We start from the raw sequence: 127583 nt of genomic DNA, 5'->3' as shown, positions 1-127583 counted from the left end.
CCCCACACACACACACACACACACACACAGACACAGACAGACACACACACACACACACACACAGCAGGCCTAGACAGGAGGAGGACAGTGTGGGAGAAGTGGGTGCACCGCCTCCACCTGCTGTACAACCCTGGGCCAAATGGGGCGGCTGTTGCTACAGGAGACCTGAGTCTGTTTGAGCCTCTTTGAACCCGTCCCCTCCTGCAAATCACATCATAAAAACAAGGATTAGAGGAGTTTGACTGGCAGTTAGCGTTAGCTGTTAGCATCAGCCGGTCCTGCTAAGTAAAGATGAAAGTGATGTTAGCGATCAAGGAGGAACGTAGCCAGGGCGGCTGTGGCTTGGTGGCAGAGTGGGTCGTCCTCTGATCGAGAGATTCACACCGGTCCACATGTCGAAGTGTCCTTGAGCAAGACACTGAACCCCAAATTGCTCCCCGTGCTGCGCATGGGTGTGTGAATGTGGTGTGAATGGTTAGATCAGATTAGATGGTATGTAGATGTCCACTGCCATCAGCGTGAATGTCTGTGTGAATGTTACAAACACTGTGAAGCGCCTTGAGTAGTCAGATGACTAGAAAGGCGCTATATAAGTACAAGTCCATTTTTTTTTACCAAATGTCACCATTCATGAACAGCTGATGCCATTTAGGGGTCGCTGCCCCTTTCAGCAGTATATAAAGGTATAAAGATCTGGGATGCCTCATTTGCTTGGAACTTACAAGTCTACACAGGGAAACCTGATGGAGGACCCCCGAGAAATAACAAGGAATGAGAGTTGTCCTCGACATGTCTCAGGGACTCAGTGGACACAACATCACATGCGACAATTTTTTTTACCTCGCACAAAAAGGAAGCTGACCATGGTGGGAACAATAAGGAAAAACAGGTCAGAGCTCCCACCTCAACTGCTGACTTCAAAGAACAGGCCTGTCAAGTCTTCTCACGGCCGACACATCCCTGGTATCCTATGTGCCAAAGAAAGGCAAGAATGTGGTACTCATGAGTACACTGCACGGGGATGGAAGAATCTGTGACCAGGAACATCACAAACCAGAGATCATCATGGATTATAATGCCACAAAAGGAGGGGTAGACAACATGGACAAGCTGGTGACGGCCTACAGCTGCAAACGGAGGACTCTATTCTGACCACTGGTGATATTCTTTGACATGTTGGACATCTCAGCGTACAATGCCTTTGTCATTTTGGATGGCACTGAACCCAGAGTGGAAACGAGTGAAGCTCCAGAAAAGATGGCTCTTTCTTGAGGATCTGGGAAAGGCATTGGTGAGACCACAAATCGAGAAAAGAAAACTCTCGCCTCTGTAGCCATGGTGAGGTGGATTCAGGGGGAGAATGCTGGTGCCCTGTCCACCCAACCTACAGAACCACAATCTGCAGAGCCTGAACTAAGTGTGTGATGCTGTTGCAGTACATGTCTGGCACTCATGTCTTGTGAGGGAGAGAGAAAGAGAGGTGTTAGTAAAATTCTTGATCTTTTCATTATTCTAGGTTGTGAACATCAGCAACAAGAAGAAGCGGTGCGAAGTGTGCAAACCCAAGATGGACAGGAAAACACAATATACATGCATCAAGTGCAAAAAGTATATCTGCAACACACACAGAGTAAAGCTCTGCCCCTCATGTGTTGTATAGGCTAGTGGCTACAGGCCATGTGTTCAATGGGGCTGATGTGTTCTCTTGACTGATATGTTAACTCTGTATTCTTGTGTTCAGCTTGTGTTGTGCACCTGAATGGGTTAAATTTCAAGTTCAAAGAAATAAAAGTCAGTAGTTTTGAAAAACCTTGCTTCACTTGTAAATTTGTTTCCACTCATATCTTGATTTTAATTGATTTTCTTTATAACGTTTTAAATAATAAGTTATAAATGTGACCTAACAAAGGTAAGGATAAGGATAAGGTAAACATCTGTTCAGTATTTTAACATAAAAGTGTTTGAAAATGCAACGGGTCCATCAGACCCACAAACACTGGCTGAGTAACAACAATATGAACATTACACAAGGGTTAAGAGAAGACACTACAGGTGAATCTACATTTTACACTATTAGATATCATAAAACTTCCCCAGTTAATTACTTACCTTAAGACAATTATTTTAAGTCTTATGTTTAAATGCAAATGAGACATTACCTTATGAAATATGTGCAAATATGCATTTCCAGAACAGAGATGTGAACATTGGATAAAGCTAGGTTCAAAATTCTTGTTTCAGTTTGCTGACGTATTAGAGTCAAATATTTTTACAAATCAGATCAAACCATAAAATTCTGTCAACAGCCATAACGATACAATTTTGCCATGTTTTTAGGAATCAAATGTTAGAATTTTTAGCGGGTCCCAGCTAGGCCTCCGCTGCAGATATATAATCCTGACCGGAAACACAGGACAGCAATAAGTGAAACAGGACCACAACTGCTCATTCTCCAAGTTGTTCGGATTAGGAGCCACACTTCCAGGATGCACTGTAAAGAGTCCCAATTACGCTGCAGGTAAGTGCTGCCACCCTGTTTCGGTTTCACGTAACTTCAAGTCATTGTGTGTTTCTCTTTCTTAGTCTTAATGAGCAGAAAAACATAATTGAATAAGATGATGCCAGAGCGACAAACCAAAAAGGCACTCAACAAAACACTTTTGTGAATATCACATGCGGTCTACACACAATAAGACAATAAAATGTCACAATAAGACAAAATGTAGTAAAATAAACACGTGAATGTGGATTTGGGGTTTTTCTTTCCACTCGTCTGAAAGAAGAAGGAAGCAAAATATTTCAAAATCTCAAAATTAACCATTGCATGAGCAAAAAGCAACTTTTTTGACTGTAGTGTCTGCACTCCCTAAAGACTGCTACTAACATGATATACACAGTAGAAATAATCAAGCACATCACTCATTTATCAAATCTTTTGCAAAATAAACCTGATTCAGAACTACAGTCAACTGTCAGAGAGCCTTTTAATAAGCAGATACTGTCCAACACTTTACAAACATTTTCCAAAGCGAATCCAGAGGAAATTACATGAATTGGCACTTCCCAACAGCACTCACATCACACATGAAATGGCACTGAATGTTAAAAGTCTTTGGAGGAAAGAGCAGAAGTATCTCATCAGTGTCCATGTTAATTTGTCCCCTCAGGTTCACACAGAGGGTTTACAAAGCAGTGTAACTTGCTCTACTTGGCTGTGTGCAGAGCCTGGTGCCTGATGAGGTTGCTGAGGAAGGAGAAGTTCTTGCCACATTTGGAGCAGTGGAACCTTTTCTCCCCGGTGTGGACACTCTGGTGGACCTTCAGGTTGGTGGAGGTAGAGAACTGCTTCCCACAGTGGGGGCAGGGGAACGGCCTCTCCCCTGTATGGACCATCTGGTGGCGCTTGAGGCTGCAGACCTGGCCGAAGCTCTTCCCGCACTGCACGCACCGGTACGGCTTCTCCCCTGTGTGGACGCGCTCATGGATGCGCAGCTGGCACTGGTGGGCATAGCGGCGTGAACAGAAGTTGCAGGCATAGGGGTAGCAGGCCTGCTGCTGGGACTGTGCTGACCCAGACTCTTGGTTCTGATTGCTGGATACTTCATAAAAGCAGTTTTGACTGGAAAAGTGGGCACTGTCCATCGATCGGATTCCAGACCAAGAATGCTGGGGTTGCTGTTTCTGGGCGTCCACTGCCCCCAGGGCAACCGGGGGATTGTTAAAGGTAGAAAGAGCGTAGGCTGCATTACCTTCAAACATCCCTTCACTGGGTGGCTCATTGATCTGAATACACAACAGTGGCTGATACTGTGACCTCACATGGGTGTCGTCCTGACAAATAAGAGGCGTCCCCTCAGCTCCGTCATTTCCACCTCGTCCAGACAACAGTGCCCCATCACAGCTGTCCTTCGCTGCATGGGGAAGTGAGTTTATGACAATGATGTCAGGATTAGTCACAGGGCCTTCCTGGTCCATGTCACCCTGAGGCCTTTTAGAAACAGAGGGGAAACTAGAGGCAAGGTTTGACCTTACTCTGCTCAGTGATGAGTTTACTGCTACAGTTTCTGCTGAGTATGTTGAACAAGATGGTTGCTCCCTATCTTCAGTCTTGCTGCTCTCCGGCCATCCCAGCAGCATTTGGGAGGGACTATGTTTCTCTGGGGTAACACCTGACAAGCCCACAGCAAAGAAAACACAATTAGGAAACATAGTTGCTTTATTCTTTTTACAAACTGCTTAATAGCTTCAACTGGATCAGATATCAGCTCTGATATTGACTAATTATCTGATCAGATATCAGCTCAGATATTGACTAATTATCTGGATCAGATATCTGCTCTGATATTGACTAATTATCTGATCAGATATCAGCTCTGATATTGACTAATTATCTGATTTGATATCTGCTCTGATATTGACTAATTATCTGATCTGATATCAGCTCTGATATTGACTAATTATCTGGATCAGATATCAGCTCTGATATTGACTCATTATCTGATCAGATATCAGCTTTGATATTGACTAATTATCTGATCAGATATCTGCTCTGATATTGACTAATTATCTGATCAGATATCAGCTCTGATATTGACTAATTATCTGATTTGATATCTGCTCTGATATTGACTAATTATCTGGATCAGATATCAGCTCTGATAGTGACTAATTATCTGATCAGATATCAGCTCTGATATTGACTAATTATCTGGATCAGATATCAGCTCTGATATTGACTAATTATCTGGATCAGATATCAGCTCTGATATTGACTAATTATCTGGATCTAATATCTGCTCTGATATTGACTAATTATCTGGATCTGATATCAGCTCTGATATTGACTAATTATCTGGATCAGATATCAGCTCTGATATTGACTAATTATCTGATCAGATATCAGCTCTGATATTGACTAATTATCTGGATCAGATATCAGCTCTGATATTGACTAATTATCTGATCAGATATCTGCTCTGATATTGACTCATTATCTGATCAGATATCAGCTTTGATATTGACTAATTATCTGATCAGATATCTGCTCTGATATTGACTAATTATCTGATCGGATATCAGCTCTGATATTGACTAATTATCTGATTTGATATCAGCTCTGATATTGACTAATTATCTGATCTGATATCAGCTCTGATATTGACTAATTATCTGGATCAGATATCAGCTCTGATATTGACTAATTATCTGATCAGATATCAGCTCTGATATTGACTAATTATCTGATCAGATATCAGCTCTGATATTGACTAATTATCTGATTTGATATCTGCTCTGATATTGACTAATTATCTGGATCTGATATCAGCTCTGATATTGACTAATTATCTGATCAGATATCAGCTCTGATATGGACTAATTATCTGATCAGATATCAGCTCTGATATTGACTAATTATCTGGATCAGATATCAGCTCTGATATGGACTAATTATCTGATCAGATATCAGCTCTGATATTGACTAATTATCTGATCAGATATCGGCTCTGATATTGACTAATTATCTGGATCAGATATCAGCTCTGATATTGACTAATTATCTGGATCAGATATCAGCTCTGATATTGACTAATTATCCGATCAGATATCAGCTCTGATATTGACTAATTATCTGATCTGATATCAGCTCTGATATTGACTAATTATCTGGATCAGATATCAGCTCTGATATTGACTAATTATCTGATCAGATATCAGCTCTGATATTGACTAATTATCTGATCAGATATCTGCTCTGATATTGACTAATTATCTGATCAGATATCAGCTCTGATATTAACTAATTATCTGATCAGATATCAGCTCTGATATTGACTAATTATCTGATCAGATATCAGCTCTGATGTTGACTAATTATCTGGATCAGATATCAGCTCTGATATTGACTAATTATTTGGATCAGATATCAGCTCTGATATTGACTAATTATCTGATCAGATATCAGCTCTGATATTGACTAATTATCTGATCAGATATCAGCTCTGATATTGACTCATTATCTGATCAGATATCAGCTCTGATATTGACTCATTATCTGATCAGATATCAGCTCTGATATTGACTCATTATCTGATCTGATATCTGCTCTGATATTGACTCATTATCTGGATCAGATATCTGCTCTGATATTGACTAATTATCTGATCAGATATCAGCTCTGATATTGACTAATTATCTGGATCAGATATCAGCTCTGATATTGACTCATTATCTGGATCAGATATCAGCTCTGATATTGACTAATTATCTGGATCTGATATCTGCTCTGATATTGACTAATTATCTGATCTGATATCTGCTCTGATATTGACTAATTATCTGATCAGATATCAGCTCTGATATTGACTAATTATCTGGATCTAATATCTGCTCTGATATTGACTCATTATCTGGATCAGATATCTGCTCTGATATTGACTCATTATCTGATCAGATATCAGCTCTGATATTGACTAATTATCTGATCAGATATCTGCTCTGATATTGACTAATTATCTGATCAGATATCAGCTCTGATATTGACTAATTATCTGATCAGATATCTGCTCTGATATTGACTAATTATCTGATCAGATATCAGCTCTGATATTGACTCATTATCTGATCAGATATCTGCTCTGATATTGACTAATTATCTGATCAGATATCAGCTCTGATATTGACTAATTATCTGGATCTAATATCTGCTCTGATATTGACTAATTATCTGGATCTGATATCAGCTCTGATATTGACTAATTATCTGGATCTGATATCAGCTCTGATATTGACTAATTATCTGATCTGATATCTGCTCTGATATTGACTAATTATCTGATCAGATATCTGCTCTGATATTGACTAATTATCTGATCTGATATCTGCTCTGATATTGACTAATTATCTGGATCTGATATCTGCTCTGATATTGACTCATTATCTGGATCAGATATCTGCTCTGATATTGACTAATTATCTGATCAGATATCTGCTCTGATATTGACTAATTATCTGATCAGATATCTGCTCTGATATTGACTAATTATCTGGATCTGATATCAGCTCTGATATTGACTAATTATCTGATCAGATATCTGCTCTGATATTGACTCATTATCTGATCAGATATCAGCTCTGATATTGACTAATTATCTGGATCAGATATCAGCTCTGATATTGACTAATTATTTGGATCAGATATCAGCTCTGATATTGACTAATTATCTGATCAGATATCAGCTCTGATATTGACTAATTATCTGATCAGATATCAGCTCTGATATTGACTAATTATCTGGATCAGATATCAGCTCTGATATTGACTCATTATCTGATCAGATATCAGCTCTGATATTGACTCATTATCTGATCAGATATCAGCTCTGATATTGACTCATTATCTGATCTGATATCTGCTCTGATATTGACTCATTATCTGGATCAGATATCTGCTCTGATATTGACTAATTATCTGACCAGATATCAGCTCTGATATTGACTAATTATCTGGATCAGATATCAGCTCTGATATTGACTCATTATCTGGATCAGATATCAGCTCTGATATTGACTCATTATCTGGATCTGATATCTGCTCTGATATTGACTAATTATCTGATCTGATATCTGCTCTGATATTGACTCATTATCTGGATCAGATATCTGCTCTGATATTGACTCATTATCTGATCAGATATCAGCTCTGATATTGACTAATTATCTGATCAGATATCTGCTCTGATATTGACTAATTATCTGATCAGATATCAGCTCTGATATTGACTCATTATCTGATCAGATATCTGCTCTGATATTGACTAATTATCTGATCAGATATCAGCTCTGATATTGACTCATTATCTGATCAGATATCTGCTCTGATATTGACTAATTATCTGATCAGATATCAGCTCTGATATTGACTAATTATCTGGATCTAATATCTGCTCTGATATTGACTAATTATCTGGATCTGATATCAGCTCTGATATTGACTAATTATCTGGATCTGATATCAGCTCTGATATTGACTAATTATCTGATCTGATATCTGCTCTGATATTGACTAATTATCTGATCAGATATCTGCTCTGATATTGACTAATTATCTGATCTGATATCTGCTCTGATATTGACTAATTATCTGGATCTGATATCTGCTCTGATATTGACTCATTATCTGGATCAGATATCTGCTCTGATATTGACTAATTATCTGATCAGATATCTGCTCTGATATTGACTAATTATCTGATCAGATATCTGCTCTGATATTGACTAATTATCTGGATCTGATATCAGCTCTGATATTGACTAATTATCTGATCAGATATCTGCTCTGATATTGACTCATTATCTGATCAGATATCAGCTCTGATATTGACTAATTATCTGGATCAGATATCAGCTCTGATATTGACTAATTATTTGGATCAGATATCAGCTCTGATATTGACTAATTATCTGATCAGATATCAGCTCTGATATTGACTAATTATCTGATCAGATATCAGCTCTGATATTGACTAATTATCTGGATCAGATATCAGCTCTGATATTGACTAATTATCTGATCTAATATCTGCTCTGATATTGACTAATTATCTGATCAGATATCAGCTCTGATATTGACTCATTATCTGATCAGATATCAGCTCTGATATTGACTCATTATCTGATCAGATATCAGCTCTGATATTGACTCATTATCTGATCTGATATCTGCTCTGATATTGACTCATTATCTGGATCAGATATCTGCTCTGATATTGACTAATTATCTGATCAGATATCAGCTCTGATATTGACTAATTATCTGGATCAGATATCAGCTCTGATATTGACTCATTATCTGGATCAGATATCAGCTCTGATATTGACTCATTATCTGGATCTGATATCTGCTCTGATATTGACTAATTATCTGATCTGATATCTGCTCTGATATTGACTAATTATCTGATCAGATATCAGCTCTGATATTGACTAATTATCTGGATCTAATATCTGCTCTGATATTGACTCATTATCTGGATCAGATATCTGCTCTGATATTGACTCATTATCTGATCAGATATCAGCTCTGATATTGACTAATTATCTGATCAGATATCAGCTCTGATATTGACTCATTATCTGATCAGATATCTGCTCTGATATTGACTCATTATCTGATCAGATATCAGCTCTGATATTGACTCATTATCTGATCAGATATCTGCTCTGATATTGACTCATTATCTGATCAGATATCAGCTCTGATATTGACTAATTATCTGGATCTAATATCTGCTCTGATATTGACTAATTATCTGGATCTGATATCAGCTCTGATATTGACTAATTATCTGGATCTGATATCAGCTCTGATATTGACTAATTATCTGATCTGATATCTGCTCTGATATTGAGTAATTATCTGATCAGATATCTGCTCTGATATTGACTAATTATCTGATCTGATATCTGCTCTGATATTGACTAATTATCTGGATCAGATATCAGCTCTGATATTGACTCATTATCTGGATCAGATACCTGCTCTGATATTGACTAATTATCTGATCAGATATCTGCTCTGATATTGACTAATTATCTGATCAGATATCTGCTCTGATATTGACTAATTATCTGGATCTGATATCAGCTCTGATATTGACTAATTATCTGATCAGATATCTGCTCTGATATTGACTCATTATCTGATCTGATATCTGCTCTGATATTGACTAATTATCTGGATCAGATATCTGCTCTGATATTGACTCATTATCTGATCTGATATCTGCTCTGATATTGACTAATTATCTGGATCAGATATCTGCTCTGATATTGACTAATTATCTGGATCAGATATCTGCTCTGATATTGACTCATTATCTGATCTGATATCTGCTCTGATATTGACTAATTATCTGGATCAGATATCTGCTCTGATATTGACTAATTATCTGGATGAATGAGGCCGATCCAGAATACTGATCCAGTCCTTTCTTTTTTATTAATATCATACACATCAATACAGTCACAGTGATCTGGTCACTTCAATTCTATGTTGAAAATTCTATTGTTGTTAAATATGTTGTGTTTGTGTAGCTGGAGTTTGAGACTAAAATAATTTCCCCCTGGGTTTGATTAAAGTATTTCTGATTCTGAACAGCGGCTAAGGTTTATATTCCATTTGAAAATATCTGTTTGCACTTTACATGGAAGTGTTATTTATGTATTCTTGCTTCTAATGTACACTTTGTTATTTGTTAATAAATAATGTTAAGTACATTTATATCTGTGTTAATTTGTTACCTTTGTTTTAACCAGGCTAAATGTTTATGTCCAGGCTGATGCCTTCACTCACATGGACAGGTACACGCTTAGTTCATTCAACAGTAGGAGCGGGAAAAAATGGATCGGTGCATCTCTACTTCTTATTCTTGACCTCCCTGCCAACTACTGACCTATTGTAAACTGTGAGAAAATGCTGGAATCCCATTTATGATAAATGGTTTCATGAAATCATGACAAAACATGGATATTTTGAACAAATAATGTACATTTGGTGCAGTCATTTCCTACATTGCTGTTTGGCAGATGAGTAAGAAACCGTACAGCATTGGTAAATGGACTTGAACTTATAAAGCGCCTTTCTAGTCTTCTGACTCCCAAGGCACTTTACAACACTTGTCACATTCACCCACTCACAGACATTCATACTGATGACAGCACAGGGAGCAATGTGGGGCTCAGTGCCCAAGGACACTTCAACATGCGGATCGGGAGCCTAGGATCGAACCGCCGATTTCTCAAATGAAGGTCTACCCGCTCTACCTCTAAGCCACAGCCGACTTTCATCAAAGTGGACCGAATGGCTGAAGTAAGTGTAATAAATCAATCTGAAACCTGATTTGTCATTTATTATTTGTATTTACTGGGTTTCAACATTCAACACCACACACTGCTGTGCTCCCTTACAGCACATATGGGACCTCAACAGAGAGCTGATTCCATCCCTTTAAAATGGTTCTGGCATTTTTACACTTTTCTTTTTTAATCTAATCTTATCTCCTTATTAGCGTATGGTACGCTAAAATGTAGAGGAAATCCACCAGGCTTTGAAACTCAAACTCCATTCTCATATATTTCTGGAATACCTGTCAAAGTGGAACCTCTTACTAGCAAATCCGGGGTAGGTCGATCTCCCTCAAATTCGATAGTAGGAGGTTCCAATTTGACAGGCATTCCAGTGAACGCAGCATTTCCCTCTCACCGGACGTGTCGGGGGAGGAGGGAGGGTCAGAGGTCAGGTAGGGGGAAGAGGAGTGCTGTGAGAACCGCTTTAAATGATTCGAAAATCATTGAATTGTTTTTGTTTATATTTTACAGTGCCCCAACTCTTTTGGAAACAGGGTTGTAATATTAGTGGCGTTTCCATTACGGTCGAATACTCAGGTCTCCCTCCTATACTGAGCTATTCCTGAATAGAGATATGCTATATAACATCCTCTGCACCGGGGACAGCCTGTCCGTCACTAACACACACTTTTTGACAGCTACTGGAAATTTTAAGGCGGAGCGTTTTCTTTCATGTTACTTGGTGCACGAGTTAACATCATGAATAAATTGAGCCACCTTAAATGTCAAAATGATAAATTCTTTGTTTTCATCGTAATTCTTGAACAACATACATTTTAATAAGTCAGCCCCGGAGTCTGGTAAATCCCTCTGGGGCTCTTTTTTGTAATGAAAACACAGCGAGTGAGAGGACTTTTGAGAGGGCGTGCCTTCAAACTTCCCAGCAGCCAAATTTGACCAAAATGGAAACGCGCCTATTGATCCTTAGGTTTCTAGTTCCTTCTCGTTCGCTGAGCTCGGCTCTGATTGGTCGAGCTTGAGACTAGATTGACGCAGTTATGCAGATCATGCGCAATCACCTGAGTGATGAACGTGTTTGTGTTAGGACGTACTCACACTGTCCTTCCGTACCGCGACCCGGACTTTAGGGTACTTGTCCCCCCTCCCTCTCCCCCCGCGTTTGTACTCACACTGCCTGGGCTTCGGCCAATGCTTCTTGCTGTCCATACGACATCACGCCGTAACACGTCACACGCATTGATCGCGTGTGTGTGGCTTTGTTTACAAATCTTTCCACAGACCTGGAGTTTTTGTGCGTCTTGTCGACTGTTTTTGAATATTTTCATCCGACCAAATCTGCAGTAAACACTCCACCTCCGCACCACACCAACGTGAACCTTTCACCGCCATTGTTGTTGTTGTTAAATGTCCGCGCATGGTCCGTCCTTCTATTTACATGTCAGAACAGGCGGACATAACGCTACTGCCGTAGGGCTCGTGCTCGTACACTTGCGCACGCTCGTGCTCGTACATGTGCAAACGGCTCCGCTAAAGCCCACCTCTTTCAAGCGGGCCGTGGACGGCCCGCTGGCCGCAGTTGTGCGCGGAGCGGGTGCACTCACACTGCTTAAAGGTACTAGGCTTTAGCTGAAAAAACGGTTTTGGCCCCGACCAGAAGGACAGTGTGAGTACGCCCTTAGTGTCTAAAAACAGCATGTTCTGCTTGGTGATGGTAATTTGACAATGCCTGTAGAGGATCTGTTGGATCGAAACGATGCATAATACAAATTGCTGGGAGCTTTAAACACAATGTGCAGATTTCTTCCCTGATCCTGACTTTTTTGATCCAGCACCTGAAAATGTTTTCTGTGTGTGATTTTCTTTTAAATCAAAGTATATATTAGTGAGGTTTCTATAGTAGGAACCAATGCGTGGAGCTGAGAGAAACTTTGAAATCTGAAATCTCTATCATTTTATTCCCTGCAGTATGCTTTGACTCACTTTGATGTGAAGCCTCACACAGCTGAGGAGGTAAACATGGACATGCTCTGTAGTGGGGTGATGATGAAACTTTACTCAAAATAAAGGAGTCACTACTAATTGGAGAGCGACTATATGAAGTTGCTTGGTGTAGGTGCACCACAGGAAAGGATGAGACAGAAAAACAGATACCTTGCACTTCATGCATCTTTTCCGCCTTGTGCTGAGTGCTGCTCGTGTCTTTCAGACATCTCTGGCCCTGGAAAGAGGAGGCAGGCGTTAAGCTGACACAAAGAACCCATGAGGCTCTGACAGTAATAATAATCATTTCAAATAGGAGTCACTGGCTTGTTAGATATGACACAGCACGGCTCAGGAGGTTCCTTTATTTAAAGTGTAATTCCAGCGTAAAACCACGGTCTTTTTCGACATTTGCATACATCGAATAAGCCACTGAGACAGTTTTTTAGTGTAACAACTATTAACGGAAAAATCCCGGAGAGTCGCTAACAGCCTGTCGTGAACAATGATTAGCTCGGGGCAGTATGGTGAAGGCATTCAAACGTCTTTTTTAACCACTAATACTGCTGAAAATAACACCAAACCTCTGCAGCAGCATGAGAAGAGTCCCTACACAGTAACAAAGCACCAATGGGCTCCTTCCTTTGGGATTGACTTTGGTAATCCACTTGAATGGACTTTACTATGAGAGGAGCTTGTACCTGGGCCAGTAGGTAAGTCTTTAAAACACTCTTTTAATAAACTCTGGGTTCACTAACTACTTTGTTTGTGGTTTGTTTTCTGTGTAGGGACTCTGTTGCTGTTATTTTCAGCAGTATTAGTGGTTAAAAAAGACGTGTTAATTCGTTCACCGTATTGCCCCGAGCTAATCAGTGTTAGCCACTTCCGGCTGTTAGCCACTCTACTGGAATACCTCTGTTAATAGTTTATACACGAAAAAAACTGCCTCTATGGTCTATTTGATGTGTGTAAGTGTCCAAAAGGACTATGGGATGATTTAACGCCAGAATTACATTTTAATGTGTGTGTGTGTGTGTGTGTGTGTGTGAAAATGGGTGACTGCTGGCATTTGTTGTAATCGAGTGCTCCCTAGATAAGAAAAGTGCCATATAAGAGGGTTTACCACACGTGTGCTAGATGTATTTAAATGATATTATTGATATAAGTTACTTACTATGTGTAAATCTTCTTTTCAAATAAGTTATTATTCAAAATTACAATTTATCATCTTCAAAGGATTGGTATGGTGATGAAATCATACAGAGATTTCTTGACACAGTTATGTCATCCTAATGAATACTAAAGCTGTATTTGTGAACGTGCACAGGTTTGGCCTGCCTCTGTTCACCGTGCTGAACTCTTGGCGGTAACCAGCCGGCTGCAGGAGCACCTTTTAAAAACGTATGGCCAATTTGGGAAACCCTCTCGAAGGTGGGTGGTTAACAGGGTAGTTGCAATGTTGGGGGGGGGGGGGGGGGGGTGTGTTAGTGAAAATGCCGCTTAACATATTAACACAAATTTCTCATAAAAATCTGATATGAAAATTTTTTGATCATTTGAAGATTGTGGTAATTTCACTTAAAACTTATGTTCATTTTGCAATAAATAATACATAAATACGTACAGTAAAAATGATTTATTGGCATATTTACACTACACCGTGTTTACATGAGTATGTGTACATTTCTGCCTTCGGTCAAGCCCATAGCTCTGATTAAAAGGACACATTTAAATGGTGAATAATGCTGTTACACTGATGATGTGATGGATTAAGTGACAGAATGTCTTAAGTGAAAAAGCATTTCAAACAGAGCTCAATGATGCAGAGGCGTTTAAACCAGTTTACAGCAGAATACAACAGTGAGAGCAGCTGCAACTGCAGTACGTCTACATCCTGTATTAGAATGTAGAGATCTGTGGTCCTACAGGTGAGGAGAAAACTCATCTCACTCCAATCTTTCTTAATAAGATGGAAAATAGAAATCTATGAAAAATAAGCCAGAGGAGGTGGCTCAGTGGCTAGGGCATGTGCCCTGTATATAGAGTCTGAGGGTACGACCACAACAAAACGTTTTTGTTTTTTATTATATAAGTTTTCCGTCCACTGGGCCACGACTCAAGAAATCTCTGCGTCCACAGGAAACCAGGTGCACAGACTAAAAATGCTGTAGTTCACATGCCAGGCCTGGATGTGGCGCTGTAACTGCCACAGAAATACACCAACAACAGAGAAGAAGAGACGGGGAGACGCTGTGGAGAATACAAACAACAAAGAGTTTCACTCCAAATCTGGAGACTTCCCAAATCCTCCTTCAACCTAGAGAGAAATCTGTCCACTGTTTCTGGTGTTAGTGGAGACTTTTGTGCTGTTTTGGACTCTGATGTGAAAGGACCAATCACTCTGCAGTTAGTGTCACACTTTTAAGACTTTCTTAGCAATTTTATTTATAAAAAGGAATGAGCCACCAATTTAGCGACTTATTCAGAGCATCAGGGAAAAGGGAGATATCTGTGCTGGGCCTAATTCATTCCCATGCATGTGGCTCAGGGTGCACTCACACTGTTCTTCCGCAACGTGCCAAAACAGGTTTTACGTGTAAAGCCTAGTTCGTTTGACCAGTGTGAGTGCAACCGCTCTGCGCCTAGCTGCGGCCAGCTGGACGTCTACGGCCCGTTTGGGAGAGTTGGGCTTTTGTAAGTTTGTTGTATGATTGCAAATGTACAAGCACGAGCGTGCGTGCGTGTACGAGCACGACGCCTACGGCGGCTCTCACGTCATTTTATGTGCGCCTGTTTGGACATAGAAAAAAAAAAAGACTGACCATGCACGGACATTTAACAACAACAACAATGGCGGGCGAAAGGTTCACGTTGGTGTGATGCGGAGGTGGAGTGTTTACTGCAGATTTGGTCAATGAAAAGATTCAAAAACAGTCGACAAGACGCACAAAAACACTGAGGTCTATGGAAAGATTTGCAAATAAAGCGACGCATCGCGATGACGTCATCAATGCGTGTGATGTGTTACGACGTGATGACGTATGAACAGGCAAGAAGCATTTGCGCGAGGCCCAGGCAGTGTGAGTTCAAACAGGCTGGCCAGCGGAGGGAGAGGGAGGGGGGCAAGTACCCTAAAGCCCGGGGCGTGGTACGAGCAGACAGTGTGAGTGCGCCCTCAGAGTCAAGTTCAGTAACAATCTATGGGTCCGTCTCTCTCCTCTCACGCAGCAGCACAGTTGTTGTTGTTATTATGTAATGCCACAGGGCTTAAGGCCAGAGGTGGGGCGATGACGGCATCGCTTAACAAAATATACAGTTTCGCTGTCCAGACGACAACGCCAAGGGGGGCGTTTTTTTGGATCTACTCACTCTGGGACCCGGTTTCAAGACATAGCGCTTTTAGGCTCCGATAAGGTCGGCTCCGCGTGGATGGTCGGCCAAAACGATACAGGGGAGCAGAGAGTCGGAAAGTACACGAAGGAGGATGAGGGTTCTCCCTTCCTTCTCTCTCGGGCTCCGTCACCAACAGACTTTAAAACTTGTTTTGTCGTCCTATTTTCTATTTTATTGTTGTAAGTCAAGTGTTTGCTAGATATACATAAATTCATGGATGCAGTTGACATGAAAAAAGTTGAAAATGATGCTAGGGGAAATCACAGTCTCAGATTTTACAGATCCGACACTAGAAGAAGTTCTTTAACAGTTTAAAATGAGCATTCACTTCATTTCATGGTCTGATTTTACTTCTAGAGATGGTAACTGAGTGATGCAGTTATGAGTTATGACTTTTACATAAAACTTTTATGTAATAAAGTGACGTGGGGGCATATTCAGATATGACAACATGTACATTTTTGTAGAAAAAAATGGACTGCTACAAAACATGTCAAAAATGTTAAGAAGCTCTGTCCTCTTCGGGGGAAGTACAGCCCTGCTGTGGGAGGTCATGTCTCTGAGCTGAGTGCTGGATGTTTTGGTGCCTCTTGAGGTTGCTTGGATGGGAGAAGCGCCGGTTGCAGACGGGGCAGTTGAAGGGCCTCTCTCCTGTGTGCACGTTGTGGTGCATGTCCAGCTGGCTCTGGCACACAAATCTCTTGCCGCACAGCAGGCAGATGTAGGGCTTCTCCCTGGTGTGCCTGGCCATGTGCTTCTGCAGGTCGGACTGCAGGAAGAAGCGCTTGGAGCAGCTGGTGCAGCCATATGGGCGCTCCGTGGTGACGGCGTGGTAGAAGGCCAGGTGGAAGCTGCTGGAGAAGGGCTTGCGGTGGCTCACGGGGTGGTGCAGAGCCACGGAGGAGTTGTTATCGAAGCTCGTCGCAGCACTAGATGTTCTTGGAGTGTCATCGTGAGGGAGAATAGACCCCGCCTGCAGAGAGGACTTCAGCAGCACTGACCCTTTTCCTGCTGATTCCAGCCCAGCATATTGAGTTGTAGGTAATGTAGTAATTTCATGTCCGTCTCTCCCTCTGCTTGTCTGGTATAAATCTGACCACTCCCACTCCTTTTCCTCCTTGTCTGACTTCCCCCCCTCATCAATGACTATCACCTCTGACAGGGAGGACTTGGAGAAGTCTAACGCAGCCTCATTATCTCTCCTGCCGTCCATTACATCGTCACACAAAGCTGGCACGGCATCCCTGATTGGCATCACGCCAGCCTCTGAGTTCAACGCCTCACTGTCCCCTGCTCTGACATCACTTCCTGTTAGCCCCAGCTGGGGATTGTGGGCCATGTCACTGCTGCTGCTGTCAGTTTCAGCTGTCCTGCCGACAACAAAGGTGATGAAGTCCGATCCACTGACCTCCGTTTCGCTGCAGCGTCTGGCGTCTGTCGGGGCGGCGGTGACTGATGTGGCAGCATTGGCGTCTCCTCTGCTGCTGGTGCAGGCGACTCCTGGTGCCTCGTGGCTGGCAGTTCTCTCCTCCATCGTTCCCTCCACCTTTAGGATCAGCAGTCCCCCCTCCTCCTCAGAATCTGCAGGCTGAAGAGGACAAACTGATTAAAAATCCCTTAATAACGGGAGTACAAATGGTTTCTGCCCACAAAAATAATTTTCCATTATAAAACAATTACAATAATAAAGCTGCTGCCTGTATAAAGGATAACAGATGTTATGATAAAATTAAATATGCACGGTATATATTTAGGTGATGGGTACATAATCAACCACTATTGCCTGTGATTGCATTCATATCTGTCTAGCAAACAACGTGTAATGATGGAATTAGTCACCCTGAAGGGGTTTCACTGGAAATAATGACCAGCTCGCTCCACATTATCCCACTTATTAGACGGCTACATACTAAAGAAATCAACAGTTTGACACAAAACATTGAGTTAAAAATAGTCTGTTAGATTTTACGGTCGGCCGCAGCCCCTGACTGTCAAAGCCTCAAAGGTAACTCTCGACAGCAACAAGCAACCAGCTCTTGGCCTTTGGTTGCCATCAGTGCTTTTTAACATTTGAAAAATAGGGGAACATGATAAATGTTATTTTAATATTCTTTACATTAAAGATATTTAAGTATTGTTCTCACAGTCAAGACAAGAACCAGATGACTGCACATGACAATCGTGCAACTACGTTGGTGCCTTCACAAATGATCAACGACAGTCAATCGCTACATTATTTACCAACAAATTTAATGATGGATTAGTCGGTGATGTCATCGGGCAAATTAACCTTGAACTTTATACAGTTTCAAGCAGTTTAAAGTATAAATAATTACATATTTATAAAATGAATATAGTACCAGAACCAGCCTGGCAACCACTTTAAGCAGTTAGTGTTCCGTTTAGTGTTTACTTCAGGTTGGTCCGTTTCTCTGTTGTCCAGCTCTTGTGCAGTGTTTTCCTTACTGCAAAGTCCAGCCATTTAAGCTCATGTTAAAATGATCATCAGAGCAGCGCAAAGCTAATGTTTTGTTGGGTTTTTTTGCTGGCTGACAAATTTACGAATAAATTTACTGGACCTCTTTTTGCAGTTTTATGGATGTGGTCCGCTCAGGCTCTGGGTGCTCCGGAACTGCGTCCTTAGCAACGGTCTGTTTTACATAGCAACAGCCTGCTTTACATACAGGAAGGAGACATGAGAATGAGGGCTGGTGTGACAGTAGGAATATTAAAACACGAAACGGATACTGTTCACCAAGGGCCTCATTTATAAAACTGTGTCTGTAGGATTCACTTCAAAGGTGGCGTACGGACAAAACATAGGACGAGCATGCGCATGCACGTCCTACGCCGGTTTCCCTTTTATAAATCACTGTCAACTCTAAATGTGGTGCAGCTTTTGCAGCTTTGTGGCACACACATACATGCCTATAAAAAGTCAATAAAACGCCCAAAATTAATATTCATTCATACTGACATCGTGACAAACACAGAGAGAACTTTACTAATGACAAAACGGCCGTAGAGTGGAGACATGATGCAGACACAGTTAATGCAGCTTCAGAAGGTCACACCGTGGCCAAAATGAGGAAGAGATGAATGAAAGCATTTTCATTCTCACTCTGTGATCTTACAGCAACATGAGTGCAGTCAACAGCACAGATTACATTTGGAAAACAGGACGTTGCTGCAACTCGGACTTCTCAGAGTTTCAAACGAACCATGAGAACAGTCCACGGCGGTCGCAGCCGGCTCATAAACTGCTCGTCCTCATCTGTCAGTAAATCAGCGAGTTTGCATCCTTACGCATTGTGTTGGCATGACTTTTTATATTTGATTTGTTTGGTCCAAAAAGCCACATATGTGGGGAATAATCTAATTTTAAAAACAAACAAACACATTAAAACAAAAATAAAACGAACTAAAGCATAAAAATAAAGACTGTATTAAACACAACAATATATTTATAAGTTATGAGGTTTTTTTTTTTAAAGGTATCTTCATTTGAATGTACGATCCTTCATCTTATTGTTGTTTTTCACACTGCAGAGTGAATCCATCAAACAGCTGTTTGTGTATTAATTGTACGAATAGCTTGTGTGAATTCTTAATGATTATTATGTTATTACGTTATTACGGACTTTTGAACTAACCCCAGAAACTCGACTGTCCCGCTGTTATCACAGACTTCTGAACTAACCCCAGACACTGGTTATTACAGACTTTTGAACTAAACACAGACACTGGACTCTCTTACAGTTGTTACAGACTGTGAACTAACCCCAGACACTCGACTGTCCCGCTGTTATCACAGAATTTTTTTTACAAAGTTAGGAGAGTAACGTTTGAGTCAAGCCTGATGCCTTTAGTCTCTTCCACATGGTGAGGTGAACCGTTTATTGATTCGACTATGGTATCGAGTATCGACCGGTATGCAAAGCCCAGGTATCTGCACCAAGACTAAAAAAGTTGGACAGTGCATCCTTAAACATGGGCACAAAACTAAATGGTGATCACGACAAACTGCACCTATCATGACCATTTGATCTTTTAAATTGACAAATTTCATGTGTGTAATTCATGGCACTATTCAAATGGGACTAAAAAAGATCTGGCTCTTGCTCTTAACTACTCTACATATTTTTTCAAAAATATGGTCCCATGGGAGACACCAGAAGTGAGTCTCTTTATACAGTAGTCCTGTTAGACCTGGGGTAGGCAGTTTATTTTTGGCTTTTTGGAGCCAAAATAATATTTCATCATATTACAATTCAAGTGTTCTGAGAGAAAACTAGACTCCTGCACCTTATCTTGGCTCTGTTTTCAGACTATAGAACATCTGCCCGTTGACGGGGGACTTTGACCAATCACAGGTCATTTCAGAATGAGAGTGTGTTCCTATTGGCTCAGAACAGAAAGGGGAGAGCTGCAGGAAAGGGTCTTGCTCTGCTTCAAATCCTTGCATTTTTTTTCTTTTTACTCTACTGCAGCTTGAAATTTTTTTTCAACTTAAGCTGAATTGCTACCTCAGTTTTGGTGGTTGTGACGACCTCCTGATCGGGATCCTGATCCAGGTTGATAGGCTGGATCTTCTGCACGGACTGCTGAGTCCCTGGGTCTCGGTTCAGAAATCTGGTCCTGCCTTGCAATGAGGGGCCTGGTAGAACAATAAAATGAGAATAATTGCCCACTAATTACTACAACTAAAGTCAATATAACATCTGCTGTAAAAAGAACAGTTTTGAAATTCAAGCCTGTGAACATTTATGTTAAGACAGGTGTTTTTGTACAGAAACGCTTTCACATTGGCGGCCAGGCAACGGCGGCAGTTTTACGGCCTGTATGTGAAATCGAGGCGTAATATTCCTCCTTTCCCCAAAAGCCGGCTTTCTAAGATATGTGTCGCCTGAACATGTGATGTGACATGAGGCACAAATCTGTGCTCTTGTTATTGTGGTCACTCAATTTATGTAACATACAGGAAACGTATGTTACATTCCCTCCCGGCGAAAGTCAAGTCGGAAAAGTTCCTAGACCACCTTTTCATAAAGAATCCCATCTTTCACCGTACCCATGACGGTGAAAGATGGGATTCTTTACGATTGTAGATTGAAACAAGCACTAACACAGTGTCACTGTCTTGTGTTCCTCAGAGAATTTAGGACTTTCTCTGCCGTGATGGTCAGCATCTCACAGATTTCCTAGGCTTTCCAATCGCTCATCTCGACGGACTTATTATTATATTTGGTTGATGAGATGACCAGGTGATGACTTGCTGTCTCCTGTTTCTGTGATCAGCTGTTTCCTGCTTTTAAAACTCCAGGCTGAGGGTTGCACAACAGTTCACGCAACCTCCACGAAATGTGCCAGCAAGCCACAAAGAACTCTATTTACATGGAAATCGAGCCGCCAATATGTATAGGGTCCGAAATCAGGGCGGCAATATGCTGCCATCTCTCTGAATACGCAGACCAGGCCGGTAGGCAGCCAAATTGCCAGCTTGCTGTCCAGTGTAAAAACCCTTTGTATCTTTGCACAGTGTTTAAAGCCCAGTTCAGACCATAGATTTGAGACGAGAGGAGTTGAAACTTGTAACTACTTCTGCAACATTCTGAAATCTGACAGTTCACACCAGTGAGATGAGACGGTGCATCATCTCCATTGCAACGTCTCTCTGTACTTCTTTTCTTACTTATGCCTTTTCAGGCTTTTTTCCATAGCTGGATATGATTTGTAGCATTTCTAAAATATAAATGAGGACAGAGATAGTGAGATAATTGCTACACCTGCATTTCTAGTTGTAATGAAACAGCAAAAAAACTGTTTGTTTTCACTTACGGCGCTCCCTCTCCTTATTTATTGTATTGCCTGCTATGGGGTACTATGTGCTGTCCACGCTTAAGTTGTTTAAAGAGATGTTATGGTGACGTAACACCAAACAGCATCCAGAACTGATCCTTGTGGTATTCCACATATGATAGCAGCAGTTGATCAAATGAAATCAACGAAAACGAAGGAGGAAAAGTGATACCTTTGACATACCCGCTGTAATCAAGTCTATTATTAAAAGTTAAATATGTAGAATCTTTATTTAAAGCTATATTTAAAAGATATAATAATACACCTAAGAGGCGTTTTGAGGGGTACACAATGAAAATAAGAATGGAAAAAATGTATTCTGAATTAATATTTTAAAAGAAACTGACGGGTTTGACAATGACCTTCTGTCACGTTCTGTTTCCATTGAAACAGCCAATAGCGTTGGGCGTTGCTGGTTGCCAGGGTTGTCTGTTGTTGCTACAGAAACAATAAATCATTTTGAGTTGAGAGCTAGCTAATGGATTACACAGCAGTCAAAGAAAGAATTCCAGTTGAAGACTGGCTAACGTTAAATACTGTTGTCAAATGAATGGATTAGTCCGAATGAGTGGTTCCCCTGTTTGATTCATCACTGACATGGAGCAGGCTGATCACTGACACACTGCAACAAACCTGGCAACCCAACTGCTGGAATATTTTTTTGTTGTTGCGACTACGATCTCGAGACACTAGATGGAGGAGTTTTGCTCATTCTCCATATTCAACCTTTAAGTAAACCCCCTTTTAACCTGTGATTGTTTTCCCCATGTCTCGAACAGTCCTTTGATGCTCCACTCTCTTCCCATATCTACACCTGTCCTTCAATCTCTTCCTTTCTACAATAAACTTCCTACAATCTATTAGTGCACGTTCAACAGTTTCCCTACATTAACAAATCTCACATGTATCTGACGCTGTCGTTATCATCATATATAAAGTAGCATTAAGTCTTGTATGTCCTAATCTTAATCTAAAACTGTATCTTCTTTCCTACATTTACCTCAGATAAACATCATTTGTGGTTCAATTAATGTCAAACTGAAGTGTTTAGATGATGATGATGTCACGGATGATCGCCACAGTCTATACAGGTTTTGTCGAGTTTTTGTCTAAACATGTGGCGCTAATTGTGCTAGCATGACTAGCTCCGTTATTCACGTCGTCCATCTTCTATTACATCAGAGCTTGGAGAGAACCCGATACACATCGCTCATCATTGGCTGATCACTGACACACAACGCAATGAACCTGGCAACCCGACTGCTGGAGTTATTTTTTGTTGTTGCGACTATGATCTTGAGATACTAGATGGAGGTGTTCTGCTCATTCTCCATATTCAACCTTTAATATAAAACATGCTGATTAGCACAGACTGTGACTGCGTCTCTTCACCAGTAGTTGAATATAGTGAGAACAATGTTTGTTTGTTTGTTGTACCATTCCATAAACAGAATAGGCAGGGCTATTAGCTACAGTATCAGTGTAAACAGTGAGTGCATATGCACATTAGCGTCCCAGTTTGAGTCTCATTCTGTTCTTGGAAATATTCGAGATATGCTGGATATTCACATTTATATTTTCACAGTATACAGGCATCAAAGTCATGATGTTCTGTACCAACAAACAACCAAAACTCATGCACACTTCATGTCAGCTATTGGTGAAGGTCTCATGTGAAACACAGTCTCCAGTGGTCTATAAAGCAGCTAACATAGTCATACAGTAGGTGAGGAGGCTTTACAAGCTGCCAAAGGTTAGAGAAGGTGTGTCCCACAGACCCCTCGGTGCCCTGCGGATACTCTGCGGGGTAGGCTACCCTAAGATACACCGTGATATTAGGTCTGATAATGTGGCTAATCAAGTAAACACGCTGTCGACCGTTTTCACAGGGACTATTTTTTTTATAAAGTTCCCGCTGCTGCTCGTTGCTGTATTTCTGTGCAGGCACCTGGGGCAGTTTATCCTTTGACTGGACCCCTTGTTTAGGTCTTGTTGACATAAAACACTGTTGGCTTCATTCACGCTGAGTTTAACATTACGAACACCCTTTTGAACAGACTTAAGTTAACGTTATAGCCGTCGGGGCTAACGTTACGTACCCGACAGTGAGTCTCGAATGTGCCGGTGGAGGAGGCGGACCCCGGCGAAGCGGCTGCTGGTGGAGCCATCCGTTCCCTTCACTCTTTCCGCTCGGTACCTGGAGACCTGCAGCTCCAGCTGTTTGATTTTCCTCCGCAGGAACTCGTTTTCTTTCTGGCTCCGGGACATTTCCAGATGAACCACGGAATATCCGTCGTCCACAACTTTACAAATTTCTGCCACGGCCGCGTTGGCCAGCACCTCCATGATGGAGGCGATCTGAGAATGGAAGTCCAGGGCAGTCGACATTGTCACAACGAGCTGGGAACCCTCGGGCTCTATGACGGAAGAAACAGACGTTTGCCCCTAAAATGAAGCCGTCAGTTCTAAACGTTAAAGTACTATCTGATATTCATAACCAGGGGGTTTTACTTTACGTAGAACAACGTGGACACCCAGGCTGCGTAGTCTTTGTTGACTTGTTGGCTTCACAACACGGCAGGGTTTATCCATAAGGAACTAGAGCACAGCAGCGCCCCCTGTGTGCAGGAGTGGAGCTGCCACAGTACAGATGGTACCATACTCAGTCCAGCGGAAGAGTCGGCCGCCACACACTGGCCTTTGACGGTATTACATTTTCAAGGGATTCTCAATTAAAAAAAAAAAAAGATGATTGTTACCTCTATTGACACATGGGTATAAGTACAAAATATGTGCAAAAGAAAAGACAAGAACAAAGTTTTTAAGTTTAACCCTAGGGGGGTTAAAGGTCTAAACCAGGGGTAGGCAATTCCGGTCCTAGAGAGCCACTGTCCTGCATGTTTCAGGTTTCTCTCTGCTCCAACACACCTGATTCTTCTTCTTCTTCTTCTTTGCGGTTTTACGGCAGCCGGCATCCAAAAGTTGCATTGCTGCCACCTATGGGACTAGTACCTTAGTGCTCTATATTCTACTATACAGCCCAGTGTCTTTTAAGAATCTGAAAAAACTGCTTTTTCCCCTCCTGCTTGATCCCACTTCCAAAACACTTTTAAGAGAAACTTCATTTAATCCAATTTCTTGCAATTCTCTAAGAAGGTCTTGTCTCTGGCGATCATGTTTTCTGCAAGACATCAAAACATGTTGTACTGTCTCAGGTTCCAGACAGGAACACAAGCCACTCTGGTGTTTCCCTAAAATAAACAAGGTGCTGTTCAGATATGTGTGCCCAATTCTCAATCTAGAAATAGTAACCTGTTCCTTACGTCTTAACCCCCCTCTTTTGCAGATGTTAACTGAATCAGTTACCCTACTAGATAATGCCAATAGGTGCCTGCCTTTGTGTTCTTGCTCCCAGAGCTGCTGCCATTTTAAAATGGTTTCCTGCCAAACTATACTTTTACCCTCTGCCTTTGATAGATTTATGTTGACATCTACAGTTTCCTTTAGAGCAGCTTCCTTGGCCAACTTATCAACCTTTTCATTTGTTGCAATACTGACATGAGCTGGGACCCATAGAAACGATATTTCTACCCCTCTCCTTTTCAAATCTCTTATGGCCAGAAGAATGTCATATACTAGATCTTGCCGACTCTTTGACGATCCTTTCCCAACACTATTGATCGCTGACACAGATTCACTACATATCAAAACTTTATGGTTCTGAATCTGCTCTGTCCATTGCACTGCCATCAGGATTGCGTATAATTCCACTGTGAACATGCTTAGGAAATTTGAGGTTCTCTTCAAAGCTTGAGCATTCTATCCCTGCACAATGAAAGCTGCTCCTGTAACACCTGTTTCTGGATCCTTTGAGCCATCAGTGAAAATTAATATGTGATCTTGATATTGTTCTATTACATGACACTGGAAGTGATGCACCAAATTTGATTCAGGATTATGTGATTTAATCTCGAGTACCTCTAAGTCGATCTTTGGTACCTCCAGTTCCCATAAAGGTACTGATGGCCACAGTAGTCCTGTACAAAAGTTCTTGTCATATATTGACATTTCCTGTGCCACTGCCTTCCCGGTCCACCCAAAACTTGGGAGTCTTGCCACCTCTCTCTCCCAGCTTTCCTGTATTGTTATTTTAACTGGGTGGTCATCCCTTTGACCCATCAAGCTGACCCAATAGTTAGCCTGAAGCTGCTTTCTCCTTAGACAGAGTGGCATTTCTCCTGTTTCTACCTGCAAAGAGCATACTGGAGAGGATCGCACCGCTCCTGTACATATTCTAAGTGCCATAGCTTGGACTTTATCTAATCCAGCTAAAACTGATTTGGCTGCAGATCCATAAACCAAACACCCATATTCAATTCTTGCTCTGATTAAATAAACATAAATTTGCTTCAAAGAAGATATATCTGCTCCCCATACTGTTCCAGCAAGACATCTCATTAAATTCATTACTTTTTTACATTTATCTACTAATTTTGATACATGGTCCCTCCATGTAAGTCCTGAATCAAAAAACACACCAAGAAATTTAAAACTTTTAACCCTCTCCAAATTCCTACCATACAGCTCCAGTTTTATATTTTCATCTGTTTTCTTTCGAGTAAAAACACAACCTTAGTCTTCTCAATAGAGAATCTAAAGCCCCATTTCCTTCCCCAGTTCTCCACTAGTGTTAGAGCTTCCTGTACCTTCTTCAGGGTGTACTTTATATTTTCCCCCTTTTCCATAAGCTACCATCGTCTGCAAATAGTCATTTTCCAATACCTGGCTGAACATTAGCGAAAATGTCATTAATCATGATGTTGAACAGTAATGGACTAATCACACTTCCTTGCGGTGTCCCGTTTTCTACCAAGCACCTTCTAGATGTTTCTTTCCCTATTTTCACCTGAATACTTCTATTATTTAAAAAGTCCATTACCCAGTTAAACATATTTCCTCCAATTCCTAACATATGCATTTTGATTAAAAGGCCCTATACCCATAGCATATCATATGCTTTTTCCACATCTAAAAATACTGCCACAACAGTCTCTTTCTTTACCTGTGCTTTTCTGATTTCGTCCTCAAGACATATGACTGAATCAATAGTACTTCTCCCCTTTCTAAAACCACTCTGACAACTAGTCATCACCCGCCTCTCTCAAATAAAGTGCATTATCCTTCCATTCACCAACCTTTCCATTAATTTACCTAAGTGAGAAGTTAGAGCTATTGGCCTATAATTAGCTGGATTACTAGCATCTTTTCCTGGTTTTCTTATTGGAACAATAACTGCCTCCTTCCATCCTGTAGGGATCTTTCCTTCTTCCCATATTTTATTAAATACATTTAAAACCTTCTGGATTCCTGTTTCACTTAAATGTCTTAACATGCTATAACATATTTCATCTTTGCCAGGAGCTGAGTTCTTACACTTATCCAAAGCATTTCTTAACTCTCTCAGTGTGAATGGAACATTATATTTATCCTCTGTTTTGTCTTTCTTTTGAATAATCTCAGTATATAGACTCCTTGTTTCTTCCCTACCCCTTCTTTCTTCTTCTGATAAATTACTTGAACTATGTACCTTACTCAGTGTGTTCACCATCATGTCTGCTTTCTCTAGGTTTGATATAGCTAACTGTTCTCCATCTGACAGGATTGGATAATTCCATTCTCTTCTATTACCTTCCATTTTCTTGATCATTCCCCATACATCATTTATATTAATAGCACTTTTAATTGAGGTACAATAATCTCTCCAGTATGTTCTTTTTCTTTGCCTTATAGACCTTCTCACTACTGCCTGTGCTTGTTTATAATCAATCAGATGTTGAAAGTTATGAGTTCTTTTTAACCTTCTAAATGCTCTGTTCCTTTTTCGAACTGCCTCTTCACATTTAGCATCCCACCATGGAACAACTTTTCTAACTAGTTTTCCTGAACTTTTTGGTATTGAAGCCAGTGCAGCCATATAAATACTGTGTCGTAACTCACTTTCATTTCTTTCAACATCATTTGTTTCTTGGATTGAACTAATGTACAAATCACTTTCTTCCTTAAATTTCTTCCACTCTGCTTTCTTGAAAATCCACCTTCCATTCTATATTCTACTATACAGCCCAGTGTCTTAAGAATCTGAAAAAAACAGCTTTTTCTCTCCTGTTTGAGCCCACTTCCAAAATACTTTTAAGAGATACTTCATTTAATCCAATTTTTTTGAAAATTCTCTTAGAAGGTCTTGTCTTTGGCGATCATGATTTCTGCAAGACAACAAAACATGTTGTACTGTCTCAAGTTCCATACAGGAACTCAAGCCACTCTGGTGTTTCTCTAGAATAAACAAAGTGCTGTTCAGATACGTGTGACCAATTTGAAACCTAAAACATGCAGGACAGTGCCCAACTCTCTGTCATTGTTAATGTTAAGTGGATAGTGCAGGTGAAATTCAGGAGCGCTTTATTGGATTTTTTTTTTATGTTTCTGGGGGAAGAGATGCTCAGTCTGTTTTTGAAGTCTTGAATGAGAACATGCAGGGCTATAATTTCAGGGAGAAACTTGTGGCACAAAGCTTTGATGGGGCTGCTGTCATGGCTTTAGCTCTCAATGGTTTGCAGGCCAAAGTTAAAGCAACAGCCCCCAGTGCAATGTTTGTGCATTGCTATGCAAACAGATTGAAACTGGTGCTGTCTCAGGGGGATAAATGCTTATCTGAGTGCAGAATTCTTTTTGCATCTCTCTCTGGGTTTACCACATTTTCTCAAACTCCACTAAAAGGACGTCTTTTCTTGAGGGTGCAGGCTGCTCAAGGTTGCTCAGAAACGCTCCTACTCGATGGAATTTTACATCACGGACAGTGAGCACTGTGGCAAATGATGCCCTTCTGGAGATTTTTGAGAAGATCATTGCAGATAAGACTATGGATGATGACACATTTGATTGTGCCAAAGGCTTTCTGATTTAACATGAGGACTTTGAGTTTGTGTTCATGTTGTACATATATGAACAAATCTTCTCTGAGACTGATGTGGTGTTTGACAATGTCCAGCAGAGATCTATGGATGTTCTGTACTGCAAGAAAATAATTGAGTCTCTTCTTGCTTTTGTAAAAGAGAAGAGGTCAGAGGGGGCTTTCCAGGCTGTCTATGCCAAAGCAGCCGATCTGACATCGGACCCGACAACTGAGCCCCTGAGAAAGCGCCGCCTGTCAAAACTGCAGGATCCTGAGGAGCGCTACAGAAATCTGGCCATCCTAGGTATCTTTCAGAGCAGATGGTGTTTGGTGTTTTGCAAATTTGGTCCAATCCAGGGAAATTTGATAAGATGAGACAAGTGTTTCCAGTGGAGGCATTTCAGAGTGTCCTGAAAAGTTTTGGCCAGCTCTTTGATTCAGGGAGAATGAGGTCTGAACTTTATTCTAACAAGGACTTTCAGGGCAACAGGGACAGCTGTGTGATTTCTTGCTTTTTCTGAAAGACATGGAGTTGTACAGTGCAAAGCATCAGCTCTGCAAACTGTTGTCATTAGTAGCAACAGTTGGAGCTACATCTGCAGGTGTAGAGAGGAGCTTCTCCTGTTTAAAGCGGTTCAAGTCTTACCCCTGCAACACAATGGGCCAAGGCCGTATAAACAACCTAGCTCTGCTGCCATTGAGAGGACACCGGTCAAGTCCCTGGAAAAGACGCCTAGTTGGTACGACAAGGTCACAGATCATTTTCTTGAAAGGGAAGGAGGGGTAGAATTAAATATAAATAAACAAACACATATATGATGTAGGCCGGAAAAATTAGCTTCCCCTCCTTGAAAGACCAGCAGCCGCCACTGATTCAGGAAGAATTTAGAAAACTAATAAGGAGGCAAAGGAATCCATAAATCATTGAAATGAGTTTCATTATATCAGCAACAGAGGTCAGGGGTGTCAAATGAGGAGAGGAAATGCTGGAAATGTCTGGGTCAACATCTAAATAGTAGGAGTCAGTTTCAGAGGGATCAAAAAGCTTAAAGAGTTGTCCTTCAAAATCAGATGTGTTGTTAGCCATGGTGTGTGTGCGTGATAATGTGACGTAGGTAAGAGATTCAGTAGTCATGGTGCATACTGTACGTGCCTAGTGATGGAGACTAATGAGCCACATTCTGAGCATTGGCCTTCCTCTGATGCGGTGGGATTTGTGAAGGTGGATGGACAATAAGTCTTTCATATTTTTTATATATGCAATGTCACCTCTCGCACAAGCTGCTTTCATTGCGGGGAGTAGTTCTTTCCTTCTTTGCCGGGCAGCCTAAGGAAATCTCCATTAATGTTGATGTGTTGCCCTTCAAGTTTTTTGCTTTATCCAAAACAGCAAGTTTGTCCTTCTTCAGCAGAAATCTGACCATGAGGGGTTGGGCTTTTCTGAAGATGACATTGACATCCCAGTCCTGTGAACCTGGTCCAACTCTATTTTGATATGGTCCAGTTATAATTTTCCACTAAAAAGCTTGCTCACTTTTTCTTCAGATTCGGACACCTTTCGATGCCATCTACAACAATATTGTGTCGTCTTGACCGGCCCTCAAGATGTTCTGTCTTGTCAGGGATTGAGATCAAGATTTTGCAAACTGTGCTTAAATCAGTTCTTGTGTCACTACCGTGTCATCAAATTCCTTTTGAGTTGTTTCAAGACTCACTTTGAAATCATAAACTTGCTTTGAAAGATCTTCTGCACAGAAGTTTTGAAGTTTTTTTCCTGTTGCTCCGGCAAAGTTTTGTAGAAATCCTTTTGTTGGTCCAACAATTCACATTCTTGAGCCATGGTGGCATATTCCTCTGTGGTGTTGTTTGAAGCTTTAGGAGGCATGGTTTGGTCCTTAAGGCCTAGTAGGCCTAGAATTCAGTAGAAAGATGCCTAAAAACCTCCAAAGATAGTGGTGTCCACATTTTTTTCAGAAGAAAGCTGGCAATAATCTTCTAGATGTGAACAGCAGTAGAGATTTTTAAGTTTCAGGTAGGATTCTTTAGATTTTTGTTGGATAGAAAATCAGACCACAGGTGCAGAGAAACTTCCTCTCCTGGCTCCATGCTCTTCTCCAGTATGAATGTCTGTGTTCCAAGCGAGGAACTTCTATCCAAAGTGTTGTGCAAAAGAGCTGCTCATTCAACCATTCATACTCACGCACCGATGGAGGTGTTGACCAGTGACCAACCATTCGGGGCCATTGGGGATTCAGTGTTTCGCCCAACACTTTGACATGTGGACAGGTGTGGACGGGTATGGGCGGAGCGCCAATGTTGATACAAGCATGGATTGATGCACTTCTGAATCTGGGGGATACAAGCAGAGTCCCAGATTCAATGTAAAAATAAAATCACAATAAAAACACAGTATAACAGGTTTTCCATTATCAGATACACACTCAACTGGGGGATAGGCTACAAGCCCATATGACTTGATTCCCCAGTTATGGGCTTTATCGTTCTCGTTCTTTCAGTCATGACCCAGCTTTCATGACCATAGGTGAGGGTAGGAACGAAGATTGACCTGTAGAGCCAGAGCTTTGCCTTCCGGCTCAGCTCTCTATTCGGCGGTGCGGTAGAGCGACTGCAACACCTATTCTTCGGCCAAACTCACCCTCCATCGTCCCCTCACATCTCCTTCACTCAACTAAATAAACATAACACAGAAGAAACAGCATGTTACAGCCTACTATAGGCCTATTGTCAGCGATATGAGAAAGAAAGAATGCACCTGATCCTAATTCACAAAAGATAAAAGTATATGCGATAAAATAGGCTATACGAACTGAAGAAATTAGTGTTATAATTTATTACTTTTGTATCTTAGATACAATAATATGACTGAGAAGATGAGGGCTTTACTTTGGAATCTTGTTAATACTATTCTGATCCACACTCCGTACCAGTGGGTGGCGGTAATGCACCAAAACGCTGCCAGTAAACATCGAAGAAGCAGCAGAAGAAGAAGACTTTTAGACGGTCACGTCTGGATGGTAACCCAGGATTTGCGAAAGTCTCGAGAGGTAGTTAAGGTTAGGCATGGAAACCTAATGGTTAAGGTTAGTAAAAGCACAGACACATATGCGTCTCTAGGTCGTGTACGTTTATATGTCTAAGTGTAAAGGTGGTCGGGAAGCGAGTCTCGCGAGAAGTTTTAGCGAGTTTTCGCCAATCTAGGGTTACCTTCTACACACGCCCCTTTCTGGACGCCAACTGCCATTACACACCAACGAAGGAGAAGACAGCACAAGGTCATCGGCACGTGTGTGAGCCGCAGTCGTAAGCCGGCGGTGACCAAACTCAGCAGAGCAGCGTGTCAGGAAAGAGCCGCTAAATAAAGAGAACTTTCCGTCACTAAAGCCGAGCAGGTGTCGTGTCACACTCAGAGATGGCCAGAGGAAGCCGCAGCCGCCCCTCAGCTCCAGCCAGGTAAACACCTTGGATGGGGACATCCGTTTACCGGAACTTTCTACGACTAACGGGCTCAGTCTGTGGTGTTGCGATAGCGGATGGAGTCGTGTCCTATTTGAAGCACAGGGAGTAGCACTAACTCGGTCTCTAAAGCACACGGCAGTGACAGTCGCCTGCCTTTAGTGTGTCTGTAGACGGGCGGATAACTACAGGACATCCACCGGACGGCATGTTTCTGTATAAGCCACTTTTTGCTGCGTCATTGTCATTGAGATTAGGTCTCGGCAAGGTCACGGATACGGGTTCTTCTCGTCAAAGCAGAGCCGTGATCTGTTTGTTGAGCCGTGAGGTGTTTTTGTTTTAGTGGAGAGGAGTTGAAGGCGCTTTGAAACTTTAAACTCTCTCTGTGCTTATTCGGTTGCCACAGACCTCCAGCACACTGCTCAGTTGTATGGAGGTAACGCGAGGACAGAACCAATCCGACGGTTCGGTGTGTTAGAGTCTGGTCTTATGGCAGCACTTGACTGATCCATAGTCGGTAAATGTCCGCAGTGGAGGGACAAGTGTAGTTTCACTGTGTAATGTCGGCTTAAAGATATGTGCCTAATTATAATGTAAGTAAATATCAGTGGGGTTACTAGTGTTGGAGAGCACTGGCTGTATATACATAAATGAAATACACTTGAATGATATAACCAGTCAATGTTGAGCTTTTGATTTTTTTGAATGTTTGGAAGTTTTATTTTGAAGGACCTCATGCCTGCTTGGTTTAAACTGCTACCCCTCTGTTACTGCAGCTTAGCCCGAGGCCTGTGCCACAGTAAGGAACCCCATCTGGAAAGCTTATCCTGGAAGACAATTAGTCCATTAATCATTCGGTCCATCATGGCCACTTGACATTTGATTTTTTCCCCCCAACAATTTATAGTCTAAACAAATAGGCAGGCATTTTGCAGCAGAGGCTGAACAGTCCTGTCTGATATCAAAGAATTAACAATCTTATTATTGCAGTGCAGTGTATGAAGGTAGACTTAGACTTCTCTTTATAGATCCAGTATAGTATAGGATAACCAATAAACTCTTAACTAAATAAATACAGAAAGTATAAAAAACAATAAACAGTAACTAATAAACTCTTAGCTAAATAAATACAGAAAGTATAAAAAAACAGTAAACAATAAACTCTTAACTAAATAAATACAGAAAGTATAAAAATCAATAAACAGTAACCAATAAAATCTTAGCTAAATAAATACAGAAAGTATAAAAAACAAACAGTAACCAATAAACTCTTAACTAAATAAATACAGAAAGTATAAAAATCAATAAACAGTAACCAATAAAATCTTAGCTAAATAAATACAGAAAGTATAAAAAACAATAAACAGTTAACAATAAACTCTTAACTAAATAAATACAGAAAGTGTATTAAAAAAACAGTGAACAATAAACTCTTAGTCCAATATATATGAGGTAGATGTGAGAATACAGGTCAAATAAATTCACAGAAAGTTAAATCAGATAAGTTAAATGTAGAGGAAATGTATAAGATAAATATGTACAACTGTATATGACAGAAATGAGCAGCAAGATTAAATTATTGCACTTAAGTGGTTGATAAAGTTATTGCACAAAGAAAAGAAGAAGATAAGTGTCCAAAGAAGAGAAGTGTCTCTAGGTGTAACTCATACTTAGATATGATGATCTGCAGCTGAATGGGAAGGAAATGTGGTGGAATGGCACAGATTTGTTTACAGAAAACGAGGGCTTTCAAAGTTGTCCCTAATTTTAAGCTGATCTGTCTTTGCTCTGGTTCTAGCCCGAGTCTGTCCCATGCTCCGGCCCCTGCTCATCCGCCTCCTGCTGCCCTGGCCCCGGCTCCAGCTCCAGCTCAGTCCCAGGGTCCAGGCCTCATGGCCCAGATGGCCACCACAGCTGCTGGGGTGGCAGTAGGCTCGGCTGTGGGACACGTTGTTGGCAGCGCCCTCACAGGAGCATTTAGTGGCGGCAGCAGCAGCAGCAGTTCAGAGCCAGCCAAGCCTACATACCAGGTAAGAGGTGGAGTAGAATCAGACGTAGGATTAGGATGGCTGGATAACTGAACCTAGTCAGACTTTAAAACTTCAAAATGGTCATCACCGTATGAACCGGCTAATGTTACATGACCGCGATGTAGTGACTTCTCTCTGCAAATGAGCAAGTTTCTAAGGTATTTATTCATAACTAATGTCATTTTCTTTTCTTTTTTAAACAAAAAGGGTGCTGATTGAATGTGCTGTTTCTCAGCCTTGTAAAGGCCGGTCACAATAACAAATTTTGCTGGGCGAGAAATTGTCCCAGAAATTATTGCGAGAAGCCGTAATTTAGCCGTTTTGAAACCTGAAACTGACATAATGGCATAATAATGCAAGTCCATCCTTTCAAAGATCAATAAACCTTTATTTCTAAAGAATATTAAACACTAGAACTCGAACACATTTTAAAACAAACCAAAAACAATGAATAAAATGGACTCTCACTCAACACATTGGCGCGTTTAGTTGCTCCTGTTTTTAAACAAATGCGACACAGCGGCTCGTTCAGGTGAAGGGGTTCACTGAGGTCATTGGGTTTGAACCTGAAGTGCTCCCACATGGCAGCTGACATGTTCGGCTTTGAAACCAACTCTATCTTTGTTTTTAAACCTCCAAATCTATCACGTCCTCTAAGCTGCTCCTCACAGGGCTCTCCTGCTGCACTCTGGGTAACTCCAGGGGTTCACCTCCCCACACACTGAGACACCAGATGAGGGTTAACTCCTCATTACGCTGAGGAAGAGCGAGGCTCAGTGGAAACTCCTGTACTCCAGTCTCTTTGATAGAGGGACAACAGGAAACATGGAAATGATCACGGCTGGAAAAGTTATCGAGCTCATTAGAAGTTATCCTGCCATTAGATAGATAGATATCTTTATTTATCCCCGAGGGGAAATTAGGTCATTGTAGCAGCGGTACAATACAATCAGAAATACAAAATATAATTACAATATAAAATACAATAAGAGTACAGTATCGCAAATTTTAAACACTATATTACAATATACTATGTGGATTTTAAGGTGCAAGATGAAGAGGGAAAGGTGCATTTTTAATGACAGTGGTAGATTTCAGTAATAAGTCACTTGAATGAGCGTTCCCTGAGCGTTGCTGTGCAGCGTTGTACAGTCTGATGGCAGCATGTAGGAAGGATTTCCTGTGCCGTTCTTTAAGGCAGCGAGGTTGAGTCTGAAGCTGAAGCTGTTTCATGCAAAGTTGTGGCCAAACCGCTGACCACTGAGTGACTTTCTAGCAGTTCTGCTTTTGTGTGGTGTAAGATTCCAACTCAAATGCATGATGCGGTTTTTGTTTTTTTTCTTGAATCATTCCAGGAGCCCCCCCGGTCTGCTCCAGCCCAGCCTGGCCCCTGTCACTTTGAAGTCAGACAGTTCCTGGACTGTGCCACCAACCAGACTGACCTGAGTTTATGTGAGGGTTTCAACGAGGCGCTCAAACAGTGCAAATTCTCCCACGGTGAGTCAGCGGTGAATGATGACTAGAGCCACATAATACTGCACTGCTGCGAGCACCCTTTCCAGAATTATCTTAACATAACTTTTAAAGTCTTTCATGTAACACACTTACCACATTTGTTTAACCCGGCATATCACGTGATCATGAACTTATACAGTTTTATAATTTTGTGACGCGTAACTCCTTGCACATGAGTTTAAAACATAATATGATTTTAGTATGTATAGTGTTGACCTCTTTTTTTTTTCTGTTTCTGTAGGTGTGACATCACTGGTGTGAAAGTGGGCGTCAGCTGTCGTGGCGGACATTTTTAAATAATGACACTATAGACATGACCACACAATACAAAGCTGTGAAGAGTTAGCCTCAGGCATTGAGGTCATGGGTTTAGTTGATCGGTGACAGTGTAATGTATGAAATGTTTTTGGTATGTACAGCGGGAGAAACCTTTAATAAATAGCTGCTATCTACTTGTACGATCTGTCAGCGTGTGTTGTCGTTATTTCTGTCACGTTTTTAAACAGATATGGTCCTTTACTGTAATGTGACTGTAATACCACGCTGAGGGGGAGGGGCGTGACAGCAGCAGTTAGGAATCAGAGCTGCTCACCCTGCGTGCTGTTATTTGTTGGGGTTTAAACACCAATGCAGGGCTCAAAGCCTCTTTGCAGACACTCCCAAACTTCCCGCACAGACCATAATATGAAGAAAAGAGAAATCTAGGCAGAGGGCAGGGTCTCTGCAGATACATACCTTACCACACACTTCTAGTGGATCACAAGTGATTATTGAGCGGGATTACTTTTGTATTAGTCATCTTTCCCATTCTTGTGAGCGCTTTCTCAGGAATCCCTGGAGCTCACTTCAGTGTTTCACACAAATGGAACAACACTTATGATGGCGGTGGACGGATGAGAAGTTGAGAATGACATGTTGAACAATTAACGAAACAGAGCCCAGGAATCAAGGATGAACTGATGAGATTTTGGAGGTCAAAGATCAAGGTCATTGTGACCTCACAAAATGCATTTTTGGCAATAACTCAAGAATTCCATTACTTTTTCTCAACTTGTTCCTACAAGGGGTGGGGAAAAGTATCAATTCATCAATCCATTTCAATATATTTCTCAACTAAATATTGATTCAGAAAATCCGGAAATAGATTATTTATGTTGTAATGATGCTCTAGTCGAGTGGAGGCGCTGCGTGGTCCCCATAGTGTGATTCACGTTGTACGGCGGCCCCACTCGACCAAACAATGTTTATTAATTCCTACGCATAAGCACAACTTTAGCAGAAGGAGGCTGAAAGAGAGAGAAGGAAAACTTCTGTGGAGACTGGTGTAAAGGTTTGTCTGACAGCGAGGTAAAGCTGGGAAAATATTCTATATATAGCAAATCTTTCAACTCAATTCTATAGCGGTGACTTTTTTTGCCTCAACGCTGGCGACAGCCGCGTCCAGAGGCATGATGTTGTCTGGTTGTCTGCATGTACATGCGCCCAAATCCTGTGAACATGATATATCAGGAACCCCCGGAGGGATCTTCTTCTAATTTGGCGCAGAGAAGGATAAACCAGTTAGATTTTGAAGGTCAAAGGTCAAGGTCACGTGTATGTCCAAATCTCATGGATGCGATATCTCAGGGAACGCCATAAGGGATTTTCTTCACATGGTACAAATGTCCACCTGGACTCAAGGATGAACGGATTCAATTTTTGAAGTCAAAGATTGAAGTTCAGTGTGACCTCACGAAACATATTTTTTGGGCATAACTCAAGATTTCCCACACTAATTATGAAAAGATTTCACACAAATGTCTAACAGGATACAATTAAGAAGAGGTGACATTTTATATCCAAAAGGTCAAAGGTCAACTTCACTGTGACATGTTTCATAACTCAGGAACGGAAGAGGAGCCATTTGGTCAGATACTGAATTGGTGACACTAATCTTGAAAAGATGTGTGTGAAGCATCCACATTTCACCAAAAAACACATTCTACTGATTGGCGGAGGAATGCAACCGCAAGCAGATTATTCTAGTTACGGTATAACTAGATCATATATATCCAGCAAAAAAGACACGAGAGAGATTTTGACCTGATATTGAGTGTCCGTGCACTGTCTGTGAACTAAAAGCAGAAACAATCGTGCGTTTGTTTTCTCATTGTGTGTATACCAGACTGTTTCAGGATACTGGGGAAAAATGGGCAAACTACTCTATTCTGCTTGTGTGATTCTAACGTGACTATTACTGTGTGATTATTTACTAGTTGTAAAGTATAGTTTTATATTTCTACATGTACAGTGTCAGAGTAGCATGAAAAGTGCTATGGAAATAAAATCGATTTTTATTATTAGTAATTTCAGGATAAAGACATTCTTGTATGTTTTGAAGGAAATTTTGTTTTTTTGTTCAGTTAATTTCATTATTATATTTTCTTTTACTAAAATTGGTCCCCTTAAGAATAATCCACGTGCTAAATTAGGACATGCTGATAAATATTAATATATGAATATGTTAATTAATATCAACCACGGACTAGGCACAGGAAAACATAAGTAGCAGAAAGTTGGCTTAGTCATAAACTCACCGGACGTATCGAACTTAATTTTGAAAGGTACATCCGGAAGTAGTCTCTGATCGCTTCTCTGTCACTGGTCTTCCAACCTCAGCTCCAATCCTCCGGTACAGAGTTGTCGGCAGACTTTTCCCAGTATTCCAGTAATATTCCACATTAAGATGCCTTTCGTCGACTTATCGACTAATTTAGCGGCCGACTCGTTCTCTGAGGACTTTCTGAAGAAGCTGAGCTCCTGCGCCGCAGCCGCTCTGGGAAAACCCGCGGACGTGAGTACATTTCCAGCTAACGGTCACTTCAGAGCCGCCGTGCGTTTATTACTGTGGTTGATAACCGCTGGTTTACAGTAGTGAGTAGTGAAGTGTTTCTATGCTCGCACCGAACAGTCTGTGGTTCGGTGTAATGTTTCTAATGTAGCGAGTTAACGCCTGTGATTAACACTGAAGTCGTTTTTCAGTCAACTTTATTAAGAAAGGACTGTTTTGCCACATGCCAGAGAAGCTAAGATTGTGACAAGAGAAACTAAAATAAATAAATGTTAAATAAATTACATATACAGTGGTTATACGTTTTAACAGCGTTTGTACTTGTACATTCATATATGGAGATGTATAGCTTGATATGGACAGTGAGCTCTGTAAAATCTGTCTTTTTGCTTAAAGGTTGAATCTGTAGAATCTTTATTCAAAGCAAAAAAAAAAGCAAAATAATAATAATACACCCACGGGGCGTTTTGAAGGGTACAGAATGAAAGTATGGGTTTTTCATTACAAAAATATATATTTTGTCTGAATTAAGATTTTTTTTTTTGTGAGGGGTTTGACAATGACTTTCTGTCCAGTTGTGTTTCCATGGTAGCAGCCAATAGCGTCAGGCGTTGCTGGTTGCCAGGGTTGTCTGTTGTTGGGTGCAGCTACTGTAGGCTGGCACTGGGTGAAATGGAGTTTGCCAATCCTGCAGCTGTTGGAGCCTCAGTGAAGGGGGCGTTCTTTGTCCCAGCAGCTGAGTGAGCGAAGACGGGCAAAAACCAGAGTCAATATAAGCCAAGCATTCACTCCATGGACTGAGAGAAAGGAGAGAAACGCCATTCAAACTAGGGACGCAGCGATCAAATCTTTTTGTAATCGAGTATTCTACCGATAATTCCATCAATGTGTGTGTTGAAGGCAATACACTCCCAATTTACCATGAATAAGTTACTATTTAAACAATTCAAAGTGGTGCATAAAATTCCACCTGAAACACATGTTTACTCAAACAGGTTTAAAGACAAATAGATTCATTTAGAAAATGAATGAGAGATAGATATTATCAGGAAGAGCGAGTCGCTCTCTTTCTGTTTACTGTAACAACAAGCAACGTACAAAACTCCACTGACACATTTACTCAAACAGAACTATAAAGACTGATCAGGAAGGTGACGTTATGTTTAACATTCATGAAGAACTAAACATAGAGGCATTCACCAGGACAGCTAACGTTACACATTCTTTCCTGTTTCTCTGTCACAGTGGTGCTCGGTGAGGTGGCGTTAACAACGGGCTGCTTTCTGCTCAGACGCTGAATCATCGATGTTGTGCTGTTGCGTTAGAACAGTTCTTGTTAACAGTGGACACAGTGCACCTTTTTGGCTTCTTTGTTATGTGTGAAATGATCCTCTGCCTTTTCCGGATGGAGTGGTGTGCATCCGCAAAAACGGTCCGTGGGAAACAATGATCCTTTTGCTGAACCGGCCTCATAACACGCAAGATTTAACCTTATTGAATTTTTGCAATCAAGTAACTCGAGTTACTGTTTCACCCTTTATTAAGACGCACGCCCCAATGGCTACGTTTCTCCTTGATCAGTAGGCTAACTTTCATGTTTACTTAGCTGTTAGCTATAAGTAACGCTAACTGTCAGTCAAACTCCACTGCAATACTTGTTTTAATGGTTTTATTAGCCTCTCCGTCGAGTTCCGTTCTCTCAACTTGATCCAATCGTCCTCGCCTATGGGAGTCTCCACCTTTCAGACTTTTACTCCGCCTCATTTCCTTTTACCAAAAAAGGGCATTGATGTGACGTTGGGGGGAGGGAGATACGTCTATCTGGCTGGCGTATACAGAATTAGCCACATTAGCTCCACCGCGCGTGCGCTAGGCTAACAGAACACGCTGCTAGATAAAGGGGAGTGGGAGTCAGTGTTTAGATTATTTTCCGGGACCCGAATCTTCCCGCTGCATTCAAGTCATGGTGCAAGTGCAGCTAATTAGCATAACAGAGCTAACGTTAACACGGTGTGTTGCTAAAACGTGTTTGTACAGTCGATCCAAAAACAAACCATCTTCTCACTTATTGAAACAGCACCACACGAAGACCGCAGTCCAGGTCGAGATGATGGAGTTAGCGTGCTAATGATGCTAATCCTGATAACTAGCCTCCGGGGAGAAGTGAGGGCCAGAGGCTAGCTGTCACTCAAGAGGCCACGCCGCTAATTATTCATAAACTTTAACCTCTAATAAAATTAAAACTAGCCTGGTACAAAAAAATTCAAAATTATTTAACAGGTTTAATCATGCTGTGAAAACAGCCTGTTTAACATGGGGGTCAATGAGAAACTGCTCTGTTATGAAACCTGCTCCTACTTGACACTCAGAGAACTGCAGTTTTTGGCACTTCCTGATTGGATCAATCAAGAAGTTGCTGGTGGGGGCTTGGCCAGAACAGCCTCAAACAGACTCGGGTCTCCTGTAGGCTTCTGGGCTGGGTCTGACGGACCTGGCAACCCGACTGCTGGAATTATTAGACCTAAATTGCAATGTTCTGCTCATTCTTCATATTTAACCTTTGGATTTATGAATGTAATTTACTTTGAAAATAACCAAATGAGGGCGCACACTGGCCGCCCATACCGCGCCCCGGGCTTTAGGGTACTTGCCCCCCTCCCTCTCCCCCCGCGGCCCAGGCCCGTTTGTACTCACACTGCCTGGGTCTCGCGCAAATGCTTCTCGCTGTCCATACATCATCACGTCGTAACAAGTCACACGCATTGATGACGTCATCGCGATGCGTCGCTTTGTTTCCAGATCTTTCCATAGACCTCAGAGTTTTTGTGCGTCTTGTCGACTGTTTTTGAATATTTTCATCGACCAAATCTGCAATAAACACTCCACCTCCGCATCACACCTACGTGAACCTTTCGCCGCAATTGTTTTAAATGTCCGCGCATGGTCCGTCTTTTTTTTAATATGTCCCAACAGGTGTACATAAAATGACGTCATTGCGATGCGTCGCAGATAGGCGCAGAGCGTTTGCACTCACACTGGTCAAACGAACTAGGCTTTAACAGAGATTCCCGTCATATTAAGTAAATCCAAACAATACATTTTCCCAAAGTGCTATACATTGAGGTTAGATATGATCAATAAAAATTGACAACTGGCTCCATATTTTGTTTTGTGGGCAAGACCATAAAAAAATGTACCAGCGTTTCTTGTCACAAAAAGAGCAACTAACATGAATGACTTTTGTTTGAGTCTCTGTATAATCGTCAGATAAAAGCTGTGGAGCAGGATATCTGTTTGACTTTAGTCACAAATACTTCTGAGGCAAAAGTCTTTCACAGCCACACCTCCGTCAGTACTATAGTATATCAACAACAACTTCAGACTACTGATTTAAGAAGACATTATCTGGTACAATTCACTAACAAAGGAGTAAAGGCTGTGTGCATAGAGATCAACGTGTTGCTCAAGGTCACTTGGGCAGACTTTGACAGAGAGATAGAACTCTGACCTTGTGCTAACTTTGTCTTTGTTTTTAAGCCTCTCAAATGAAGTATTGTGTATTGTGGCTCACTCATCCATTTTGAACTGCTTTCCCCTCACTAACGTCAGTCATGGTGGTCGTCTTTCAGAGGATGAATGTGGTGGTGAAGCCCGGATTGCCGATGCTGATGGCCGGCTCCTGCTCCCCGTGTGTGATGCTGTCAGTGTCCGCTATCGGTGTGACGGACACTGCAGACAAGAACAAGGAGCACAGTGCCAAGATGTTTGAGTTTCTGACCCGAGAACTTGGTCTGACTGAAGACAGGTGAGCTCTTAGGAGGTCATTGCTCTGCCCGCACACATATCATCCACTTGCGTAGCAACATGAGGACATACTGGGGTAGTACAGGTGCAGTCTTATGAGCTGTTTCAATAACTAGGCACCTAAATTCAGAATTCAACGGTCATCGTTGCATGGTACACTACAGCTGCATGTAAACCTGGTGTCTCCTCAATCCCAGATACCAACAAGGTTCCCAAGTAAAATAACTACAGTTCAGTTAGATTTTCAATAAACTTTATGTAAATAATTAACTTATATTACCTTAGATGCTTCTCTATGTTCACTTAAAGGGATAGTTTGGCTTTTTTGAAATGTGGCTGTATGAGGTACTTCTCCATAGTACTGTATTACCTACAGTGGGTGACAGTTAGCAGTTAGTTTGGAGAAGCAAACAGAAGGACAGACACAGGAAAACCCAAAATACTAGCAACTAAAAAAAACACCTTTAATTAGGGCCCGTCCATGCCGAAAATGCGAGGAAACCTATTGTTTTTAAAGAAATGATTATTAAAAGGATTCTTTTTCTACCACGCCATCGAATTTTTGAGGGGCTTCGTAGGTTCACAGAAATTGGCACCCAGGTCAGAAGTGACGAAAATTGCTAAGTTTAAAATTGATTGGGATTGGTGTGTGACCAGCGGGCTCCATAGCGCCCCAGAATTCACGCCATGTTTGGGATAAAAACTTGGCACAAACATGAAAACCCTTAAACATTGCAAAATTCTGCCCCAAACATCTCATTGTGGACAAGAGACCAGACCTAAAGAGATCTACACACCAACATTGAGTCAGAGTCACAGCGCCACCTACTGACAACAGCAAGTAAAGCTCATGTGACAGACAGTGTCCAATTTCCATGAAATGTATGACATATGAATTTTATTCATATTTCCAAATAATTCTCATCCCTTTGTCCCCCATACATGTTATTGTAACTATATAGTGGTATAATATACCTATTATTAATTTCATTTACAATACCCATTCTATTTTTAAGACACCCAGAGTTGATAGATTCTGTAGCAGAATGTACATGTTTACATATTTCTTATTTTATTTAATTTCTTATAAATTTTTAAATGTGATATACAGCAACATGGTGTGTCATCTGAAGAAATACAAAAATGTAAATCCATAATTTGCACTGCCCAATGGCTGATGGAGAAAATAATGTCTTGGGTCATGCACGCAGTGTGTGATGGTTGCAGGAATGTATGGTCGGCCCGTTGAACGCTGCTTGCAGCTGTAATTGCAGGTTCTATTTAGAATATTTTCACAACTTTACCTAGCTGTCAGACAATCCTGTAGCACCCTATAATGTAATACATTTCTGAAAATGTAATAACGCCTGAAAATGTAAGAAAATTTGCACTAAACTTGATCGAAAATGCAATAAAAGCCAATAATGTAAAAACTTCACCAATAATGTAATGAAATATCCTGACTCAGGAGGTTCTTGTTTTAAAAACTGATAATGTAATACTTGACAGATAATGTAATATTTCTGTTCATTTTTAGTCCAGAGTTCCACATTTTGTGTCGTAAGAATGTAAGAATGTTCTATCCACTGGATCTGAAACAACAGAATGACGATTGGGTTAAAGTGCAGACCTCGAGGATCATACAGCTTTATGCATATGTGCAAATACTCAGGGACATGCAACTACGTGATCCTCAACACTATCCAACACAGACAGTTTCTCAATAGCCATCGACAGCTCCACTGTCTCCCCCTCCCCACAGGTCAAGAGTCTGGGTGTCACCCTCCACAGTACTCCATCTTTCCACTCTCATATCAATAACATTACCCGCTCTGCTTATTTTCACCCACGCAACATCAACCGCCTCCGCCCCTCCCTCACCCCCCATACCACTTCTGTTCTTGTTTATAGCCTCGTCACCTCTCGCCTGGACTACTGCAATTCTCTCCTCTCCGGTGTCACTCACAAATCCCTCCATCAACTCCAGTTAGTCCAAAACTCAGCTGCAACAACAGTTCAGTTAGATTTTGAATAAACTTTATGTAAATAATTAACTTAATAACTTATTAGTAAATAATTAAGTTAGAGGGATAGTTTGGCTTTTTTGAAATGTGGTTGTATGAGGTACTTCTCCATAGTACTGTATTACCTACAGTGGATGACAGTTAGCAGTTAGTTTGGAGACACAGGAGAACGTAAAATACTAGTACCTAAAAAAAACACACCTTTAATTAGGGCCCGTCCATGCACGGAAATGCGAGGAAACCTATTGTTTTTAAAGAAACTATTATTAGAATTATTATTTGTCCGCATCATCATAAGGACCCCATCCATCCACCACATCCCCCCGGTCCTACAACAGGTTCCGCATTAAATTCAAAATCCTCCTCCTAACATTTAAGTCCATCCACAGTCTCGCCCCTCCCTACCTGTCTGACCTCCTCCACGTTGCCTCACCCTCCCGTCTGTGGAACTGCCTACCTCTGGAACTCAGGAACACTTTCTCCCTTATAAAATGTATTATTATTATTATTACATCCTCGTCCTGCTGAGTGGGTGATGGATTTACCTCCTTGGGAGACCAGAATTCCAGCTCAGCTTTAAGCTTCTGAGCAGCACTGGAGAGCCCAGGTAACTCTTCCCTGAACGCACCTCTTCACTTCACAGATTTCCAACAAATTACTACCTCATTAAAACCACCACAAACCAACAAAACAACGTTTAGTAACACTTCATTTGAAGAGAGTATACATAAGCATTCATAACACCTACATACACCTTACATGACACCTGACATAAACAAAGGCCTATAAATCCACTCATAAATGGTTATTATATCACTTTCAATGTCAAATTGACATCTTACACCTTCAAGTGACATAGTGGTCAGCTGACATACTGTCATGCATGTCCCCGAGTATTTGCACATATGCATAAAGCTGTATGGTATCATTCTGTTGTTTCAAATCCAGTGGATAGAACATTCTTAGATTGTTAAAACACAAATGTAGAACTCTGGACTGAAATTGAACATATATAGTACATTATCTGTCAAGTATTACATTATCAGTTTTGGGGAAAAAGACCCTCCTCAAAATGTAATAAATACCCAATAATGTAATAAGGTGTTACATATTACATATTATTACAATATCAGTCCGGATATGTCATTACATTATTGGTGAGGTTATTACATTATTGGCTTTTATTGCATTTTCGATCAAGTAAAGGGCAAATTTTCCTACATTTTCAAAAAATTATTAGATTATAGGGTACTACAAGCCCTTTCCTTTGGCACTACATTTTCTCAACGTATTACTACAAGGGATGGGTAAAAATATTGATTGATCAACGCCATGCAATCAGGGCTGTAAACTTACCGGCCAAGTAAATATTTTACAGGCCAAACAATAAATTTCCTCTTTTTGTTGCATATCCATCTGTTTCAGTCCTTTTCATTGAGATGACAGTATCATAGAGCAATGCATGCTTAGAGAAGAGGCCAAACTCATTAATGACTCATCAGAACTACAGATGGGACCGATCCGATCCGGTCTGCATCTCTAATCAGAACTCCTTATCACTGTCTTCAGCAGACACCGTCCATACAGATGTTTCCCTTTGATTTGACCTGAGCTCTGCGTGAATGCCGTAGCGTCATTAAGGGGGTCAAACATGATTTATTCAAATGTTAGTTTCACTGGCTGCAGTAGCTGCAGTGCACAGATGAGCACAGACGGGCAATGGGAGGACGGAGATGAATCACAGCAATTCATCAAACTGTCTGCAGGACTTTTGCAGTGTACTTACACATTACAGAGTCTTAATTCCATAATAGTGGACATGTTATGTTATGTGTTATGACCATAGACGTATAATAAAATAAGTGGACAGACGTGCTTCCTGGGCTGAGTGTGCACCTAAAACCTTCATTCATACAGTTTATGGTCTTAATCTCTAGTTTCAAGTCTTCGTCATTACATCCTTACATTTAACTTATGATCCCATTTAGAGTAAAGAGTAAAGAGCTGTGTATGCACGGCACTGTGGACATTAAACTAGCCCTGGACTTGTTTTTAGGTGTTTTCTGTGTTAAAGTCTCAGGACTTTGACCCTCTCTCACTGGGTTTTCACTTCATCAACAGTTTGACATCTGTAAATACAGCGTTCAGTTGCACTTTGCTCACCGAGCTACAACAGTTAGCACTAGAGTTACAGGGTGTGTGTGTGTGTGTGTGTGTGTGTGTGTGTGTGTGTCACTGCAGCTGAACGGAGCCGACAACCGGAGCACGCCGCTCACCCGTCGAATGAAATATGCACCTGTTACACTGAGCTCGGGTGGCTGTGGCTTAGTGGTAGAGTGGGTCGTCCTCCATTCGAGAGATTGGCAGTTCGATCCCCAGCTCCCCCGGTCCACATGTCGAAGTGTCCTTGGGCAAGACACTGAACACTGAATTGCTTCCCATGCTGCACATGGGTGTGTTATAGTGTGGTGTGAATGATTAGATTAGATGGTCTGTAGATGTCCACTGCCATCAGTGTGAATGTCTGTGTGAATGGGTGAATGTGACAAACACTGTGAAAGCGCCTTGAGTAGTCAGAAGACTAGTCCATTAAACATTTAGCTCTCGTGCCACAGCATCATTGCTGTGCTCGTACAAAGTCACTGCTCCAAACTTTTAAAAAACGGTGACGCATACCGTTGCTTCTGAGGGGAACTATTTTCTACAGCTTAGAAGTCGGGGGGGCTATATCAGTGCGACACACAATAAGTCACTGGTTTAGCGGCAATGTTTGCCACTGTCATTATTTATCATTTTATAGCTACTACAATGTTTTGCTGTATCAGCACGACCATCGGGACAAACATTTACCCGCCCCGTGGCATGGAGCCCTCAAAAATTAAGTTGCCAGGGGAATATTTAAGTGGCATTTGGCGAGTGGCCACCGCTATTTTACGGCCCTGATAGCAATACAATATTTCCCAATTCAATATTGAATCATAAAATTGATTATTATATCAAGCCCTCGTCGAGTGGGGGTGCTATGGGCAACGCCGTAGTGTGTTTCCCGTTGTACGGCGGCCCCACTTGACCAAACAAGATTTATTCAAACAAAACAACGGCCGACACAAGTAGCAGCAGCTGGACTTTCACCCAGGCGAGCGGGGTTCATCTCCCGGGTGGTGGTGTCATGGCTGTACTAAACCAAACCAGGGCCATTTTTCTCATTCTAACCAATGGGCTTCAGGCCTAACGCTAACTGTCGCCTTTTGTAAGCTAAAACTTTCCTTGTAACGGTGGTTTTGGTGGCGGTAGTTCTGAATCAATATTGAAGCATTTAGATCAATATCGAATCGGATCGATATCGCATTAAATCTCAACCTAAAGAAAGAGTTGCAGTTTAACCCCACGAGCAGCGTTATTTTCATGTGTGGAAGTATACATCACATAAGTGATTGACAGCTTTGTTCTCATTCACAGGATTGTTGTTCAGTTCCACGCGCTGGAGCCTCACCAGGTCGGGAAGAAGGGAACCGTCATGAGCTTCTTGTGAAAGACGTTGTTCCTCACACATCTCACGATCTCTTTATTAAAAGAAGAAGACAGAATAGATCCGCATGAACCACACACTGAAGTACAGATTTTAAGGTCAGGTTCTGTATATTCATTTCCAGGTACACTGACCCATGTTGACATGTCTTTCCTGAAGCTGTAAAACACGATGTTAATAACCTCTATTTTTAACGATTAAAAGACCTGTTGCTGTTGTACCATTCCTAAAATCACATCCAGCCAGTCACCTAACAGCAAATAAATACTATGGACAAAATGTCAATTTGAAGGAAGCCGACACTTAGAATGAATCCAAATGTTCACCCTCCGGACTTGTGGACTGAGCCCTTGAAGGCTTCAGTCTACGGACTTTGACGCGTTCACTGTCATCACCACAAGTCTGCGAGGGCGAGAGACTGCAGAGCTGCTGACGGACGGGCCTCGAGTCTTTCACTCTGTTGAAATGTTCCAGTGACAACGACCATCATGTACACAGTGATCACTGCAGACATTGGTTTTCAGCCGTATAGGGTGTATATTTGGCATTCCACTACACAGCTTTTAGAGGATATGCTGGAATAATAAAATGCATTTGGATGATCTCTAAAGCCTATTCTTCTACATATGTTTTTATGTTTTAATACAGTGATTGTTCTACACATTCATAATAAGTTAATTTTGTTTTTTAAATCAGCACTTGGAAAAACTACAGTGAAGATCAAATTATAGAACGAATTATGAATACTTGATTTATTCCTCCTTAGAGCAGCTCGCCATCTTACAAAGTAACCAGGAGAGCTGCAGATAAATAGGGTGTGTCCAACAACGAAGTCAATTGTCACCAGGTGCAGATTGACACCAATAACTGAGAGGGATCTGAAAGTGTTCTCTAATTTTGATCACTGCTTTTTTCACAAAATAAAGTCTTGTTGAAGTGCCTTCGTTATTTAAAAAACAAAAAAAACATGATAGTACAGCAGTGGTATAGACACAGAGGATATTCTATCAATTATGAACAATAAACAATAACATTTCAGAACAGATCGAGTATTAATAATGTGTTCTTTAACTTGATCTCCAGTGTAGTCACGTCCATATTGCAATGAATTGTGGGAAATTAAATGAGTGTAGTCTACACCGTGAGCGGACTCCCTGTAAATCTTCCTCATGTACACCGGAGGCCTCTTGTTGACTGGATGAACCGGACAGCCCTGGCACTCACGGACTTCCCAGGACCGCACCCACAAAGTCTGGACTGAGCCAAATGCTTTCACACACCTGATCTTCAGTGGCTTTGGATGTACAAGACTAGAAATTAGATTGTCTCCCCATCAGTATTGTCATGGAGCTATGACCTAAAAAGCAGACTAGAAAGTTTCTTTTGTACCAGGCCTTAAACAGGTTTAAGTATGCTGTGGAGAATATTGACTGGTGGCCAACCCTGCTCCTGGAGGGCCACTGCCCTGCATGTGTCAGGTTTCTCCCTGCTCCAACACACCTGACTCTGATGACTGCCCATCCCTGCTCTATTATGAAACCTGCCCCTGTTTTTTTCCCTTCTTTTTGTGGCACTTCCGCATTGGATGAACCTAGAATCCGCCTCTGGTCGGGGCTTGGTTGTACAGCCTAGCCACCGTCGCTGTAAGAGCAGAGGCGTGAACACTCTTTGGTTCCTCTCTGGACAGTAACGTTAGAGAATCCTGCTCGGACCAACGAAGCAACAATGGCGTTAGAGTTGTACTTGGACCTTTTCTCCCAGCCCTGCCGCTCAGTTTACATCTTCGCAAAGAAGAACAACATTCCCATTGAAGTGAAGAAAGTTTCGCTGATGGACGGTGAGTTCAGTCACACACACAGAGCTGGGTAAAACGCGTACCGTTAGATCCACTGTCCGAGTCCGAGTCTCGAACCCTTAATCTCGGGGTTAACTGTTAGTACACAGCCAGCTGGATAACGAAGTAAATGCACTTTTTGGGCACGGAAAATCTGAAGGCTGCAGGGTTTATTGTCACAACGAGGTTCAGGGTAAACGTTCAGCACACTTCATGTTTTGCAGGTCCAAAGACTGCATCTGTTACTGGAGTTCTCATGAATACAGACATACTTTACTGGGAAATTGGTTTAGTTTCACACTGGCTCCATTCTTCAATAAAAATATATGAAGATATAACAATGAACAATGGATAGCCTATAAGAAATAAAATACAATAAGAAATATGTAAACATGTACATTCTGCTACAGAATCTATCAACTCTGTGTGTTTTAAAAATAGAAGAAATAGGTATTGTAAATGAAAATAAAAATAGGTATGTTATACCACAATATAGTTACAGTAACCTGTATGGGAAAAATAGAGATGAGAAATATGTGAAAATATGAATATATATATAAATATATAGGTAGCATATTAACACAGATATACATGTAAATAAGTAACGCTTCCATGAATTGGAATTGCCTGAATTTTGGTGTGTGTGTGTGTGTGTGTGTGTGTGTGTGTGTGTGTGTGTGTGTGTGTGTGTGTGTGTGTGTGTGTGTGTGTGTGTGTGTGTGTGTGTGTGTGTGTGTGTGTGTGTGTGTGTGTGTGTGTGTGTGTGTGTGTGTGTGTGTGTGTGTGTGTGTTTAGGTGAGCAGTATGGTGAAGAGTTTGGGAAGATAAGCTTGATAAGAAAAGTCCCTGCCATGCAAGATGGAGATTTCTGCCTGGCTGAAAGGTGACCATTTCAGTGTGATTGGACATGAATTGATCATTAATTAAATGAGTCTGTGTATACCCATGTGTCCTGTGTAGGGTTGGAAAGTGTCCGCCCCTTTGCAACCCTAGTGCTGTGTGGTAGTCATTAGTGACATTTGCCTCTGCAGCATCGCCATCCTGCTTTATCTGGCAGAGAAGTTTAAGACCCCAGACTTCTGGTACCCGGCTGACCTCCAGCAGCGTGCTCGGGTCAATGAGTATCTGTCGTGGCAGCACACTGCCATCCGTCTGCATGGATCCAAGATGTTCTGGCTGCGGGTATGTTCACTGACGCCTGATGGGTGTGCTTTTGAAATCCCCTGACTGGTGCTGTTCGTAGTTCTAGCCACTGTGGGACTTTTTTTTCTACTTTGAACCTTTATTTTCTGAGCCCTGAAGATGGAGCTCTAGTGGGCTCACGCAATAAAGAAAATGCTTCATGAAGCCTCACCCCGTGTCCTACCAGCACATAAGCGTCACATGGATGCACTCTGTCCACACTCTTTCATAGAATGTGTGGAACAAAAATATGCCCCTGAAGATCAGGTAAATGTCCCGTGCACTAATGTGTTTAACAAAGAGGAAGCGCTGTCACTTTACAGAGGCCGCCTCGCAGCCACTTAGGATATTCAGAAAGAAAACAATGGAATCATGTAATCTGACACCCGCCTGCTTTTAGGACATTGGCTCATCACTATGTGTAACTGAAAAAGAAAAGACACACCTAAAAGGTAAAAAGCAGGAATGATGTGTTTATTCACTGCTTTGTGTTGTCGTGTTTCGCAGAATTTGGCAGTTGAGATGAAACAATGGAGTGCAGTGCATGTAGTGTCAGCTATGGTATGAATCCTAAATGTGATGACTAAAAAAAGCATTATTTCATGTCAAAATTGACTTGAGCATGAGTTTGAATCTCCACTTGCTTTAAAATGAGTGTGAGGGGTTATTATTGCACGTTCAAATTAATAATAGAAAACATGCAAATTCATGCGCATGTTACAATATCACAGGCACGTGCCTCAAACCAGGCATAGGCTAAATGCAGTAGCAGTTGCTATCTATGAGTAAGCTAGCCTGCCTACCTCCATGCAGTTTATTAATGAGAGAAGACACGAGTGTGTTCACAGGAATCTGGTGCACGTGCACTGACGAGCACTCGATGGGAGGGAGCGGAGGAGCTCGGTGGTAGAGGGGGAGGGGCGTGAGAGTTGTAAAAATTCTAAATTTGACTTGGTCAACTCGATCTGCCAGACTTGTGTACTTCAGCTTTAAGAGAGTTGAGTAATGTGTTATTTCATCTGTACTTCCTGGCGTTTCAAACTGAAATCTTGTGTTTGTGCTGTAGCTTTTGATTCCCAAGATTCTGGGCGTGGACGTCCCACAGAACAAGCTCGACGCAGCCTTGGAGGACCTGAACGACTCACTGAAAGTCTTGGAAGACAAGTTCATCCAGGACAGGCCCTTCATTGTAGGAGATCACATCTCACTGGCCGACCTGGTTGCCATCGTGGAGGTCATGCAGGTGAGCAGAAAGGTTTCTCCACAGTCACAATGGTCCAAGTTCAGAGAATGAACAAAGTGTTTTTGCACATTTGAGCTCACTGACAATAACCTGTTTCTAAAGAGTAGAAGTTTTTCTCACTTTTTACTAGTTGTATATAGCTTACCTCTATTTTATTTATTTTTTTATTGTATTTAAAATGTTCTTTTTAGGCGACTGTACTTATTTCGTCTTTTGTCTTTGTGCTGCAGCAATACCTGTATTTTTTTCCTCAAGTGTCAATAAAGGCTTATTTAAAGTGCAAACTCTCAGGTAGGCCTATGGATGAACTGTTACTGCATTGCTTACATATGTGGCCTGTTGTTTGTATTTTAGTGCCTTTTACGCTGCATGCTTTTGTGACACTTGCAGGACTGATCTAAAATGTGGACGTTTGTCTGCAGAATGAGTAGTTTTCCCAAGGACGCAACCCCTCACACAGTCAAATCCGAGTTAATGTTAGGCTACTAAAAAACACACTTCAACAAAACAACGTGGCACTATCTATCTGCAGCCATTCTGCATTTTTACTAGTGGAAGTTGGCAACTCTACACACATATTTAGCAGGAAAAAAAGACCAGCAGCAGTCGTTGTTGGGGCAAGAAGAAAACTGAGCTGCTGCACTAAAGGCTGCAGCTGGGTGAAATTGGTCTGTTACCCAACTGTAATAATAGCTTTATTCACCTAGCACCTTTAAAAAACGATGTTTACAAAGTGCTTTGACAGGCAGGGCAAAGACAAAAGCACATAGAAATCCATACGTACAGTATATTCACATCAACAGGGCGAGATAAAGAGTAGGATGCTTCTACTGACAGTACAAAATCTAAATGACATTAACAGATGACAAAGACCATAAAATAGAAAAAAAATAAGCAAGTAAAATAAATCAAATGAATAATAAAAAACAAAACAAAAAGACAGTCTATAAAAGTGTGCTTTTTTTTCTTACTGATTCAGCAAGCCTTTCAAACTGTAGGTCCTCTCACAGCTCCTGGCTCCAGCGGCGTGCACAGATATTTTGAAGGGCAGGGGCTAAAAGGAAAAAAAGGGCACATATAGCGCATCTTCGCCACTGGAGGGGGCACTTCAGCACATGTTTTGGCTTCCAGAGGGCACTTTAGAATGTGTTTTTCAGCAACTGGGCCATGAAGGCTGGGCTTTGTGCTGCCCATCGGACGCTCAGCGTCTCTGGGGGTCTATGGGACAGTGGGCTGGCCCGGACGCTCGGCTTCTGCATGATGATTGGATGAGCTGTCTGAGGCGGAATCCTTTTTTGATTGACAGCTAAATGAGCGAATCAGCGATCTTGAAGAATAAACAGCCACCGGAGCATTTTCCAAGTTTTTCATTCCGTTGTTCTGAACTGATCCGGAGACTTTACCGATCCCCAGAGACTTTGTCTTTGTTAAAAACCACTAGCTTTGTGTTTGGTGACTCTGTTCTGTCACTCTGAGGTTTCTCTCCCCAATGAGCAGCAGCAGCTGTGGAGCTTTTCCCCCCGTCACGATCACTCACAGGCGGTCACACTTCCTACCACCACGCGGTAGCCTGGCGCAGCAGCTCCAGCTGGGCCAAGGCCGTTTAAGCAGCCTAGCTCTGTCAAGTCCCTGGAAAAGGTCAAGTCAAGTCCAGGTCAAGTCCCTGGAAAAGACGCCTTGTTGGTACAAAAAGGTCACAGATCATTTTCTTGAAAAGGAACAAAGGGTAGAATTTACATATAAATAAACAAACACATTTACGATGTAGGTCGGGAAAATGAGCTTCCCCTCATTGAAAGAACAGCAGCTGCCACTGAATATAAGGCAGTTTTGGTATCTTCCACCCTTTGCATCCCGGCAGATCTGCAACTGCACAACAGACAAAATTTTTTTTTTTTTCTCTGTCCAGAGGGGCAGCTCGGCCAAAAAGGGCAAAGGGGCTGTTAATGTGGAAACTTTAGCCCAGCCTTTTGCACTGATAATAAAATAGTAAAAAAGAAAGTAATGTGTTTTATTTTTCTGCAGCAGTGATAAGCAATGATATGGGTTTGGTATGGCTTGTTCCAAATTAACAGGCATTCTCTGTGGTTCTCCCCCCAGCCTGTGGGCTCTGGCCTGGATGTGTTTGAGGGGAGACCCAAGTTGAGCGCATGGCGGGACAGAGTCCAGGCTGCCATTGGAAAGGAGCTGTTTGACGAGGTCCATCAGAACATCCTTGGAGCCCAGGAGAGCGTGAAACTGTTTGACGGCAGCAAGATGGAGTTCTTCAAGCCCAAGATCCTCAGGTTCATGTGAAGAGGAGAACACTGGTTCTGTCCAAACTAGCTTAACAAAGCCCTGACATATCAGAGAAGACACATAACATCATGTGTCACTGACTCACTTCAGACTAGATAATACACTGTATCATTTCCAAGGTTTTGTATGAAGAACTTCAACTGTTTCTAAGTAAAAGCATGTGGTGTGCAGGACTGGGTCACAGAGGCAGTCAGACACAGTTCTGGACTCATTATGTAACTCAGAGGAATGTGAAATGGGAGAAAATCTCTCCTCTGAGAGCTGCAGTATCTCATCGAGCCATTTCCTTAACCCTTCACTGTGGACATAAATGCACTTCATCAGCTGTGCTCAATGTCAGGAGAAATGTAAATGCTGTGTCAAGCCTTAATAAATAGTACCTTTGCCCCAAACTCTGCTTTCTGTCACTTTGTCACTTAAGGAGTATAGTTCACACTGTGTGTGTGGGCCTCATGCAAGAAGTGATACACAGTACCAGTCACAAGTTTGGACACCTCCTTTTTCTTTATTTTTTTTTATTATTTTCTACATTGTAGATTTGTATTGAAGACATCAAAACTATGAAGGAACAATTATGGAATTATGTTTTAAACAACAAAAAAAAGGTAGTCATCTGGAATGGTTTTCAATCAACAGATGTGCTTTGTCAAGAGTTAAAGGTTGAATCAGTAGAATCTTTATTAAAACCTATATTAAAAAAACAAAAAAAAAACACCCACGGGGCGTTTTGAGGGGTACAGAATGAAAGTATTGCTTTTCCATAAAAAAAAAGTATTTCGTCTAAAATTAATATTTTTAAAAACATTTGTTGGGTTTGACAAAGACTTTCTGTCACATTCTGTTTCCATTGTAGCAGCGAATAGGGCATTTCCGAAGTTTTGTTAACAACAGGGGTCAAGACACTTGCTGGTGTCAGGACGTGAGCAGCTTCAGTGACCTGAAGAGATCCAGCTGCTGCTGTAAACACTGTTACACAGTTAAAAATGAAAACATGTTGTGTTTGGGGTTGAGCAGCCTGATATAGAGCAAAGGTGAAGGGTTTTATGGATTTCCTTCAGAAAATACTAAATGTATCCAAGTGAACCTGTGGGTGAGGAGGTTAAAGTGAGTGGGCGAGGTCAAAAGTCCGAGTGCTGCAGAAAAGAGCGTAAGACTGAGGAGGAGGAGGAGGAAGAGGAGGAGGAGGAGGAGGAGGAGGAGGAAGAGGAGGAGGAGGAGGAGGAAGAGGGAACAAACCTCCATCATCGTGTTTGTGGAGACATTTTTTCCCAGAGAACACATCTGTGTCTCCAGACGGACAGTTTCTGGCTAAATTCTATCAAACTTCCTGTTTAACCTACGAATATAAATGATGTTGTAATGTTTAGAGTTAATTTAATGGTGTTAAACTAAAGTCTAACTTCTTATCTTTGTAACCAAATATAAATGATGGTGTAATGTTGAATTGTGTTAAACTAAAGTCTAACTTCTTATCTTTGTAACCAAATATAAATGATGGTGTAATGTTTAATGGTGTTAAACTAAAGTATAACTTCTGATCTTTGTAACCAATATCGTGTTAACGGCCTGATCCCCGATCTCCTCACCGTAAACACTGGGAGCTGCTGGTCGTCCACATTAACATCAATGCTGTCAAAACATCCAGGACCATACTTCAGGCCTTCACAATAAGATTACATACTTTAACAGCTCCAAAATATACCGTAAAGTCTTCTTAATCTCCATGTTTAATGTAAACGACCACCTGAGCCGTTCAGGCTGAGCGTCACCCAAACGTTCTGACTGCTTTCTCTCATCAAGGTCACTTTCATTTACTAATTTGACATGTAAATGCTCATGTAAGAAATATAACTACTGGGAAAATTTTAAGAACTTGGAATGCATCCTCAAGTGCAGTCGCAAAAAACTTCAAAAGCTATGATGAATCCGGCTCTCATGAGGACCGCCCCAGGAAAGGAATACCAAGAGTTACTGTACCTCTGCTGCAGAGGATAAGTTCACTAGAGTTATCAGCCTCAACCACAAGTGAAAGTTGCACTCCATAAGAATTGAGATTTGTCGTTTCTAGCGTCCTCTTTGGCACTAAGATGTAACTGCAGGTGAGCCTGTTCTTCCAGAGTCTCCATCTTGTCACATTCACGGTCACCATGTGTGTTGACTTTTAAAAAAAAAACACATTCACCTCTCTACTTCCAGTGTGTCCCCTTGATGTTACCGTCATCCACACATCCATATATACACACACACTTCTACCCTTACTACAAGCCCGACTGAGAAGTTGGAATTTCAGATTACAAGTGAACGCAGCATAACTTTTCTGGGCTGACAGATCAACCGCTGTCAGCAGAATCACTAACATGGCGACTTATTTAGGTCTAGAGAGGTAATGTCTCCACAGACACTCAGATTGGAATACTCAGCAAAAAAGGCAACAAGTGCTTTCATTAGTGGGTCACATGATCAACGACCATCGTTTTAACTCACTCTGTGATAGATGGGAACTTAAAAGACAATTAAGTAGATGAAAATCTTACAGAGTACAACTTTAACAGCACCTCAGATTCCAGCCCATATAAACACTTCACAGAGTAGAAGTAGCAGACACATCTCAATATCAACTATTCAGAGGTGACTGTGTGAATTAGTGCTTCATGGTCGAATTTCTGTGAAAAAAGCCCCTACTGGGAAAGAAACAACAAGACGAAAAGAATAGCTTGAGCCAAGAAACACAAAGAATGGACATTACTCCGGATGTATTGCAGAAAGGGAGACCAAGTTTTATTGAAAGCCATCATATTGTCTCTCATTGATGATGTAAGCTGTTCCAGATTTGCATGGTCGGTTAATAGGTTGAGCCAATGCTGGGTTGAGGGTTTTGATTTGTCTTTCCAGTTGAGTAAAATTGTTTTCCTGGCTACAATGAGTGCTATTAGAAGGAAAGTTTGGAGATGTTGTGGTACAGTGAGAGAGGAGAGATCACCTCAAAGAGTGATGGAAGGAGAGAAAGGGATGCTGAGGTTGAGGAGCTCTGACAGCTTTCCCATGACCTCCGACCAAAACCGGCTGACACGTGGGCAGAGCCAGAATGCGTGGATGTGGTTGTCTATTGTGGAGGGGCAGTATTTTCAATTTCAATTTTATTTATAGTGCCAAATCAAAACAAAAGTCATCTCAGGACACTTTACAGAGTAGGTATAGACAACACTCCATGACCCATCCATGACCCACACAGACCCAACCATTCCCCCATAGCGTACGGTGGCAATGAAAACCCTCCCCAAAACAGGCAGGAATGTCGGACAGACCCAGCTCCATGGAGGACAGTCATCTGTCCTAACACAATCATCTTAAAAATAACAACATAGCTAAGGGCTCGTAAGCCCTAGCTGTAAGCTTTATCAAAGAAGGAAGTTTTAAGTTTGCTCTTGAATATGGGGACAGTGTCTGTATTCCGAATAACACTTGGGAGTTGGTTCCACAGGAGAGGAGCTTGGTAGCTGAAGACTCTGCCTCCAATTCTACTTTTGGAGACTCCAGGAACGACAAGTAGCCCTGCATACTCAGAGCGCAGCGATCTAGTCGGGTAATATGGTACTATGAGCTCTTTAATATATGACGGAGCCTGACCAATAAGAGCTTTGTAGGTAAGGAGAAGGATTTTAAATTCTATTCTAGATTTTACAGGTAGCCAGTGCAAAGAAGCTAATACAGGAGAAATATGTTCTCTTCGATTTGTTTTAGTCAGTACACAAGCTGCAGCATTTTGGACCAACTGGAGACTCTTAACAGACTTATTGGAGCAGCTTGATAATAAGGAGTTGCAGTAGTCCAGCCTAGAAGTAAAGTAAATGCATGGACCAGTATTTCTGCATCTTTCTGAGACACAAGTTTCCTAATTTTCGCAATAATACGCAGGTGAAAATATGCAGTCCTTGTTAGTAATCGAAGAAAATATCCTGAAATTAACACCCAGATTCCTTATGTATGTGCAGATGATGTGCAGATGATGCTGAGGAGGTCAAAGGTCATGAGAGAGCTGCCAGAGCAAAGGTGCCCCAGGCTGGTTACTCCTCTCTGTTTCCATGTGGGGAAGTTAATGGGGTGGTTATTTATTTTGAACATGGGGTTGTGCCAGATGGGAGTGAGGGCAGAGGGAGGTATTTGAGTGTTGAGGATGTCATTAGCTTTCCACCAGGTAGTGAGGGTTGTGTTTACTGTATGAAATCTGAAGCAGAGATGTGTTTTAATTGATTTCTCTATTAAAGCAATGTGTCGAATGGGCAGATTATTGCATATGGTTTGTTCAATGTCGAGCCAGGCAGGGTTATGGTTGTTTGTCCAGTGGCAAATATATTGAAGCTGGTGGGAAAGAAAGTAGTTTGGTGCATCCAGTTCGCCATACTGTTTGGGTTTTTGAATAACAAGTGTTGTTGAGTGGTTCATTTAATCCTGGGTTTCTTTTCTTTCCAATAACATATAGTGACAATTGCATTAAGAGAAGAGAACCAGCCAAGGGACGGGTTAACAGAGGTCATGGCAAATAGGTAGTGAATTTTTGGAAGAATTTTAATTTTGACAGTAGATATGCGGCCGATTAAGGAGAGTGGGAGTTTTTTCCATCTGTTCAAGTCTTCTTTGATGCTTTGTAGTAGTGGGGTAAAATTGAGTTTGAATATATCATTTTGATTATTTTAAATATGGATTCCAAAGTATTTAATGGTTTGAGTTGTACGGTTTTAGGATAGGTCCCCAACCTCAGCATCCCAGTCAAAGTGGTTAAGACCCAGAATCTCCGACTTAGACCATTTTAAGGAGTAGCCAGAAACCCTGCTGTAGCTATTGATCAGATTGTGGACTGACAGACGGGAAGTTGATGGATTGGTTAAATAGAGTAAGATGTCATCGGCCTAAAGACTAATTTTGTGGTGGTGTAAATTGGTTTTCGTACCAGGAATTCTGTCATTCGGTCTCATGGCTGAATTGAGTGGTTCGATGAAAAGTGCAAAGAGTAATGGTGATAATGAGCATCCTTGCCTCGTACCTGAATGATTGGGATATTATTCTGTTGCTGATTACCATGAATCAAAGCATTAGTTATGAGATGTTTTACTGGTCATTATTTGAACTGCTTTCTGAGCTGTTGACTGAAGTTACTCTGTGATGAATGCCCTTCATTTTCAGACTACAACTGCACATCAACAATCACTTTTCACCCAAGCTCTTAAAGGAAGATCACACATTGTTTCATTCTTACAAATCTTTATTATGGAAAAGAAGCCAGCCACAATCACAAACAGAAAGACTTTTATACAACACTGACTTAACACTTAATAATGCTTTGATGCATACACAATTGAAAATAATTCAGTAACACACAAGTTCACGAGTTGGCTTTATACAGAAAAAAATATATCAAGTAATCGGCCCCAAGGCCCCAGATGTTTGGAACGAATGTTAACAGTTGAAAGGGCTCTTTGAGCAGATGAAGCGTTGAGTAGACGTACACACGGTGTTACCCCAACCAACTGAAATGGGATTAAAAAAGAGAAAAAATAACAATGTTAACACTTCATCCATTTTTAAGGGAACAAATAATACATCAAATGTTCACAGTGATATCACTGAAGAATAAGTCAATGTCGCATTCACTCTGATCCAGGCATTGTCCCCGATCAACACATATAAATAAATATACCAAGACGAAAATCCAGTTATAACATTCACACCTCTCACAACTGTTTTAACATAGCTATGTTTTCTTCATGTTATATTTCCTGTAAGAAAATAACATAAGAAACCGTTCAAACATTTAGCTATAGCTAACCAAAGTAAACAGGTGGACTTACGGGTGGCGCGTAAGTACATGCAGGGGGAGCTGCTGGAGGAGGAGGAGGAGGGGGTGGTGTACCAATTTGTGTAATAGAGACCCTGACGGTCAATCCACATCCACCGACCCTAAGAGACAAAGAGCATGAGTGTAAGGAAGTGTTGGAGAGGGCAAACAGGCTCTCATATCCATCGTGTGTATATCTAGACCCCCTTTGGACCAGGTCCGGGGCTCAATCTGGACTAACTAAGTGCCCTTTCTTATTAATTCCAGACCTGCAGGCTGAAGCCTCCCATCCATGCAATGCTGTGCCCGGCCCTGTCTGTGATCTGCTGCAGGAAGCTGTACTCTCTGGGGTTGGTGGCCGAGGCCAGCTGGGCATCCAGGCTGTTGCAGTGCTCCTGTCAGACAGAGGAAGCACAGAAGAATCTTTGTGGTGATACAACTTAAAAGTTCTGTTATTGAGTTTCTTTATGTTCTTCCTCCAAATGGAATTGTCTTTAGCTTGGATGTGAAGCTCATGGACTGATGCTGGCAGACTGACTGACCTACCATCACCATCCACATGCACCGTGTTGGAACATGTTGCATTCATCATTTGGGTCCATGGTAAGTTTTAAAGTAGGCTAACTGAATTAATAACAACGTCTATTAGATGACAGCAAAGCTACAACGTTTTAACAACATAGAAGTGTTACAGTAGCAGTACCTCAGCACTGTACCAGTTCATGGGAGAACTGACGAACTTGTAGCAGCGAGAGTTATGGGTGTACCAGCCTCCTGGACAGATGTCTAAACGAGCTGCAGACACACAGAAAAGGGAGAACATGGAGCACTGATAATATATACTTTATATATTCTATACAGCTGGTCTGATGACACCAACACGTGTCTGTTTGTATCAGATATATTTTGGAGAATAGTTAGTGGAGTAAAAAAACTAGGATACATAGTTCTACATGACACTTCTTTCAGTGGTGTCGTTGTTGCCATGACGACCTCACTCATGAAGGAACATAAAGAAAGATTTAAACATTGATGTGGCGCTTACATTCAGGGGCTGTCTCCTCAGACACAGGTGCTGCACAAACAGAAACACAATCATTAGTATTATTGTGGATATGAATGGATAAATATACATGTGTTCTCTCTGATTACCGTTTCTGGCAACAGGGACAATATCTTCTGGCACAAATACTTCTTCATCTTTCATCATCTTTTCCTCAAACTCTGAAACATCAACAGCTTTATCAGACCTCAGTTTAGTTGAGAGTATTTGACATTACAGTGTGTCACACCTACAAAAAGCTGAACAAATTGACAAAAGTTCAAACCAACGGTCATGCTTGCGGTTCTATGAGTCTGGACTTAGACTGTAAAATTGAATGCGCGTAGCTCCTGGACCTGAAAAGTGAAGCCAAAGCAGAAGTGCCTTAAACCTGTATTTCTTCTAATGTCCAGCAGGGGGCAACTCCACTGGCTCAAAAATGTCTGATTGTATAGAAGTCAATGAGAAAGTGAGCCTTCTTCTATAACCTCAGTAAAGATGTGTTTATGATCTCAACCACTAGTTTCAATCTTTTTCAATACAGCATGATATTCATTTAGTAAATTATGGTCCCATTAAGAGTAGAAATACCAAGATAGTGACGACCAAATGCCAAACTCCTGGTTTCAAAGCAATAGTCCACAAATCAATGGGGTGACTCCACGGTGGATACTTTGATTATTTTGAATTGCCCTAACTTTCCGCCCTGCGTCAAATAGTTGTATTGGATTTGAACCCAAGGACACAAGTGAAAAAAAAAGCATTTTCAGCAGCTTGTGTGATCAGCTTCGAAGGACAGAGCAGTACAACTAAAGACACTCTGTAACTAAAGAAAGTGCATTTCAAGCTGCACCGATGGAATGAAAATGCTGTTTTTTCACTTGTGTACTTAGGTTCAAATCCAATACAACTATTTCACACAGGTAGGAAAGTCAGAACAATTGAAAATAATGGAACTTAAAATTTGATCCTACTGGTTAAACTTGTTTATTCTAGCTTTGAATATGAGTGGACTAGAACTATTTTGATCATTAGTTTGGTTCATTTTAGCACATGGCTGTCACAGTGCAGGCTAAATAAAACATGAGATTTAAAGAGGACACTAACCAGGTGCAGCAACCATCTGTTCCTTCAGGGCCTCCACTGCTGCTTCTGCTTCTGTGAATGAATCACATGACGGTAATGTTGGTGTTAGATAGATGTAGGTTGTACTGTCTGTGTGTATTAAAGCAAAGACTTTCAGTACTGACCTGGAACCTTCTCTTTGTCTTCAGCTGGAGCTGCAGAGAAACACAACACTGTGAGTAACATCGGTGCACTAGTTACTCTTCTCACTGTGTGTGTGTGTGTGTGTGTGTGTGTGTGTGTGTGTGTGTGTGTGTGTGTAGTTTGACCATTTTGAAGCCTTAATTTTGATGAATTAAAAACACACTGTGAGAGGCTCAAAGGTAAAACTATAACACTGACAAAACACAAACACAAATTAATAACTATAAATAATATAGATATTATTTACCATAATTAAATAAATGAACATCATGATGTATTAAAAAAGACTCAAACTAAGCTCATTAGATTAAATGGTCTGTGTTAAATCTGACCTGCAAATGCAGCACAGAGGAGAATGGAGACGACCAGGACAGTCTTCATGGTGATGATGAACTGATTGTTCTGTGTGGAGAAGAAAAAACTGCTAATAAATCTACAAAGGGAGAGCAGAAGCACCTGCTCCACTGAATGAAATTAAATGCAGCAGGTGTCTTACCTGTAAGGTAACGGTGAGGTGATGATATTCAGGTATCAGCTGAGCGATGCAATGATGATGAGGAGGTCCCCCTGCTCTTTATATACACAAACCTGAACCACACTGAGTCAAGTTCATGTGGGTGTGTGGATGGCAGAACGTGCTAATGTTTAGTCTATGACGGGAAGATGATTGAAGTGTGCAGATATGAAAGATATGAACCTGAACTCTGATCTTTTTCCTGGCAGCATGTTAGCAGTTTGAACAAACCACTTCCTTATTGTTGTGATTTCAGATGAGGTTAACGGTTTAAAATAATTGAACCTGGGCTGGATACTCAGTCACACAATGTGTCAGCTGTGTCTTCTGCACGTGTGTTTTAAAGGAGATATGAACAGTGGTGATACACAAGTCAAAGGTATACTACACAAAAGGACAGAAGTATAAGCAACAACATGTAGTGATTGTGCAGAAGGTTTGGCTTCTGTCACTGTTACTGTACATGATATTATTGGATCAATATAACTGATGCAATTTAATCCTGCAGCTGATGGTGGTGGATATATTTGATTAAATTATTCTACATACCTTTGGGCAGTTTAATCTATAACTGTGTATGATATTGTAAAGCTGCAGAAACTGTTCCACTACCTTCTGTAACCATGGTGGGAGGGTATGTTCAACCTGTCCTCATCACAACTCACACATGTGATTGTTAGTAATTCAAACAAAACTATGTGGTTAGGGTAAGAAAAACCATGGTTGTGGTTAAAATAATCAAAATCTAGATTGAACAGATGCCCTGAATTTAAGGTCACTCTGTGGACAGTAAAGAAAAGAAACTCGAGATTTTTAGATAGGTCAACAATGATCATTTTAGCTAACACCTTCATTTTAAATCATTTATATAGTATAGGTAGGTCACAATTTGCTGAGCTCAACTGGCTCCCTGTTGAGTCTTGTGTTATTATGTCAAGGCTGAATATGATCCATTAGATATTGTTTGTCTTGTCTTATTACTAAGGTAAAGGACACACAATATTTGCACTTGTGGCTGTATATCAGATCTATGTCCCTATAAATTTAAGACATTATCAGGATAAAGGAACCTTCGCCTTTATATGGGCAGTTCAGTGGAACAATTAAAATCAGCAAATTAAAGTAATTTCAAGCCTGTACTCTTTTAAAAAGAGAATTAAGGCCTGGTTACTAGAGAGGGGAGCTAAATAGAGCATTGGGCCAGTTACGTTTTCCATTTTTATTTTTATTTAAGATAAATGTTTTTATTGATTATTATACACTCTGTGAGTGTCTTTTCTGTCTTGTCCCGATGTTTTGTGTTGTGACTTTATTGTGTTTGAATCCTCAATTGTATTTGATGCCTGTCATGTGTGTGACATTTGCCATACAATTTAATAAATCACACCAACGAGACATGATCCGTGGTTTCCTTGGTGAAAGTCTGGTGTCTGTTGACCCATCCGCTGCCTCAACCTCCTCTCTACACTGACTGTTGCTGCAGATGGGTTTACAGTTGAAAGCACGGTGCGTTTCATACAGATGTTCAAGGCCCCCTTGTATTTCAGTATAAAAAGAAGGTGGCCAGGACAAAACGAAACGTGTGTGCCATACAGTGGATGTAAAGAAAGTCTAAGGTTTGCCAGTGAACCAATACTTTACTTAAAATCTTGAAGCTCTAATCTCTCTGAGTTCGAAAAGTGTCTTTAACAAGTATGAAGTTTGCATTTTCTCAGAGAAAGGAGGCTGTGCTCACCTTGAGCTCTGGGAAATGTTTCATATTTAAAATTGCAACGTTTGTTAAGGATGTTTGGAAGAATTCATATTAATCTACTTTATGAAGTTAAATTATTAAATTGTAAAACTCTAACAACTACAGTTATCAGAGAGCTGTTAGCGATAAAACGTACAATATTAGGTTGTTTCCACCGTTCACATTCAGATTTATGAGAGGGAGTTCAAGGGTGTGGAGTGCTGGGAAAAGCTGTGCTGACCTCTCTTACTGAAAGAAGAAAAGATAACAAATAATGAAGAAAAGAGAAAGTCAATTATTTATTTCCATAAAAAACAGCACATGGCTTCCAGTAAAACATTTTCTCTTTTATGTTATAGCTATGCTGATGACAGATATACTATATACAGGGTCATATGTATGATGACAGAAAATAAATGAAAACAAAAAAAAACACTGGGTCATTTTACCTGCATAAAATCTAAAGCTTTCTGAGAATATTTCCAAATGTAATGTAATTGGTTCAATCATTGCTTCTATTGGTCTATAAAAACTTCCTAATCTATAAAGACAATGCCCACAAAAACGTCTCACAGGCCTACAGTTTTATAAAGTGCCATGGTGTGCATATCTCTTGTCTGATTCTAGTTCTTGTCTTTCAGTTAAGTTACAAATGGTTTGAACACCACATCACTAGAGAAGCACTTGGAAAAGCACCACGGCACACCTCGTCTTCAATAATTCTGTTGCTTCTACAGTATTATCCTCAAGTAAAATTCCTGCTAAAACTTGAAAAGAGTTTTCTAGGGAAAACCCCTATTTTCCACTGCAGGAACTGTAACATTCCCAGCAGCCATCAGTGCAGATGTTGGCACTACCTTTCACATGAAATGATTAATCTGAGCAGTAATAAATGTCTGTAAGTTCTTGAGAAACAGACAATAACACAATGTGTCATTTCCAAGCAAGCAAGTGGCATCCTGCTTCCATGATTACGACAGTGATGTAAAGTAAGAAAATCCACTGGAGACTTACAGGAACAATGAACAGACTTTAGACTTTCTTTATGTGTAGCTGTCAATGAGAGGGAACAACGTGACCTTCATTCAAGTCCTCAACATTATGAGGAAATACACTTCATAAAAGAGATTAATCTCAATTCTTCCCAACCTACTTTAAAAACTTTTCAATTTTAAATGACATTTCCCAGAGCTCAGAGCACAGCCTCCTTTCTCTGAGAAAATGCAAACTACAAACACGTTAAAGACACTTTTCAAACTCACAGAGATGAGAACTTAAAGACTTTGGGGAAAGTATCATTTCATTCTAAAACCTTAGACTTTCTTTATGTGCAGCTGTCAATGAGAGGGAACAACGCAACCTTCTTTCAAGTCCTCAACATTATGAGGAAATAGTTTGAATCCTGCAGAGCTGATTTCTAAAGCTAATGAATGTGTCTTTTTTCAGTGTGTGAAGCTAATGTACACATTCAATTTCAATTCAATTCAATTCAATTTTATGTATAGTGTCGAATCATAACAAAAGTTATCTCAGGACTCTTTACAGAGTAGGTAAAGACCACACTCAATGACTTATTTCTGATTTACAGAGACCCAACAATTCCTCTGTAGAGTACGGTGGCAACGAAAACCTTCCCTATAACAGGCAGGAACGTCAGACAGACCCAGCTCTGTGGAGGACGGACATCTGTCTTGTTGGGGAGGAAGAAAAGGAGAGAGAAAGAGAGAAAAGACACACAGATGGACAGAGAGAGACAGACAGACACACTTCCAGAGATGCACAGACTGTATGTTCAAAAGTAAGCCTAAAGGAAAATGGAATTTCATTTCTTGGTTGTTTTATGATGGGGCTGAAACAAATCTAGGTCGGGCTGTAGCCCAACCAATCAATCGATGTTGCGGCAGAATAATTCCATTAATTCTCTTCTCATTTTGTTGTTGTAGCCCAGAAGTTTTAAATCAAATCAATTAATGATCTTACCTTAATGTCACTGCGGGTCGTATTTGTCAACAGTTTCTTCAGGTTTAATCCTCTTAATAATGTCACTTAGCTCCGTCAGCACCAAATTTTAACACAGTGTCTACACTTCTCTGCTATTTGCATTGCGTTTGTTACAGGCTCCACTAAGTGTCTCAATGACAGGATATAAGATATGTTTAGCCAATTTGTCCATAGGGCTCTTTGATAGGGAGGTATCCAGCTCCCTTTGCCCCAGTGTGAAGAAGTTAAAGTGGCTATGATTCGTGCAGGGCGATTGTGTCAGGCTTCCTGCTCTGTCACAGAAATGTCACCAGACTCACAAAAAGTGATTATCTCCCTCCACATCAAAAGGTGTGTAGGCTTTCCATGACACAGAAAAACCAGAGGCCAACCGGTTGACTTTGCAAGCACCAGATTTAACTTGTGCGCCATACAGTGGATGTAAATAGCGTTGGGGTGATCCTGGCGCATCCTCTGGTGCACCCTGTTAACTTTCCCAGCCACAGCAGCAGCACCATCATAACATTGCCTAACCACAGTAAGGTTGGAAATTCTGTGTTAATCCAGGAACTTTTTTAACGTGATCATGTAGTGATTCTGCATCAGCCCCCTCAGAGCGGTCCACAAATCCAAGGAAATGCTCTTGTATTTCCAGATGTTTTGTTCTTAACAGACGCAAATTGTCAAATTGTTTGTTCAGATTTGTAGCATTCCTAGAAACAAGACGATTTCAGCAATGGAGGTGGCATATTCCTGGTTTTCTTTTATGGTTTTCCTGTGAGCAGTTCTTATTTGCGCAGCAACACAGCTGTCCCTGATCCCATTTCAAGCAAAAGCCTGGTCCCTAACACTTCACAAAAACTGTCGGCATGGAAAACAGAATATGGGATCAACCTGCTTTAAGAGGTGGCGGATGTGGGACCCTCGGTAAGTCTCGTCTCGTTTGAGGGGTCCAGTCTCTCATTTTAATTTTTACATTAAAAAAATGTCAAATGTTGCTTTTTGCTGTCTGCTTTCTCTTCATGCTGTCCTTGAATAGCTACTAGTGACGCAAGACCGTTACTAGTAGCTATTATTATTATTAGATAAATAAATAATACCTTTTTTATGTTTATTGAACCTCATCTTAAAATAAATTTGATACACAATAAATAATCATGATTTTATTTGGGGATTTACTTTTCCTGTAACAATTTTGTCAAAGCTAAGCGTCCGCTAGACGGAGGGCTCACCGGCGAGCACCTGGTGGACGGGTTTGCCACCGAGCCCGGCCGGGCACAGCCCGAAAATGTGATGTGGCACCTCCCTCCTCTCCATCCTGTGGGCCCACCACTCGCAGCAGCAACCACTTGGGTCGGATGCGCTGCTGCACGGACCAGACACGGACAGCAGAAGCTGGCTCTGAGGACGTGGAATGTCACCTCTCTGTCGGGGAAGGAGGAACGGCCTCCCTGATCTAAATCTGAACAATCGTTAATAACTAATCATGTTATTAGATTTCTGTGCTAATTATGGATTGTCTATAACAAACACCATGATTGTATCATCGGATCTGAGGCCGTATGTTTTGGACACTCGAGTGAAGAGAGGGGTGCTGTCAACTGATTCTGGACAGACCGGGTAAGCCTACACCGGTAGTGCACTGGTAACGTCTGGAGGAGGCCCCTGTCCAAGAGATCTTCAACTCACACCTCCGGCGGAGCATTTATGGGAGCCCTGTTGAGGTTGGGAGCATTGAACTGGAGTGGGCAATGTTCAAAGCTTCCAATACTGAAGCTGCGCCAGTGAGCTGTTGCCTCAAAGTCTTAGGTGCCTCAAGGGGTGATAGCCCTCAAAAACCAGGCGGTCAGGGAAGCTGTCCAACTGAAGAAGGAGTCCTTTGGGATATGTTATCCCGGAAGACTCCGGAGGCGGTCACAAGGCACCGTCAGGCCCGAAGGGCTGCAGCCTCTGCCGTGTCAGAGGCAAAGCAGTGAGTGTGGGAGATGTTCGGAGAAGTCATGGAAAAAGACTTTCGGGTAGCACCAAAGTGCTTCTGGAAAACCATTCGGCACCTTAGGAGGGGGAAACCGGGAACTGTCCAAGCAGTTTACAGTAAGGACGGGACGCTGGTGACCTCAGCTGATGAGGTAATCGTGTGGGGGAAGGAGCACTTTGACGAACTCCTTAATTCGACTAACATGCCTTCTTCTGTAGAGGCAGAGCTGGAGGATGATGGGGAATCATTGTCAATATCCCTGGCGGAAGTCACTGAGGTAGTCAAACAACTGCACAGTGGCAAAGCCCCAGGGGTTGATGAGATTTGTCCAGAAATTCTGAAAGCTTTGGGTTTGGAGGGGCTGTCTTGGTTGACACGTACCTTCAACATTGCATGGAAGTCTGGGACAGTGCCAAGGGAGTGGCAGACCGGGGTGGTGGTTCCCCTGTTCAAAAAGGGGGACTAGAGAGTGTGTGCCAATTACAGGGGTATCACACTACTCAGCCTCCCTGGTAAAGTCAATTCCAAGGTGCTGGAAAGGAGGCTTTGTCCTATAGTTGAACCTCAGATTGAAGAGGAACAATGCGGATTCCGTCCTTGACGTGGAACAACAAGTTCAGTAGAGCCGCTGCTCCTTTGCATTGAAAGGAGCCAGTTGAGGTGGTTCAGGCATCTGGTAAGGAGGCCTCGGGGAAGACCCATGACTAGGTGCTGAGATTATATCTCCACATTGGCCTGGGAACGCCTCAGGATCCCCCAGTTAGAGCTGGTTAATGTGGCCCGGGAAAAGGAAGTTTGGGGTCCCCTGCTAGAGCTGCTGCCCCTGCGACCCGATCCGGGATAAGTGGTTGAAGATGAGTGAGTGAGTGAGTAGTATGTAGTGTCAAAAGTTAACACTGTCATCCAAACGTGTATGCTTAAGCACATTTTGTTCATTCATCAACACTTTTGTGCAAAAGGAACATTGAATTGAATTGAATTAATGCACCCATCAAAACCTGACATATAACATTTAATTTACTAACATAAAGACACTCGGTTGAGTCAAACTAAGTGAAAAGAAATTTCACAGATACATTGGAATTCTGGGAGCAACTCTGTTAAGTGTTAATTTTAAAATCTTAGATTTAAGACTGAACAAGTGTTGAATTGACACTGTATTTTTAACACCAACACTGGAAATCTAATCATTTTGATTTGTGTACCAGTATCCACTTGTTCTCATTCGCAGGGCACCCAATACTACTGTTTTGTCATGGCCATCTGCTTTTCATACTGAAACACAAGGGACCCTTGAAAATCTGTATAAAACGCACCGGGCTTTCAACTGTAAACCCATCTGCAGCCACATTAGACGCTCAGAGCAAGTGCTCCAGAACAAAACATTCAGTGTAGAGAGGAGGTTAAGGCAGTGAATGGGTCAACAAACACCAGACTTTCACCAAGGAAACCACGGTTCATGTCTCGTTGATGTCTTAGACTTAGAATAAGACTTCTTTAATTGATCCTTTGCGATTACTCCCACAAGGAAATTGAGATTCCAGCAGTTTACAAAAGTACAGGGAGGTATTAAAAAAATACAGTAAAGGATAACCAATGAACTCTTGTCCCATGTGTTGCTGTAATTACCTTATAAACACAATTATTTTAACCACACCCATGGTTTTCCTTATCATAACAACATAATTTTGTTTCAATTACTAACATTAAGGTTGAACATAGCCTTCTACCATTGTTACAGAAGTTAGTGGAACTGTGGCTGCAGCTATAGAATATCATCCACAGTTATAGATTAAACTGCCCAATAGTATGTAGAATAATTTAATAAAATATATCCACCACCATCAGCTGCAGGATTAAATTGCATCAGTAATAATGATCCAATAATATTATGTACAGTAATAGTGACAGAAGCCATACATTATGCATTATCAGTAAATGTTGTTGCTCATACTTCTGTACTTTTGTTTAGTATACCATACAATAAGTTTCATTGGAATAGCCGGGAAATGCAAGAAGGTGGGGTGAGGGTGCGCTTAGGTTGGATGAAGAGAGGGGTCGAGGGAATGATGAGAGGGTTGATCGCCAGGGATGGAGAAAGGAGTCGATCACCAGGGACGAAGGCCGTGGGTCGATTGTCGGGGATGAAGGACGTGGGTATCCTTCACGTAGGGTCTGGATGCCGTGGATGAGGAGGTTGGCTGCTGAGGGTGAGTGTTTGGAGCGATATGGGGTTCTGTGTTGTGTAGGGATGATTAACACGTTTATGCAGGGGTAAAAATAAAATAGAGGGGCTGGTGCCCCAACGAACTGTATGGGTTAGTGAATGCAATTATTTGGCTTTAGGAATGAGAGGGGGTTAGCATTTGAGTTAGTAGCCCAATATGTGGGCGGTGCAGTTAAGTTAGGGCTGTGGATGGACATGTGGTGCTGAGCTGACTGTTTGTGATGTCTAAGATAGTTTGATTGTCTGGATGGATTTATGAGAATTACCACTCATGCCCCCAAAGATTGGCAGCGACAACAATGAGGCATGGTTCGGAAGCACAGGGAGAGGAGAGAGACGTTCCGGAGGCGTACCGTCTACTGCCAGGGTAACGACCAAAACACTGAGGGACAGGGGTGCCCGATGTCACCGGATCGAGGTATGCGGTCATCGTGGGTGAGGGAAGGTGAAGTAGAAGAGCCCTTGCTGCCCTTGCAACGAGTGGCAAAAAGGGGAGGGATGAGGGAAGTGGTCGGCTGTCGCGGAATGAATGCATGAACCGGTTGAAGGGGAGGAACAAGGTCGGCTGATGAGGAATGAACGAGGGCCAGCCGTAGCGGGATGAAAGGGGAGTAAAAGAGGCGGATGAGGAGAGGGGTCGGTTGTTGCGAGACGAACGGCGGTCGAAGGGGAGGGATGAGGGGGGGGCTGGTCATTCCGGGAAAAGAAATGGAAAGGAGTCGAAGGGGAGGGATGAGGGGAGTGGTTGGCCGTCACGAGATGAATGGATGAACCCGATTGAAGGGGAGGGATGAGGTCGGTTGATGAGGGATGAACGGGGGTTGAAGGGGAGGGGTCGGTCGTGCTGGATAAAAGGGGGGCCAAAGGGGAGGGATGAGGAGAGGGGTCGCTCGTGGCAGGTTTCTGAGAGACATCAGGAAGAGCAGCGGTCTTATAAAAGAAGGCAGCGGCGGCGTCCCCAGTGAGGTAATGGAGGTAAGTGTGATGCCGGGCTGGTGCCGCCGGACGTGGAGTATTGGACCAAGCCGCCCGCGGGAAGCAGAAAGTGAGGTGCAGGAGGGACAGTGGGGCGACTGGCCGGCCGCGTCGGAGTGGGGCAGACGGAGGAGATTTGGAGATCATATATATATATATATATGATCTATATATATATATATATATATATATATATATATATATATATATATATATATATATATATATATAAGTATAATGTCAAATGATAATATAACTAATAAATAATATAACTGAAGGGAGAAGGGTATGGTCTTGTCCCTGAACCTCAGTTAAATAAACTACATGTGCAGAAGACACAGCTGCCACATTGTGTAACTGAGTATCCAGCCCAGGTTCCATTATTTTAAAGCATTAACCCGATCTAAAATCACAACAATAAGGAAGTGGTTTGTTCAAACTGCTAACATGCTGTCAGGAAAAAGATCAGAGTTCAGGTTCATATCTTTCATATCTGCACACTTGTATCATCTTCCCGTCATAGACTAAACATTAGCACGTTCTGCCATCCACACACCCACATGAACGTGACTCAGTGTGGTTCAGGTTTTTGTATATAAAGAGCAGGGTGACCTCCTCATCATCATTGCATCGCTCAGCTGATACCTGAATATCATCACCTCACCGTTACCTTACAGGTAAGACACCTGCTGCATTTAATTTCATTCAGTGGAGCAGGTGCTTCTGCTCTCCCTCTGTAGATTTATTGGCAGTTTTTTCTTCACCACACAGAACAATCAGTTCATCATCACCATGAAGACTGTCCTGGTAGTCTCCATTCTCCTCTGTGCTGCATTTGCAGGTCAGATTTAACACGGACCATTTAGTCAGAACACACACACACACACACTGTGATCCATGTTCTTAGGAGTCAGTGAGAAACGTGCTTACAATGTGAAGTACCTCAGACTGGAAAGAGTAATGAACGTAGCCCCAACAGGGGGCGACTCCACTGGCTCCAAAAAGACGTTTATTTGCATAGAAGTCAATGAGAAAATTAGCTTACTTAGGTAAGACACTGGATGTATTTCCTCATTAAACATTGAGTTTATGGTCTTCTTTAATACATCGTGATGTTCATTTAGTAAATGGTCTGGTATGGTCCCATATAGAGTAAAAATGCCAAGATAGTGAAGGCCAAAGGCCAAACTCCTGGTGTAGGAAAATGTTTGCTGAGGTAACAAATCAAGTGAGAAGTAGGTTCATTTTCTCATTGACTTCTTTACAATCAGACATTTTTGAGCCAGAGGAGTCGCCCCCTACTGGACATTGGGTGTAATACAAGTTTAAGGCACTTCTGCATTGGCTTCACTTTTCAGGCCCAGGAGCTATTCAAATTTACAGTCTAGGTCCAGACCCATAGAGCTGCGAGCATGAGCGTTGGTGCTTGGTCTGGTTTGAACTTTTGTCAGTTTATTGTGCTTTTTGTAGGTGTGACACACTGTAATGTCAAATACTCTCAACTAAACTGAGGTCTGATAAAGCTGTTGATGTTTCAGAGTTTGAGGAAAAGATGATGAAAGATGAAGAAGTATTTGTGCCAGAAGATATTGTCCCTGTTGCCAGAAACGGTAATCAGAGAGAACACATGTATATTTATCCATTCATATCCACAATAATACTAATGATTGTGTTTCTGTTTGTGCAGCACCTGTGTCTGAGGAGACAGCCCCTGAATGTAAGCGCCACATCAATGTTTACATCTTTCTTTATGTTCCTTCATGAATGAGGTCGTCATGGCAACAACGACACCACTGAAAGAAGTGTAGAACTATGTATCCTAGTTTTTTTACTCCACTAACTATTCTCCAAAATACATCTGATACATCCAGACACGTGTTGGTGTCATTAGACCAGCTGTATAGAATATCTAAAGTATTTATCATCCGTGTATTTCAGTCAGTGAAAAGGCTCCATGTTCTCTCTTTTCTGTGTGTCTGCAGCTCGTTTAGACATCTGTCCAGGAGGCTGGGACACCCATAACTCTCGCTGCTACAAGTTCGTCAGTTCTCCCATGAACTGGTACAGTGCTGAGGTACTGCTACTGTAACACTTCTATGTTGTTGAAACGTTGTAGCTTTGCTGTCATCTGAGAGACGTTGTTATTAATTCAGTTAGCCTACTTTAAAACTTACCATCGACCCAAATGATAAATGCAACATGTTTCAACACGATGCATGTGGATGGTGATGGTCGGTCAGTCAGTCTGCCAGCATCAGTCCACGAGCTTCACATCTAAGCTAAAGACAATTCCATTTGGAGGAAGAACATAAAGAAACTCAATAACAGAACTTTTAAGTTGTGTACCAAGCCAGAAACTTAAATGTAGTCATGGACTCTAACCTGGACTTTAACAGCCACATTAAAACAATTACAAAGTCAGCCTACTATCACCTAAAGAATATATCAAGGATTAAAGGATTTATGTGTCAGCAGGACTTAGAAAAACTTGTCCATGTACTAATCTTCAGCAGGATCGACTACTGTAACAGTGTCCTTACAGGTCTCCCTAAAAAGTTAATCAGACAGCTGCAGTTAATCTACTCTGTGTCCCCAGAGTCAGAACTAAACACGGAGAGGCAGCGTTCAGTTTTTATTCAATAAATATCTTAAAAAAACTCCCAGAAATCTGCAGGTCTGTTGCAACTCTCAGTTCTTTTAAAGCTAGACTGAAGACCTTCCTGTTCAACATGGTCTCATGGGAGGGCGTATAAATACCACGCCACTTTTCATGACTTGCATGACTTTTCGCGTGCATGTCTACGCATATTAAGCTTTTCGCGTGTCATTTAACGCCCGTAGTTCCCCAGGGTTAGGGTTAGGGTTAGGGTCTGGGTTAGGGTTAGGGTTAGGGTAAGGGTTAGGGTTAGGGTTAGGGCATTTCACGCCCGTTATTTCAGCCATCCTTCACATGAAATATTGATTTAAAAACAACCCTCTGACAGAAAGCTCCACCACTTCGTATTTCTCCGGAAAGTAGCGGAGAAATATGAACACGTGGGTTTTCCCTCAATGACATTTGTGCGTGAAATGACAACGCCATCTCTGCACTATACAAGTCAATTGAGACTACATGGCGTGAAATGACACGCAAAAAACATGACATGCGTTTTAATTATCCGCGAGATGGCTTGAGGCAAATAGCGTGTCATTCACACGCCTTTTAGTGAGACCAGGCTGTCCTGTTTGCTGCTGCTTTTCAGTGAACAAAATAGCTTATTTTGTAAAATATGTATAATTTAATAAAGTTGTATAATATATGGCTGAACTGCACAGTAACTTCCATTATATGTCGAGCTGATACCTAATTGACAATTAATGCTTTCAATGATCTTTTACTTATATTACTCAATTGTCATTTCATGTTTTCCAACACTTTTCTTAAAAAAGTTTTTTGTGCACAAGAAAAATCATAACATACATACAATGGGTCAGCCTTTAAGTGAAAAGGAAATAGAGACAAAAAGAACATGAAGAACTCAATAACAGAATTTTAAGTTGTGTCACCACAAAGATTCTTCTGTGCTTCCTCTGTCTGACAGGAGCACTGCAACAGCCTGGATGCCCAGCTGGCCTCGGCCACCAACCCCAGAGAGTACAGCTTCCTGCAACAGATCACAAACAGGGCCGGGCACAGCATCGCATGGATGGGAGGCTTCAGCCTGCAGGTCTGGATTCATGAAGAAAGAACACTTAGTTAGTCCAGATTGAGCCCCGGACCTGGTCCAAAGGGGGTCTAGATATACACACGATGGATATGAGAGCCTGTTTGCCCTCCCCACACTTCCTTACACTCATGCTCTTTGTCTCTTAGGGTCGGTGGATGTGGATTGACCGTCAGGGTCTCTATTACACCAACTGGTACTCCACCCCCTCCTCCTCCTCCTCCAGCAGCTCCCCCTGCATGTACTTACGCGCCACCCGTAAGTCCACCTGTTTACTTTGGTTGGCTACATTAGCTAAATGTTTGACCTGTTTCTTATGTCATTTTCTCACAGGGAATATAACATGAAGAAAAACTAGCTATGTTAAAACAGTTGTGAGAGGTGTGAATGTTATGACTGGATTTCTGTCTTGGTATATTTATTTATATGTGTTGATCTGGGAGAATGCCTGGATCAGAGTGAATGCGACATTGACTTGTTCTACAGTGATATCACTTTGAACATGTGATGTATTATTTGTTCCCTTAAAAATAGATTTAGTGTTAACATTGTTATTTTTCTCGTTTTTAATCCCATTTCAGTTGGTTGGGGTAACACCGTGTGTACGTCTACTCAACGCTTCATCTGCTCCAAGAGCCCTTTCAACTGTTAACATTCATTCCAAACATCTGGGGCCTTGGGGCCGATTACTTGATATATTTTTTTCTGTATAAAGCCAACTCGTGAACTTGTGTGTTACTGAATTATTTTCAATTGTGTATTCATCAAAGCATTATTAAGTGTTAAGTCAGTGTTGTGTAAAAGTCTTTCTGATTGTGATTGTGGCTGGCTTCTTTTCCATAATAAAGACTTGTAAGAATGAAACAATGTGTGATCTTCCTTTAAGAGCTTAGGTGAAAAGTGGTTGGTGATGTCCAGTTGTAGTCTGAAAATAAAGGGCATTCATCACAGAGTAACTTCAGTCAACAGCTCAGAAAGTAAAATTCTTAGTTCGCCAAGCTTCAGTATCAAAGCAGTTCAAATAATGACCAGTAAAACATCTCAGAACTAATGCTTCCATTCATGGTTTTGGTGCTTTAGCAGGTACGATAAATCAAAGAAAGTAAATGTTTTTCTTTGATTTGCTACTAATATAATGAAGAAATTCTAAAGTGGAAAAAAGAGTTTAACGCAATTCTGTCATTTATGTCTGATCTCTTGAATGGAAGACGACCTGGTCTGCCTCTGAGCCAATGCAGCATAATGATAATTGTGTCCACCCTAATAGGCCGTGCCTGGCAAAAACTGAGGATGAGTGAACCGGTTTTAGAACGTCACTCAACTGTACCTCAGTAATGTCTACCCCCAAATCCTTTTCCCATGCACTTTTAGGTGAAACAGGGGGGACTCGGCTCAGAGGAGCATTTTTTTTAATAAATGACAGATACCAGTCGTTTGTGTTGTACACTGAGAGACAGGAATTGGTCCATCTCCGCTTCAGGGGGGGCAGTTCGGAAAATGTCGGAATTGCTTTTGGATAAAATGTCTAAAGTACCTGCTTAAAGGTAGGTACCGAAAAAGTGTCTATAAGGCAGGTTGTATTTGTCGGACATTAATGCAAACGACGCAAAAAGCCCTTCGTCATACAGGTCATTAAGCATTTTGAGGCCTTTATCTGACCATATATTCCACCAAAACTCTGGAGAAAAACACACCGGGGATGCAGAGGTGGGAACCAATGTCGGGGCAATAGAGGATGGTTGAGACGGGACGGGCTTATGGAAAGAAGAAGATTCAAGCCGTGTCTCCCTTCTGTTTTTATAGGTAATGAACGGTCTCTCTACAACAAAATGGTTGAACTGAACCTATTTTTCAATAGGTTTGATACTGCGGCCCATCCCCCACGTGACTCTGCTACTGACTGCCCTTCAACGACTGCCACTTTACCTCCCCCTTCTCCTCATCCTTACATATCCCTTACCTTCTCCTCACGACCTCACTTCACACCTACCTATTGCACATCTCCCCCTGGCTCTACATCATATCCTCCACAACATGATGACCTCAGCCCTCCCCCAACGGATACCTCTACAGTGTCCTTCATGTCTGACCTGGTGAGAAGACAGTTGACAAGACTCCACTGTGGCAAAGCTGCAGGCCACGATGATTTATTTCCCAGGGTGCTTAAGAGCCTGTGCCTCCCAGCTGTGTGGAGTATTTAGTCAAGTCCTCAGCTTGAGTCTGCACTTCCAGACGGTCCCTGTCCTGTGGAAGACATCCTGCCCCATGCCTGTGCCAAAGACGCCACGTCCTAGTGGCCCTCAGGACTACAGACCGGTGGCCCTGACGTCCCACATTATGAAGACCATGGAGAGACTCGTCCTGGAGCAGCTAAGGCCTATGATCAGGTCCTTCACTGATCCACTACAGTTCACCTACCAGCCCCGCCTGGGAGTCGAGGACTGCATCACCTACCTGCTGTACAGAGTCTACAGTCATCTGGACTAGCCTGCGAGCACTGTGAGAGTCATGACTTCTCCATTGCATTCAACACCATCCGTCAATCTCTACTGGGTGAGAAGATGGCTTCAATGCAGGTGGAGGCCCCCATTGTGTCCTGGATTGTTGATTACCGGATGGGCAGACCACAGTATGTACGCCTACAGAACTGTGTGTCTGACAGACTTCAACTATTGCACAGTCTTGCCACTTTCAGAAGTTTTCTGATGACTCTGCAGTAATTGGCTGCATCGGAAAGGGGGATGAAAGTGAATACAGGACTGTTGTGGGCAACTTTGTCACTTGGAGTGAGCTGAATCATCTGCAGCTCAACATGACTAAAACAAAGGAGCTCATAGCAGATCTGAGGAGGGTGACAACACCTTTGACTCCTGTCTCCATTCAGGGGGTCCGTGTGGACACTGTAGAGGAGTATAAATACCTAGGGGTGTACTTCAATAATAAGTTGAGCTGGTCTAGAAACGCTGAGGCTGTCTACAAAAAGGGCCAAAGTCGACTCTTCTTCCTGAGGAGGCTGAGGTCCTTTAACATCTGCTGGACGATGCTGAGGTTGTTTTATGAATCTGTTATGGCCAATTCGATTTTCTTCACTTTCACATTTTGGGGCAGTGGGCTGAAGGTCGCAGACACCAACAGACTGAAAAAAATAATCAGGAGGGCCGGTGATGTCGTGGGGGAGGAACTGGACACCCTGATGACCGTGGCAGAGAGGAGGATGCTGTCCAGGCTCTGGTCTATCCTGGACAATGCCTCCCACCCTCTCTATGACACACTGGCCCAGCAAGGGAGCACCTTCAGCAGAAGACTCCTCGCACCTAGATGCACCACAGACCGCCACAGGAAATATTTCCTGCCTGTAGTCATTTAACTATACAATGCATCCCTTAGAGAGTCTGTCTGTATTGGACTTGTAATTTATTTAGAGCAGCTACTACCTCCTAGTGTTCAAGTTTATGTAGTGCAGTTTGTACGTTTGTGGAACATGTGACAGGATGTTACTAGTTACTTCTTTTTCCTTTGGTGACAAGTCGGCTCTGATCTACTGGAGGTAGTGTGTACTTCTATCAGTATCCATCCTGCATTTTCTGGTCTGCTGAGTGGCAATGCCATTGAGTATATTTCATTTTATGACATTTACTATTTTCCTGAGTGTTTATTTTGTTGGTTGTTGTAATGAGAATGACTTTGATGACATGTGCAACATGTAACTGATGGCCAAATGGCAGCAGGATGTATGTTTATACTACTTTATATTTCTTGACTTTTGACATACTTTCCAGAATTAACGTTTTGCTGTATATGTTTTTGATCGTTTTGTAGTTTCACACTTCTTCATATAAAACTGAATCATAGTGGACTAGAAATACAGTTTGGCTTTGCAACACCAGGGGATATCAAAGCAACACTAAAGGCCGAAATACAGGCAATCAGCAACACCATGTCTCATCTAATGAGATGAAACCCCAACAGATATGCAATCCACAACCAACTGCCAACCACACAACAACCACTGAGCTTGCAAGGTTTTTAGCAAAAAGTCAACTGGTAACAGAAATACTTACAAAGTTTGATGAAAAACCTTAAAAATGATCTCAGCTAGGAGTCTACGTTTCAGAATACAATTGCAGATATAGGCCTCTCGGCCAGCAAAGAAGTGAGCCTACTTATTAAGTGGCTGGGTCCAGAGTCAGCAGAGTATGGTCAGAGGATTAAAGGGGTCAACAGTGATCAACCATCCGTTGGGTTGAAAATGATCTGATCTCTCGAGGAGGCAGACAAAGACAAAACAGATGTGTCACGTATGTGCACGAAAGTCTGCAGAAATTGCTTCTCAGGAAAATCCTGCTCCCAGATTTGCCTTGTTCAAGTATTTCCCCAGGACCAGCGACATAACATCAAAAAGATGTATGCAATCATAAGACAAACAAAGCAATGTCTCACTTGCAAGAGCTGAGTTTTTTGACATATTCAATGTCCACAATACACCCAAGGCATACACTCTAAAAAAACATCAGGCTGAAGAGCTCCTGGCTTCATTGTGGAATCCATTGACAAGAAAATTAGTCTCGCTCTTCCCATGCTCATTGAGTGCAGTGCTATTTGCAACAACCGTGAAGAGATACCTACTCCCAAAGCTGCTTGGCATCACAAACATCTGAAGCCGATAGCTACAGATACCACCTCTGGACCCGAAAGCAGAAACCCTCCTTCTTATCGGGCGTGACCTACTGCAAGTTCACAAGGTAAGGAAGCAGTTCAATTGGAGTGACCCATACGCACAGAAACTGGACTTGGGCCTGGTCATTGTAGGGGACATGTGTCTTGGGTGTTTCATAAGCCAGCAGGAGTTAGCATTATGAAAACGCACATCTAAACAATGGACGCCTGAGCCTCTTTCCTCCATGTGCCAGTCACATCAATGTAAAGGCTAGGCTTCAAGAACAGTTAAAAGGTCTTCCCACTCACAGCTGAATATCTTGGAGCTGGCCACAGAGTCATCATTGGAGAAACTAGGAGAAACTGTTTTTTGTCGTACTGACAGGGATTACCACCGTTAGCACCATCTGTTGAAGACATACTGTTTTTGCAGAAGATGGAGGAAGGCTTCAGCAAAGACAACACCAACAGCTGGGTTGCTCCATTGCCATTTCTATACCCAGACATCTTCTCCCAAACAACAGAGACTATACCCTCAGTGGCTTTTGTCTCTTCGCCACATGCTGGACAAGAAAGGAGACATGAGGACACAATTTCTTGAGTTTATGCAGAAGATGCTGGATAATAACCAGGCAGAGCTGGCACCACCGATCGAAGAAGAGAAGGAAAGATGGTACCTTCCCATATTTGGTGTATACCACCCACAGAAACCTGAGCAGATTCGTGTGGTATTTGACTCAAGTGCTCAATTCGAAGGAGTTTCACTAAACGATTGCAGGACGGCACCTTAATAACAGCCTTTTAGGGGTCCTCCTCCGTTTCCGAAAGGAACCAGTGGCTATTACAGCAGACATACAACAAATGTTTTACTGTTTTGTTGTTAAAGAGGAGGACAGAGATGTCTTACGTTTTCTGTGGTACAAAGACAACAACCTCAACAAGGATGTGATTGACTACCGCATGAGAGTCCATGTCTTTGGTAACAGACCTTCTCCAGCTGTAACAATCTTTGGACTGAGAAAGGCAGCAAGGGAAACAGAAAAACAGTACGACAGTGATGCAGTGAACTTCATAGAAAGGGATTTCTATGTTGATGATGTCCTGAAGTCTTTTTCGACTGAAGCTAAAGCTGTCGATGTACTGCAAAGAGCACAAAAAATGCTTTCTAAATCCAACATTCGTCTCCACAAGATTGCATCCAACAGACTGGAGGTGAATACCTTTCCCACTGAAGATCGGACTAAGGACACTAAAGACTTGAATCTTTCGGAGAATGAGATTCCAGCGCAGCGTAGCTTGGGAGTTAGCTGGAACGTGAGTTCTGACACATTTACATTCCCAGTTCCCCAGAATCAAAAGCCCTTCACATGCCGCGGAGTGCTTTCAGCAATCAACAGCCTGTTTGACCCTTTAGGATTCCTGGCACCTGTGACAATAAAAGGAAGACTTCTTCTCAGGGAACTGTCCAGCAGCGGACTTGAGTGGGACAGCCCGTTGTCTCAGGACATGTAAAATGAATGGAGAAGGTGGCAAGATTCTCTGCAAGATCTTAAAGAGCAGCATGTGCCTCGTACATATGTGTCATTCTCCATATCGGAAGCAAAGTACACCTAGCTCTGTGTTTTCGCAGATGCTTCTGTTAAAGCTATAGGTGCTGTGGCTTATCTGATGGTTACCAATGAGAGTGGTCAAAATAAAGTTGGTTTCGTGTTGGGTAAAGCAAGCTAGCTCCTGCACCAGAGCCTACTGTTCCCAGACTTTAACTCTGCGCTGTGGTACATGCTGTGGGAGTTTCTGACATCATTGTGCAAGAACTAGACATCGACATTGACAGAGTCACTTTCTACACTGACAGCAAGGTCGTGCTGTGATATATCCATAATGAAAGCAGGCAATTCTACGTGTCCGTGAACAACTGTGTGCAGAGAATAAAGCAGTCTTCTCAGCCAGGGCAGTGGAAGCACGTCCCGTCTGAGCTCAATCCTGCCGACCATGGCTCATGATCAGTGACTGCAAGCAACCTATCCAGTACTAATTGGCTATCTGATCCAGCTTTCCTGCTGAAGAATGAGGAGGTAAAGGATGAAGAAGGATCTCAGTTTGTGCTTGTCAATCTGCAGTCGAATGTTGAAATATGCCCTAAAGTGACCACACTCACTACCACAGAGTCAAAAGGTATTTTAGGAAAACAACGCTTTTAGCACTTCTCCAAATGGGATTCGCTAGTCAAAGCCGTGGCTCACCTTCGTCACATTTCTCAAAGCTGCCAAGTCTACGGATGAATGTAGCTGCTCTGGATGGCACCTATGTAAGTAAGCGCTTACAGAAGAGAACCTAATCAAAGCAGAGCACCTTGTGATCAAATGTGTGCAACATGAAGAGTACACAAAGGAAATCGAATGTCTTTGTGCAAAACAACATTTACCATCCAATAGTCCTCTTCAAAAACTTCATCCAATCCTAGATGATGATGGCCTGCTCCGCGTGGGAGGACATCTTTCACAGCCAAACTGCAGAGTCATGAAGCACATCCTTACCTCATTCCGGGGAAGCATCATCTTGCTTTGCTGCTCATTCATCACCACCACGCATCAGTAAAGCATCAAGTAAAGGCACATAACCAAGGGAGCTGTAAGATCAAGTGGCTTATGGATTGTGGGTGGTAAAAGAAGGATCAGTAGCGTTATACACAAATGTGTATTGTGCAGGAGGTTACAGGGTCAGATGGAGCAGCAAAAGATGGCAGATCTGCCCCCAGAGCGCTTGCCGATGGATCCCCCATTCTCATATGTTGGGCTGGATGTTTTTGGCCCCTGGGAGGTATCTGCACACCGCACCAGAGGTGGACAGGCCTATAGTAAGAGATGAGCTTTTCTGTTCACTTGCATGAGAGCAGTCCACATCTAGGTGATAGAAAGTATGACTTCCTCCAGCATGATCAATGCCCTCTGCAGATATTTTGCCATTAGAGGACCTGCAATACAACTAAGGTCAGACTGTAGAACAAATTTTGTTGGCACATCCAAGGAGCTAACGTTGGACCATCCATACCCAGAGAGGCTAATGTTGAGGACTACCTTATCCACCAGAGATGTCGGTGGCTTTTCAACCGCCCTCACTCATCTCACATGGGTGGTGCATGGGAAAGGATAATAGGGATGGCATGAAATTTCCTGGATTCCATGTTCCTGCAATCTGGAAATCCAAAGTTAACCCAGGAAGTTCTTACAACTCTGATGGCAGAGGTTTCAGCTATCCTCAATGGAAGACCGCTGGTGCCTGTCTCTTGTGACACAGACGCACCTCTTATCTTTACTCCTTCTACTCTTCTGACCCAGAAAATCGGTGATCCTGAAGTTCCTCCTGGTGATTTCACCAATGGTGATATGTTCCAGCACCAGTGGAAGGTATTGGCTGACATATTTTGGGCTTGATGCCGTAAAGAGTTTCTGAGCATGCTTCAAAGACGCCAGAAGTGGTTCCACAACCGTCCAAACCTGGAGGAAGGAGATGTTGTTCTGATGAAGGACAATCAATTAAGAAGGACTGAATGGCCAATGGGTGTAATTGTGAAGACTCTACCCAGTAAAGATGGAGTTGTCCGGAAGGTGGAGATCAAAGTAGTCCGAAACAAGATGATCAAAACCTTCTTCAGGCCTATCTCTGAGTGTATCCTTCTTCTGTCCCCAGAAGACTTAAGTGAGTAAGTGGCACCCTCACAGATGCCAGGCGGGGAGTGTATTGGACTTGTAATTTATTTAGAGCAGTTACTACCTCCTAGTGTTCAAGTTTAGGTAGTGAAGTTTGTGGAACATGTGACAGGATGTTAGTTACTTCTTTTCCCTGTGATGACAAGATGGCTCTGATCTACTGGAGGTAGTGTGTACTTCTATCAGTATCCATCCTGCATTTTCTGGTCTGCTGAGTGGCAATGCCAGTGATTATATTTAATTTTTATGACATTTACTATTTTCCTGAGTGTTTATTTTGTTGGTTGTTGTAATAATAATTATGACTTTGATGACATGTGCAATATGTGACTGATTGAATATGGCTAAATGGCAGCGGGATGTATGTTTATACTACTTTATATTTCTTGCATTTTGACATACTTGCCAGAATTAACGTTTTGCTGTATATGATTTTGATTGTTTTGGAGTTTCACACTTATTCATATTAAAAAGGTCCAAATACAAAAAACTCAAGATCTGTTCCTTGGAGGAAGAGTATGATGAAGAGTTTAGCTGAGTGCAACGCCTAATACAGGACACAGAGTTGACATTAGGTCTGAGCAGAACACTATCACCCCCTCTCTGTAATAAGGACTCAATCATAAAAAATCTGTTCTTTGAACATTTTGACAGTACTTTGCACGTTATTACAGTGCTTTTGATCTGTATATATTACCATTGTAATTTTGATATTTAACAGTATATATACTGTTTTTTATTCATGTTTTTAGAAATATATGTTAAATGTATATATTGTTGTTGTTAAATATGTTATTTATATAGCTGGAGTTTGTCACAAAAACAACTTCCCCCTGGGATTATTACAGTATATTTGATTCTGATTCTGATCACCTCAGCAACATTTCCAAACTACGTCCCATTGTCTCCCCCTCAGATGCTGAAAAACTGGTCCATGCCTTTATTTCCTCCAGACTGGACGACTGCAACACACTTCTCATCTCTCTCTTGTCTGATTCCAGTTTTTTGTCTTTCAGTTCAGTTACAAACTTCTGGCTTTCTTACAGTGCAGACCCTTTTCTCTCTGGTCTCATCTCTGCTTGGTAATGGTAAATGGTAAATGGACCTGTACTTATATAGCACCTTTTTTAGTCTTCTGACTAATCAAGGCGCTTTACCACTACTTGTCACATTCACACATTCACACAGACATTCTCACTGATGGCAGTGGACATCTACATACCATCTAATCTAATCTAACCATTCACACCACATTCACTACTTCCATAATTAAATATTTTTAAGATTACTGCTCAAACTTGGCCTACCAATAGCACAAGCCTACAGTGCTACATAGCCAAAGTTAACTGGCAGCAAGATGCCTTCCCTCTCTGCAGATGACTGCCAGAAAATTCTACAGAAGATTGCAGAACTGGAGACTAAAATCCACAGGTTAGAAGTGAATGTGGAAGTGAATGGACAATGTGGGAATGATACAACTTTACCATGGCCTCAAAACAGTGGGCAAGAAAATGCTAACACACTGCTAGTTAGCACTACAAAGGAACAGGAAGACTGTGTACTCCCCAACAGTCAAACATATTATATTGCACACAGGATCAAATGATGTGGTGAAACAGCAGTCTGAAGTACTGAAGCATGACTTTGTTGATCTGCTAAACACAGTCAGCTGTCTGAACAGTGAAGTGTCCATCAGGGGTCCTCTGCACCCGTAGGAAAGGGGTAGAAAAGTTCTCTAGACTTTTGAGTCTAAACACATGGCTTTCAACTGCATGTGTAATCCTCTGAGTTCTTTTAATTAAAATTTTCATTTTTGGGGGGACCGCAGGCACCTTTTTAAAGCACATGGATTTTGCCTTAACAGGATGGGAATAAGGCTTTTCATGTCAGACCTATTTCATCTCCTGTGTCACCCATGTGTTCCCTCTGCCAAGGACACAGAAAAGGAGGAATCAAAACATGAAGACGCCAAAACAAAACCTCAACCGACGCCTGAAGAGAGCCTCGGCCATGACAGACATCAACACCTGTCTTATAGACACACTTGCCTTCCCCCCTGCCCAAACCCTGCCCAGGTCTCCCTCCCCTCGACACTCACCCTTTCCCCCTCCTTCCCTAACTTAGAGTTCACTGACCACATGAAACAGCTGGTCACTGCTGGGACAAAAATCACACCCCACCCTATTCCAAGACTCCATCGCCCGAATGACCCTCTGCATCCTCCACCACTGTCTGCTCCCCCATCACTGTCTCTAAGTCCAGTTCTGGCCAAATCATCAAAGGTGCATCATGCACCGCCCAACGTTGGCGACTGAAAAAAAAGCACATTCAATTTGTGTACAAAATACAGCAAACTCTAACTGATATTTGCTGGACTCAGACAGGATAGCGTGATAAATAATCGAAAAAGGCTAAATAGAAAATTAAAAAACCCAACTCATTCTGCAATTTCATCAAATTTAGCATCCATTCCTCATCAGCTGCATCCAGTCCCAAAACATGGGGCAGATGATGACGTTAACACACTAAATCCAGCTTCATTAAATATCAGGTCTTTGGCAGGAAAACAAACAATAAAACAGACGATAAAACGTGTTATTTCCAAGCAAGCAAGTGGCATCCTGCTTCCATGATTGCGACAGTGATGTAAACTAAGAAAATCCACTAGAGAGTTACAGGAACAATGAACAGACTTTAGATTTTCTTTATGTGTAGCTGTCAATGAGAGGGAACAACGTGACCTTTATTGAAGTTCTCAATATTAAGAGGAAATAGTTTGAATCCTGCAAAGCACCCAATACCACTGTTGTGTCATGGCCATCTGATTTTCATACTGAAACACAAGGGACCCTTGAACATCTGTATGAAAAACACCAGGATTTCAACTGTAAACCCATCTGCAGCAACATTAGCCACGCAGAGCAAGTGCTTCAGAATAAAGAGCAAAACAGTCAGTGTAGAGAGGAGGTTGAGGCAGTAGATGGGTCAACAGACACCAGACTTTCACCAAGGAAACCATGGTTCATGTCTCGTTGATATCCCATGTGTTGCTATAATCACCAACACAATTAATTTAACCACACCCATGGTTTTTCTTACCCTAACCACATAGTTTTGTTTGAACCACTAACAATCACATGTGTGAGTTGTGATGAGGACAGGTTGAACATACCCTCCCACCATGGTTACAGAAGGTAGTGGAACAGTTTCTGCAGCTTTACAATATCATACACAGTTATAGATTAAACTGCCCAAAGGTATGTAGAATCATTTAATCAAATATATCCACCACCATCAGCTGCAGGATTAAATTGCTTCAGTAATATTGATCCAATAATATCATGTACAGTAACAGTGACAGAAGCCAAACCTTCTGCACAATCACTACATGTTGTTGCTTATACTTCTGTCCTTTTGTGTAGTATACCTTTGACTTGTGTATCACCACAGTTTATATCTCCTTTAAAACACACGTGCAGAAGACACAGCTGACACATTGTCTAACTCTGTATCCAGCCCAGGTTCAATTATTTTAAACCGTTAACCTCATCTGAAATCACAACAATAAGGAAGTGGTTTGTTCAAACTGCTAACATGCTGCCAGGAAAAAGATCAGAGTTCAGGTTCATATCTTTCATATCTGCACACTTCAATCATCTTCCCGTCATAGACTAAACATTAGCTCTGCCATCCACACACCCACATGAACGTGACTCAGTGTGGTTCAGGTTTGTGTATATAAAGAGCAGGGAGACCTCCTCATCATCATTGCATCGCTCAGCTGATACCTGAATATCATCACCTCACCGTTACCTGACAGGTAAGACACCCGCTGCATTTAATTTCATTCAGTGGAGCAGGTGCTTCTGCTCTCCCTCTGTAGATTTATTGGCAATTTTTTCTTCTTCTCCACACAGAATAATCAGTTCATCATCACCATGAAGACTGTCCTGGTCGTCTCCATTCTCCTCTGTGCTGCATTTGCAGGTCAGATTTAACACAGACCATTTAGACAGAACACACACACACACACGCACACTGTGATCCATGTTCTTAGGAGTCAGTAAGAAACGTGCTTACAACGTGAAGTACCTCAGACTGGAAAGAGTAATGGACGTAGCTCCAGCAGGGGGCGACTCCACTGGCTCCAAAAAGACGTTTATTTGCATAGAAGTCAATGAGAAAATGAGCTTACTTATTGATTAACTTATTTCCCAAGTAGACATTTTCCTAATGAGTTTAGTTTGAGTCTTTTTTAATACATCATGATGTTCATTTAGTTAATTATGGTAAATAATATCTATACATCATGATTTATTATGGTAAAATGTATCTATAAAAGCTATGAAACACACACACACACACGCGCACGCACGCACGCACGCACACACACACACACACACACACAGTGAGAAGAGTAACTAGTGCACTAATGTTACTCACAGTGTTGTGTTTCTCTGCAGCTCCAGCTGAAGACAAAGAGAAGGTTCCAGGTCAGTACTGAAAGTCTTTGCTTTAATACACACAGACAGTACAACCTACATCTATCTAACACCAACATTACCGTCATGTGATTCATTCACAGAAGCAGAAGCAGCAGTGGAGGCCCTGAAGGAACAGATGGTTGCTGCACCTGGTTAGTGTCCTCTTTAAATCTCATGTTTCATTTAGCCTGCACTGCACTGTGACAGCCATGTGCTAAAATGAACCAAACTAATGCTCAAAATAGTTCTAGTCCACTCATATTCAAAGCTAGAATAAACAAGTTTAACCAGTAGGATCAAATTTTAAGTTCCATTATTTTCAGACCTTTACCATGTTCACCTTTTAACATTAGTGTGTTACAGTATCATGCTTACATTATCTAATAAGCACTAACACAAAGTACAGCTGAGGCTGATGGGAATGGCATTTGTTTTGCAGGTCATCATAGCAACATCCACTCATACTGAGAGCTTGAATAAAAACAGAGCTTCTGAATACATTGATAAGGTTGTGCCTACTTTGAAGACAGGAAGTGTCTACCATTTCATTCCATTGGTGCAGCTTGAAATGCACTCTCTTTAGTTACAGAGTGTCTTTAGTTGTACTGCTCTGTCCTTCGAAGCTGATCACACAAGCTGCTGAAAATGCTTTTTTTTCACTTGTGTCCTTGGGTTCAAATCCAATACAACTATTTTACGCAGAGAGGAACAATTCAGAACAAGGTCAGAACAATTCAAAATAATCGAAGTATCCACCGTGGAGTCACCCCATTGATTTGTGGACTATTTGAAACCAGGAATTTGGCATTTGGTCGTCACTATCTTGGTATTTTTACTCTAAATGGGACCATAATGTACTAAATGAACATCATCTGTATTGAAAAAGACTTGAAACTAGTGGTTGAGATCAAAAACACATTAGGAAATGTTTACTGAGGTTATAGAAGAAGGCTCACTTTCTCATTGACTTCAATACAATCAGACATTCTTGAGCCAGTGGAGTCGCCCCTTGCTGGACATTAGAAGTAATGCATGTTTAAGGCACTTCTGCATTGGCTTCACTTTTCAGGCCCAGGAGCTACGCGCATTAAATTTGAAAGTCTAAGTCCAGACTCATAGAGCCACGAGCACGACCGTTGGTGCTTGGTCTGGTTTGAACTTTGTTGTTCTATTTGTAGGTGTGACACACTGTAATGTCAAATACTCTAAAACTAAACTGAGGTCTGATAAAGCTGTTGATGTTTCAGAGTTTGAGGAAAAGATGATGAAAGATGAAGAAGTATTTGTGCCAGAAGATATTGTCCCTGTTGCCAGAAACGGTAATCAGAGAGAACACATGTATATTTATCCATTCATATCCACAATAATACTAATGATTGTGTTTCTGTTTGTGCAGCATCTGTGTCTGAGGAGACAGCCCCTGAATGTAAGCGCCACATCAATGTTTAAATCTTTCTTTATGTTCCTTCATGAGTGAGGTCGTCATGGCAACAACGACACCACTGAAAGAAGTGTCATGTAGAACTATGTATCCTATTTTTTTTTACTCCACTTACTATTCTCCAAAATATATCTGATACAAACAGACACGTGTTGGTGTCATCAGACCAGCTGTATAGAATATATAAAGTATATATTATTAGTGCTCCATGTTCTCTCTTTTCTGTGTGTCTGCAGCTCGTTTAGACATCTGTCCAGGAGGCTGGGACACCCATAACTCTCGCTGCTACAAGTTCGTCAGTTCTCCCATGAACTGGTACAGTGCTGAGGTACTGCTACTGTAACACATCTATGTTGTTAAAACGTTGTAGCTTTGCTGTCATCTGATAGACGTTGTTATTAATTCAGTTAGCCTACTTAAAAACTTACCGTGGACCCAAATGATAAATGCAACACTGTGCTTCCTCTGTCTGACAGGAGCACTGCAACAGCCTGGATGCCCAGCTGGCCTCGGCCACCAACCCCAGAGAGTACAGCTTCCTGCAGCAGATCACAGACAGGGCCGGGCACAGCATCGCATGGATGGGAGGCTTCAGCCTGCAGGTCTGGATTTATTAAGAAAGGGCACTTCGTTAGTCCAGATCAAGCCCTGGACCTGGTCCTGGTCTAGATATACACACGATGGATATGAGAGCCTGTTTGCCCTCTCCAACACTTCCTTACACTCATGCTCTTTGTCTCTTAGGGTCGGTGGATGTGGATTGACCGTCAGGGTCTCTATTACACCAACTGGTACACCATCCCCTCCTCCTCCTCCTCCAGCAGCTCCCCCTGCATGTACTTACGCGCCACCCGTAAGTCCACCTGTTTACTTTGGTTGGCTACATTAGCTAAATGTTTGACCGGTTTCTTATGTTATCTTCTCACAGGGAATATAACATTAAGAAAACGTAGCTATGTTAAAACAGTTGTAAGAGGTGTGAATGTTATAACTGGATTTTCGTCTTGGTATATTTATTTATATGTGTTGATCGGGGAGAATGCCTGGATCAGAGTGAATGTGACATTGACTTATTCTTCAGTGATATCACTGTGAACATTTGATGTATTATTTGTTCCCTTAAAAATAGATTTAGTGTTAACATTGTTATTTTTTCTCTTTTTTAATCCCATTTCAGTTGGTTGGGGTAACACCGTGTGTACGTCTACTCAACGCTTCATCTGCTCCAAGAGCCCTTTCAACTGTTAACATTCATTCCAAACATCTGGGGCCTTGGGGCCGATTACTTGATATATTTTTTTCTGTATAAAGCCAACTTGTGTGTTACTGAATTATTTTCAATTGTGTATTCATCAAAGCATTATTAAGTGTTAAGTCAGTGTTGTGTAAAAGTCTTTCTGATTGTGATTGTGGCTGGCTTCTTTTCCATAATAAAGACTTGTAAGAATGAAACAATGTGTGATCTTCCTTTAAGAGCTTGGTTGAAAAGTGGTTGTTGATGTCCAGTTGTAGTCTGAAAATAAAGGGCCATTCATCACAGAGTAACTTCAGACAACAGCTCAGAAAGTGAAATTCTTAAAAGCTTCAGTATCAAAGCAGTTCAAATAATGTCCAGTAAAACATCTCAGAACTATTGCTTCAATTCATGGTTTTGGTGCTTTAGGGGGTACGATAAATCAAAGAAAGCAAATGATTTTCACATGAAGTACATAACACGGAATTGTCCTTGTCAGAAGTCTTCTCATGCTGGAAACACTCCGTTTGGTTTAGGCAAAGGTTGGCATCTGGGTAGAGCGTGCAGGAAGCAGAACATGATGTGGATTACGCTACGATCATGTCATCAAATTTCTTGCCATCCCTTGAATTTCTCTGATGATTTTAGCATTGGACCCTACCAAGAGCGGTTCAAGAATTTCATTGTCTCTCCAGTTAGATATTTTCATTGCCGTTGTTGTGTATATTACTCTTCTTCATCCCCAGATTACTGTTTTCTTCCTGTTTTCTCGCTAGACCATTTTCCCCATGCATTCATTTTTTTCGTTGCAAGTTTTCTTCCTCTCTCAAAATGTTCTGTGATCAGGAGTCTGTAACATGTCCATTTCTGGTGATTCCCTTTGCCCAAAATCCCCTCCTAAGGTACTGTGGCCAGTAGGAATCACTAATGCACCAACAAGGACATGATCCTGTGGCAGTGTCAAGTTAGGCCAATGTGTATGTGCCTTTATCCTGCATTATTTCTAATGTCCAACAGGGGACAACTCTAATGGTTCCAAAAATAAATCTGATTGTAGAAGTCAATGTGAAAAATACCCTACTTCTCACTTAAATTATTACCTTTTCCTAAATATTTTCCTAATGAGTTTATGGTCTCAATTGCTAGTTTCAAGTCTTCGTCAATACAGCATGATGATAATTGTGTAAATTATGGGACCATTTAGAGTAAAAGGGCGTCCCTACCCTGTCATTGGCAAGTTGCTACCATGGTGTTGTCAGGTTTGGCTGTTGTCCATGTTTATGTCTTACATTGACATTCACCCTCCAAATGCGTGAAAAAAAATATCTCGTTCAGCATTTGGTTGTACTAGAAGACACTCTTGAATTGGCTGTGCATGAGACCTGGATAACTTAGCTCCACCATCTCGTTCAAACAAAGAAGCTTGATGTGACCTGCAAGTCCAATGGTCATATGACTCTAAAGCTCTCTCCATCTGTCCCTAATTTTTGCAATTAAGTCAGTCTACCTAGCACTTTTATGTCACAATTTTACCATCAAAAACAGTCCAGGAAATTCAAAACAGCTCTTCCTAACTGTCAGGTCGCCTGATCACCTCTGTTCTAAATCCTTCTCTCCAAATTCTTCATGCCCCCCTGTCTATAGAAATCCATGATCAGACCCAGATGTCCCATCAATCTACAGGCCCATCTCCAATCTCCCCTTCATATCCAAAGTACTTTAGAAAGCAGTTTGCACCTACCTTCAAAACCACCTCAAACTTAACAGCCTCTATGAAAATGGGGATTTCTAAACCTCCAGAGATCAGAAATTCCCAACTGTGATGCAACTGTTTTTACTGTATGTGCTGATTTGGATAGTGTAATCTGTGTAGGAGAAGACCTGTCAAGAGTCACATCCTGCACCAGGTTGAAGTCCCCACCCATGATAATGCGGTGACTATCATCTAGGATAACATTTGTCGGCTCAAACAGGACTTTTATGAATGATGATAGCTACCCCTCTAACTCTATATGCAAATTTGGAATGGAATAAGTAGCTCATCGAAGCCCTCTTTATACGTGGGGTGTCAGCTGATTTGAGATGTGTTTCCTAATGAAACATCACATCCCCCCCTAAGGTGCTATAGGGTGCTCTGTGTCAGGACTTTACAGATTTTGATGGCTTGGTTCATTCCCTTAGTATTCCGGGATATCAGACACACTCCAGTACCTGTCTTTACAGCATTAGCCATAGGAACAATAATAATAAGTTAGAATGATACTGCATGACCCAAACTATTCTGTAGTAGTAGAGGAAGAGACTGTAGGGTGAAGCTGGGAAAAAAGCAAGAAGAAAAAAAAAAGCAACCCAAACACACAACAACATAAAGGAAACAAGACAGTAACATTGTGGCCAATCTGAGGGCTACTCCCATAGAAAAAAACACCATCTCAGCTCTCCAGCTCGCAACTAACAGCTAAACTGAGCTTCCGAGTCTCCTCCCTTAACTAACAGTGTTTGACTGCTTGAGTCACATGAGAATAATCCCGTTATAATAACAGTAGTGATAATTCTGAACAGACAGTGACAGCCATGTAAAATAAATTAAATTAAATTAGCCAGCAGAGGGCGCCAAGATGCCTCAGGGCGGGCAGGCTATGGAGGCATCTCTTTTCACATCAAACGAGATGAATAGAATGTCTGTCTATATGAGGTCCCAATCGTCCAACCTGGTCCTCAGGCATACACTGCAATAGTGCACGTCACCTTTACACATCAGCCCATGATAACTGCCAGGCTGCAGTAAAACACTTCGACCAAATAAGTCACAGAAAAATTAAATACTTCAGATAACCCTATGGCAGTGGGTGATAAACAACCAGAACCGAATAAAATAAAGCTGTGAAGAAACTATATAATAGCAAACTGAAATCAACATGTGGATGAGCCAATTAAGGCCGATTAAAGACAATCCGAATTTACATAACAGTGTAAGCAGGCACGAAAAGAAAGATGAGGAAAAAACACAAAAACAAACGGGAATTCAAAAATCATCAGAAAGCATTGGATATCAAGTCAACATGTCCACAGTGTGTTAAAATGTCCATTTACTGATTTCTGTTCAAACGCTTAAACAGACAGAATATCAGCAACCTGTCTCAACTACTATTAACACAGCGGTCTAAAAATAAACTCTGGGCAGTCCAGGGCTGTTAAAGCACAGCTATACGGTCAGCAACACACAGACTCGCGGTTATCCAGATAACATGACAGTGGCTCGTCCGCGGTGAAATCAGCAGCTCTCCGCGGTCATCAGGTCTCTTCCGTGTGGGTGGATGCTATGAAGGTTTTAGCCCCGGTGACTGAAGAGAGTCTCTTTCTCCCTCCGTTCTTTCTTTGTGGTGACCAGCCTGGCAGGGAACAGCAACGTGGGTCTGAAGCCCATGTTATAAAGCTCTGACATCACCTCTCTGTATTTCTGGAGCTCCAACCCCACCTCCGGTGCATAGTCCTCGTATATGGCAATTGTGGAGCCTCTGTAATGAAGTTTCCCTCTCCTGGCGCAGGCCTCGCGTATGATTTTCTCTTTCATCTGGTATCTGTTCAGCCTGATAATGTCTGCCCTTGGTTTCTTCCCTGGCTTTGGCTTCTTGGATAGTGTGCGGTGGGCCCTGTCATAATCCGGCGGTGATTCCAGGAAGCCCTCGCAGAATACCTCCATGAGCAGCTCCGCGAAGAAGGCTGTCGACCGTGTCCCTCTACTGCTACAGGTAGTCCAACTTCTCTGATATTATATCGCCAGCTGCGGGACTCCACTTCGCTGACTTTAGCTAAGAGCTTAGTGTTGGTCTCTGTTAGCATGGCACAGGAGGCCTCCAGCGCTTGCAGACGCTAATCTTGTAGATTTGCATTTATCTTGAGGGAGCCTCTCCTGAGTGTGGTTGGACACTGTGGCATGGACATGGTCCAGATTTGCTTTGAGCATTGAAATGGAGGCTTTGAGGTTAACGGAGAGGGCTTTGAACCCGGTAGAGAGGGCTGTGAGGTGCTGCTCCAAAAGGTTAGTAATGGCCGCAATATTAATCTCACCGCCTGGCTTCTCTGTGGGGCTAACTTTTGCCCCCTGGTCTTTTACAGTCTATCTGGTCGAATGCGTCGACAAATATTACTATTGTAGTGACTTTTGGGGTCTTGAAAAGTGAAATTATCAAAAATTGCGGGAGCAATTTACTTGAATGTCTTTTTATATGTTTTCCAATGTTTTTAAATGTAATTTTAGAGGCTTTTCTTTCCAATGGTGTTAATGTTTTATGTAAATCCCTTTTAACTACCTGGTTGTTGTATTGTGCTGTACAAATGAACTTGTCTTGCTTTGCCTACAAATGGTTTGAACACCACTAGAACAAAACTAGAGAATAGGGTTGCCAACTCCCTGAAAAGTAGTGAATCTTTTTAGTCATTTTTTGTATCTGTGAAGCGATTTTTTTGACTATATGACTCAAGCCTGAACTGTGTGTTGTTTGTCCAGGTACGGGTAGGCGTGGTTCCTTCCCAGGTGCAGCGTGTTACGCTAATCACCTCCAGGAGTATAAAAAGCTGGAGGTGACGTGCATGCAGCGCCGGACAGTTGTTCTCCTTTACTTGGTAACTCTTGGTCGGTCGGCCGGCTTGTGTTGCTCGTTTGTTCTGGTTTTTGCGCTCTATGTTTATTGTTGTTATTGTTTCTTTGTTTCCCTCTGTAGTTTCCCGCGTTCCTGTTTCCTGTCCTGATCCCTGACCGTCGTCGTTTCCTCGTTCCTGTTTCCTTCGACCGTCTAGTCTTTAGTGTTCTTGTTTTGCCCTGTAGTTATTCCCGTTTTTGTTTGTATTAAATATTTGTGTGTTCTTTTACCCTGTGTCCGTGTCTGCATTTGGGTCCAGTCCCTTAGTGTCATTTTCCCGCACCGTTCACGACAAAATGAATATAAAACAACACAAAGCAGAACATAGTGCACAATTAATGCAACCAGAAAAGAGTAAAACTTGTAAACAAAAAACACTTGTGCCTCAAAGGCCGTGACTGCAGCCTACAGTTGTAGTCAGTCCGTTTGTTTTTTCCATCTGTACTTCTTCTGAGCCCTTGCTGCAGCCACGAGCTGTTTGTCTTTCAGTGCTACAGTAAAACTCGGAGCAAGACATTTCATCATTTAGAGGGACAATAAGCTCTCCTTTAATTCATTATTATTATTTATTGTTATTCATCTATGTATTAGTTTGATGTATTATTTATGTTCACATCTAGCAATTGTACTTTCTTATTACATAGAAAATAATATTGTCATATATTTCTCCATACAATTCAGACATTCATTGTACTTTCCCATATTAACCTTAACCAGAGTGTTAAAATCATTGTTGACATATCATATCTGTCCTGACGTTGCCTGGTGGACAATAAATTGGTCTAGTGTCCCCCTCATTTTGTTGTCCCTTATGCTTCTTGTGTGTCCCCTGCCCACCTCTGGAAGCCTGTCACTTTAGGTCAGTTAGTCCACCATGGGCTATGGAAAAAGTCACAGCGCAGTGTGCTTCATAGATGTTTTATTGCACTTTTTCCACCCATGTTTGTCCTTCTAACCATTCCTCTCAGTATTTTTGCATTCTTTTCTGATTTTTTCTCGGAGGAGTCGTTGCATTGCTGCTAGAAGATGTACCGCCCGAGACCTGTAAAGTACTGTAGACGTCACTTTTTTTTCTTTAAAAAACTTTATTGAAAGTGACCAGCAGATACAAATGCAGATACCATACAATACGTTGTTGCTAGTGTAAACATCAGAAACAACAGAACATTAACAAAGAGATGAGAGGTGATAGAAAAAAAGAAGAGAAAGGATTAGCAGCAGTAAAAGTAAATAAATAGTAATAAAATAAAGGGGTGCGAGAAGTTATCAGATGACGTAAATACCTTAAAAGTACAGCACACACTCAGAGTTTTGATGGCTTTTTTGTTCTGTGAGGGGGAAATTGTTGATTTCTACTGTTCCGTTTCTTTCATAAACCCAGTGAAGTTTGTTTTTTTGCTTGTGAATTTACATTTGTGAATGTGAAATTTAGCTAACAGTAAACTCAAATTAATAAGAAAACAAGCATCCTCATTTTTACAGCTGTGTTCATAACAACCAAATAAAACATTTTTATAGTATAACACAAGGTCTGGGAAAATACAGGCAACTATAAATCTATTAATCTCGTTCCACAGATCATGAGTAAATTCACAGTACCAAAACAGGTGAGAACATGTTTCAGGAAGAGCTTCGCAGAAGGAGCATTTTACATCAATATCATTCTTCAATTTTTGTAAGAAATGTTTAACTGGATAGAATCTATGTATCAGTTTTAACGAAACTTCCTTTACCTTATTAGTTAGAAGAAACTTTTCTGATAACGACCAAACTTTCTTCCAGTTGACATTACTAACAAAATTGCTCCAGTAAAATGTTGCTGCAGGAGCAGAAACCAAACCCCCCTGAAACAGGGCTCTCACCTTGGAATTCAGACGTCTATTAAAAGAGAAGCAACATTTACCTAATGGGGTTTCTAATGGATCAGTAGGTGACAGTGACAAGGGTGGAGAGTGATCAACATTCTTAAATAATATACACAGACCAGATGGGATTGCATCAAAGATTACAGCAAATTCTTTTGGAGTTAAAGGTAAATTATAGCGGGCGAGAAATTCAGAGTAACTGTACAAGAGTCCCCTACAATTAAACAATTGACTCGCTAAAAAAATACCATTGTTGAACCATTTATTATAGAATAGTGACTTATTATTGTACAAGATATTACAGTTATTCCAAATATAGCATTTCTGTGAGGAAAAATTATGTTTGTAAATCAGTTTCCATGCTAAAAGTACCTGCTGATGAAAGTTGGACAGTTTAAGTGGGATTTTTTGAATATTATAATAACAAAGCAGAATGAACTTTAGGCCACCTAAATGGGAAAAGACATGGTGAGAGATAAAGTTCCAGATAGAGGTTGGATTTTTTTTAGATATTGTTTAATCCAGTTTATCTTAAATGTATTATTAAGAAAGCTAAAGTCCACCTTTGTCATATTCATTTCAAACAACAGATTTTCGCATGTAGTGTGTCTTGTTTTTCCATAAGAAGTTGTTGAGCATCCTATCAATAGATTTACATATGAAGTTATTCACATCTAATGATTGAGCAGCATAGGTGAGCCGTGAAATTCCTTCTGCCTTAGTGAGCAGAACCCTGCCCCTCAGAGATAAGTCTCTTTGTAGCCAGTGGTTGAGGACTTTTGTGTTTTTTCAGTAATTGGAACCACATTTGAAGTGCCTCTGAGCTTCCTATCTTTAACAATTTGAACACCAAGATATGTAACAGTCTCTCACAGAAATGTGAAAAATTGAGCGTTATTTACTGGTAACAGTTCACATTTGTTCAGATTTAGATAAAGCCCAGATGGATAGTTTGGACTTCGACTGACACTTGAGAGGCATCCTTAAGACATAAAGCTGTATCATCTGCCAGCTGACTGATGATTATTTCCTTATTGGCAATAGTAATACCTTTTAGAGGGCAGGCTTTGATCTGTACATTAAGTAGTTGTACAGCTAGAAAAAGAGGTATACAGACAGAGGGCATCCTTGACGAATGCCACGATTTAAGGGAAATCTTGGAGAGGTACCTTGACTTAATTTAATAGAACTATTTCCTTTGTATATAATGTTTTAACTGTTTTACAAAACGAATTGCCCAAACCAAATTTACTTAGAGTTACCATCATAAAATCATGCTCTAAGGAATCAAAAGCTTTATAAAAGTCTAGGAAAAGAATATAACTGTCGTCTTGAATAAGATCTGAGTAATCTAATACATCTAAAACTAACCTGACATTCTTAGAGATATGTCTGTTTTGAATAAATCCTGATTGACACTCATCTATTATGGAATCTAGTGTAGATTTCAGCCTGTTAGCTAATACAAGTGCAAAAATGTTGTAATCATTATTTAATATTGATATTGGGCACCAATGATGTAATAGGAGGTGATCTTTCTTAGGTTTAGGGATGAGGGTGATAAGACCTTGACATAGTAGGGGGGAGTGAATCTCTGTCTATACTTTCTGCATACACTTCTTTTAGGAATGGGGCTAACTTTTCACAGAGCTGCTTATAAAATTTGGCTGTAAAACCATCTATTCCAGGTGATTTATTAATCTGTAAATGATTTATAGCATCGCTGATTTCATTCAAAACAATAGGACGGTCGCAAGACTATCTGCTTCACTCAGTTGATTAATATTAGGAATAGAATCAAAGAAGTCAGAGCTATATTGATGGCAGTACTTGGAAGTATAGAGATTACCGTAAAATTCAGCACAGTAAGTAGCTATTCTTTGTTGATCTTCACTATTCAAACCATTTATTTTCAATTGCCGTATGGTATTGTTTTTAGCTTGGTGTTTCTTTAAATTAAAAAAGTAGGCAGAGTACTGCTCCCCTTCTTCAAGCCACCTTTTACGTGATCCAACAAATTCTCCCTCAGCTTTTCGCTTGTAGATTTCATCCAACCTATGCTGTGGCTCAGTGAGCTCAATCTTTTCTGACTCACTAAGAGCCTCTAGTGGTTTGGATAATAAAGAACTAATCTTAAGTAGTGTATCATTTTCTTCTGCTTTTTTGGGATTCTTGTATAAAACAAAAGTCAGTGTTATACTGTTTAGAATAAAGAAATGTAGCTTTATGTTTGGTATGGTTTCTTCGACGTCTCACATTTAGTGTAATAACAGATAAAGACATGAGGGATGAGAAGGAAAAATAGAAATGTAAAAAAAAAAAAATGAAGTGCTAGACCAAGTAAAGGAAATGTACGGTCCTTAAGAGTGTACTTACTAACCAGAAGATGAGAAGAGCAACCCCTTTTTTTAAAAGTTGGGAACCTATAGTGTGGTTTCAAGTAGAGGAATAAACTGAGGAGACAATAAAGTATGCTTACTGTAGTTAAGGCAGGTAAACAACTAAAAAAAAGCTGCATTAGATTGTATCTAGAAACATCTTCTATAATGTATCTTAAAAATAATAGTAATAGTAATATTTATAAGTAAACTAAAAATAGCAGCTTTTAACTTGAAGGCACTTTATTCCTTACTAGGATCACCTTGCCATTGAAATTGAATGCTGTAGGAATTTTACACACAATACTTTAGTCACATCAGAAGGACCTCACAGGGTATATATTGCGTAATTCAAATTCTACAGGAGGCTTTCTGGAGTCAGCAGAGTCGTTGGTAGTTTAGTGCCAGCAGGCATTTATTAGCAGGATGGACATCGGATTCTACAGACGTCTGGAGAAATGTTCTATTCTCTATCTAGAGTAACGGTGAACACACAGTACTCCAGCATATAAACTTGTTACAACGGCGTGGTTAAGTGTCCGCTTGTGCGCGCATATGTGTATTTTAGAAACAGCCGTCAGGACGCCTTCATTTCGACACCCACGCGTAGGGCAGTGACAGGTGAGGCAGGTGAGGCTGTGCCTCCCCTGTCATCATGAGAGGAAAAAGAAACGAAATAATGAAATAACACAAGTATTAATATTTGTCCTGTGGACTATGATTTTGGTGTGGTTCTTAATGTATTTTGAACGTTTTAATAGTAAAAATGGCAGAAAGTTCTGTATTTCCTATTTAAATAAACGGAGTCTCTTCGGAGAGGAGAGGTGAGGCACGGACAGCCGAGCCTCCCTCCAGATTGCGCAATCACTCACAAACTGGATTGAGCGCGTGCCCTCTGCGCGTGCTTGTTCCCATTTGTGTTTATGTTTCCAATATGATGGTTGAGGAAACTTTTATGTAATAAAAGCATACGTCTTCTTTTCCATGGTGTTCAGTAATGTATTTTACGTATGTGTGTAATATTTACATCTTATTGATGTGACATAAATCCACAGGGGAAATGCTGCCCTGAGGCAGGCAGTACCTCTGCCTCAAGTTAGGCGGCGATAGTGAGCTGCCTGATAGCCTGCAGCCAGGTCACGGTGAACTCTGACCTGTGTGTAAAAAGTAAACACAGAAGTGTGCTGTGCGACGCAGTAGAGCTTAGGACAAGCTGTCATTTCTCACCCTGAAAATGGAGGATTTGATTTCTAAACTAAGACATTTTTCAAAGCTGGACTTTCAGTCAGTAAAGGAAAGATATGCTGCAATATAAAGTCATTTACAGTAAAGGTAAGATATGCTGCAATATATAGTGATTTACAGTAAAGGTAAGATATACTGCAATATAAAGTCATTTACAGTAAAGGTAAGATATACTGCAATATACAGTCATTTACAGTAAAGGTAAGATATACTGCAATATAAAGTCATTTACAGTAAAGGTAAGATATACTGCAATATACAGTCATTTACAGTAAAGGTAAGATATACTGCAATATATAGTCATTTACAGTAAAGGTAAGATATACTGCAATATATAGTCATTTACAGTAAAGGTCAGATATACTGCAATATACAGTCATTTACAGTAAAGGTAAGATATACTGCAATATACAGTCATTTACAGTAAAGGTAAGATATGCTGCAATATACAGTCATTTACAGTAAAGGTAAGATATACTGCAATATACAGTCATTTACAGTAAAGGTAAGATATACTGCAATATACAGTCATTTACAGTAAAGGTCAGATATACTGCAATATACAGTGGCACTGGTGTTTTAAAATGGTTATCAGCATCCTGTTCGCTCCTATTCTCTCATCCTATCCTATTGGCATCCTACTGTATGTTTGTAAATCTGACTTGTGAGTCAGTGCCTCCCCAACCCCAACCCTCACTGCACGTCACTGCCGTAGGGGTACCCTCTGTCCACAGGAGTCTTCTTCTTTATCTGTGAAGGAAACTCAACACGGACAGCAATTCTCCTAAATCTTACGCTATCTGCCAGATGCCTGTGTGAAAGCTGACTAGTTCTTTGTCTTTGTGACCTTGACTTGTTCCTGTGCAGAGAAAGGAGATACAGATTGAGTCAAAAGTTTGTGTGCTTTTAGAAACAGAAAAGTTTGAGCTTGGACTAATAATCACGATCACACTTTAAATGATCATACCTAATAATCACACTTATCACATTCTTATTAATCATTACAAATACACATGCTAACACATGATTATTAATTCTTCAATGCCCATTGTTAAAAAAAATAAAATAAAATAATATATATATATATATATATATATATATATATATATATATATATATATATATATATATATAAATAAAAAACATTCAACCATGAGGCTCTGGCATTATTCGAGAAGAGAAAAGAAATGAAAGGTCATAACGTAAACCTTACTGATAACACCTCAATGGCTCACCAGTCATATTTCTATGGTGGGAAAATTTCAGTTCCATTTACAAAAGCACGGCCACCAACAAAGAAAGCCAACTTTCCGTGCCTTTTCCACAGCGAGCCACAGCTGGTTCCTCTTGATTCTGTCCTCTGCCGACAGGTCCTCAGCCAGCTTCAGGTTGTTGTTCTTCAGGAAGGATGATTTCTTCGCTGCACGCCAGATGGCATCGCGGTAAATGCGAGAGGTGAACTGCATTATGATGCCTCTGGGTTGGTTTTTGGTTGGCTTCCTGGGCCCAGGCAATGTACCGTGTCAATTACGTCTGGTAGTTTATCTTTGGCTTCTGGTAGAAGAGCCTGGCACACCTGGATGACTTCTTTTGAATGTCTTGCTTTTCTTTCTCTTCCAAGCCATAGAGTTTCAGGTTCCAGCGGCGGGAATAGCTCTCCAGATGAGCTAAGTGCTTCTCTCTTTAATCTTCGACTCGACGCGATCAACTCTGTGCTTCATGGTTTTAATGTCAGCAGAGATAGACTCAAAAGCTTCCTGGAGACCTGTAATCTGTGTAGCGTTTTCTTTGACCGCTTCTTGTACCTCTGCAATCACATCTGAGTTGCTACTAACCATCGTTTCCAGGGTGTCCGCACTGTTGTTTATCAGTTGCGAGAGAGAGGAGAGATGGGACAGGATGGTGGCCATCTCCGTGTCATCAACCCTTCTCTGTTTAACTGCAGGAGGCTTCGACGGTGTAATGGGCAGAGGTGGAAACTCTTCTTCCATGAATGATACCTGTACTTGGTCGTTGTTCGCGTCGAAGTAGTCATGGCTCCAGTTAGCCCGTAAAGAGCGGGAGGGGTGGGCGTTACAGGCTTGCTAGCAGAGTAAGCAGTGCTTGCTAGCATCTTCAAAGCATCACTTTTTCTTTTCTCAGAAGTTTTCGTTTTGGATTTCGACATTCCTCAGAAGTATCCGGGTGAAGATACAGGCGTTATCAATTGAGATAGTTCGTCTGTTCGCACTTTACACTTTTAAAAAACAGTTAGGTTTGCGGAGCTCATCCAAACGCGGGTGATTAGAACGCCATCTTGGCTGACTCATCAATGTCCAGGCTTGGTTGTCTTCCGGTATCTTCTTCGCAAGCAACAGTACCTCTACCAATGAGATGAGCCGGATTCTGGATCGTCATACTCGTGTGTGAGTGTGCTGTCAGCTCATTGGTCACAGAGCAGGAGAGGCTGAGAATAAGTTTACCATACATTTTCTTATAAGGCGCCATTTATTCATTCATTCTATTGACAATTTACATACTATTTGTGTTTCTCATGATAATACGGGACAAACTGCGTCCCTTTTCAGCTCAATTCGGGTTTTGTTTCTGAATACGGGACGATTCCGTTTTTTCAAGGGGCAATTAGTGTAGCCGAGCGTTAGGGGTTCGCCTATACTGTAGTGATGTAACAAAACAATAAACGAGGCAGGAGACGGGATAGCGTGTCCAGCGATGCAACTCTGCTCCACTTTATTTTTCAGACCAAGAGGCACACAACACCAGCGGTAAAACCCAGCTAAAACTTCCGCCGTATGGCAACTCAGAGGGACACACCTCCTTTCCACACATAAACACAGAACAATCTGTTACATTAGCAACCCTACTAGGGAAGCACTTGAAAAAGGACCAGGGCACACCTCGTCTTCAATAATTTTGTTGCAATAGTATTAATGTCCAGTAAGTTGCTGATTTTCTAGGGAAAACCCCTATTTTCCACTGCAGGAACTGTAACATTCCCAGCAGCCATCAGTGCAGATGTTGGCACTACCTTTCACATGAAATTATTAATCTGAGCAGTAATAAATGTCTGTAAGTTCTTGAGAAACAGACAATAACACAATGTGTAATTTCCAAGCAAGCAAGTGGCATCCTGCTTCCATGATTGCGACAGTGATGTAAAGTAAGAAAATCCACTGGAGACTTACAGGAACAATGAACAGACTTTAGACTTTCTTTATGTGTAGCTGTCAATGAGAGGGAACAACGTGACCTTCATTCAAGTCCTCAACATTATGAGGAAATAGTTCTCATTCCCAGTGCACCCAATACCACTGTTTTGTCATGGCCATCTGATTTTCATACTGAAACACAAGGGACCCTTGAACATCTGTATGAAAAACACCAGGCTTTCAACTGTAAACCCATCTGCAGCAACATTAGACACTCAGAGCAAGTGCTTCAGAATTAAGAGCAAAACAGTCAGTGTAGAGAGGAGGTTGAGGCAGTAGATGGGTCAACAGACACCAGACTTTCACCAAGGAAACCACGGTTGCTGTAATCACCTTATAAAAAAAAATATTTTAACCACACCCATAGTTTTTCTTACCCTTACCACATAGTTTTGTTTCAATTAATAACAGAAACCACATGTGTAAGTTCTGATGAGGACATGTTGAACCCTTCCACCATGGTTACAGAAGTTAGTGGAACTGTGGCTGCAGCTATACAATATCATCCACAGTTATAGATTAAACTGCCCAAAGGTATGTAGAATCATTTAATCAAATATATCCACCACCATCAGCTGCAGGATTAAATTGCATCAGTAATATTGATCCAATAATATCATGTACAGTAACAGTGACAGAAGCCAAACCTTCTGCACAATCACTACATGTTGTTGCTTATACTTCTGTCCTTTTGTGTAGTATACCTTTGACTTGTGTATCACCACTGTTCATATCTCCTTTAAAACACACGTGCAGAAGACACAGCTGACACATTGTGTAACTGAGTATCCAGCCCAGGTTCCATTATTTTAAACCGTTAACCTCATCTGAAATCACAACAATAAGGAAGTGGTTTGTTCAAACTGCTAACATGCTGCCAGGAAAAAGATCAGAGTTCAGGTTCATATCTTTCATATCTGCACACTTCAATCATCTTCCCGTCATAGACTAAACATTAGCACGTTCTGCCATCCACACACCCACATGAACGTGACTCAGTGTGGTTCAGGTTTGTGTATATAAAGAGCAGGGGGACCTCCTCATCATCATTGCATCGCTCAGCTGATACCTGAATATCATCACCTCACCGTTACCTGACAGGTAAGACACCCGCTGCATTTCTTTTCATTCAGTGGAGCAGATGCTTCTGCTCTCCCTCTGTAGATTAATTGGCAGTTTTTTCTTCTCCACACAGAACAATCAGTTCATCATCACCATGAAGACTGTCCTGGTCCTCTCCATTCTCCTCTGTGCTGCATTTGCAGGTCAGATTTAACACAGACCATTTAGACAGAACACACAAACACACACACACACTGTGATCCATGTTCTTAGGAGTCAGTAAGAAACGTGCTTACAACGTGAAGTACCTCAGACTGGAAAGAGTAATGGACGTAGCTCCAGCAGGGGCGACTCCACTGGCTCCAAAAAGACGTTTATTTGCATAGAAGTCAAGAGAAAATGAGCTTACTCACTGGATTTATTTCCTCAGTAAACATTTTCCTAATGAGTTTAAGGTTTTTTGTAATACGTTAATGTTCATTTCATAAATTATGGCAAATAATATCTATTATATCATTTATAGCTGTGAAACTGTGAAATTGTGTTTGTGTTTTGTCAGTGTTATAGTTTTACCTTTGACCCTCTCACAGTGTGTTTTCACTTAATCAGAATCACACACACACTAATACACACACACACACACACACTAATACACACACACACACACACACACACACACACACACACACACACACACACACACACACACACACACACACACACACACACACACACACACACACACACACACACACACACACACAGTGAGAAGAGTAACTAGTGCACTGATGTTACTCACAGTGTTGTGTTTCTCTGCAGCTCCAGCTGAAGACAAAGAGAAGGTTCCAAGTCAGTACTGAAAGTCTTTGCTTTAATACACACAGACAGTACAACCTACATCTATCTAACACCAACATTACTGTCATGTGATTCATTCACAGAAGCAGAAGCAGCAGTGGAGGCCCTGAAGGAACAGATGGTTGCTGCACCTGGTTAGTGTCCTCTTTAAATCTCATGTTTCATTTTGCCTGCACTGCACTGTGACAGCCATGTGCTAAAATGAACCAAACTAATGATCAAAATAGTTCTAGTCCACTCATATTCAAAGCTAGAATAAACAAGTTTAACCAGTAGGATCAAATTTTTACGTTCCATTATTTTCAGACCTTTACCATGTTCACCTTTTAACATTAGTGTGTTACAGTATCATGCTTACATTATCTAATAAGCACTAACACAAAGTACAGCTGAGGCTGATGGGAATGGCATTTGTTTTGCAGGTCATCATAGTAACATCCACTCATACTGAGAGCTTGAATAAAAACAGAGCTTCTGAATACATTGATAAGGTTGTGCCTACTTTGAAGACAGGAAGTGTCTACCATTTCATTCCATTGGTGCAGCTTGAAATGCACTCTCTTTAGTTACAGAGTGTCTTTAGTTGTACTGCTCTGTCCTTCAAAGCTGATCACACAAGCTGCTGAAAATGCTTTTTTTTTCACTTGTGTCCAAATCCAATACAACTATTTTACGCAGGGCGGAAAGTCAGAACAATTCAAAATAATGGAAGTATCCACCATGGAGTCACCCCATTGATTTGTGGACTATTGCTTTGAAACCAGGAGTTTGGCATTTGGTCGTCACTGTCTTGGTATTTTTACTCTAAATGGGACCATAATTTACTAAATGAATATCATGCTGTATTGAAAAAGACTTGAAACTAGTGGTTGAGATCAAAAACACATTAGGAAAATGTTTACTGAGGTTATAGAAGAAGGCTCACTTTCTCATTGACTTCAATACAATCAGACTTTTTGAGCCAGTGGAGTCGCCCCCTGCTGGACATTAGAAGTAATGCATGTTTAAGGCTTCACTTTTCAGGTCCAGATGCTACGTACATTCAAATTTACAATCCAAGTCCAGATTTATAGAGCCACGAGCATGACCGTTGGTTTGAACGTTTGTCAGTTTATTGTGCTTTTTGTAGGTGTGACACACTGTAATGTCAAATACTCTAAAACTAAACTGAGGTCTGATAAAGCTGTTGATGTTTCAGAGTTTGAGGAAAAGATGATGAAAGATGAAGAAGTATTTGTGCCAGAAGATATTGTCCCTGTTGCCAGAAACGGTAATCAGAGAGAACACATGTATATTTATCCATTCATATCCACAATAATACTAATGATTGTGTTTCTGTTTGTGCAGCACCTGTGTCTGAGGAGACAGCCCCTGAATGTAAGCGCCCCATCAATGTTTAAATCTTTCTTTATGTTCCTTCATGAGTGAGGTCGTCATGGCAACAACGACACCACTGAAAGAAGTGTCATGTAGAACTATGTATCCTAGTTTTTTTTACTCCATTAACTATCCTCCAAAATATATCTGATACAAACAGACACGTGTTGGTGTCATCAGACCAGCTGTATAGAATATATAAAGTATATATTATCAGTGCTCCATGTTCTCTCTTTTCTGTGTGTCTGCAGCCCGTTTAGACATCTGTCCAGGAGGCTGGTACACCCATAACTCTCGCTGCTACAAGTTCGTCAGTTCTCCCATGAACTGGTACAGTGCTGAGGTACTGCTACTGTAACACTTCTATGTTGTTAAAACGTTGTAGCTTTGCTGTCATCTGATAGACGTTGTTATTAATTCAGTTAGCCTACTTTAATACTTACCATCGACCCAAATGATCAATGCAACACTGTGCTTCCTCTGTCTGACAGGAGCACTGCAACAGCCTGGATGCCCAGCTGGCCTCGGCCACCAACCCCAGAGAGTACAGCTTCCTGCAGCAGATCACAGACAGGGCCGGGCACAGCATCGCATGGATGGGAGGTTTCAGCCTGCAGGTCTGGATTTATGAAGAAAGAGCACTTAGTTAGTCCAGATCAAGCCCCGGACCTGGTCCTGGTCTAGATATACACACGGATGGATATGAGAGCCTGTTTGCCCTCTCCAAAACTTCCTTACACTCATGCTCTTTGTCTCTTAGGGTCGGTGGATGTGGATTGACCGTCAGGGTCTCTATTACACCAACTGGTACACCACCCCCTCCTCCTCCTCCTCCAGCAGCTCCCCCTGCATGTACTTACGTGCCACCCGTAAGTCCACCTGTTTACTTTGGTTGGCTACATTAGCTAAATGTTTGACCTGTTTCTTATGTTATTTTCTCACAGGGAATATAACATGAAGAAAAACGTAGCTATGTTAAAACAGTTATGAGAGGTGTGAATGTTATAACTGGATTTTCGTCTTGGTATATTTATTTATATGTGTTGATCGGGGACAATGCCTGGATCAGAGTGAATGCGACATTGACTTATTCTTCAGTGATATCACTGTGAACATTTGATGTATTATTTGTTCCCTTAAAAATAGATTTAGTGTTAACATTGTTATTTTTCCTCTTTTTTAATCCCATTTCAGTTGGTTGGGGTAACACTGTGTGTACGTCTACTCAACGCTTCATCTGCTCAAAGAGCCCTTTCAACTGTTAACATTCATTCCAAACATCTGGGGCCTTGGGGCCGATTACTTTATATATTTTTTTCTGTATAAAGCCAACTTGTGAACTTGTGTGTTACTGAATTATTTTCAATTGTGTATTCATCAAAGCATTATTAAGTGTTAAGTCAGTGTTGTATAAAAGTCTTTCTGATTGTGATTGTGGCTGGCTTCTTTTCCATAATAAAGACTTGTAAGAATGAAACAATGTGTGATCTTCCTTTAAGAGCTTGGTTGAAAAGTGGTTGTTGATGTCCAGTTGTAGTCTGAAAATAAAGGGCCATTCACCACAGAGTAACTTCAGTCAACAGCTCAGAAAGTGAAATTCTTAGTTCACCAAGCTTCAGTATCAAAGCATTTCAAATAATGACCAGTAAAACATCTCAGAGCTAATGCTTCAATTCATGGTTTTGGTGCTTTAGCAGGTACGATAAATCAAAGAAAGTAAATGATTTTCTTTGATTTGCTACTAATATAATGAAGAAATTCTAAAGTGGAAAAAAGAGTTTAACGCAATTCTGTCATTTATGTCTGATCTCTCGAATGGAAGACGACCTGGTCTGCCTCTGAGCCAATACAGCATAATGATAATTGTGTTAATTATGGGACGATTCAGAGTAAAAGGGCGTCCCTACCTTGTCATTAGCTGGTTGTTACCATGGTGTTGTCCAGGTTTGCTGTTGTCCATGTTTATGTCTTATGTCGACATTCCACTGAGTGAAAAAATAAAAATATCTTGTTCAGCATTTGGTAGTTATAGCAAACACTCTTGAGATAGCTGTGCTTAAGACCTGTATAACTTAACTACACCATCTTGTTCAAATATAGTAGCTTGATGTGACCTGCAGGTACAATGGTCAGAGGACTGGTCTAGAAAAAAGAGTGTCGGAAAGGTGCAGGACATGTGCTGTCCATGTGTCCACATAAAACTAACTCAAATACCATGGCACAATTTTCAATTTAGACACTAACGGAATGAACAATTATAGACCAATATCAAACCTCCCATTTCTCAGCAAAATCATTTCAAAATCTGTTTTTAAGCAGCTGAACAACTTCATGTTAATGAACAGCTGTTTTGATGTTTTCCAATCAGGCATCTGACCACACCACAGCACTGAGACGGCGAATGTTAAGGTCTTCAATAACACCCACTTAAACACGGACAATGGCAAAATTTCAGTCTTAGTATTATTGGATCTCAGTGCTGCATTTGACACAATCGATCATAAGATATTTCTGGACTGTCTGGAAAACTGGGTGGGACTTTCTGTCCTACAGTAGCTCAGTCCATAGGTGACTTGCCGGAGGGTTGCTGGTTCAAATCCCTGTGTGGACCATGAATGGTGGCTGGAGAGGTGCCAGTTCATTTCCTGGGCACTGAGTTGCTGTTGAGCAAGGCACCGAACCCCTAACTGCTCGGGGCGCCGGTCACTGGCAACCCCCTCGCTCTAACATCTCTCCATTACTTGCTTGTATATAGGTCCTGTCCGTGCGTGTGTGTATTTCGGTCTTGTGTGTGTGTGAAAAAATAGAGTGAAAATTGAATTTCCCCATTGTGGGACAAATAAAGGAATTCTTCTTCTAGGAAGTTACACATCTGAGTGGACAAAAATTACACGTGGAGTTCCCCAAGGCTCCATTCTGGGGCCTCTTCTGTTTAATATCTATGTGCTTCCACTGGCTCAGATCATGAGAAACAACAAAAAATGTTACCATAGCTATGCAGACGACACACATCTACAGAACTATATCACGCGGTGACAACGGTCCAATACAAGCACTGAGCAGATGCATCGACCAAATCAATGATTGGATGGATGCAGAATTTTCTCCAATTAAAGAAAAAAAAATGAAATTATTGTTTTTGGAGCAAGGAAGAACGATCAAAAGTCAGCACCCAACTTCAAACAGTAATCCTTAAAACCAAGCCATAAACTTAGGTGTAGTCATGGACTCTAACCTGAACTTCAACAGCCACATTAAAACAATTACACAGTCAGCCTACTATCACCTAAGGAATATATCAAGGATTAAAGGATTTATGTGTCAGCAGGACTTAGAAAAACTTGTCCATGCATTTATCTTCAGCAGCATCGACTACTGTAATAGTGTCCTTACAGGTCTCCCTAAAAAGTTAATCAGACAGCTGCAGTTAATCTACTCTGTGTCCCCAGAGTCAGAACTAAACACGGAGAGGCAGCGTTCAGTTTTTATTCAATAAATATCTTAAAAAAACTCCCAGAAATCTGCAGGTCTGTTGCAAATCTCAGTTCTTTTAAAGCTAGACTGAAGACCTTCCTGTTTGCTGCTGCTTTTCAGTGAACAAAATAGCTTATTTTGTAAAATATGTATAATTTAATAAAATTGTATAATATATGGCTGAACTGCACAGTAATTTCCATTATGTATTGAAAACGATACCTAATTGACAATCAATGCTTTCAATGATTTTTTACTTATATTACTCATATGTCATTTCAAGTTTTCCAACACTTTTCTTAAAAATGTTTTTTTTCCATATTTTTAAATTAAATTTTGCAGACAAGTGCACAAGAAAAATCATAACATACATACAGCGTGTCTGCCTTTAAGTGAAAAGGGGACAGAGACAAAAAGAAAAAATAACACAGACCCGCCATCCCTTCCAACAACCCATGACAGACACGGCCACAACAACCAACCAAACAACTAAACAACTAACAACACATAACATAAGTAGATAGGCACTGTAAAAAAATACAAATAATAATACAAATTAAAAATTGAAAATCAAAAATTAAAAATAAATAAATACAACTAATAGCAAAAATAAATAAAATAATGCTAAAAAAAAAGGAGGGGGAGGGGGCTCTCCTTCCAGGCACCAAGAAGTGTCCTCAGTGTCATCAGGAGTAACAGTAAGACTATTACTAATAAGAGCAGCAGTGGGTCCCAAGTTTTGTGGAATGGCGTCAAAGATCCCCTCTGTGAAAACCTTAACTTCTCTAACCTTAGACATAAAACCGTAGACATAAAAAGTCACGTATCCAACTATAATGAGTCGGTGGAGAAACATGTTTCCTTTTAAGGAGAATATTACGTCTGGCGAGCAGGGTGGTAAGGCCACAACACGTTGGGTAGTGATGGGCAGATTTTTAGATGAAGATAGAGCCCAGAGAGAGAAGTCAGGGGATTAGGTTCCAAATTTGTGTTAAGAGCTTCAGCACGTCCAGAACATGTGTGCAAGGTCGCCTGGGGACTGCTTACAGCGGTTCCAAGCATCACTGTGACTAGTGTATATCTTAGCCAGTTTAGCCTTGGTGAAATGGGCTCTATGAAGCACTTTCCACCCTAAAAGGCCGTGCCTGGCAAAAAACTGAGGATGAGTGAACCAGTTTTAGAACGTCACTCAACTGTACCTCAGTAATGTCTACCCCCAAATCCTTTTCCCATGCACTTTTAGGTGATACAGTGGGGACTCAGCTCAGAAGAGCATTTTTTTTTATGAATAACAGATACCAGTCATTTGTGTTGTACACTGAGAGACAGGAATTGGTCCATCTCCGCTTCAGGAGGGCGGTTCGGAAAATGTCGGAATTGATTTTGGATAAAATTTCTCATTTAAAGGTAGGTATTAAAAAAGTGGCTATTAGGCAGGTTGTATTTGTTGGACATTAATGCAAACGACGCAAAAAGCCCTTAGTCATACAGGTCAGTAAGCATTTTGAGGCCTTTGTCTGATCATATATTCTACCCAAACTCTGGACAAAAACACACCGGGGATGCAGAGGTGGGAACCAACGTCGGGGCAATAGAGGACGGTTGAGACGGGACATGCTTATGGAAAGAAGAAGATTTAAGCTGTGTCTCCCCTCTGTTGTTATAGGTAATGTACGGTCTCTCTACAACAAAATGGTTGAACTGACAGCGATAACGCAGAGCCGCCCGGTGTACCGTGAGTGCAGTCTGATGTGTTTCATGGAGACATGGCTGCACAGGGACATCACGGACCAGAACGCCTCTGTGGATGGCTTCCACACCATTTAGGCTGACCGGGACTGCATTGAGAGCGGTAAACGTAAAGCCCCCTCCTTTACCGCTTACTGTTGTAGTAAACAGCAGATGGTGTATTCCTGGTCATATCACCGTTAAAGAACAGCTCTGTAGCCCGGATGTTAAACTGCTGACCATTGGACTCCGTCCATACCATCTGCCTAGAGAGATCCCACATGTCATCATTGTTGTTCTGTACATCCCTCCCTCTACAAACCCGACATCTGCCTGCAGCATCATACACACCACCATCTCCAGACTCCAGACTCAACACCCCAGTGCCCTCATCATCATGTTGGGAGACTTTAACCAGGTCACTTTGGATAGAGTTCTGCCGACCTTTCAACAGTACGTGAGCTGTCCTACCAGAGAGGAGAGGACTCTGGACCTGATGTATGCTAACATTAAGGATGCATACATTTCCTCTGGGCAGGTCAGATCATAACCTGGTTCACCTCAAACCCAGCTATGTGCCTCTGGTGAAGAGGAAGCCTACGACCACAAGGACTGTGAGGAGGTGGTCCGAGGAGGCTTATGAGACACTGCAGGGCTGCTTTGAAGTGACTGACTAGCCTGCACTTTGTGAGCCGCACAGGTAGGACATCGATGGGCTCACTGAGTGCATCACAGAGTACATAAATTTTTGTGTGGACTGTAATTTCCCAGCTTGGACTGTAACCTGCTACGCCAACAATAAACCTTGTATTACCAAGGACATTAAGGCCATCCTGAAGGAAAAAGAGAAAGCATTCAGAGATGGCGACCATGATGAAGTGAGGAGAATGCAGGGGGTACTGAAGATGAAAATCAGGGAGGCTGAAGACAATTGCAGGAGAAAGCTTGGGAATAAACTCCAGCATAACAACATGAGGGATGTGTGGAGTGGCATGAGAACCATCACCGTGTTCCAGAAGACTGGTAGCACAGGGTTGGAGGACCGTGTGGACCAGGCCAACGAACTGAACCTATTTTTCAATATGTTTGACACTGCGGCCCATCCCCCACGTGACTCTGCTGCTGACTGCCCTTCAACGACTGCCACTTTACCTCCCCCTTCTCCTCATCCTTACATATCCCTTACCTTCCCCTCATGACCTCACTTCACACCTACCTATTGCCCCCCTCCCCCTGGCTCTACATCATGTTCTCCACAACATGATGACCTCAGCCCTCCCCCAACGGACACCTCTTCAGTGTCCTTCATGCCTGACCTGGTGAGAAGACAGTTGACAAGACTCCACTCTGGCAAAGATGCAGGCCACGATGGTGTATTTCCCAGGGTCCTTAAAGCCTGTGCCCTCCAGCTGTGTGGAGTACTGAGTCATGTCTTCAGCCTGAGTCTGCACCTCCAGAGGGTCCCTGTGCTGTGGAAGACATCCTGCTTCGTGCCTGTGCCAAAGACTCTACGTCCTAGTGGCCCTCAGGACTACAGACCGGTGGCCCTGACGTCCCACATTGTGAAGACCATGGAGGGACTCATCCTGGAGCAGCTAAGGCCTATGGTCAGGTCCTTCACTGATCCACTACAGTTCACCTACCAACCCCACCTGGGAGTCGAGGACTGCATCACCTACCTGCTGTACAGAGTCTACAGTAATCTGGACAAGCCTGCAACTTGGACACCATCCGTCCATCACTACTGGGTGAGAAGATGGCTGCAGAGCAGGTGGAGGCCCCCATTGTGTCCTGGATTGTGGATTACCTGATGGGCAGACCAAAGTATGTACGCCTAAAGAACTTTGTGTCTGACTGGGTGTTCAGCAACACTGTGGCCCCACAGGGGACTGTCCTCTCTCCCTTTCTCTTCACCCTCTTCCCCTCAGACTTCAACTGCCACTTTCAGAAGTGTTCTGATGACTCTGCTGTAATTGGCTGCACCGGAAAGGGGGAGGAAAGTGAATACAGGACTGTTGTGGGCAACTTTGTCACTTGGAGTGAGCTGAATCATCTGCAGCTCAACGTGACTAAAACAAAGGAGCTCACAGCGAATCTGAGGAAGGACAACACCTGTGACTCCTGGCAGGGAGTCCGTGTGGACACTGTAGAGGAGAATAAATACCTGGGGGTGTACTTCAATAATAAGGTGAACTGGACTAGAAACGCAGAGGCTGTCTACAAAAAGGGCCAAAGTCGACTCTTCTTCCTGAGGAGGCTGATGTCCTTTATCATCTGCCGGACGATGCTGAGGATGTTTTATGAGTCTGTTGTGGCCAGTGCGATCTTCTTCACTGTCGCAGACACCAACAGACTGAACAAACTGATCAGGAGGGCCGGTGATGTCGTGGGGGAGGAGCTGGAAACCCTGATGACCGTGGCAGAGAGGAGGATGCTGTCCAGGCTCCAGTCTATTCTGGACAACGTCTCCCACCCTCTCTATGACACACTGGCCCAGCAGAGGAGCACCTTCAGCAGAAGACTCCTCGCACCCAGATGCACCACAGAGCGCCACAGGAAATCATTCCTGCCTGTGGTCATTAAACTATACGATGCATCCCTTGGAGAGTCTGTCTGTATTGGACTTGTAATTTATTTAGAGCAGTCACTACCTCTTTGTGTTCAAGTTTAGGTAGTGCAGTTTGTATGTTTGTGGAACATGTGACAGGATGTGAGTTACTTCTTTTTCTGTGGTGACAAGATGGCTCTGATCTTCTTGAGGTAGTGTGTACTTCTATCAGTATCCATCCTGCATTTTCTGGTCTGCTGAGTGTCAATGAGTATATTTCATCTTATGACATTTACTATTTTCCCGAGTGTTTATTTTGTTGATTTTTTGTAATGAGAATGACTTTGATGACATGTGCAACATGTAACGACCGATGTAGCAACCATTGAATATGGCTAAATGGCAGTGGGATGTATGTTTATACTACTTTATTTCTTAAATTTTGACATACTTGCCAGAAATAACGTTTTGCTGTACATGTTTTTGATTGTTTTTTAGTTTCACTCTTCATCATACTAAACCGGTCAAAATACAACAAACCCAAGATCTGTTCCTTGGAGGAAGAATATGTCAGCTGTCTGAACAGTGAAGTGTCCATCAGGGGTCCTCTGCGCCCGTAGGTAAAGGAGTAGAAAAGTTCTCTAGACTTTTGAGTCTAAACACATGGCTTTCAACTGCATGTGTAATCCTCTGAGTTCCTTCAATTAAACTTTTCATTTTTTGGGGGACAGCGGGCACCTTTTTAAAGCACATGAATTTTGCCTTGACAGGATGGGAATAAGGCTTTTCATGTCAGACCTATTTCATCTCCTGTGTCACCCATCTGTTCCCTCTCTAAGGACACAGGAAAGGAGGAATCAAAACATAAAGATGCCAAAACAAAGCCTCAGCCTACGCCTGAAAAGAGCCTCGACCATGACAGACTTCAACACCCGCCTTACCGACACACTTGCCTTCCCCCCTGCCCGAACCCCGCCCAGGTCTCCCTCCTCTATGCCCACCCCTTCCCCCTCCTTCCCTAACTTAGAGTTCACTGACCACATGAAACAGCTGGTCATTGCTGGGACAAAAATCACACCCCACCCTATTCCAAGATTCCATCACCCAAATGACCCTCTGCATCCTCCACCGCTGTCTCCTCCCCATCACTGTCTCTAAGTCCAGTTCTGGCCAAATCATCAAAGGTGCATCTAAGGCTCATCAAGGCACATCAAAGGCTCATCAAAGGTGCATCAAAGGTGCATCATGCACCGCCCAACGTTGGCGACTGAAAAAAAAGCACATTCAATTTGTTTACAAAATACAACAAACTCTAACTGATATTTGCTGGACTCAGACAGGATAGCGTGATAAATAATCGAAAAAGGCTAAATAGAAAATAAAAAACCCAACTCATTCTGCAATTTCATCAAATTTAGCATCCATTCCTCATCAGCTGCATCCAGTCCCAAAACATGGGGCAGATAATGACGTTAACAACTAACTAAATCCAGCTTTAATAAATATCAGGTCTTTGGCAGGAAAACAACAATAAAAAAGACAATAAAACGTGTCATTTCCAAGCAAGCAAGTGGCCTCATGCTTCTTAGATTATGACAGTACTGTAAAGTAAGATAATCCACTGGAGACTTACAGGAACAATGAACAGACTTTAGACCTTCATTCAAGTCCTCAACATCATGAGGAAATAGTTTGAATCCTGCAGAGCTGATTTGTCATTCCCAGTGCACCCAATACCACTGTTTTGTCATGGCCATCTGCTTTTCATGCTGAAACACAAGGGACCCTTGAACATCTGTATGAAAAAAAACAGGATTCAAACTGTAAACCCATCTGCAGCAACATTAAACGCTCAGAGCAAGTGATTCAGAATTAAGAGCAAAACAGTCAGTGTAGAGATGAGGTTGAGGCAGCGGATGGGTCAACAGACACCAGACTTTCACCAAGGAAACCACGGTTCATGTCTCGTTGATGTCCCATGTGTTGCTGTAATCACCAACACAATTAATTTAACCACACCCATGGTTTTTCTTACCCTAACCTCATAGTTTTGTTTGAATTACTAACAATCACATGTGTGAGTTGTGATGAGGACAGGTTGAACATACCCTCCCACCATGGTTACAGAAGGTAGTTGAACAGTTTCTGCAGCTTTACAATATCATACACAGTTATAGATTAAACTGCCCAAAGGTATGTAGAATAATTTAATCAAATATATCCACCACCATCAGCTGCAGGATTAAATTGCATCAGTAATATTGATCCAATAATATCATGTACAGTAACAGTGACAGAAGCCAAACCTTTTGTATAATCACTACATGTTGTTGCTTATACTTCTGTCCTTTTGTGAAGTATACCTTTGACTAGTGTATCACCACTGTTCATATCTCCTTTAAAACACACGTGCAGAAGACACAGCTGACACATTGTGTAACTGAGTATCCAGCCCAGGTTCCATTATTTTTAACCGTTAACCTCATCTGAAATCACAACAATAAGGAAGTGGTTTGTTCAAACTTCTAACATGCTGCCAGGAAAAAGATCAGAGTTCAGGTTCATATCTTTCATATCTGCACACTTGTATCATCTTCCCGTCATAGACTAAACATTAGCACGTTCTGCCATCCACACACCCACATGAACGTGACTCAGTGTGGTTCAGGTTTGTGTATATAAAGAGCAGGGAGACCTCATCATCATTGCATCGCTCAGCTGATACCTGAATATCATCACCTCATCGTTACCTGACAGGTAAGACACCTGCTGCATTTCTTTTTATTCAGTGGAGCTCCCCTTTGTAGATTTATTGGCAGTTTTTTCTTCTCCACACAGAACAATCAGTTCATCATCACCATGAAGACTGTCCTGGTCCTCTCCATTCTCCTCTGTGCTGCATTTGCAGGTCAGATTTAACACAGACCATTTAGACAGACCACACGCACACACACACTGTGATCCCTGTTCTTAGGAGTCAGTAAGAAACGTGCTTACAACGTGAAGTACCTCAGACTGGAAAGAGAAATGGACGTAGCTCCAGCAGGGGGCGACTCCACTGGCTCCAAAAAGACGTTTATTTGCATAGAAGTCAATGAGAAAATGAGCTTACTTATTTATTAACTTATTTCCTCAGTAAACATTTTTCTTGATGAGTTTAAGGTCTGAATCACTAGTTCCATGCCTTTTTTAATACTATAATCATGATGTTCATTCAGTAAATTATGGTATATAATATCTATACATCATGATGCTCATTTAGTAAATTAAGGCAAATAATATCTATATATCATTTATAGCTATGAAATTGTGTTTGTGTTTTGTCAGTGTTATAGTTTTACCTGTGTTTTTACTTCATACACACACACACACACACACACACACACACACACACACACACACACACACACACACACACACACACACACACACACACACACACACACAACACACACACACACAAACACACACACACACACATACACACACACACACACACACACACACACACACACACACACACACACACACACACACACACACACACACACACACACACAGACAGTGAGAAGAGTAACTAGTGCACTAATGTTACTCACAGTGTTGTGTTTCTCTGCAGCTCCAGCTGAAGACAAAGAGAAGGTTCCAGGTCAGTACTGAAAGTCTTTGCTTTAATACACACAGACAGTACAACCTACATCTATCTAACACCAACATTACCGTCATGTGATTCATTCACAGAAGCAGAAGCAGCAGTGGAGGCCCTGAAGGAACAGATGGTTGCTGCACCTGGTTAGTGTCCTCTTTAAATCTCATGTTTTATTTAGCCTGCACTGTGACAGCCATGTGATAAAATGAACCAAACTAATGATCAAAATAGTTCTAGTCCACTCACATTCAAAGCTAGAATGAATAAGTTTAATCAGTAGGATCAAATTTTAAGTTCCGTTATTTTCTCTCACGGTCTATGGACTGTAGTTAAACACAGCTGTGATTTGACCTAAATGCTGACATAATCAGAATGACAGCGCTAACATGCTGCTGTTTAGCAGACCTATACCATGTTCACCTTTTAACATTAGTGTGTTACAGTATCATGCTTACATTATCTAATAAGTACTAACACAAAGTACAGCTGAGGCTGATGGGAATGGCATTTGTTTTGCAGGTCATCATAGCAACATCCACTCATACTGAGAGCTTGAATAAAAACAGAGCTTCTGAATACATTGATAAGGTTGTGCCTACTTTGAAGACAGGAAGTGTCTACCATTTCATTCCATTGGTGCAGCTTGAAATGCACTCTCTTTAGTTACAGAGTGTCTTTAGTTGTACTGCTCTGTCCTTCGAAACTGATCACACAAGCTGCTGTAAATACTGTTTGTTCACGTGTGTCCTTGGGTTCAAATCCAATACAACTATTTTACACAGAGAGGAAAGTCAGAACAATTCAAAATAATTGAAGTATCCACCGTGGAGTCACCCCATTGATTTGTGGACTATTGCCTTGAAACCAGGAGTTTGGCATTTGGTCGTCACTATCTTGGTATTTCTACTCTTAATGGGACCATAATTTACTAAATGAATATCATGCTGTATTGAAAAAGACTTGAAACTAGTGGTTGAGATCATAAACACATCTTTACTGAGGTTATAGAGGTAGGCTTATTTTCTCATTGACTTCAATACAATCAGACATTTTTGAGCCAGTGGAGTTGCACCCTGCTGGACATTAGAAGAAATACAGGTTTAAGGCACTTTTGCATTGGCTTTACTTTTCAGGTCCAGATGCTACGTACATTCAAATTTACAATCAAAGTCCAGATTTATAGAGCCACGAGCATGACCGTTGGTTTGAACTTTTGTCAGCTTATTGTGCTTTTTGTAGGTGTGACACACTGTAATGTCAAATACTCTAAAACTAAACTGAGGTCTGATAAAGCTGTTGATGTTTCAGAGTTTGAGGAAAAGATGATGAAAGATGAAGAAGTATTTGTGCCAGAAGATATTGTCCCTGTTGCCAGAAACGGTAATCAGAGAGAACACATGTATATTTATCCATTCATATCCACAATAATACTAATGATTGTGTTTCTGTTTGTGCAGCACCTGTGTCTGAGGAGACAGCCCCTGAATGTAAGCGCCACATCAATGTTTACATCTTTCTTTATGTTCCTTCATGAATGAGGTCGTCATGGCAACAACGACACCACTGAAAGAAGTGTCATGTAGAACTATGTATCCTATTTTTTTTTACTCCACTTACTATTCTCCAAAATATATCTGATACAAACAGACACGTGTTGGTGTCATCAGACCAGCTGTATAGAATATATAAAGTATATATTATTAGTGCTCCATGTTCTCCCTTTTCTGTGTGTCTGCAGCTCGTTTAGACATCTGTCCAGGAGGCTGGTACACCCATAACTCTCGCTGCTACAAGTTCGTCAGTTCTCCCATGAACTGGTACAGTGCTGAGGTACTGCTACTGTAACACTTCTATGTTGTTAAAACGTTGTAGCTTTGCTGTCATCTGATAGACGTTGTTATTAATTCAGTTAGCCTACTTTAATACTTACCATCGACCCAAATGATCAATGCAACATGTTCCAACACGGTGCATGTGGATGGTGATGGTCGGTCAGTCAGTCTGCCAGCATCAGTCCATGAGCTTCACATCCAAGCTAAAGACAATTCCATTTGGAGGAAGAACATAAAGAAACTCAATAACAGAACTTTTAAATTGTATCACCACAAAGATTCTTCTGTGCTTCCTCTGTCTGACAGGAGCACTGCAACAGCCTGGATGCCCAGCTGGCCTCGGCCACCAACCCCAGAGAGTACAGCTTCCTGCAGCAGATCACAGACAGGGCCGGGCACAGCATCGCATGGATGGGAGGCTTCAGCCTGCAGGTCTGGAATTAATAAGAAAGGGCACTTAGTTAGTCCAGATCAAGCCCCGGACCTGATCCAAAGGGGTTCTAGATATACACACGATGGATATGAGAGCCTGTTTGCCCTCTCCAACACTTCCTTACACTCATGCTCTTTGTCTCTTAGGGTCGGTGGATGTGGATTGACCGTCAGGGTCTCTATTACACCAACTGGTACTCCACCCCCTCCTCCTCCTCCTCCAGCAGCTCCCCCTGCATGTATTTACGCGCCACCCGTAAGTCCACCTGTTTACTTTGGTTGGCTATATTAGCTAAATGTTTGACCGGTTTCTTATGTTATCTTCTCACAGGGAATATAACATGAAGAAAACGTAGCTATGTTAAAACAGTTGTGAGAGGTGTGAATGTTATGACTGGATTTTCGTCTTGGTATATTTATTTATATGTGTTGATCGGGGACAATGACTAGATCAGAGTGAATGTGACATTGACTTATTCTTCAGTGATATCACTGTGAACATTTGATGTATTATTTGTTCCCTTAAAAATAGATTTAGTGTTAACATTGTTATTTTTTCTCTTTTTTAATCCCATTTCAGTTGGTTGGGGTAACACCGTGTGTACGTCTACTCAGCGCTTCATCTGCTCAAAGAGCCCTTTCAACTGTTAACATTCATTCCAAACATCTGGGGCCTTGGGGCCGATTACTTGATATATTTTTTTCTGTATAAAGCCAACTTGTGTGTTACTGAATTATTTTCAATTGTGTATTCATCAAAGCATTATTAAGTGTTAAGTCAGTGTTGTGTAAAAGTCTTTCTGATTGTGATTGTGGCTGGCTTCTTTTCCATAATAAAGATTTGTAAGAATGAAACAATGTGTGATCTTCCTTTAAGAGCTTGGTTGAAAAGTGGTTGTTGATGTGCAGTTGTAGTCTGAAAATAAAGGGCCATTCATCACAGAGTAACTTCAGACGACAGCTCAGAAAGTGAAATTCTTAAAAGCTTCAGTATCAAAGCAGTTCAAATAATGTCCAGTAAAACATCTCAGAACTAATGCTTCAATTCATGGTTTTGGTGCTTTAGGGGGTACGATAAATCAAAGAAAGCAAATGATTTTCACATGAAGTACATAACACGGAATTGTCCTTGTCAGAAGTCTTCTCATGCTGGAAACACTCCGTTTGGTTTAGGCAAAGGTTGGCATCTGGGTAGAGCGTGCAGGAAGCAGAACATGATGTGGATTACGCTACGATCATGTCATCAAATTTCTTGCCATCCCTTGAATTTCTCTGATGATTTTAGCATTGGACCCTACCAAGAGCGGTTCAAGAATTTCATTGTCTCTCCAGTTAGATATTTTCATTGCCGTTGTTGTGTATATTACTCTTCTTCATCCCCAGATTACCGTTTTCTTCCTGTTTTCTCGCTAGACCATTTTCCCCATGCATTCATTTTTTCCGTTGCAAGTTTTCTTCCTCTCTCAAAATGTTCTGTGATCAGGAGTCTGTAACATGTCCATTTCTGGTGATTCCCTTTGCCCAAAATCCCCTCCTAAGGTACTGTGGCCAGTAGGAATCACTAATGCACCAACAAGGACATGATCCTGTGGCAGTGTCAAGTTAGGCCAATGTGTATGTGCCTTTATCCTGCATTATTTCTAATGTCCAACAGGGGACAACTCTAATGGTTCCAAAAATAAATCTGATTGTAGAAGTCAATGTGAAAAATACCCTACTTCTCACTTAAATTATTACCTTTTCCTAAATATTTTCCTAATGAGTTTATGGTCTCAATTGCTAGTTTCAAGTCTTCGTCAATACAGCATGATGATAATTGTGTAAATTATGGGACCATTTAGAGTAAAAGGGCGTCCCTACCCTGTCATTGGCAAGTTGCTACCATGGTGTTGTCAGGTTTGGCTGTTGTCCATGTTTATGTCTTACATTGACATTCACCCTCCAAATGCGTGAAAAAAAATATCTCGTTCAGCATTTGGTTGTACTAGAAGACACTCTTGAATTGGCTGTGCATGAGACCTGGATAACTTAGCTCCACCATCTCGTTCAAACAAAGAAGCTTGATGTGACCTGCAAGTCCAATGGTCATATGACTCTAAAGCTCTCTCCATCTGTCCCTAATTTTTGCAATTAAGTCAGTCTACCTAGCACTTTTATGTCACAATTTTACCATCAAAAACAGTCCAGGAAATTCAAAACAGCTCTTCCTAACTGTCAGGTCGCCTGATCACCTCTGTTCTAAATCCTTCTCTCCAAATTCTTCATGCCCCCCTGTCTATAGAAATCCATGATCAGACCTTGCTCAAAAAACACACCCTTGACCCAGATGTCCCATCAATCTACAGGCCCATCTCCAATCTCCCCTTCATATCCAAAGTACTTTAGAAAGCAGTTTGCACCTACCTTCAAAACCACCTCAAACTTAACAGCCTCTATGAAAATGGAGATTTCTAAACCTCCAGAGATCAGAAATTCCCAACTGTGATGCAACTGTTTTTACTGAATGTGCTGATTTGGATAGTGTAATCTGTGTAGGAGAAGACCTGTCAAGAGTCACATCCTGCACCAGGTTGAAGTCCCCACCCATGATAATGCGGTGACTATCATCTAGGATAACATTTGTCGGCTCAAACAGGACTTTTATGAATGATGATAGCTACCCCTCTAACTCTATATGCAAATTTGGAATGGAATAAGTAGCTCATCGAAGCCCTCTTTATACGTGGGGTGTCAGCTGATTTGAGATGTGTTTCCTAAAGAAACATCACATCCCCCCCTAAGGTGCTATAGGGTGCTCTGTGTCAGGACTTTACAGATTTTGATGGCTTGGTTCATTCCCTTAGTATTCCGGGAAATCAGACACACTCCAGTACCTGTCTTTACAGCATTAGCCATAGGAACAATAATAATAAGTTAGAATGATACTGCATGACCCAAACTATTCTGTAGTAGTAGAGGAAGAGACTGTAGGGTGAAGCTGGGAAAAAAGCAAGAAGAAAAAAAAAAGCAACCCAAACACACAACAACATAAAGGAAACAAGACAGTAACATTGTGGCCAATCTGAGGGCTACTCCCATAGAAAAAAACACCATCTCAGCTCTCCAGCTCGCAACTAACAGCTAAACTGAGCTTCCGAGTCTCCTCCCTTAACTAACAGTGTTTGACTGCTTGAGTCACATGAGAATAATCCCGTTATAATAACAGTAGTGATAATTCTGAACAGACAGTGACAGCCATGTAAAATAAATTAAATTAAATTAGCCAGCAGAGGGCGCCAAGATGCCTCAGGGCGGGCAGGCTATGGAGGCATCTCTTTTCACATCAAACGAGATGAATAGAATGTCTGTCTATATGAGGTCCCAATCGTCCAACCTGGTCCTCAGGCATACACTGCAATAGTGCACGTCACCTTTACACATCAGCCCATGATAACTGCCAGGCTGCAGTAAAACACTTCGACCAAATAAGTCACAGAAAAATTAAATACTTCAGATAACCCTATGGCAGTGGGTGATAAACAACCAGAACCGAATAAAATAAAGCTGTGAAGAAACTATATAATAGCAAACTGAAATCAACATGTGGATGAGCCGATTAAGGCCGATTAAAGACAATCCGAATTTACATAACAGTGTAAGCAGGCACGAAAAGAAAGATGAGGAAAAAACACAAAAACAAACGGGAATTCAAAAATCATCAGAAAGCATTGGATATCAAGTCAACATGTCCACAGTGTGTTAAAATGTCCATTTACTGATTTCTGTTCAAACGCTTAAACAGACAGAATATCAGCAACCTGTCTCAACTACTATTAACACAGCGGTCTAAAAATAAACTCTGGGCAGTCCAGGGCTGTTAAAGCACAGCTATACGGTCAGCAACACACAGACTCGCGGTTATCCAGATAACATGACAGTGGCTCGTCCGCGGTGAAATCAGCAGCTCTCCGCGGTCATCAGGTCTCTTCCGTGTGGGTGGATGCTATGAAGGTTTTAGCCTCGGTGACTGAAGAGAGTCTCTTTCTCCCTCCGTTCTTTCTTTGTGGTGACCAGCCTGGCAGGGAACAGCAACGTGGGTCTGAAGCCCATGTTATAAAGCTCTGACATCACCTCTCTGTATTTCTGGAGCTCCAACCCCACCTCCGGTGCATAGTCCTCGTATATGGCAATTGTGGAGCCTCTGTAATGAAGTTTCCCTCTCCTGGCGCAGGCCTCGCGTATGATTTTCTCTTTCATCTGGTATCTGTTCAGCCTGATAATGTCTGCCCTTGGTTTCTTCCCTGGCTTTGGCTTCTTGGATAGTGTGCGGTGGGCCCTGTCATAATCCGGCGGTGATTCCAGGAAGCCCTTGCAGAATACCTCCATGAGCAGCTCCGCGAAGAAGGCTGTCGACCGTGTCCCTCTACTGCTACAGGTAGTCCAACTTCTCTGATATTATATCGCCAGCTGCGGGACTCCACTTCGCTGACTTTAGCTAAGAGCTTAGTGTTGGTCTCTGTTAGCATGGCACAGGAGGCCTCCAGCGCTTGCAGACGCTAATCTTGTAGATTTGCATTTATCTTGAGGGAGCCTCTCCTGAGTGTGGTTGGACACTGTGGCATGGACATGGTCCAGATTTGCTTTGAGCTTTGAAATGGAGGCTTTGAGGTTAACGGAGAGGGCTTTGAACCCGGTAGAGAGGGCTGTGAGGTGCTGCTCCAAAAGGTTAGTAATGGCCGCAATATTAATCTCACCGCCTGGCTTCTCTGTGGGGCTAACTTTTGCCCCCTGGTCTTTTACAGTCTATCTGGTCGAATGCGTCGACAAATATTACTATTGTAGTGACTTTTGGGGTCTTGAAAAGTGAAATTATCAAAAATTGCGGGAGCAATTTACTTGAATGTCTTTTTATATGTTTTCCAATGTTTTTAAATGTAATTTTAGAGGCTTTTCTTTCCAATGGTGTTAATGTTTTATGTAAATCCCTTTTAACTACCTGGTTGTTGTATTGTGCTGTACAAATGAACTTGTCTTGCTTTGCCTACAAATGGTTTGAATACCACTAGAACAAAACTAGAGAATAGGGTTGCCAACTCCCTGAAAAGTAGTGAATCTTTTTAGTCATTTTTTGTATCTGTGAAGCGATTTTTTTGACTATATGACTCAAGCCTGAACTGTGTGTTGTTTGTCCAGGTACGGGTAGGCGTGGTTCCTTCCCAGGTGCAGCGTGTTACGCTAATCACCTCCAGGAGTATAAAAAGCTGGAGGTGACGTGCATGCAGCGCCGGACAGTTGTTCTCCTTTACTTGGTAACTCTTGGTCGGTCGGCCGGCTCGTGTTGCTCGTTTGTTGTTGTTATTGTTTCTTTGTTTCCCTCTGTAGTTTCCCGCGTTCCTGTTTCCTGTCCTGATCCCTGACCGTCGTCGTTTCCTCGTTCCTGTTTCCTTCGACGTCTAGTCTTTAGTGTTCTTGTTTTGCCCTGTAGTTATTCCCGTTTTTGTTTGTATTAAATATTTGTGTGTTCTTTTACCCTGTGTCCGTGTCTGCATTTGGGTCCAGTCCCTTAGTGTCATTTTCCCGCACCGTTCACGACAAAATGAATATAAAACAACACAAAGCAGAACATAGTGCACAATTAATGCAACCAGAAAAGAGTAAAACTTGTAAACAAAAAACACTTGTGCCTCAAAGGCCGTGACTGCAGCCTACAGT

General features: G+C 41.6%; 5 protein-coding genes across 5 annotated transcripts; 4 read left to right on the top strand and 1 right to left on the bottom strand.

Annotated features, from left to right (window-relative positions):
- Nucleotides 1–16673: 16673 nt before the first annotated feature.
- Nucleotides 16674–24486, bottom strand: LOC310956674 (uncharacterized protein; the record flags this gene model as incomplete). Its single annotated transcript, XM_083926992.1, has 3 exons — nt 16674–17827; nt 20766–20896; nt 24198–24486. 3 exons carry the CDS (start codon nt 24484–24486, stop codon nt 16742–16744), a joined length of 1506 nt encoding a protein of 501 aa, XP_083783118.1. The 3' UTR covers nt 16674–16741.
- A 7832-nt stretch (nt 24487–32318) lies between these two features.
- On the top strand, nt 32319–36527 carry chchd10 (coiled-coil-helix-coiled-coil-helix domain containing 10). Its single transcript, XM_083933949.1, has 4 exons — nt 32319–32521; nt 34323–34554; nt 35910–36051; nt 36311–36527. The coding sequence occupies exons 1-4, from the start codon at nt 32481–32483 to the stop codon at nt 36328–36330; spliced, it is 435 nt and encodes a 144-aa protein (XP_083790075.1). The 5' UTR covers nt 32319–32480; the 3' UTR covers nt 36331–36527.
- Nucleotides 36528–38702: 2175 nt separating this feature from the next.
- ddt (D-dopachrome tautomerase) lies at nt 38703–48850 on the top strand. Its single transcript, XM_083922165.1, has 3 exons — nt 38703–38902; nt 42529–42704; nt 48187–48850. Exons 1-3 carry the CDS (start codon nt 38795–38797, stop codon nt 48257–48259), a joined length of 357 nt encoding a protein of 118 aa, XP_083778291.1. The 5' UTR covers nt 38703–38794; the 3' UTR covers nt 48260–48850.
- A 1021-nt stretch (nt 48851–49871) lies between these two features.
- gstt1b (glutathione S-transferase theta 1b) lies at nt 49872–55205 on the top strand. Its single transcript, XM_083937706.1, has 5 exons — nt 49872–50093; nt 50886–50973; nt 51122–51272; nt 52339–52515; nt 54616–55205. Exons 1-5 carry the CDS (start codon nt 49982–49984, stop codon nt 54808–54810), a joined length of 723 nt encoding a protein of 240 aa, XP_083793832.1. The 5' UTR covers nt 49872–49981; the 3' UTR covers nt 54811–55205.
- Nucleotides 55206–106007: 50802 nt separating this feature from the next.
- On the top strand, nt 106008–122237 carry LOC310956664 (C-type mannose receptor 2-like; the record flags this gene model as incomplete). Its single annotated transcript, XM_083926977.1, has 17 exons — nt 106008–106033; nt 106128–106197; nt 106814–106843; nt 106936–106986; nt 108051–108122; nt 108200–108229; nt 108481–108572; nt 108721–108846; nt 108990–109098; nt 119599–119628; nt 119721–119771; nt 120937–121008; nt 121086–121115; nt 121367–121458; nt 121767–121892; nt 122040–122148; nt 122224–122237. The coding sequence occupies exons 2-17, from the start codon at nt 106149–106151 to the stop codon at nt 122235–122237; spliced, it is 1083 nt and encodes a 360-aa protein (XP_083783103.1). The 5' UTR covers nt 106008–106033; nt 106128–106148.
- Between the last annotated feature and the right edge of the window lie 5346 nt (nt 122238–127583).

The sequence above is a fragment of the Echiichthys vipera genome (assembly GCF_963691815.1).
Source record: "Echiichthys vipera genome assembly, chromosome: 2".
NCBI classification, from domain to species: Eukaryota; Metazoa; Chordata; class Actinopteri; order Perciformes; family Trachinidae; genus Echiichthys; species Echiichthys vipera.
Note: the sequence above shows the minus strand (reverse complement) of the source record. Positions and strands in the feature narration are given on the sequence as shown.

Bases quoted from the DNA above. Each gene is read 5' to 3' on its own strand.
- chchd10 (XM_083933949.1), top strand. From the start codon at position 32,481: ATGGCCAGAGGAAGCCGCAGCCGCCCCTCAGCTCCAGCCAG. The intron at 34,555-35,909 runs GTAAGAGGTGGA...GAATCATTCCAG, and splicing joins CAGCCAAGCCTACATACCAG to GAGCCCCCCCGGTCTGCTCC. The intron at 36,052-36,310 runs GTGAGTCAGCGG...CTGTTTCTGTAG, and splicing joins ACAGTGCAAATTCTCCCACG to GTGTGACATCACTGGTGTGA.
- gstt1b (XM_083937706.1), top strand. From the start codon at position 49,982: ATGGCGTTAGAGTTGTACTTGGACCTTTTCTCCCAGCCCTGCCGCTCA. The intron at 50,094-50,885 runs GTGAGTTCAGTC...GTGTGTGTTTAG, and splicing joins GAAAGTTTCGCTGATGGACG to GTGAGCAGTATGGTGAAGAG. The intron at 52,516-54,615 runs GTGAGCAGAAAG...TTCTCCCCCCAG, and splicing joins CCATCGTGGAGGTCATGCAG to CCTGTGGGCTCTGGCCTGGA.
- ddt (XM_083922165.1), top strand. From the start codon at position 38,795: ATGCCTTTCGTCGACTTATCGACTAATTTAGCGGCCGACTCGTTCTCT. The intron at 38,903-42,528 runs GTGAGTACATTT...GTCGTCTTTCAG, and splicing joins CTCTGGGAAAACCCGCGGAC to AGGATGAATGTGGTGGTGAA. The intron at 42,705-48,186 runs GTGAGCTCTTAG...TCTCATTCACAG, and splicing joins CTTGGTCTGACTGAAGACAG to GATTGTTGTTCAGTTCCACG.